The sequence below is a fragment of the Lycium ferocissimum genome, chromosome 11 (genome assembly GCF_029784015.1).
Source record: "Lycium ferocissimum isolate CSIRO_LF1 chromosome 11, AGI_CSIRO_Lferr_CH_V1, whole genome shotgun sequence".
Taxonomy (NCBI): domain Eukaryota; kingdom Viridiplantae; phylum Streptophyta; class Magnoliopsida; order Solanales; family Solanaceae; genus Lycium; species Lycium ferocissimum.
This window is the reverse complement of record NC_081352.1, coordinates 36,720,631-36,864,809: the sequence shown is the minus strand read 5'-3', so window position 1 is coordinate 36,864,809 and position 144,179 is coordinate 36,720,631. Positions and strand designations below refer to the sequence as shown.

Sequence of the window (144,179 nt, the reverse complement as noted above, 5' to 3'; positions counted from 1 at the left end):
TCATTATAGACGCTGAAACATGAATATTTGTGAATTTTACCTGTATTCTCATGATACCAGGAGTAATGATTGTTCACAATTTTACATCAAACAAACGACAAAGGAAGAAGAAGAAAACTAACCCGAGGAGCCAGATGACGGCTCCGACGAAAGACAGAAGCAATGCAATAAAACCAAAAGGCAAAGCAAACAAGAATGCCAATGGCCTGCAATTATCTACCATTCTGTTTTCTTTTTTTACCCCTTTGTCTCCTTCTTTCTTACAGTTTATTCACCAAGTAACCTTTTGATACAGGGAAGTTAAAACTATTTCAGAAATGACAATAAAGCTGATATACAGAGTTGAAAAAGATTGATGCTGAGGGAAGGGATTCGAAAAAATGACAAGAGTTCAAGAGTCGTGTATTGCAATGGTTTAAGTTTTAACTGTAGTTGGCGGTTTTCACCTTTTAACAGAGCATATCTCCAAATTGAACGTTACAGTTCTCTTTTTTAATTTCTTTTCATTCTTTTTTACGGTTAATTATACTAAATAGATTGTAATATGACTCTTACATCTCATGTATTTTAAACTCAAACACTTACTCCCTTATGCTTGCACTTCCTTATGAAGTATACTCGTAATCTAAATATATTAAAATAATTATTAAAGGACAGATTAAAATTATAAATAATTTTTTTTTTTATGTATTTATTTTTTATGAAATTTAAACCATGCGAACTTGACCCAAAATGAACAACATCATGTCATGTTAAGAGTATCTCTGAGTTTGTTTTGACCCAACACATACACAATGGATGACTCTTACAAATTACTTAACACATAAACCAGACACTCATTTCTCATGCTGAGAAATCCAATTCAACCTCCAGGACACGGTTCGGTAGTTTCACATGTACAAATTCAAACTCTAGGTTGCGTTCCATGCACTTAAAAGGACCCTGTTATTAGAGCTAGAGTAAGTTTTTTTATACCACATTTTCATCCTACCAGTTCAGAGTTCCATCCAGCATCCGGTTGGGCATCGTTTTCAGCTTTGTCTAATAATATGCTCTAAGAGATGGGTTTATCGTAGAGAGCTGAAAACCATATGTCAAATAAAATTGAGAACAACGAACTATCTAGAATAAAAAAAGATTGGAGCAGTATTTTTCATTCTTTCAATCTATTCCAAACATAAAAATAGAGTAGTTCATGTCCAATACATTGCAAGACTATTTGGTTGACTCACTTCTAGCGGTCAATACCTGAAAAGCATAAAGCCTTCAATGCTAGAGAACCTTCACACAAAACAAAGCTTATTAAGACCTACTTTCCGTGCCACACTGCTGCTACCACCCGCTACTTAGAAAACGGAATATTACTGACTTCAAATCCATTCACCGCGCTCTATCAGCATGTTCTCCAATATGAGATTGATTTCTTAAGCATATGGAACTGGAATTCTCTGTGATTCTGGGCCAGCTGCCATATCTTCCCAAAGTAAATCCGAGAGTGCCATTGTCAATTCTCCCACTTCCCCTGTCATAATAGACACTATTATTCTTCTCTCCTATGCTTACAAATTCACCAATATCTAGCAAACTTTAATACAATGGATGGACAATATTTCTAGCTTCAATTTAGTATATGGCGTATTAAGCATGTTTATCCTAGACAACATTGTTTTAAAGGAAGTGAGAAACGAATTAGTTTAGTGGACTTACCATTTCCAATAGGTTTCTCATCCCACATGATGATTGGTAACAAAGGAAGTGTGCTTCCAACATACATCATTTCAGCAGCTCGTTTAGCATCTTCAACTGTGATGTCAGTAGTTTTGACACATTTCAAACTTCCTTGCTCGACCAACTTGTGTGCAAGTTGAAGTAGCCTCATAGCTGTACACCCACTTAGGATCTTATCAAAGCTAGGCAAGATAAGCTCCTTATCAGAAGTTATAAAAGCAACATTCACATTCGGACCCTCAGCGATATAACCTTCTTCGTCAACCCAGATAGATGCAAACACTCCCTTATCCTCGGCCTCCATTTTGGAGAGGACATTCGGGAGGTAGTTTACATTTTTCATAGTAGCAAAAAGAGGTGATTTCATGGGGATCGCAGAAGTTATCACTTTTACCCCTTCTTTGCATTGTGCGAAATCCTCATCAATCACCACAGCATAGAATGCAGATGTCGGGCATCCAGCTGGAGAGAGTAAGAAGTCCCCGGGCCCCGCACTCAACCAATATCTCAGAGTGCCTTTCGTGCACTTTGATACTGCAGCAAGTTGAATTAGAATGCTTTTAAGTTCTGAAAACGTAAATGGAGACGCGACCCTGGCTTTGGATGCTGATCTAAGAAAGCGATTAAGGTGGACATCCAATTCGTACAGATAGCTGCATTAGAAAACCAAGGAGAAACTGAATCAACCAATGAATTATAGCTTAGTATCCTAACTCCATTACAGTGTCTCTTACTTTAGTAACACTACACGATATGTAAAATGATCCTAACATACCTTTCTATTTTACTGCTACTTATCGCCTGTCGGGCGAAGCTTCCAAAATCTACTTGTTTTGAAAAGTGTTTTTTGTCAGAAGTGCTTTTCAGAAAAGTATTTTTAGAGAGTAGCAGTTTGCGTTTGGATAATCAATTTGAAAATCATTTTTGCCAATACTAGAGCAGTACATTGTGCTTGGCCAATGTTCCAAAAGTGCTTCCGCGGAAAAGTTACTGCTTAAAAGCACTTATTTTTTTCTCTAAAAGTTTGGCCAAACTCCTCAACTTTCTAAAATAAGCACTTTTGGAAAAAACTAAGCACATTTGCCTTCCTAGAAGCTTGGCCAAACAGGCTATTAATGATCTAGGCACTTTTTCTTTTCTATTAGTACTTTTTTGTTGGGGAGGAGGGGAGTTGAGTGATAGGGAAAGTACATTGTATATCAGAATTTATAGGAATTGAAGCATACTATTTGCAGAGTCTAACATAAAGTTGATACTTTCCAAGATCTATTCACAAACTATAACATCATTTTTTGAGGAACTAGACTAGACTCATACCCATCAAGAACAATAGCTGTGTCAAAGACACCATGTCCACGATGAACCATGTGATCATCCATTGGAATAACCATCATTGCTGGATCAAGAATGATTCCACCAAATACACTAGAATACATTGCTGGATAGGGTTGCTGCTTCACTGAACTCCACTTCTCGTGCAACTTCTCAAGTAACTGTTTCAGCAAAAACAACTAACTAAAGTCACGATGCACTAAAATGAGGTCAATGGTATAGTCGAGAAATTGCACATACAGGGAAAACAACTAAAAAATTTCTTTTGCTTTAAATAATTTAACTTTGAACTATTAGACATGATCTGTCCCTAGCTTAAATTTGAGAAAAAGAGCACCGTAAAAAGATGCCAAGAATCAATATTAAGTCTATTGGGAAGCAATCAAGTTCGCTGGGCTTCATTCATCTCATATCTCATGCTGCATAACTTTGATTTTCCCATACTACAGAAATTACTAAACCGGGAAATACTAATAGCTATGAGCTAAAACTGAACTCAGAGCAATGAGGAAAATTGAATGATCTCCATAAATTAAATAGCTTATAACAGAGGAACTACTAGTAATTGAAGGAGGAGAACCATCATATGTTTTAAACGCGACCTTGTTTCGTAGCACAAAGCAACTATACTGAAGTTTGCAATGAGAACTAGCCCCTCAAGGAGGGTCCCTCCACACTATATGTCACAGCCCAAGTCCATGACACATATTATCCACTTTGGCCCAAAAGACCTCACGGATTTGTCCCTTGGGCTTCGCTATCATTGAGCCCAAAAGAGGGCGTACCATGTGAACTTGTAACTTTGATTTTCTCATACTACAGAAATTACTAAACCGGGAAATACTAATAGCTATGAGCTAAAACTGAACGCAGAGCAATGAGGAAAATTGAATGATCTCCATAAATTAAATAGATTATAACAGAGGAACTACTAGTAATTGAAGGAGGAGAACCATCATATGTTTTAAACGCGACCTTGTTTCGTAGCACGAAGCAGCTATACTGAAGTTTGCAATGAGAACTAGCCCCTTAAGGAGGGTCCCTCCACACTAAATGTCACAGCCCAAGTCCATGACACATATTATCCGCTTTGGCCCAAAAGACCTCACGGATTTGTCCCTTGGGCTTCGCTATCATTGATCCCAAAAGAGTGCGTACCATGTGAACTTGTGTTGTACCTTATAAAGCTCTTAACTTTCCTCTCCCATTTCGATGTGGGATTCACCTAATGTGTAACATGCACCCTTCTTCAGAAGTTTGTCCGCTAGAAGCCTGTCAGTCCTTTTTTACCTTTCCTAGTCAACTCGCCTTCAGTTATGGACATCACACTATACTAGCTCTTGAACCAACCGAAAGGAGAAAAACAATTCCCTTCCCTCTCATATATTATGTCATGAAACCATTAATCTATCAACTCTTTCAACATTTTATTATTGTATTAAGTTAATTTCTAATTCCTACTAGCTCAAATTGTCCAATATCTATGGGATTTCAGAACCAACCACTCTTTGGAAAAAACTATAAAATTGTCATAAACAAACGAATAACGCAAATGAAACAGTAACTAGTCAAGCTAAAGATAAAGAGGGATTTCACAATTTTCACCTCGGTTGAGGACGAAAACACATGAACTGAGAAATCTTCACCATTCTTAGCCTTTGTTGCTATAGCTGCATCACCATATCACAAACACCAAACAGCAAGTTATGTTTTGACAATCATAAAAACTATTTGGAGAAAATCCAATATACTTAAAGAAAGAAAGAGAGTACCTGATGTCTGATCAAAAGAAGAGTTTGAGGCTGCCATAGTGCAAAAGATTGAAACTTTACAAAGAAATAGGAGTTGGGTATTGAAAGTGAGGTGAAGGAAATGAGAAGGACCAGAGTTTTATACTACTAGTAGAAAACAGATGACACATGAGACAAAAGCAGTCCATTTGGTTTGATATATGTGTATAAAGAACAGAAAAGAATCAATTTTTTTGACTTACCTTTTGTAGTTGGGTACTAGATTGTTTTGGAGTTTGGATAATGGTTTGATGCTAAAGACAGAACTGCCGTCCAACTACTATTTTTCAAGGAAGGTTGTATAGTTCAAAATTGGATTCAAAATGGGGCATTAAGACTCATCAACCTCTCGCATGTATCGTGATGTGGAGCATATCAAAGAACCCAATGGTGAAAAGGAATACTAGTGCTAATCTTTATGTTTTTTTTTTTTTTTTTTTTTTTATCTCTATATAAAAAAGGATGATTTATTATTACAAAAATATGATTTTCCAAATTCTGTTAAACTTTTTTTACTTTATAAAATGTCATTTTGTTGTACTTTTATATAGTCTTTTAACATGTAAATTTTATTTTAAAATATTATCTTTATTGTTTTTATTCACACTAAAAATTAAGATGTTTTTCCAAACCTCATTATTCTTTTTGGAATAAAAAAAAATTACTTACATAGTATATCTTATCTAACTTTTTTTATCGTGCTTTTTCTTGAGCCGGAATCTTTCGAAATCAGCCTTGTTACCTTCCAAAGATAGGTCTATGTATACATTCTATCCTTTCCAGATCCTACATTGTGTGATTTCACTGGATATGTTGTTGTTGTTTCTTACATAGTATTGAAACATATTTAATCGTAAAAACCACTGATTTAAAGGTCAATATTTGAATCAATTGAATTGAAGCAAGTAATTACAGATACTTCTGAAAACAGAAGGTCCCCACGCGTTGTCTGAAATCCTCACCACACTGATATTTTCTCAAAATTTCACCTTCATGTGATGTGAAAATGCAGCAGAGTGAATCATTAGACAAAAATATCTTGACACCATTCAACTTTTCTCCTCTTTGTTCAACTCATTGCTCTTCACTCTTCAGGTTTTCTTCTATACCATTAAAAGGCTTATACCAGTCCTGTGCTAACGCATTTTGTGGCTATTGCCTGTTGAAACTTCAGAAATTTCACTTTGCTCTGTTCTTCCAGTCTTCCTTATTGTTGAGGTCCTGTTTTCTTGAGGAAATTGGGACACTTTAATGGTGAATTATCAATTCTTGGAAATTTATCATACTAATGCTTAACCATAAAACCCGATAGAGTCTTTAACGACACTGCAATAGTTTTTGTTGGAAAAGCTGGATTCTTGCTACTATTTTAGGCCATGTTTTCATCTTCAATTTGCTTTCCAACAACAATATTTCAAATTCATCCATCTTACCTCAAACCCCACAAATGTAAAAGCTATAGTGACAACAAAAAACTCCCTTGTTTTTCTTTTAAAGACCAATCTTTCTCAGCTCAATTTGATGTTTCAGCAAATAAAGAAACCCCACAGGGCTATTACTGTAAAGACACCCAAATAGTTAGTGAATTGGAAGATAAAAAAAATTCTTGTTATGATTTTTCAGTGAACTGTTTTGTAGCTGACTCAAGTTTACTTGGACGTTTGCTTCAATCTAGTTCTAGTATAAAAGAAGTTAAAATACTGTATGCCATTGTATTGAAGTGTTTGAGAAGTAGTACTGTATTCATTGAAAATAATTTGATTAGTGTGTTGGTGAAATTTGGGTGTTTGGATGGTGCTCGTAAGGTGTTCGACTTAATGCCTGAGAAGAATGTTGTTTCTTGGACTGCTATGCTTAATGGGTATTTGAGATATGGGTTAGATGATGAAGCTACGGATTTGTTTTCGCAGTTTGTACGACGTGGTTTGCTGTGGAATTCCAAGACTTATGTGTGTGTGTTAAGCATGGCTGGTAGAAATTGTGATTTTGAGCTTGGGAAGCAAGTACATGCTGGTATTATAAAGGGTGGATTTAGTAATTTGATTTTAGATAGTTCTATTGTGTCATTTTACGCGCAATGTGGTGATTTGGAAAGTGCTTTTCGCGTATTTGACGTGATAAAAAGGCCTGATGTAGTTTGTTGGACAACGATGATCACTGCTTGTTCACAACATGGGAGAGGAAAGGAAGCTTTACGCGTGTTCTTACAATTGTTCTCTGATGGATTTGATGCTAATGAATTTACTGTATGCAGTATTTTGAATGCGTGTGGGGAGGAGAGGGAATTAAAATTCGGGAAGCAACTACATGCGGCGATTATTAAGAATAGATTTAGAATGGATGTCTTCATAGGCACCGCATTAGTAGATATGTACGCGAAATGTAGTGAGATAGATGATGCTAGGACAGTGTTTGATGGGATGGGGAAAAGGAATACGGTGACATGGACGTCTATTATTGCAGGTTATGCTCGTAATGGTCATGCAGAAGAGGCCATAAGACTGTTCCGGATAATGAGAAGGCGGAAAATCTTTGCTAATAACTTGACTATGGTAAGCATCCTTCGAGCATGTGGCCTACTTAGGGCTTTACCAACTGGAAAGGAAGTGCATGCACAAATTATCAAGAATTCTCTCCAAGATAATATTTATTTAGGAAGCACTTTAGTGTGGCTTTATTGCAAATGCAGTGAAAATTCGGCAGCACATAAGGTCCTTCAGGACATGCCTGTTAGGGATGTAGTTTCATGGACTGCAATGATTTCGGGTTGTGCCCATTTAGGCCATGAGTACGAGGCTCTTGAATACTTGAAGGAGATGGTAGGTGAAGGCGTGTCACCGAATCCATTTACTTATTCATCGGCCCTGAAAGCATGTGCAAATCTGGAAGATATTCAGAGGGGGAAGCTGATCCATTCGTCCATAAGCAAGACACCTTCTCTGTCCAATGTGTTTGTCGGTAGCGCGTTAATCAATATGTATGCAAAATGTGGACATCTTCCTGAGGCAATTCAAATCTTTGATAACATGCCCAAGAGGAATTTGGTTTCTTGGAAGGCGATGATTGTTGCTTATGCTAAAAATGGTTGCTGTGGAGAGGCATTGAAACTCATGTATCGCATGCAAGTGGAGGGCATTGAGGTAGATGATTATATACTTGCGACTGTCCTCACAGCATGTGGAGAATTTAAGGGAAATATCAAGTCCGGATCGAAGTATTTCTTGCATCCAAATAGTTCTAAAGTCTAAAAAGAAATGAGGTTCCTCTGAGAAGTTTCAGCAAAACCGTCAAATGAATTCCGATGGTTTGTTCGTGCTTCAATGATAGCTGAACTCCGAATGCTGCTTCATATGTTGGAGTCTGGTTGATAGCTATTTGTCATCGGCTAACTTCTGGACCATCCACGGACAAGTCTAGTAGTCCCTGGCTAGCATGTCGTGCTGAAAAAAGAATGAGGTGAAGTTTACCGGAAACTGCTGGGACTGTGCTTTTGGAGGTCCGTAATATCCAATGTTTCATCGTCGAACCTCAGTTATAGTCTGTACAATAGTCGTAGTTAGGTTCCTGCAACCGTGTATTGTCATATTAAGATCTTGTATGCCATTATGCGATTAAAATGTTCATATGACTTAAAACTTTTGCCTAGTGAAGTGATGGTGAAAAGAAACAACAACAATTACAACGCGTTCCAAATATTTGAATGTTAAAAACATACTCCTCTGATTGTAAAATTTATTCGTTGGATTGCCTTCAAATGTTTAGCTCGAACATCTCACTGATGATTACTTGGTGACGAAAACTTATTGTGTATCAAAGCAAGTAATATCCCTTGGCCTAATACTTAGTGCCCCAGCTCCTACGCACTAGTGGATTTTGCACTAAAAAATTCAGCAGTATCTACATTGTATATCGAACTCAATATGTAGGACGCAACTGAGGTGGTGTATTCGAAGCTATATTGGCAGTTCTAGTGTATTTAAAATGTAATTATTACCATAGTCGTTGCATGTATATAAGCAAACAAGCCTATATAATTTGGGCGAGAATTGTACTGTGTAAACTATCAGCAATCAACTATTACTCCAATACAGTCAGTAATGACCATTTCTTTTATATAAGTGCATTTGACAGAATGAGAAAACGGTAAAAGTGATTCGAAGCCAATTCTTGAGATAGTACTGCAAGTGTTTTCTTAATATAAGTCAAATTTGTCGTTCTACTTTTCCCTTGTAATATGATCAATTCTTTCCACTTGTTAGTTCCTTTTTCATTTTGGTTTCTAACCCGATGTTCCATACCGTTTTGGTGTCGCAGCTGATCCGAATTCGCGCCGTAAGGCCTATAGAGAGGAAAACGTTCCTTATCATGATTTTTTTTCATTCTCAGAGCTCGAATCTAGTACCTTTGATTAAGCGTGGAGATAGGGGTATCAAATGAGCGGGTTGAGCTGAATTTGGGTATCAAAATCGGCGAACAAAGTTACTTGGACTGAAATGGATATTGACCCACACAAAAATCACTTGGGTTGAAATGGGCTAAGAACCGGGTAATCCGACCCGCCCAATTCTTACTAAGTTTTAATTGTTTTTTATAATAATTTATTTAAGTGTCTAATAAAACTTTTTTCTTTAATATGGTTGTATATGACATATCAAACAAAAAAAATATCTTTTTATAAATATTTCGACAAGATTTCTTATGGGTCAGTTTAGCTTCATATCAGCTCAACTTTTAAATGAATCAAATGAATTAAGATAAAATGCATGGATAAAGCTTAGGCGGATTGAGCGGGTCATATTTTCATTGACTAATTTTGCCACCGCTAATCACTTGTTAGTTCTTAGTTCTTGCCTGGAAGGAGACACCAAATCCCTCTTTTGCCTGCTTGAAAGTCAAAATCATCACTACTATCACTTAGAAGTGACAGATTCATTCACTGCACTGCAAGATGTTAATAGAAATTCGCCTGGAAAAAGCAAATATTTATCAATGCTGATCACCATTACAGTCATTAATCCTTCAGTTATATGTGGGCAACTAATGCAGGGAATCTCCATCAGCTTTAACATGTTAATAGTCTTGCTTAATGAAAAAAATCTCCGGTTTGCTCAATATACGAGGGACAGCTGCTTACACATTCCCCCACAGATTAACGAGTTGTCTAAAACTTGATACTGATAATCAAGATTAACAGAAAAGCTGCATTGATGCTTTTATATAAAAAGAAAACATTTTTCTGAAGCTAATATAGCACCAAAACCAAGCTTGAAAAAGTTGATTTGAATGTTACAATAAATTAAAGGAAAAGCAAATCAGGTAAACCATAAACAATGAGACATTGGGGATGACTTGGAATATTTTGTAATTTGATCCTTTATTATGTCACCATGCCTCGTTAGAATTGACAAAAAAATTGGAAAGCAGTTGGACCAGCCTTTTTCCTGGATTCCTAGTCGTGTTTGTTCAAGAAAAAGGCTGGAAGAACTGGTATCAAGCAAGGCCCAAGTTCTACAACAAGCCCAAAATTTTGACAGTAGAGTACGATGATTTACGTAAATGTCTCTTTTTTAGGTGCGCACTTAAAATTTCGTTTCTATTTTTAAAAGTCGTGCCAATATGGCACTTAAAATTTATCCTTCTAGATTGCGTTAGAAACGGTCTAATGTTTACTCATAAGTTACCATTTAAATTTTATCCCTATTTTTGAAAGCTGTGCAAATATAGTCATTAAAAAATTAATCTTCCGGACAATGTTAGACTCGAGTCTAATACTTCCTCAACCTTCCCTTACAAAATTAATCTTCCGGACAATGTTAGATTTGAGTCTAATGCTTCCTCAACCTTACAGACAAAACATTAGATTTTTATCTATTGCTTGTTATAACTTAATTACAAAATTTTAAATCATGATCTAACATTTCCATGAGATGATCATTTTGTTTGAAAGGAATCTTTGAATCGTGGTCTAAAAAATTCATAAATTACGCAAGATTAAAATACTAAACAGTTGTCACAAAGAGATAATTGGTGAAAACTCCCTTCGCCTATCTCTCTCTTTTTTCTTTTTGTTTTTTCAATAATCACAAGAATAACAATTACATTTTAATAAAACCATTTGGGATGAGTTATATAAATCCTCTAATAATCAATCCACTTAAGATTATAAAACTGTACAGAATATGCAAAACTTATTACTTCTTATTTTTCAAGCTGGATACTAGCTTTTGGCTAAGTAAAAGTTTACTTGTTATGCACAACAGAAATTTATTTATTCTCTGCTTTTACCTCCCCACATGTGAGTCCCCTCAAAAAATGGCATATTTTAACAACGAATGGTACTAAATGAACTAAATTTTTCTGTTAGAAAATAATTAGTTGTTTTTATGAAGATATTTAAACATTAGCTAGTAAAAGTCAATAATTAATTTGAAATTGTTAGCTCAAAGTACTAAGCAAAATTGTGGTAATTGTTGGCTAAGAATCCCCGTTGCACAACATAAGTACAACATTCTAAAATTCAATAAAATTAGAGCACTTCTTTCTATCACTATCAGTAACTATTTCTCCACTGTTCACGCCCAAACCCATCCAAAAAAAAAAAATTAAACAAAGAAGTTCTCATTTTGTTGGTTCAAGTTTTGCTACAAGGGCCTCATTTATTTGTACTTTTATTGGACACGGGGAAAATTTGTATTCAATGAGAGCTGAAACATAGTCCAATATTTTCCTATTATGGCAGATTCTAATGGCAGTAATTCCACCGCCCTTTCTTTTTACTTTCTTCTATTTCCATTTTAGTTTGAAAATATGGAACTGTAAAATTTTATGAGTGAGAATCGAGGGAAATATTCACCAAGTATTCACGCCAGCAGAAAATTATTACTACTATAATAGTATACTATTTTTTTTTCTGAATATTAGTATTATTTTTTATCTTAATAATAAAACGTCGTAGTTGGAGGGCGGCTGCTTACTTCAGGTTGCCGTCATGTGCCATCTTCTAGTACAGTTATTTTTCTCGATATTTGGTTTTTCTTTTGTTTTTTTCTACTCGAGCATTTGTGAATTAAAGCTGGACTATTACTATTTGAAAGAAAGAAAAAAGTGAAGAAAGTCAACTGCTTTCACTGGTGTCGGAAGCCAAATCCATGCAACGGTAAAAAATAAACAAAATGCATATTTAAGGAAAAAGACTTTGCATTGCTGAAGTTAAGCCAAATAGTATGTTAATTAAGTGATAGAAAAATTGTATGAATTTAATATGATTTGATTTCTATATACAGGAGGTTGAATCTTCTAATTGGCCAGAGATCTTCTATTACTTAAATTATTTCGTATCAACTAAGCTCTTCCGTATTGCTAGTGGCTTAATAAACGGTACATCATAGATTAGCTAACCTTGTCCTTTTTAAAGAATTGGTTCTAGCTACTCTTTTAAATTAAAAAAAAAAAAATCCTCATAAACTCCAATTTTTTCAAATGGATTTAGTAACAGCTTCAATTTTCTTCAAATGCTACTTTTTCTTCAAATATCACCAAATTTGTGTCCAAATAGCCCACTTACAACCAGGTTTATAATATATTTGCACCTATTATTTCCTATTGCTTCTAGAGTTACAATATTTGTTCCATTTTGTAATGCTTGACACCATTATAATTTTGTACAACTTTCGAGAATTTAACATTTGAAGTTATTCATGCATAAACTTTGATGCAGTGTTTGTTTTTTTTTTAATCACCACTCTAATATTATCTCTAATCACCAATATTATAGGAGTATAAATTAGAGGGCTTGGATCAGTAAACATGAAATTTATTAAACGAATGACGATAAAAGAATAGCGTAAAAAGTCCAACGTTCATCAATTTCCAGCAACCAAAAAAAAAAAAAAAAAAAAAAAAAAAAAAAGAGAGAGAAGAGCATATTTTGGCTTTTTATGGTAACTACTGTGTGATAACCTAGCCTTTGAATAGCCAATTGAAAAGATGGCTCCTTTTTATCAACTACTGCTATTTAGTAGGAGCAAGTAATTGTATAGTAAATGAGAGTAGCTATAGCTGCATGCAGATTGAAGAGATGATTTGATATAAAGCCTGTTACCAAAACCATTTTTTTTTAATATCAAAATCCGAGCTGCATGACGCGTCTCTAATAAAAAAAAATCGTATACATCCATCCATCTTATTCGTTGATAGTGATAGATGGATTTGATTGATGATGAGATACATGCATGAGACTCTTTTACTCTCTTCGATCCATCCATCACCAAATCATTTCGTCTCTTTGATTTTACATTTCCTCTCTATCTAATAACCATTTTTTTAAGTAGTACATTTTCCCACCATATCACTCATCACAAATTTTAAAGTATTGATGTTATAAACAGTTAATCAAGTGTTGTAATGATGGTTGAGAATTTGAGATAGTTGTTTCCGCTATAGGAAGTTAATTATGGATCCTAAATTTGTGAATGAGAAACAAATTAATACTATGTATAATCATCAAATCGGAGACCATAGTCAGTAGTGACAGAATCAGATCTTTTACCGTTAAAGTATACACAACGACAAAGCAAGAGATTTAATCTACTATGTATACTTAAAAAAAATGAACCTTAATATATAATGTAATTAAGTTAACGGCGAAGGGACTTCGAATGAACCCGCATGGCTTCTAGCTATGGTTATGCAGCGTAAGGCTCGACAAAACATGAAGTATCGTAGTACATTGTCCTTCCTTGAAATGGAACTTTCATGCCTTGTTTTCAAACTTGCACATGCAGGATCCCCCCAAGAGGTTTCAACTTGCCTTCGGGTGAATAGTAACTACCTTTCGACAAAGCGCTTTTTCTCAAATTCTAATAAATATAGTGACAATATATCATGATATATATTTGCACACCATCACTTAGATATGGTCAATTAATTGGTATTATCACTTTATTATATTACTCAATAACATGAAAGTCATGCAATTTAATTCTGTGTAAATACTAGCTGCTAGCCGTTTACAGAACACGAATTTATATTAATAAATTTAAGTAATGAATGATTGATAAAAAATGATTGATAAAAACTTGTATATATATTGAGGGCAGCTTTAAAGTGTGAGGGGCCAGGTTTGTTTTTGGAGTTTCCTAGTTAGCAGTGCAACTTGCTAGATCACCGTGAGTTTGTTTGATAATAACGGCAACTCAATGTGTAAATGCTTTTACCACTGATTGAAACGGTTCTCTTTAATTTCTCAAACTTTAATGCTATTTCTATTGAGGAGAGAATATATAAATGCAATGTATAATGTCCAGATATATTCTATTTCTACTGTAAACATTATCTGGTTCAGGGGATACTGATTATTGGTCTTTATACATGTGTAGCTTATTCTTTTGGCTTTATACTACCTTTTGTTCTTTAGCTTCAAGTTGAGCTCACAGAGGTTTCTGAATTTCCTTTTGGTAGTACTTATTAACCATGTATGTGATTACTCATTTAAATATTTAAAAATAATAGCTTAATTATACTTTTAATAATCATTAGTCAGTCTTTTTCATTAATCAGGCATATAATAGTAATATTTTAAAATTATGAACAGCAATGAAAAACTTGAATAAAGCATCTCTTTTTGTTCAGATGGAGTAGCAGGTGTATTTTTATTTACTTAACTAAAAAAGCTATTTGTCTTTAATAAGTTTTATTGGTACTTGGGCATGCTAGCATTTTATTCACGGTTTGTCTCTTTATGGTCCCCTGTTTCAGACTTTAACTTCGTCATTTTCAATTGGCTCACTCAATCCGCTATAACATACGTAAAGATTGTTTTTATAACCTAAAGCCTTGAGCATATAATGGTTTTATATTTATTTTCACAAAATTATAGGAATTTTATACTACATAGTAGCCCACAACAAAAAAAAAAACTCAATGAGACTCCTGGTCTTTATGAAATAAGAGATTCCGATAATCCAGAAATCAACAGAAAGAGATGAATCGGATACTAGAATTTTCCAAATATCTTGACCTTTTTGAAATAGGGTTTTGACCCGTATCTGATCAACTTTTCAAATTGCTAGGTATGTAGATAATAAATAGGAGTAAGAAAATACTAAGGATGTGAACCATAAAATTTCTCAATTTAAATTTAAATTTAATTTTTTTAGCGAATTAGCTATGTCTTATATGGATTATGCACTTACATTATTATACATATAAATTATTGCGGTTACGTGAGTGAAAACCTTTTTACTAGCTGATGAAAAATATTGGTACCCCTCTAATGTAAGCACAAATAAATGGAGAGAAAATGACCAAGGGTAATTGAAGGGTGACAGGGGGAGGTTTTTTGGATGGATTTTTAACCTTTGTCTCTGTCAATTGGATTATATAGTGTATATATATATACAAGACAGATAATGTGCTGCTGACAGAAGAGATATGAAACAGCTTTATCGATGGATGGTAAAATCTGCTTTTTACTTAACTCTTATTAACTCTCTCGTTTTCTAGCAAAAAGGACCTCCCATTTTAAACTACTTTCTGTTCCTTCCCTTTCATTTACTTCACTGACACACATTAACCTGCACTTTTCCTTACGCACGCACGCATACTCTAAAACCCCACTTCCCTTACAACACAAATAATTCAAATTTATATATTTAAATATTGAATTCTAAATTTTTTATAATGTTAACTTAGAAGTGTAGTACTAATAGATTTGATAGCAATCATCTTGAGATTGAATCATTCAAATTTAGTTTTTGGAGTATATAAAGAAATGATCTCCTATAGTAACTATAATTTGAATTTTGAAGAGAGAATGACAATACAAAGATCTCATGTTTTATTCACCAATCTCCTATGTTGTTTTATTTTGTTGATTTCCTGTGAAAATAATCTTCTAGGAGTAACTGAAAGAACATTTATATTGGGATATAAAATCAATCTCCCCAATTTGTACCAATTATTTATTTAATGCATTTGATAAGTTTTCAAGTTAAAATGCATAGATAGGATTTGGACATTTATTTCTTGATGTTTGGAAAAGAAAAAAAAGAGAGTAGAATTTGAAGTTAATTTAAAAGAAGGTATTTGAAAGTTAAAATTATGTTTATACATAAAAACACAATAAAAGGATAAGTTGAAAATTTTATAAAATATATTTTCCAAATTGCATATTTCAATATTGAGGTTGAGATAATGGGTTAATTTGACAGAATGGATAAAGTAAAGGGAGGAGAGTTTAGAATCAACAACGATTAGAAAAATTGATTATATGTCTCTATCCAGGGATATTTAAAAAAGGTTGCCTTTAACCCACAGCATAAATGATCTTATGGACCCCGTACTAATATATAGGGAGAAAAATTTTTTTAGTCCTCACATGAATTTTGATCCTATGGTGTTGTTACACTTGGCTTTGCTTTTGTCTTTTTCTTGCCTATTTTCAATTTCTGGCTCTTTTTTTTTTTTTCTCCTTGAGTCCATTTCTATGTAGGCCTATATAATTGATGTATATATTGAATTGTAGTAATATTTGGCGGATCTTTTCTTGCTTTTTATTTCCTTCTATTTATATTGTATTGTATTTTTAGCTCTTATATTGAGTTCGAATAAATATTTCTTTATAAAATCGAGGAGCTATTAATAGTTTTTTTTTACCAAATTTATTATTTATTTAGATAAGTGAATTTTACATAACCAAAAAACAACATTAGTTGGTACTATTTAATCAAGGTAATTTAGTGAAGTGCTTCTTACTTTCTAATAATAGGTGATTTCTTAAGGGGGTGCCCAAGCTTAAAACACAAGATAATATGAACCGAAAGAATTATTAGATTACCCTTTACATCATTTCTCATATTCACAAAATATTACTACAATTCAATATATACACCAATTATATAGGCCCACTTAGAAATGGACTCAAGGAAAAAGATGAGCCAAACAATGAAAATAGGTAAGAAAAAGACAAAGCAAAGCCAAGTGTAACAACACCATAGGATCAAAATTCGTGAGATTTACAAAAAATTCGTTATTCCATATATATATGTAAAGTAATTTAGGCAATTATGGAGCCATATTATCGTTTTCCACTGGAGCATTTGTTAGATCTTACTAATTATTCTTGCTACAGTTTTAATTTATGTGGCACTTTTTATCGTTTGTGTCTAAATTTTAAAGCTAAATTGGATTAGATTAACTTAATATTTTAAATTAAAATTTAGATATTAAAAATACAAAAAGTACAATAAAGAATTTTAACTTAGAATGAATATTTTTAAGCATAAACTATATATGAAGAACTAAATTGATTCTTGAGATTCAATTTAATTTCATCTAAAAGTAAGCTTGAATCACCATATTTAACTAACATAAACTTTTGTCACATGAAACATTATGAGTGACATTAAAACTTAATAAATACTAAAAAAATATTAATACTATTTTTATATTTTGAATAAGCCCGAGCCAAACCACACTAGTAATCTTAAGTATATAACTTATCCAACGACATCAATTTTACCTCAAAATGGGTACACAGTATACAATGGCTCATAACTTCTTTTTAATCCTTTGTGAACAGTAATTGAAGATCAAGCCAATACCTCAAAAAATAGATAATACTAAGTAATTACATTTTTTTATTCTGTCATTTGACTTGCTTTGCATTTCAACTCTTATGTCGTGGGCTATCTAAACAAAAACTAGATACACGGGCTCAACATATATTTATAATTTTATTCAACATATATTTATAATTTTATTTTATGCAATTATAAAAAGAATTGATATATTCTACAACATTTCTTGAAAGTCACGTATGTAAAGATATAAATTTTGAGAGCACGGGTTTAATAATTTGTGCCATGATGTTATTTCTTTGTTTCATTTTTTTATATGACTTTATTTAAGAAAAAGGCTAATAGACACTTTTTAAACTACGCGTTAATCAAATTTGAACCAGAATTTCAAAACTTATTGAATTTTTAACTACTTCTAAATACGGAAAAGTCATTTGAACTACCATTCCCTAGGCTAAAACGTGAAACTTTTTATACATATGGTGATTATGTATATTGTGTCATATAACATGGGCATAGATGCGGTATAAGATTTCTATCCTTTTTTTTTTGCTTAACCTATCATAAGTATGTACTAATAAATTATTCTGGCTATTATGGTGCTCCGTGTATAATTAGAAACTTAAGACATTCGAAAATGCCTTTTGAGAATGTAATACCCATCTTAGTTTCTTTTTAGAATATTAAACAGTATTGCAATAAACATCCGAGTAATTTATTTTATCAGTTATAACAATATTCAATTAATTTGATTATAGAATTACAGTTGGTGAGGTAAGATATCACCCATGGAATTACAAAATGTAATCAGTTGTAATAGTAACTTTTAAAAAATGAAGCTTGATAATAATATATTCAGAACTACTTTTGAAAAATTAATCACCATTATTGACTTAATGGGGGATACTTTGATAATTACGTGGATATTGCTTGATTTTTTAATATGGGGTCCACATTTTTATTTTTATTTTTTATATTGCTTGATTTTTTAAAATATGGGGTCCACATTTTTTTTCTTCAGTTGTAACAATATTCAATTAATTTGATTATAGAATTACAGTTGGTGAGGTAAGATATCACCCATGGAACTACAAAATGTAATAAGTTGTAATAGTAACTTTTAAAAAAATGAAGGTTGATAATAATATATTCAGAATTACTTTTGAAAATTAATCACCATTATTGACTTAATGAGGGATACTTTGAGAATTACATAGATATTGCTTGATTTTTTAATATGGAGTCCACATTATTTTTTTTAATTGCTTATTTTTTAATATGGGGTCCACCTTTTTTTAAATTATTTTTAAATTGCTTGATTTTTTAAAATATGGGGTCCACATTTTTTTTTTCGGTTGTAAGAATATTCAATTAATTTGATTATAGAATTACAGTTGGTGAGGTAAGATATCACCCATAGAACTATAAAACATAATCAGTTGTAATAGTGACTTTTAAAAAATGAAGCTTGATAATAATATATTCAGAACTACTTTTGAAAAATTAATCACCATTATTGATTTAATGGGGGATACTTTGAGAATTACATCGATATGCTTGATTTTTTAATATGAGATCCACGTTTTTTTTTTTTTTTTAAATAAGGGGTCCATATATTTTTTTTTTTTGTCACATGAGTTGGAGGTGGACGACGAAACCACCTCCAACCCATGCTTATATATAGTATTAATATTTACAACAACATACCAAGTGAAATCCCGCAATGTGGGTCTGGGGAGGGTAAAGCGTACGGAAACCTTACCCCTATCTCGGAAGATAGAGAAGCTGTTTTCGAAAGATCCTCGGCTAAAGAGAAAACATGACGAGAAAAGGTCAGATAAGCATAAACAGTTCAAAGCAACATGAAAATGAAACTAACGAAAGCGAAAAAGTCGTGGTAAAGCAGTTTGAGAAAAAGAAGCAGTAGTTACCAAAGATAAACAAGATAATCAAAGTACAAGAAACAACATATAGTAGCAAGAAACAACGGGCAATAGAATATAGATCAAAACTGCGACTACTAGTACGAAGGGATATGCGGGACTACCTACTAGCCTTCTACCCTAGTCTGAGTCCTCTATAACCTCCTATCTAAGGTCATGTCCTCGGTAAGCTGGAACTGCGCCATGTCCTGTGTAAGCACCTCTACCCAATATTTCTTCGGCCTACCTTTATCTCTTCTGAAACCGTCCATAGCCAGCCTCTCACATCTCTGCACTGGGGCATTTGTGTCTCTCATCGTCACATGCCCAAACCATCTCAGCCTCGCTTCTCGTATCTTGTGCTCTACCGATGTCACTTCTACCTTATCCCGGATATCTTCATTCCTAATCCTATCTCGCCTGGTGTGCCCACACATCCATCGCAATATTCTCATTTCCGCAACTTTCATATTTTGGACGTGAGAGTTCTTGATTGCCCAACACTGCCCATACAACAAAGTCGGTCGCACAACCACTTTCAGAGAGAACTTGCCTTAAATTTTAAAAGGCACCTTCTTATCACACAAAGACTACCGAATTTGAAATAATCGATCTCAAACTATTTATTTCAAAATTTTGAAACAAAATTTATGGATAACTTCAAAGTTCTATGTATTGAAGCGGCCCCCTAAAAAAAATAAAAAAATATATATATATATATATATATACAATCAGGTAAATCAAAATATAATTACAAGTAACACTATTTAATGAGAATAAATCATAATCTGAAATAAATAAAAACAAGCTGACATATCGGCTGAAATTACACTAATTAGATGTCATTTAGTTCACGGATTAAATTATCTCGGGATTATAGTCATCAGATTATATTTTTTGAACTAATTTATTCCACTTCGTAGGTGGGATAAAACAATTCCAAGTATGATGGGGTAAAGTACAATATCCAGGATTAATTTTAGGATTAGGTCATTTGATTCGCGAACTAAATTATCCCAAATTATAGTCCTAGATTATAATTTTTCGACTAATTTAATAATTCCAAGTTTGATGGAATTAGCTGGGATATCGAAACTTAAGTTTAAAACTAAATATATCTTACTTTTGATTGACGTTATAAATTTATCTCGGCTTTATCCTGCGCATAAATTTATTATACCTTCAATCAAACACAATATATATTTAATCCCAATTCTAATATTGGAATATCTATCTTTTCCCCGTACCAAACGATATGGAGCCCGTTTGGATTGGCTTATCGCTTATAAAGTCGCTTTTCAAATTTTTTTTGAGTGTTTTGGCCAAATTTAAATTTAAAGTCATTTTCGCTTAAAATGCTCAAAAATAATAAGTCCATTTGATTTGGCAAATTATCTAAAAAAGCAGCTTATAAATTCGAAAATAACATAAAAGCCAAAAAAAATAAGTTAGACTATCCCAACTTATTTTTTTCAGCTTATAAGCTGCAAACAGCTTATAGAAATAAGCCAATCCAAACGGGCTCATGGTGTATATAATAATTACTCTATCAATTTATATATCTTTAATCTATAGAAAAAAATTGTGCAGTATCATATAAATGCTAAAGTAAAACTTACAAAATAAATACATCATCCTCTTCCCCCTACCCATGCTCGCGTGGCTAGTAGTTGTCACACAACTCACGGCCCCTACTCAAAATGGTTACTTTTTTCCCTCTATCATTCTCTCTCTAGGCTCATCGATATGATAATAAGGGCCATAGCAGCATAGCGTAGCATAGTACAGTACACAGAGAGATATCAGAGGAAAAAAAAGAACAGAACAGGGCAGTTTCACAGATTTTTTTCTTTTTTCCTAGTTACATCATCCATCCTGATGATTTCCCCCCTAATAATCTTTCAGCAAATCCCATGAACCAAACGTACACTATCCCTCTCATTTCCCCTCTATAATATAACCCCACTCACTCTCATCCCATTTCCACAAATTGTCAACTTCATTATCCACAATATGTTTTAGCTAGCTAGTGTTCCATTTTCTCTTGGTGTGACTTGAAAACTAGTGTATTTTCGTTTGTGTTTTGATGGAGAACTATCAGATGCATTTTGATTGTGGTGATACGCATTTGCCACCGGGTTTTAGGTTTCATCCGACTGATGAAGAGCTAATTACTTACTATTTGTTGAAGAAGGTTCTTGACTGTAACTTTACTGCTCGAGCCATTGCTGAAGTTGATCTCAACAAATGCGAGCCTTGGGAGCTTCCAGGTATAATTACTTGTTTGGCCTTAAACTTTTGAACATGTTTTTTTTCCGGTATAAAGTGCTAAATCCCCATGTTCAAACACTACTTTATCATCTAAATACTCATTTGCAAGTTCATTCACGAAACCCTCTTTTTTTTTCACGATTTCAACTACTAGACTTGTCATGTCAAACATTCCTTCAACATCTAGATACTCTTTTCCCTACTCTTTTTCAACTACAATTACAAAATTTCACCTTTTCGTTTTTTCCAAATTCAACTACTACGAATAGAGCCCTCATGTTCAAACATTCTTCAATGTTTAAAGTTATCTTTTTCAACTTGAATTAATAAACCCCTTTTATCTTTTCGACTTTAACTACCGAACACCTCGTTTAAAACATTCCTTGGACGTCTCAATACTCGTTTTTCAACTATGAAACCCTCTTTTTTTCTGATTCCAGCTACACAAAGTCAAAAACCCTCTTCTCGACTTAAACTACTCAACTCGTCATGTTCACACTCTTTCAACTACTAAATACTCTTTTTCAACTTAAACTGCTAAAACCCTTTTTATTCTTCCGGTTACTAGTAAATATAATGGTCAGTCACTAAATGTAAGTTGGATTTTATGTCCCAAGTAAAACATTATCTCTTTTTTTCTTTAGGGAAAGCAAAGATGGGAGAAAAAGAATGGTACTTTTTCAGCCTACGTGATAGGAAGTATCCAACGGGGTTAAGAACTAACAGAGCTACTGAGGCTGGTTACTGGAAAGCTACTGGAAAAGACAGGGAAATTTTCAGCTCAAAGACTTGTGCACTTGTTGGTATGAAGAAAACCCTAGTTTTCTATCGAGGAAGGGCTCCTAAAGGAGAGAAAAGCAACTGGGTTATGCATGAATATCGTCTTGATGGAAAATTTGCTTACCACTATATCTCAAGAAGTTCAAAGGTATGTTTTTTTTTTTTCCCGAAATTTGTTATGAAGTAAGTTTTCATGAATCAACGAAAATAATCTGTCGGTGCACTGAACTGGCTTATTGGTCGAAGTATACAAATACAATGTGTCTTTCGATGAAGAATATCAAGCCAAACGTATTTTTGTATTATTTTTAAGTTGCTACTCATGCTTTTTGATTGGAGAAAGAGTTTTACTGGAGATATTCTGTGTAGAAATATCATTGATAATCACTGCTAGAGGCAGAAATATTGAAGCAGAAAGTTTTATGAAACTTCGTTGTCAATGTCTCTGTTGCTTATCATTAAGTCCGGATGTATATATATGCTGAAAAGAAGAATTTGCCTTTATTATGATCAAGCAATTAGGCTTCACAGAATAAATATATCAAGCAATTAGGCTTCACAGAATAAATATACTGACATGTTGATAGCGATTTAATATAATCGTTTCAACTTATTTTAGTACCTTGTCAAGAAGTAGCAAGGAGTGCTTACGTAGAATCAGTCCGTTTGATTTTGACTTTTAACGTTTTGACATTACTTTCTGTTACATGTAATTTTCACTGTAATGATTATGTGCTGAACCGTAGCTACCTTGGCCATGGATTTCGGCAAACACGAATAAAAGAGTTTTTGAACTTGTTGACAAATAGTGAAAAATAGTTTATTGAAATTTAAAGTTGCACTTGGAAAAATATGAAGTACTGTTAGTGGAAGAAAAATTTCACATCCAAACCATTTTTTGAAACTTGAAAATTTTTGTTCAGTTTTTTTCAATAACCGATGTAATTCCATCGACATACAATGTTTTCATTTTTTTTTTTTTTTTAAAAAAAACAGCTCCTAAAATTTATGGCCAAATGGGAGCTTAGTTACATTTCTCTATTAGTCACAGCTTTCAGGTCAGCCCAAACAAAGTTAAAGCCATGTAGATTCGTTCCTATGATTCGATGTTTCATATTTCGATTCTCCTAATTTGTTTTACCACAGGACGAGTGGGTGATCTCTAGGGTCTTTCAGAAAAGCGGTTCTACTGGTACTGCCACTTCAAATGGTGGCAAAAAAAGGTTAAGTTCAAGCATCAACATGTACCAGGAAGTAAGTTCACCATCCTCAGTCTCACTTCCGCCACTCCTTGATTCCTCCCCATACAGCACAACTGCTACTTCAGCTGTTATTAATACTGATCATCATGAAAGCTTCAAGAAGGAGCACGTGCCCTGTTTCTCCACAACAACACACAGTAGTACTTTCGACCCAAGTTCTGTCTTTGACATGAACACATTGCATGCACTGCCTGCTCCTAGTTTCAGTGCTATTCTCGACACTAACCAAACCAATTTCAACCACTACACAAGGAACTCTACTTTTCCAAGTTTAAGGTCACTCCATGAGAACCTTCAGCTTCCATTGTTTTCCAGTGGAACTTCGGCTATGCATGGTGGATTTTCTGCTCCTATGGCTAACTGGCCGGTGCCGGAGACTCAGAAAGTTGAGCATTCTGAACTTGATTGTATGTGGAGTTACTAAAATGGATGTGTTAAATTAGCAGGTGTTTAATTTAACTGTGATGTCTTGTGTTTAAGAAGTTAATTAATTAGTGTAATGTTTCAGTAGTGTTGTCTTTATGTTCAGTAAGGGAATGTACTGTGTGGCAGTCTTTATTAGTGTTGTCACTTTGTTGTAGACGTCCGGCGTAATTTAATGCATATTAGTTTTATTTCTTGTCTTTTCGTACATGTTTAAATTTTATGTCCATTTGGTTCAGAACTTTCAGACTATCATTGAGAAGGGATGATTATATATCTCATGGATAACTTACCTTTTTGCCGATTGAGTAAGTATTATCTTGTCGTCGAGTTCCTTATTTTGGCCCTTTCTAACTTCAATTTATTTATTTCACCCTACTTGCTAAATAATCGAGCAAATGTTAACAAGTTTATTATTAGAAATGTCAAATATTTGTAGTGACATGAATATTATGATATGATTAAGATTATGTCCTTCGAAGTTCTTTCTTTTCTCTTCAACTTGTTAATAAGTCAAATTACGTGACATAAATTGATATGATTGAGAATGTTTTTGTGTTACAAATTAACTTACTATCACTCTACATGTTATACTTTCGAGTCCGGCGTCAAATGGCTTGTTTGTGGAGTTAATAGATAAAAATAGGATGTGTTTTTTTTTTTTTATACCAAAATGGGTATTTTGTTGGTTATCCAACGAAATACCCACAATCAACACTGTTTCGGTCCGGATTGTTGCATTTCCCTACACTTGTAGCGAAATGTAACAAATAATTTTTTATTTTTTTTGCATTTCGTGTGTATTCCAACGAAATAGGATATTTTTTTGAACGAAATTTTTTTTTGTATTTTTTTATAAAAAAACGAAATATGAATTTTTTTTTTATTTCGTTCATATAAAAACGAAATAGGAAAATATAATTTTTTTTTGTATTTCGTTGGTATATGAACGAAATAGGATAATTTTTTTTTGTATTTCATTTATAAAAAAACGAAATAAATATTTTTTTTATTTCGTTTATATAAAAACGAAATAGGAAAATATAATTTTTTTTTTATATTTCGTTTATATAAAAACGAAATAGGAAAATAATTTTTTTTTTTGCATTTCGTTTATATTCGAACGAAATAAGAATTTTTTTTTTTTTGGCATTTTGTTTATATTCCAAAGAAATAGGATTTTTTTTTTTCATTTCATTCATATATCGTTTTTCTGCTCTCCACTTTTACCCTAAATTATTTTACCTTATCCTCTCCATTTTCCCTGATCCATTCTCCATTCGCCCTTCTCCATTCTCCGTTCTTCCTCTACCTCCATTCTTTCTCTTCTTCCGTTCTTCATTCTTTTCTTCTTTTTCTACTAATCCTATCACACGGATTTCTCAACTTTTGCTCCATAATCTTCTTCAAATTGAGGTAATTTATTAATTTTATAAGTTTTTACATATATTTTTTGATTTAGTCATTATAAATTAGTTCACATTTATTTTTTTGATTTATTTATATCTTATACTTAGTGTAGTAGACTATAATAAAGAAAACAAAAGTTACAAGTTTAATTAATCAATATTTCATAATTTCAGTCGTTGCTTCAATTAAAAAAAGCTTTAAAAATGTTAGTAAAGTTTATTGGTCAACGAACTACAATTAAAATACTAAAAAGATCGTCGAAGCTACTGATTAAAAAGGTATAAATTATATTAAATGTTCTATTAGTTAGTCATTTTCATAGAACAACAGTTAAAAAAAAGATGAAGAAATTGTGAGGAAAGTAAGATTGTTAAATATAACATAAAGATATTTGTATCATTTGTTGGGTCATTTTCTATGTTCAAATTGTGACTAGTCGTTGGAGATTATTTTCTGTTGATAAGCATGAAGAATTTTTACTTTTCAAATTAAAACTATAAGATCAAGAAACTGTGAGGAAGTTGGACTTGTTTTTGAAGCTAATAGATAAAAATAGCATGTCCTTTTTTTTTTTAATACCAAAATGGGTATTTCGTTGGATAACTAACGAAATACTGTTCCGATCCGGTAAAAAAAAAATTTAACTGTCCTTGCATCCCCTCTCCAAATATACATGGTTTGTTTTAAATAGAAAAGAAGTAGTTATATGTAAGATGAATACTATTATGGCAATTAATTAGGAGTTTAACCAAAAGTTTAATTACATTTCGTTGACCACATTGGGAACTCCAATTATTTTTTGACAATTGTACTTTATTAAATTTTTTTCTTTCTTACGTGATAATATATCTTATAGTTTGACCTTTGTTCTCTCCTATTGAATATATAGTAAACAATTGTGTAATGTGTTGTCAATTATTCTAACAAACATTGGTTTGGTGTCACAATGTTATAGATATGGATCGCCCCAAAGTCACTGTACATCCGTGTCCAGAAAACTATGATTTATTAACACTCCAAGAACAGCATCGATCCCAGGCTGTGTGGGATGGAAAATTGACTGACGAAACGCGTGTTTAACTATACGTCGTGCGAATCATGAATTCTGAAATCACGTGAGGCAATACCTTTTTACATAATCGCATCCTTAATTACTTTGAGGTGTGTGGATTCGGGGAGTTTTAAAAGTGGTAATGTGTAGTATGATGAAGGAATCATCACCGCACTTATTGAGAGATGGCGTCCGCAGACGCATACATTTCATATGCGGACCGGCGAACGTGCCATCACACCGGGCAGATGTCGAGGTGTTATATGGCATTCCCGTGGACGGCCACCCATTTACGGGTGCGCAGAAATGTTAAAAATATAACTAAATCAACGTGGCGGGAATTGATGTACGACCTTACGGGTTGGTTGCGTCGGGAGAAGAAGAATTATAGGTAATAACTTTCATTGCAATAACACAATTATCTAATCATTTGGAAACCTCGATTGCCAAGAACGATATTATCACGAACACACCGACGAGGCCGAGGTACAAAAGAGGGTCGTGCTGTACCGCTTTGGTTGATTGGTGGCACTATATTCCCGATAATATCCGGTTCAAAGCTTAGTTTACACTTGTTGCTTGACATAATAGACCTTGATGCAATAGGTGGGAAAGTTTGGGGAGCAGGAGCATTAACATACTTGTACAATTGTCTATGCCGTGCTTCGATGGCTAATAGCCGTGATGTTTGTGGATTTATTGCTTTGTTACAGGTATGTGAATTTCAATATTATATTGCTCTACTTCGGTAGAAATAAGAGATCAAGCAGCACTCTTATAACCACCATTATCCAAATTTTGAAAAATGAAATTAGGAACCGAAAGTTGAGCTTTATTATAAACACTAAATGTACTACTATATATAATGCAACGGATTATTAATATTTGTGTATATATCTAAATGTCAGCTAACCATATTTCCTTGAGTTATCACACTAACAATTTAAAAGTATTGTTTGATACACGTTTAAATAGTCAACTTCTCTGCTATCTTTTAAATAATATTTTAGATTTCCTAGTGTTATAATTTGTATAATAAATCATTAAAAATTATAATATTGTCGAATGGCTTTGCACGACAATATTATGCATTATTGTTTCGAACCCAACCATAACAACACAATTTTCATGTGTATTTTAAAGTTATTTTATTTAATTCAAAAAATATTTATATATTTAAATTTACTTATACAGGTTTGGGCTTGGGAGCGAATAATCCCGATGCAGCCATTACTTTGTCCTCCAAGAGTAAACGAACGAGATATTGCATTTGCGTGTAAGTGGACTCGTCAGGAGTTCGTGAAAGCGAGGTACGAGTCGTGCTAGTAGTTTGTGGGGATGTTTTAGACAACCTAACCGATGATCGTATTTTTCCTTTTAAATTTTTTTTTGATAAGAAATGTGAAAAATATAACAACAATAGAGTTTTTATAGATTTGTTCATTTTTTTGCTAACTCGTACTCGTGATAATGGGTTGATTTTGTTTTAATTTGTTATAGCTAATTTGCTACAACTTGCTACCGGTTGTGATATTTTTTATTAGCCGTTCTTCTTTTAGCATAATTAGTATTTTGTCTAGGTTTGTTTTAATGGCTAGAAGGTTACTAAACTATTTTATTTTGTTTATTTCCATCAAAATCCATTATGGAATTTTCAAGTTAGCTCGTTTTGTTATGCTTTGGAACCGAATAAAAAAGAAAGTGCTCCTAGCAAGGATTTTGTCATAATACGCTTTCTACTATTGAGTATTTTTTATTCTTCATTTGCACGGTTTGGAAATGATGAAATTTGTGTATTTAGAAGGAAGGAAATTGCTTGAATGTTCTAATCTTTACTTAACTGAAAATGCATAATGGATGTTTGTTGTAATGACAAAATGTATAATTTGTATTATAAATTATAAATGATCGTATAATATTTTTGCTATCATAGTTTGTAGGAGCCTTTATGGCTGAGGTCATCAATGATGGACTTCCGTGAGTGGTGCCGATGCGGTCAAGACATTGGACGGCGAAGCTTGCATACTCATTTGGGATCTACCGAGAGTGACACACGGCGGGTCGGTCAACCGACAATTTGGTAGGGATCGCGTTTCGGGACCACTCCCCCCACATAGACCATTTCATTTTTCACTGGACAAACGATTTAGGATAAGTCAGGAGATGGAGGAAAAATTTGAGCAAGCTGAATATTTGTGGGAACGCCATCGGGAACTAATAGTTGAAGCTCCACATACTACTGTAGCTCCCAGACCGGATTCTCGAATATTTTAAATGGTACCGAGGTACTCCCGCACTTTGATAGGAAATCCGGTAACGTACCGTGGATAGGGGATACCAACACCTCGCTGAGGAGGCACGAATCACCGGTATGTAACTTTTGGTGCATGTCAAGTTAAATAGACAAGCACGATGTACTATATAGTTTTCTAACATTTGAGTAGAAACAAAATTACTGCTAGTACTAATTAATATATCTTGAAAAATAGTCTAAAAATTTGATTTACTACAGATCTCATCCAATGCCATTATTCAGGCAAATTTACCATGATTCTCTTAACCTAGGTGCTTCAATTTTTATACTTTATCTCTTTCGTTATTTAGCAAAAGAATGTATAATAATACATTGACCATGATTATGAAAGTAATTTAATTATATTTTCTAACTAAATCATCATATAAAGGATTTGGAACCAATTTACATACAAATACATGTGTATCATATGTATTAAATATTATAGTAATATTAATAACTATACGTATATGATACACATTAATTTCTTTTTGCCAATCAATGGCTTTTTACGTCACCGTTTGTTATATATTTTTTTGTAGGCGCGTGAAATTCATGGAGTTAGACATTTGGCTTACGTTGTCTGTGAAGATCCGTCGAGTGACCTTCGCATTCTCGTATGAATGCATTGATGCAGAGGTTTATTAACATGTCGACTGAGTCTCTGAATGCTGCTGCAATGGGGACGAGGTTGACATTTGATCCCGATTATATACCACCAGTAGATTATGTGGCACCACCTAAGTTGCCAATCGGTCGTCGGGATCGTGGAAATGTACGTCGTGGCCGGTAACCCACGGGGGTCGAGGTCGTGGCGCACCAGCTTGTCGATGACGATCAAGTTGATGATCTAGAGCCACACCCAGGTACGGATCATTCATTTGATTTTAGCTTTGCATTTCGCAAAGTATGCAACGAAATATAAAAGCTTGGAAAAGATAACTGCAATAATGCTTCTGACAAGATTCTTAAAAAAAATTGAAAGCTATTGACTAGCTTCTTTTTTTAGCTTCTGACTTATCCATGTAAAAAGAAAAGGAATTCGTTTCCAAGTTAAAAAAAATTGAAAGCTATTGACTAGCTTCTTTTTTAGCTTCTGACTTGTCCATGTAAAAAGTTTAAGAATCCGCTGACAAGATTCTTAAAAAAAATTGAAAGCTATTGACTAACTTCTTTTTTAGCTTCTGACTTGTCCATGTAAAAAGAAAAGGAATCCGTTTCCAAGTGAAAAAAAAAATTGAAAGCTATTGACAAGCCAATTTTTTAGCTTCTGACTTGTCCATGTAAAAAGAAAAGGAATCTGTTTCCAAAACAAAAAAAAATTGAAAGCTATTGACTAGCTTCTTTTTTAGCTTCTGACTTGTCCATCTAAAAAGAAAAGGAATCCGTTTCCAAGTGAAAAAAAATTGAAAGCTATTGACTAGCTTCTTTTTTAGCTTCTGACTTGTCCATGTAAAAAGTTTAAGAATCCGCTGACAAGATTCTTAAAAAAAATTGAAAGCTATTGACTAGCTTCTTTTTTAGCTTCTGACTTGTCCATGTAAAAAGAAAAGGAATCCGTTTTCAAGTCAAACAAAAAAATTGAAAGCTATTGACTAGCTTCTGAAAATTTTGTATCTTTGCATTTCGCAAGGTCAGCAACAAAATATAAAATCTTAGATTTGACAAGTCCATGACGAGTTGGAACTCAATTGTCCCTATATAAAGAAAAGGAATCCGTTTCTAAACCAATTTTTTAGCTTTGCATTTCGCAAAGTATGCAACGAAATATAAAAGCTTGGAAAAGATAACTGCAACAATGCTTCTGACAAGATTCTTAAAAAAAATGAATTTGACTTGTCCCTATAAAAAAAAATAAACAATGGAATCCGTTTCCTAGTAAAAAAAAAAAAATGAAAGCTACTGACAAGATTCTTAAAAAAAATTTGGATTTGACTTGTCCATGTAAAAAGAAAAAGGAATTCATTTCCAAGTAAAAAAAAAAAAGAAATTGAAAGCTATTGACAAGCTTCTGACAATTTTTTAGCTTTGCATTTCGCAAGGTCAGCAACAAAATATAAAAAACTTAGATTTGACAAGTCCATGACGAAAAGCTATTTATAAACTTGGATTACTCTAATTTTTTATTTTACATTTCGGTGCATATGCAACAAAATTTACATTATAAAGAACTTTAACCGGTCATTGTTATCTTTGGGTGAGCGTTTACAAGCAAGAGCCAATTTTTTTTATTTTGCATTTCGTAAATTATCCAAAAGCTTTGACTGAGCATTTACAATCCATTTACTATCCAAAAAATGTCGAAGAATAAAGAGAACACTCCTGGAAGCTCTTCCTCACCCTTTGCTTGGGCATTCCCGGAAAACATAAATGATAGCTCAAGTTCAGAGTCACCAACAGTGACTGGGGAACATGGGATCCATATGATTTTGAGATGGACATGTACAACCCGCACATGCTTGACGAACGAGAAGATGATTTTCTGATGCCGAAAAAATCAGATCCATGTGAGTACCATCACAGCATTACGCCGTGAATGGGAGCATAGGTACCACGAGTTAAATATGCTCATGAATGAGCTTGAGCAACTAGTGGGGCACCCAAGCCATGTCGATTCTCTCGTGTGGATGGAACGCAGTGATATGATAGAATATGAGGTAGTGAAACAAATTCGAAAGGAGAATAATAGGATGTTGGTGAGACGTCAGAGGGTAATTATATCCTTAAGCTCGCCAAGAACAAGTTACAAGCAACAAATCGCACGCTAACAATATGAAAGAGCAAGTGTTTTAGCACACGAACTTTTTACAAATCGGATGATGACATGCCTAACGAACGCCTTAGACCAACTATGTGTTATGTGTTTTAATTTTCAATTATAATGTAATTTATGTTCATTCAATAAAGTGTTGTGTAAGTTCTATCCAACAATAACTGTTAAATTAAAGACAAAATTAAACTCTACAATAGGAACCGTACTTTATATTTTAAAGTAAGGACGACAACATATTATTGAAGATTACATAAGATAACAAAGATTACATAAGATAACAACAACATAGAACTCATGAATAAACTTAACAGTAAACAAGCAACAACAACTACCGAGTACCATCGGGGCAACGATTTTTGTTATGACCCTTGCCTACAAAGTTTCTACACCTCCTAGCCATGCGAAAGAAAAGGGCAATATCCATTTCATTCCTCCTTCTAGTTGTTCTCCGGGCCCGTGTTCGCTCGTATGCAAAGGTTTGCAATTAAAACAAGTGACTTGGTGCCAATATGCCTCATCACCCAAGGGAGAAAACTTTCCACCGTATGTTTGCTTGTAATACCTACAACCGTAGTACTTGCTAACATAGTCCTTAGGCCGAATTTTACGGATCCGATAGAATTTAATCGTATGGGAACATGGCATGTGATAGTTTTTCCACTTCCCACAAGAACATTTTTTTCCATTGTCGAGACTTTATGGACATTTTCACCCTTACCTTCGTGTGCAAATGTCGAATCTCAAGACCCTGGCCACAATGTTGTAGTTCATCATATCGCGTGTGCATGGCGGCCCTATCCCAATATTCATGGAACTTTATCAACACCGGGCGGCCTAGTCTTCTTATTTACCATTAGCTTAGCGGCAAGGGCGCTTCTTTTAACAAAATGATCAACAAGATTTTTAAAGGTCAAGCGAACCATGGCAAAAAGAATGTGCAATCCACGGCTTTCTTCAATAAACCGTTGTAAGCACTCGTAGACATTTGTCGTCATAGCCCCCCACCTATAACCACCGTCCTTATACAATGTCCATTTTTCCTTCAAAAGCTCGCTTAACCACATACTTTCTGTAGGTGACAAAGTTTTGATTTGTTGCATCCTCATTTGGTATTTCTTCTTCTCCGGTGCTCGTGTTAACAACCACATTAGCTTCTCAAGATCGCAGTTAAGAAACTTTTTGTTAAAGTTGCTTTTTAAATGTCGAACACAAAATCTATGATGTAAGGTGGGTGGTGTAACCATTCATGGCGTGTCATTACACATTACAAGATCTCGTTGCGATGGTCGAAATTAGTCCAATGCCTTTTCTATCACAAACAACATGTCTCCATAATAAACCGAGAAACCAAGTCCATGATTCATAGCTCTCACGTGCAACTATAGCATATGCAAGTGGAAAAATATTTCCGTTTACATCAATGCCAACAACAATCAACAATTTCATCTCATACTTACCATAGACATGGGTGCCATCTATTGAGATGACCGGCCTGCAACTTTTGGATCCATCGATACTTGGTTTAAAGGCCCGTAAAAGATGCTTGAAGATGTTCGCCTTGCATTGTAGTTGACTCGTGTCCACTCAACAATAGTGCCTTGATTGAAATGTTCTAGGGCAGCCACGTATCGAGGCAATGCCCTAAAAGAACCTTCAAAATCACCATACACCATCTCAAAAGCTTTCTTACGCCCTTTTTGCGCTTTTCTATAACTAGGAGTATAGTGATGGATGCCTTTTATAGTTTCCTGAACAAACTTAATACTGATTTGTGCATTGATCATAACATATGGTATCAACGAAGTAGTAATCATGTTGCTAATCAAATTGAAATGATCCTCTGTATAATCATCCGTGTCACAATTATGTGGCTCAATCATTTTTTCTGCTTTCCACATACCACTTCCGATCAATGAAAACGGATCATCCAACTACAACCTTCCTCATGCCGCTTGCAAATAACCTTCCAAAATGTACCTTTGGCTTGATCTATTTTAAATTCTTTTTTATGGGCTACATTATAGAGTCTCACTGCACCTTTTATTTGCTTCTTGTCGTGAAATAACATACATATTTGCATGTACAAGAAAATATCAACTCCTAATTACACCAATTAAAATCACAAAAATTCAAAAATAATATATTATTAAAAAAATTAGTCGCACCAAACTAACTCGATTTGATAACTTTAGGATTGCTGAAATTCCAAAGTGCAATGTAACGGACTCAAGTATATCTCCTCATGTATGCAAAATCTTCCGCCTACTTCTTCGTCGTATTATCCAAATATGGAATCACATTTGAATGATAATTAACAATAAGATTACTGGGGGCGCAACATCTTCATCAGAATCGTCACCGTCGGCAGACGATTGATCATCGTTCGTCCCTTCATGATCTAATGGACCATCGCTATTCGACTCATTTATTATATCATTAGCTAAATCGTTATTGCTCACAATTTGTGTGAGCTGAGTCAATGTGAGGTTATCTTCAAAATCGTTATGCCTATAAATAAGAAAAATTCATAGAATTTACAAGTCAAACACAATTATACAATCCATGAATAAAGTGAATAAAATATGATTATATTTACCTATCATTGTCCAATTCACTTGGACCAGGGGATGTGAATGGTGTCGTACATTACAATTCAAATTATGCAATCACAGTAGCATTACTTGGTCCACCCGTCTCACGATTCTCGTCACTCTAATCAAAGTTATGATAGTGCGTTGAAGCCATACCATCATACTGTGTACCATAATTAGTTGTATCATTTGACTGACTACCAAATCCTACAATTGTTTGTTGTTGAACTACACCCCTTGGAAAACCAATATTCAAACTTGGGAGATAGGTAGTACCTCCAAAATCGAACTCATTGTCGGTCGGTACTTCAACCTGGGTAGAGCGTTGAACTGTAGCATACATGTCAAGCGCCGCTATGCATATGTGATTTTTAAAAATCTCAGGACAACGAAGAAATGACGATAAAGATTCATCGTTCGTAATTGGCATCTCACCATAAATGGTGAACCATCTACTGTGTAAATGAACTTGGACATCGTCCGGTTATAACCACCGATAATTCGTAGATCATTTACGAACATTTTACTCCTTAAGACGCGTTGCGCAACATCATATTTTAGGGAAATCGGAAACCTTTGCCCTATTTCAGACCACGGTTGTATCTAATCGAACTCGCTTCATACACACAACTTCACCACCCCAAAATAAATACCCTTTTAACATAGTTTCCGTCATCTTATATGAAATATATAGAGAAAAAATAAAAGTTGAAGGATATGAAACGCAAGAGAAAAACAATAGATGAAAGATATGAGATGGATAAAAGAAAAATTGAAAGACGAAGAATATACCATAGGTAAAGATAGGACAATATTTATCAACTAGAGAAAAGTAAAAAATTTCGCAAATTAAATCACGAAATATAAAAAATATTATTTTGACAACTATTCAATGCTCGTCTGAAACTGATTGAACCAACAGAAATGAACAAAAAAATAAAATTAAAACCATAGCGATATGGAGAGCAGAAAAAACATAAAAAAAGGGGGGTTTTCGTTATATACCTACGAAATGGAACAAAACATTTCGTTGGTATATAAAAAAAAAAAATTATTTTCCTATTTCGTTTTTATATAAATGAAATACAAAAAAAAAAATATTTATCCTATTTCATTGGTATATGAATGAAATACAAAATATATATATATATATATATATATATATTCCTATTTCGTTTTTATATAAACGAAATAAAAAAATTATTTTCCTATTTCGTTTTTATATAAACGAAATACAAAAAAAAAAAAATTATCCTATTTCGTTCATATACCAACGAAATACAAAAAAAAAATTATATTTTCCTATTTCGTTTTTATATAAACGAAATAAAAAAAATATTTATTTCGTTTTTTTATAAACAAAATACAAAAAAAAAAATCCTATTTCGTTCATATACCAACGAAATACAAAAAAAAAATAATATATATTTTCCTATTTTGTTTTTATATGAACGAAATAAAAAAAAATATTTTCATATTTCGTTTTTTTTTATAAACGAAATACAAAAAAAAAAAAAAAAAAAAAAAATTTGTTACATTTCGCTGAAGTTGTAGCAAAATGCAACAATCCGACCGGAACGGTCATCGATTGTGTATTTCGTTGGATAACCAACGAAATACCCATTTTGTATAAAAAATGCATCCTATTTTGGGCTATTAGCTCCAAAAACAAGCCATTTTGGCCCCGGACTCTTATACTTTCCTTTGTAGACATTGTTATAATGTTTAAAGAATACAGATAGATGTTTGACTACGGACTTGCAAAACAAATGGGTGTTAGTTTTAGTTTTCTTTTTTTTTAAAAAAAAAAAAAAAAAAAACTTCTCACCGGGAAACACAGTTGATTATCTAAACTTTTTTCTCAAACATTTATCTAAAGACAAATTCTTTTTCTGTAACTTGTAAAATACATTACAGATGAACAAATCTGCAATGTAGTACCTTAATTTAAGATACATTAGAATCAAATAACTACTATTGAGTACTGTCATTATATGTAAACTATATTTCATCTGTAATATGTAATCTGCAAACTAAATTACCCATCCAAATTGACCGTGTCTATTGTGAAATTCAATGAAGAAGACGTTATTCAATGTTGTTATTGTAATACATAAGGGAATAGGGATGTGATTATCCAGAATGAAAACGAATGATTGGGGTAGTGTTGGATTGTGGGGTTGTTGCTGATTTAATTTTCTGGACAAAGTGTTAGGATCCACATGGAATATTGTAGCCTGTCGGTGTTTGGGGATGAGACAAATTAAATTAAATACACCTGCTTTTTTATAACTTATTCATGCATGTTTTTCATGGCTTACATAACATAAATTTATGTCCTACGGGAACTCTGCTGGTGTATGGTGAAGTGCTTAATAAATCCATAAGAATAATATCATGTGTCGACGACTGAAAATGATACATTGTGTCGTTGGTATGATTCTAAGTGGAACTAGAACTCGGACTAATTCGATATAAGTAATAATTTTAGTCAAAATCTTATATTTATATCTAAGAAATTCATTTAATAGATGTAAATAATTTATTCCAAATTCACGAAACTGCTTTGTTTACAATCAGAATTTATAAACATTAAAATGAGCATTTGCTTATCTTTAAGTTAAAATGAGCTGTTAGGTTTGTCAATACTTTGAAAGAGAATGGCTGCAGGCTTATCATAACTTTGGGTGGTAGCAGCAGCATAGTAATTACTTATAGCGAAGAGCGGTCAATTAAACACTCTTTATCAATTATGTATTTTTTTCTATGTATAACAAATTTTCTAAATTTTGTCACTAAATACGACGTATGTACTAGAGATTGTATGCACGCTTAAGTTCCTTATAATTGCAAATGTATTGAAGCCAAAGTTTGAAAGGTAGACAGTAGACAAATGTACATACACACTTAGGGTGTTCACGGTTTGGGTATAAACCAATTCAAACAGCAAATCGAATCAAACCGATTAAATAAATCGGTAGCTGTTTGGGTTGGTTTTAAATTTTTAAAAACTGATAATATTTGGTTTGGTTTTGATTTTATTAAAACAAATCGAAGAAAAAACTGAACCCAACCAACATGTCATATACATACATAATTTTTATAATTATATATATATGATATATTTTTTTTATAAATAATTTTAATACTTTGTTTACTTTCTCTTCAAAATTTTCTTTATCTCTAATAGGCTAATAAACTTTACACCTTAAGCTCATTTTTTAAAAGAGATCCATGAAACAAAGAAACAATTATGAGATTAACCGCAAAAAAAAATTGTGTTTCTTATAAACGTTATTCACTTGATTAAAGCTTATAGATCTTAAGACATTTTCTCGATAATCCAAGAAAATTATAGCTCCCACAATAAAAAGGTAATAATAACTGATTATAAATTGGAAAAGAATGAAAAAGTCTTTCCTAATGTAGGGGAAAAAAATGAAAGAGAAAAATACCATCAAGTTTCTCAAAAACCGAATGAAAAAGTCTTTCCTAATGTAGGGGAAAAAAATGAAAGAGAAAAATACCATCAAGTTTCTCAAAAACCGAAGAACCGAACCAACCCGACAAAAACCAAACCGATGGATATGTATTGTATTTGGTTTGGTTTGGTTTTAATAATTAAAAACCCGATTAAATTAGTTTGATTTTGGTTTTAACCAAAAACCGACTCAAACCGACCCATGAACACCCTATGCACACTAAAGAACAGTCTTGTGAGTTATGAGATCATATATTCATAAAAAATAATAATTCATGTTGGATATTTTTCACTGTTCCAGGAAATATGTATTTTTTAAAAAAAAAAAAAAAGATAGGAGAAAAGGCGAGTGTATAGCGTAGGTGAGGAAATAAGGAAATGCAGAAGTCCAAACACAGAAAAGTAGAGGTTGGAAGTTGCCTTAGGTAGGAAACTTATAATCATGAATGGGATCCTCCATTCACTTCTCTGTTCCTTTCCTCTTGTCAATACGTGACCTCTCAATTTTCCAGCCTGCGGATGCAGTGCCCTGATTGGGTGTACACTTAAATCCAGTATTTTTAAGACGAAGTAGTTTATAGATACATGTACATAGTCTACATAAGAAAAATTTACACTATTAAATCAATAGATAAGTCATCACAAAAAATTCCTACGTTAATGATGTATATAGTTGGTATTTACTTCCTCAGTTCCAATTTATGCAAATGTGATTGATAGAACACGAAGTTTAAGAAGAAATTCTTTTTCTAAACCTGATCATGGTCTAAGTAGATTATAATTTTTTTGGCTATAAAGAATCTCACTAAAATTAAGATAAAATATTTAGAATGTTGTAAAATAATAAGCAAGAACAATAATATTTGTAGAGAAGAGAGGATAATTCCTTATATCTCTTGAGGGATACATTTACAATGAAGAGAACTTCTCTATTTATAAGAGAAAAGTAGTTTGGTCCCAAAATCACAAATCCTTAGCTTTTCTCCTAAAGATAGACATCCGCAATAAATAAATCATATTTATAACACTCCCACTTGAATGTCCTTTTGATAGATAATGTGCCTCGTTAAAACCTTACTAGAAAAAATCCAGTGGGAAAAACTCCAGTGAAGGAAAAAGAGTACACATTTCTAATAATACGCATTTTGGTTGCCTCATTAAAAACCTTACCAGGAAAACCCAATTGAGACAAAACCTTGGTTAAGGGAAAAAGAGTACAACGCGTATTATCTCCCCTTGATGAGAACATCAATCCAAAACTTGAATCTTCTCATCACAATCTTGTGCACAATCTTCTCGAAAGTTGTCGTTGGTAGAGACTTGGTGAACAAATCAATCATATTGTCACTTGAACAAATCTGTTGCACGTTGATATCACCATTCTTTTGGAGAAAGTGTGTGAAGAAAAGCTTTGGTGAAATATGCTTTGTCCTTTTATGAGTCCTCTCTTTAGTTGGGCTATGTATGTTGTTGCACCTTCAGTCTTTGGATAGAATTGCATCGGCATATAATATTGTTAAAATCAATCCAAGTGCATTCCTGACTTACTTTATAAACAGATGTTATCTATATATGATTTGACTATCATGTAGAACAACATTGTATGACTGTAATCCTTCATAGTCATAGCAAATATATAAATGCATCAATTGCATAAATATATGGCACTTCAGGACCAAAGAATTCTGCAAGTTTCTCATTTCAACTTCTTTCAGCAGATAATCTATTGCTTTTGGAAACTCTTCAACAGTTTTCACTAATATACAAGCCATTAACTTGCACAACAATATACTAACAGATTCTGATTTTCATAAAAACGTAAGGATAAATAGAGTCATTTGTACCCTTAGTTAGTGAATATTCATTAAGGTGATCAAACAATAATTATGAATAAATTTCTAGAACTTGTATATGCTTCAGGCATTTAAAATTCTTCAAGAATTTTCACATAAATTTTGTCATGTGACAATATCTATTAGTAATATTTAAATGTGTGACATTTTCTGTTGTCTGGACTGCAGGTCCAATAAGCTTGAAGCTTACCAAAATGAGTCATTTCACTTGGTAATAAGTCTACGTCAACATGCTTTATAAACGTATAATTCAGTTCCTCACAATCTTTTACGATGTATTGTACTAAAGATATCGTCGACAATATATCATTTGTATCGGTTCACAATGTGACATAACATATTGAGATCTCATCACTTCCAACATTTTTAGGTACCTAAACCTCTCATGAGGTTTTCATGATATGTTATGTCATGGGCTCTTCGGGAGCACGTCCTCCTTATTATGAACATTTTGATCTTTTGCTCCTCTTTTCCTTTTCAAGAATTATTGTATTTAGAATCGCTTGATCTACCATGCTTTATGCATGTTGTAGCCTCTGTCCTTCAGGATCATTAATATTAATAGGAGCATTTTGCAGCTGAAATATGAAATTAGTTTTAGGTCAGCAAATGCTTCAAGCATTTAACTTGAATTACTTTTTGAATGAGGGTCATACTAATGATAATTCACAACATATTTCCTAGCTACTTATTCTCTCTCTCTTACGTTAGAAAAACTAACATATATCCTATCTTATTTGGGGGAATCCATCTTTGTGCATCATGATAGCTTAATTAATCATATAGCACACATAAAAAACTGTTAGATGGAAATATCTGGTTCTAACCCTGAACCAACTGTGAGGAGAGAATTTATTATAATTTATTGGCCTGAAGCATACAAGTGATGTTGTGTACAATATATCATATATATCACAGACCAGCACATAAAGCTTTGTTCTCATAAGCAATGGTTAAGCTATTTATTGGAGGCATTTAATGCCAACCTAGTTTGGATATAAACCAACACGATGGAATGCCTTAATTACGTTATCTGAAATTGTGCTCTTAACTCAATTATTTTGAGCAAGTAGTTTTGTAAATGACAAACTGCAGATTAACAATAAACGCACATGTGACCATCTCATTGATGCATCTATTTAATATATCACGGGCCCATATTCACCTTTTATATATTTTCGGAAAAAAAGAAATTCAATCCCGACATTGCCCATATTCACAAATAAACATTGGGATTTTATATATTTTGCTAAAAACTTTTCTCAGATATCTTCCAAACAAAAAAGAAATTCAATCCCAACATTAGCTAGTATAATCAACTTATCATGAGAACAAGTAACACAAAATAAATAAACATGAGTGCGGAAATACATGAATGAGAATAAACTCCGAGTAACATATAGGATCCGATCTATGCAACGTAAGTACGAACATGGATAAAACTTTTCTCAAGATATCTTCCAAATAAAGAGTTGACTAAACCCCGAGAGATGGGGCTCATCATATTAGTTGTCCTGGGGAAATGCGTCGTACAATCAATACTGCTGTCGTGAAATGCGGGCTCCGGAACGATAAAGGGGACGTCGGCGGCACATTGAATGTCTTTGGTATGTAAAAATTTGAAAGAAATAACATGGGACATAGAATAACATGATGATGAACATTGAACATGAACATGAACATGAGCATGAGCATCGTCCTCTATAACATAAGTAAAAGATCATTTCCCAACATGATATCACCACGTGGATACGTGGGTACGAGTACTACTCATGGGACCGTTCTTGGGGTATAAGGTGGTAACCACGATGGATCCATTCGGTATAAAATTAAGGAATCGTTCCTATTTGGACGGACGATCCTTGTCCCTACGAGGTAACTACGTAGTTTCGGGCTATGGGGCAACTTCTCGGTTGTCGTGCAACTCCCAAAAACATGAACATGATATAATTGGGTAGGAACGTATTTTTCATGAATTAACTTGTACTTGACTTGTAATCATGATTTCACGAAATAACTTGTAAACATGATTTCATGAAATAGCTTGTATTTAGCATGTGTATGTATCTTTGTATCATGGCATGAAAGTAATTATATAATATAGTTGCATGAAAACTTGTAGACATGTGATATTCATGAAATAATCATTTTAGCTAAAACATGCATGCAAGAACCATGAAATCAAGATATGGGTTTTCATGGATTACGGCCGATTCTCATAATCATATGGAGTTATTAAGAACACAATGATAGAATAATAGCAATTCATACATAATATAATCATAGACATGGACCTAGGGTTGTCATGAGCACGGTATAGAAAACTCTAGTTTTCGTAGAGAATCATAATTTATGGATTATGAGGCACAGGGAAGAACAATGTTCCACGTAGATAGTAGCTCTCAGTGGTAACTCCCAAAACTTGAATTAAAGACTTGAACTTTGAAGAAGATTTCCAAAATCTTGAATCTTGAACCTTTCTTGAAAACCCTAGTTTTGGAATGATGATTTCAATTTTTTGTTCGAGTGTTCTTGATGATGGAAGAGGGTAGGAGGTCGTTCTAGGGCTTGAAGGAATGAAAAAGGGTTAGATATCCGATTTTATGATCGTGTATTTTGAAAATTTGGTTGTATTTTGAAATACGTTATCGTCTCTTCGGTAAAATAGCCATAACTCTTTGCACGGATAATCCGTTTCCGGTAAATATCTGAAAAGGTATTTAAGAGCATCGGAAGTTTTCCCAAATTCCAAATCGTTTTTAAAATACTTATTTTTAGTCGTATTTAACGATGATGCCAAAAATCTAACCTTGAAATACCGGACGATAAGGGACCAAAAAGTCATTCTTCATTTGCTTTTCTAAGTCTGGATCATGGTCAAAGCTTAGGTTAAAGGTACGGGGTGTTAGATGCCTACGTTGATTTGTTTTTCTCTTCCGGATGATATACGCAATTCAAGATTTCGTACGTGTCCTCTTGGACTTAGTTGGAAAGGATTTTTTATGCTTAACTTATTTAGTAGGCTAAGGCGCTTCACGTTTACCATTGTCCCCAGACTTCACTCTTTCAACACTTGTATACTTTCTAATGAGTCAGTTTTTTGTTCGAGGTTCAAGAGGAAGGAGAGGGTTAGAATCCGATATGATCTTTTTGAATTGCACTCTCTCGAGTTCGTCTTGACTTATTCTTGAAAAATGAGTCATTTGATCGAATGACATTCTTCGTATATCTTAATGAATAGCAAGAATTTCGTTTGTGTTCTTCGAATAAATGTTCCACTCAAGCTTCATCTTTTTTTGAATTGCAATCATTGAGTTGATTAATTTGTCGAATGACATCATAGAAGTTGAACCGAATGGCTAGTTGAATCGAATGGCTAAATTGCTCTTGACAACTGATTATAAACTTCAAGTTTACTATGCCATGTGCTATTTGTTTTAGTAACCTTCTAATTTACCGTAACATGAATTCTTTTTTGTATCAATAAACTTCTGGTTTACCGTAACATGATTTTTTTTTTTTTTTTTGTATCAATAAACTTGTGGTTTACCAATACATGTGATTTCATCATGCTTGTATTTGTGTAGTACAATTTGAAAAATAGAGAGGGTAACCTTTCACGTACATATTTCATATCCACTATGATTTTGAAGATATTTAATCCTTCTATCATTTCTAGCTTCAATATGATAGCCATTTACTTTAGTAAACTTTGGGTTTACTGCAACTTGTATTGCGATCATAACAACTTTGTATATTACGATATATGATGAATGCCATAATAATAATAATAAATAAACTCTTCGGGAGATTTCGATTTATTTTCCATAATCAGATATTGTTTGGACACTACTAGTGTCATGATTATTGAAGACAAAAAATTAGGCTCTTTTGGACTTTGATCATTAATTTTGTACTATCAAATATTGCTTAGATGCTTCTGGTGTCATAAAAGAAAATTTGATTAGATATTTCTGATGTCATGAAAGAAAACAGTAAATGAATGGACATTTAAAAATAATAAATTCATAAATAACGAAAAGTAAACATTATGTTCTAAACTTCAGCATTTCAAACATCTCCTTCAAGGAGATTCGTCATTAACATCTAAATATGTCACAACGCAACCACATTATTTCTTTCTTCAGGAAAAAAATTACGAATTGTTGCTTTCTTATGGAAAATTAGTAAGTAACCATAATATATTAATGTGGTTATAGTAGAAAGTATTCTATAAAATATGTATCCTTTTGCCTTAGAATGATACACAATAAAAGTATACAAGATGTTTTGATGTACAACAGGTACGTGCGGCAATGACCTTCATACCACAAAATAACATATATATCATTTGTTATTCTATCTCTGCAGGAGGTGAGTTGCAGTATTTCTTCATTCACTTCGGGGAATGAAATTTGATCAGATGCACTTTATACACAACTTTCAATAGCTCATTATACTTCTCAAGTGCAAGAAAACACTGCTTATGCAGTATATATTCCAAAAACAAAAATTTGCTCGAACGAAAATTCCAATATTTTACTAATTCAAAAGAAAATTTCAAAGTTGAACTTTTTCGGGAGTAAAGTTCAAAATCTTACTACTTCAGGAGTAAAATCCAAAGCCTTACCACCTCAGGAATAATTTTTAAAGTTTTAGAACTGCATGAGTAAATTTTAAAGTTGTACTATTTCAGGAGTAAACTTTAAGAGTTCTACTACTTCGGGAGTAAATTTCAGATTTACCACTTCAAGAGTTTAGTTTAAAGTTTTACTATTTCGGGGATAAATTTCAGATTTACTACTTCTAGAGTTTACTACCTTAGGAGTAAAATATAGAATATTCAAAATATTCTTCCGCTTCTGGAGGTGAGGGGTGATATCTTCACAACCAATATTACGTGTATATTTATGATCTTTACTAACATTCACTTCAGGGAATGGATTTGCATTTGTAGTTATCAAAAGTTCTCATTCTTCTGGAAAGGAACATAATCACCTGAACGTGTCTTAACCATATAACCTCTTTTAAGATGTGCTAGTTCAGGAGCAAATCGAGTCATGCATGTAATATAGAGAATTTCTCTATATCTTTAATCTGAATCATAGCAAGACTATGCAAATATTATCATTTCTGGTGGTTAACGAAGACATGAAATATATTACCACTTCTGGTGGTTATACGCATAAACAAATTAATCATAACAAGCATATAAAAACATTACAACTTCTGATAGTCATAGATATAAACAAATATTATTACCACTTTTGGTGGTTAATTAATTTAGTTACAATGAGATATACAAAGTATAGCCACTTCAGATTCCTGCTCTGCTAGAGTTAAAATAAATCATGAAATTAATATCGCAATATTACTCGGGTCCTTTTAATAATATTGCTCTTCGAGAGCAAATTTAATTGCATCTAAAATCTTGTAAAAGTGAAACTGAATATTGAGTATTTCAAACTTTGATAAAATATTTAATATATGTATATAATGTAGAGAGAAACCATGAATTTTTGAGTTTTCGCCATTACTGGTTGAGCCACTGGAATGAAATGAGATAAGAATCTCTGGAGATCTTTCCTCTTTTCTCTCTCTAACATATCTTCAATTTTAATTACACTAAAAGGTATGAAAATAGTACCACTTCTACCGGTCATAAACTCATCAAAGTATTAAATGGATAATAATAAAAATTATCATACGAAGTTTGTCTCTTTTTGTAAGTGAGTGATGGTTACATTTTTTTTTTTTTTTTTTTTTTTTTTTTTTTTTGGTTAGGTTAGAAGTACTCCAAAGAGTCCATAACAATATATTATAACCAATCAAATCGGGAATCAATTGCAGTAGATAAAAAGAATTTGCTCTCAAAGTCACAAACCGTAGTTTTTTTTTAAAAATAGACATTCACAATAAATAAATTATATTTATAATATAAAATTTAATTTACTAAATTAAAAAGGCGTCACATAAATTGAAATTGAGGAATTATGCATTTGTCCATGGAGTGGCTAACTCGGAATAGACACGACATGCCTTTAAACATACGTGGCCTTTTCAAAGCGTTTGAGAAATTTGCTCACCTAAGCCGCCGATCATAGATTGGCCCTTATCCATTCGGTCCATCTCTTAATGGCATACCAGAATTAAGTCCAATAACATTCATCCTAATCCTACTAGCGGCCCAATTGTTACATTTAACCTTTAAAAATGAATTAAAGATCACTCTATGAAAGGGAAAAAAAGAAGAAGAGAGTTATGCTTTATATATTAAAAAAAAAAAATACTATAAGACTGAAGTTATCCAAGTACATAACACTTTGGAAATATAATCCTCAGACTACACTAGTTTAATCTTGGTTTTGGCTTATACATAACAGGAATGTACTGTTAGTGTTACGGGTTCGATTGAATTTAATTTTTGTGATACAAAATACAAACACATAGGTGAAAAAATAACTAAAAAAAATAGTGAGTAAGCACTTAAATCCATCACGCTAAATTTCGGAATGGATACAAACGAGGGAGTGACATTTTCTTGTTATGACAATCAACAACAACAAAGATTTTCTTCTTATGAAATGTAAAATAAATAAACAAAGAATTTTATTTTAATTAAGAAAATAAGTAGTAATACCTAGCCATACGGTAAATTTCCATTCCCCTTCAAAAAATTTCACATTTGTTGTCATTCAGCCAGTACAAAAAAAAAAAAAAATTGACACAAAAGCACAGTAAACGACACTGCACTCACAGAGTATTGCGTGAGTGTTTTGCAAGTAAACCAAAGTTTCAAAAACCTCTTTTGTACTCAATTTTTTTTTCGCAGTGCAAAAAAACAAAACAAAACAGTAAGAATGGAAGAAGAGTACTCTGTGGATCCGGCTAAGTTACTCGAAGCAGCTACTGACTTTGCGTATCATCCTGGTACTATTTCTCATTATATTTTTGTTTTTTTACTTTGGTAATAAGCAATTGGTTAGTTTTTGTGTATCATATCATAACAATTTTGCAGGCGCTCATTCCGATGCTTCAGCTCAAGACTTTCTCAATCGATTTCCTCTTCCAGCCATTATCAAGTATTTTCTCTTCATTTTTTTTCTTCTATGTGTTGTCACCGCTTCGTACATGAGTTTTCAGGTTAAAATATAAGTACTCTGTATCAATTTTTTTTTTACTGAATATGTGTGGCAGAGTTAGAAACTATGCAAATTTCTTTAAATTGCAAGGGCTAATGCATTAATCCCGTGGAGATTTTTTTTTTTGAAATGAAATGTTTAAATAATACTCTCTCCGTTGCAAAATAGTTGTCATGTTTCTCGAGAGTCAGTTTGACTTTATCTTTGAAGCTAAATTAGATTAGATTAATTTAATGTTTAAAATTAAAATTTAGGTATTCAAAAACTATATGTAAAGTACTATAAGTTGCAATTCATTCTCATATCAATATGGCGAAAGATACATCTTAAAGTGTTAGGTCAATGTTAATGTAGCTCGACTTCGAGAAGCGAAACGTGACATATATTTTGGGACGGAGGAAGTATAAAATTACTTTACATTTCCATCTTTTACATTTAAGAGAAGTTAAACAATGTTTTACGTATAAGAAAAATGTGTTCGAGTCTTTTTGGAACGGAGGGGCTATTCAACTTTTTTAAATTGAAGTGCTCTTACTGGCTTGAATTTTTGCGTTAACATTCTCCTGGCATAGGGAGCTTTGGTTGTGAATAATTGTCTTTCTGATTGTTAACTTTGAATTGCTCGCAGTGCTTTGCAAACAAAAGCAGATTACCCTGGCCTAGAAAATGCCTTGGTTGATTGTTTAGAAAGGCTTTTCAAAACAAGATATGGAGCATCACTCATTCCACACTACATGGTATGGCAATAGTGCTAGTACTAAATACCTAAATTTGAATCTTCATATTGGAATGAGTTTTTTTTGGTTCTGGTATCATAAGTGTGTGGTGGAGACGTGGAGTATGTGTCAACTATTTGGTTACTTACAGTTTAGACCATAATATCACGGGGGGATGTGAAGCATTAGATTGATAAATAACAACAACAACATACCTAGTATAGTCCCACAAGTGGGGTCTGGGGAGGGTGCAGTGTACGCAGACCTTATCCCCACTTTTGTGGGATAGTTTTCCCTTTAGAGTTGAACATGTAAAGGGATTTTGGGTTCTATCTAGTGGAGAGCAAAAGAGAATAACTTACTCACAGTGAATGGGGAAGCCTTATAAAATTTAACCAACTATCAGTCTTTGTTTTGGTGTGTATGAAGGAAGTTGGTCGTTGTCGTGCAATATAGATAGCTATTAATTTAAACCAACTTATAGCGGTAGGGGTACAGCTTCCTTTTTTAAGCAACATAAGGAATAAAGAAGGTTCGGTTTCTTGCTGTCTTTTCTGCTTCCAGCTATTCGAATAGTGTTATATCTTATAATCGTGTTAACTTCTGCTCATGACTGATTTGAAAGGATCCTGACTAATAGTGATCAAGATGATTCAGTAAGCATGTAAACTATACCTAGTATTTATCACTGAGATGACTTTCTTTTATTGTTAAGACAACAAGGACCAAAAAAGGAGCTTAAAAATGGAACAAAGAAAATCGAGAAGGAAGTAAACATCATAAAATGTTTAAAAGAGTTTCTCAAAAGCTATTAAAAAAAACCAGAAAGAGAAGCATTTTGATAACAGTACCTGTTGGTTCCCAGAAATCAAACCAAAACCTTTTTCCGAAAGCGAAAGCAATCCAAATAGTGGGGTTTTCCTAACAGCTAACGTCTCCCCTTAAAAATTTTCAAAATCTTTTCCGAAAATCTAGGCCTCTCAATATTGAGCCAAAACCAAATCCAGAGAACCGATCTTAGATAGCAATGAAGAAATAGATTTGGAATTTATCTGTGTAGGGATCCTTTGTATGGTCTTATAGAGCCAGTCAATTGTAGGTTAATGTACATTAATCATTTATTCCCTTATCCATCTCTGTGCAACATTTACACTTACTCGTATACGTGTCCATCATAATAGATTTTGAGGTAAATCATTACCTTTTCCTAAATTGCTTGGTCTGCTTTCTGTTTCATTGCAGCCATTTGTTGTTGTCGGTCTGGGTGCAGATTCTCAGAAAGTCAGACGTTTAGCATGCCAAATAGTAAGTGTTTCTATTTATAATTTCAAGCCTTTTTTTAAGCACTAAAGTATGTGCCTCTGAAGTAAATTTAAGATCTTGTCTCCTATTATTTTGGCAGTTTCCATCCAATTGAGACCCTTTCTGTATGAATGATAATTTATCCTGAAAAGATGTTGTTAAGTCTGTAGGATGAGGTGGGTGTATGGGAGAACTGAATTGTGATGACAAATGGATGTCACAGCTCTCGTATTTCCGTATATGTGTCTCTGGATATTTTAGCAGGATCGATGTTAATCTGAAGTTGACAAGTTGGCAAGTCTAGACTTTTATTCCTATGAGAAACAGAATACGTGAAGTAGTTATTGGACTTGCTGAATTTTCTAAGATACATTGTTACACATTCTTATCGTGCTGGAGAATTCACTTATTGTTGTAACTGTTTTCCGTTTTGCTTTCCTCATTGTGTGCTCCATGTCATTCTAATTTTTAGCTGTCTTTGTCTACCTTGCCGAAAACCATGAATATGGGCAGTCTTTTTTTTTTTCTCCAAGTTTGACTCACATGCAGTAGTAACCATGTACAGGTATCTTGCCTGTTGGAGAATATTGATGAAGCAATTATTATACAGCTAATTAATGAGTATGGAGTTTATCAACTTTTGCTTAATTGCCTTATCAGTGGGTAAGACACAATGCACTTTGTTACTATATGCAAATCACAGACCGAACTGTCTATATTAGTTTTTTTTGCTTTGTGGAGATGGCTTTGTTGGATGTACTGGTCCTCCTGTGTGGCTGGCCTTTTTGTAGCAGTTGATTTGATTTCAAGTAAGAGAATATGTTGTAGTCATGAGTTAGAAAAATAATACGTGCATGAGTTAGATTAGGTAACTAACTGTTGTCTTTCGTCGTTTCATTTTATCTGCAAGCGTGATATCTTCTATTTAAATTCTTCAACCAGGTAGAATGACCTCTTTCCGATTCTGCTTCTTTGACTCGAGTTTTCGTTTCTTAAAATTTAATTGGGTCATGCGGACAAATGGTTGTTGTATTACCTACATGCCTTTTCACCTCGGAAACTCATTGTCGAATGTGTTGTTTATTTGGGATTCTATGTTTATTCTTGGAAACAGAAACATTGATATTTGTGACGATATTTCTTGTTAGACTATTCTTCTATCTTTCCCTTTTAACTTTTTTCTGGGCCATGTCCTCAAGACTTCTTATCTTTGTTTGCATTCTACTGCCTCCTGAAATTGTTGACTAGTCAGTTTATGGGCTCCCCATGTGGAGGTTGCTGGTGAACTGATGTTGTAATGCCATGCTACTTATGTTTTAGGACCTGTCATCTTTTACTACAACATTCTTTATTTCCTCATATCCTAGTGGAGAGGCTTTACGTGCTTAGATCTGTGTGATTTTGCTGCACCATATGCTTGTAGTGACTACCTAAAATAGAATTTTATATCCTCTGTATTGATGATAACATGTGATTAGCACACAACAAGAAGAAAAGTATGCACCCCAATATCAGTTCTTTTTCCTCTTCTAGAATTGCTTCTGCTTGTAGTCATGTAGAGTTTATTCTTTGGCAGGGATGAGGAAGTTGCTGCAGCATCTACAGATGCAATTAGGAAACTGGCTAGCCATTTGAAAGGCATTGTATGTAGTATTCTTCCTCTTATCTTGGTCAATGCACATACATTTCTGCGTGCTTGTGGTGTTAATTTGACCAGACATTTTGGAAACAAGGATCTCTGTTGAATCTGATAAAATTTTCTGAAGGATATCATATTTCCGGGAAGTGGCAATGAAGCGACAAACCTCGTGAACTTGACAACCAACTGTTCACCTCTGGTATGGTTTTTTCTAATGGATGGTAAAAGTTCTGTGTGCCTTATGGCAGACAATGTGCTCTGTGCAATGAGTAGCTTTCTTCTGAAATTAGTGCTTCACTTGAAGTCATGCTGAAATAGTTTGAAAACAAGTGTTCTATCCATTGAGCAGTTCTCTTTTGAATTTAGTGCTTTACTTGATGTCATGTTGAGATAAAATGTTATAGTTGCTATCCAATTAATCATAAGAGTGAACTTAATTCTTAACATAAAGAAGCTACGAGACAAACACACTAGCTTAATCTATATATACTACCAAGGAACCCTGGCAATGGTAGGAGTTTCTCTTTCTACCATGTGACCAGGAAGTCACGAGTTCAAGTCGTGGGAACATTCCCTTGCAAAAATGCAATGCAAAGCTACATAAAATAGACCCAACAGTCTGTCCCTTCCTTGCACCCACATATAGCGTGAGTTTAGTGCACTAGGTTTCCCTTTATACTACTATTAAAACCCCAACCCTTTTAGTTATAATTTCCTTTGTCATCCATTCATGTTTTAGTGCAAACCTGCTCCCAAATTCCTTTTGCTCGATTAAAGATAAGGCTAAGTTGGTGGTTCTACTACTTCTACTACCGTCTGTTTTCCTATTCTTTTACCCATCATAATTCTATTATTTTCCTAATTTTGGTGAAGCTTCTCCAACATTCTCACTTTACTTTATAAGAAATGAATCATACTTCAGAAATATCTTTTCAAATCCAAACTTGATGTACTTTTGTATCAATTGCGCATAAAATCTACATGAAGTAAATCCAAAAATGCAAATATCTATCGTTCGTGTTCTCTTCTCTGATTTAAATAGAAACTATTACTATCTATCTATGCTGTAATTGAGCTGGTGCACTGGTGTGCCTGTCTTGATTAGTCTCTTACTCATACCACCAAAATTAAAAAAAAGAAAAAAAGGTGCAAGAAAGAGGAAATAAAGTAATTAACGTGGAACCCATGTCAGTGGGTGGTGATTCCTAATTCATCCGAACCTCATTGAGCTATGGTATGCTTTTGTCCTCTGTCGACTGTTATCTCATTGCTAGTGCTTTGGCTTGTCATTTTGCTAAATCCTCAGGGAAGAGTTAGAATTTTAGCTTTGATAGTGAAGTTATTCTCCATTTCCACTTCTGTGGCGTCAAGAGTCTACAACTCAAATCTTCTTAGCCTGTTGGAGGCAGAAATTAGCAATTCAAATGACACATTAGTCACTCTGAACAGCTTGGAACTCCTATATGAGGTTTGCTCCTAGCTAGTTATAAAATTTTCCTCTACATGTGATCATTACAGTTGCATTTTGTTTGTAACTTCATACAGTCTTATCAGCTATAAATTTTGCATATTTTGTTTAGCAGTGGTAAAACATATCATTGTGCTTTCATTTATTTGAGAATTGAGAGAAACTCAGGAAGTCCCATGTCATAAAATTTTTGCAATGTTGATGCAAAGTATCAACTCTTTATAACTGTTTGACATAACACAAAGAAAATGCAGAACAAAATGAGCATTTACTTCTCTGATAGCAGAATAACATGTGCTGAATCTGAACCATAAGTATCTAGTAGGATTGTTTATGTTACCATGTCTTAGGATATCAAACTTGTCCTTATGCCAAACACTTGATGTCTCTTTTTCTACAGCCATCGAGAATTTTTACCTGTTGCTTTTTTTATGTGTGTGTCTTCACCTACTGTTCTGAGATGTGGTCCCGTAGTCTATAGTAAACTTAGAAGAAAATGAAAATATCAGGTAAGATACTGAAAAAAAGAGGTAGACAACTAGGGTTAGGTATTTACCGAATGCAAGATTTTCCTTGTCTGCCTTCAGCACTATATCAAAACTTTACTTCATCATCAGGTGTGGCGGAGGTGGCTAACACTTGGAAGTTTCCTACATAATTTAAGAGCTTTTTCCTGAATAATGTTCTTTCTCTAGCTATATTGGGTTTATTGGTGACATATATGAAATACTCTCCTTTTCTCTGAGGGGGTGGGCTTGTGTATTAAGCTACTATATTTTTTAGTCTACAATCACTTATAATCACTTGATACCCTTTTCTGCAACTGGTTCCTGATTGATGTTTTACTTGTTTTTCTTGTATGTGCTGGGTGATTGAAGTTGGCTGATGTTCAGCACAGCACTGAGTTCTTGTCAAGGACTAAACTTCTCCAAATTCTTACTTCCATTATTAGGTGTGCACATGAGAATTGCTGCTTATGATTCTGAATTTGATGTTCTAGTCATTCAATGATTCTAACTGTCATATTTATTTTACCTGCCTATCTTCCCAAGTGATGCTTCTGCTGAATCAATTTTGCGATCAAGAGCAATGATGATAACTGGAAGGCTGATGGCAAGGGAGAATGCCTTCGTGTTCATCGATGAATCTGGTAATACTCACATATACTTCTTCTAAGTCTTAATGCTCAGCCAAATTTGTTTTATGTTTGAACTTTATTATCTTCACAATTTGTAGGTATGTTGATTGAGTATTAAAGTTTTCATTTTTATTAGCTTATCAATAGTGTGATAAATAAGACATTTACATGGCTTTGTGTGTCCAAGTAGAGTTCTTTCCATCAATTAATTCAATCTGATTCAAGCCGTTAGGTGCAGAAATTCTTGTGTCCAACAAAACTAGCGTTGCGGTTTGGCATGTTTTGATTAGAATGTAGGAGGAGCTCAATTTCATCCTCAAAATCTATGGTGTATTCTAGGTAAGGAAATACCTTTTTCCAAAATATATAGGTATGCTTTGGTTAATTTGGGTGTCAATATTAAGATACCTTGAGGCAATGGATGGGTGGCCCAAAACTAGGCCCTTTGGAAGCCCTTACATAATTCAGGTAGGATGACTATAGGGCAACACCCTCCCATGCGTGTAACTTGAAATTGGGTTTGCGTGTGAACTTATAATGCGGACTCACAAGTGTGAGAATTGGTTGACCAAAAGTTTTCTCTGGTACCATGTGAGCAACCAAGTCAAAACCTCAAGGCCCCTTAAGGAGAGGTGTCAATGGCCCAAGACATTATAAACATCATTTGGAAGCCCGTTTTCAATCCACGTGGACAGAAGTCAACAGGTTTTAATGCACGTACGGTAAAAAGTGGTATGACAACTGCAGTTAATAAGATATTGGTTGATTTTAAGTAGGAAGGTTATATCACATAATCACTCTAGCATAATTAATTCCTTGATTGGTATTCTTTTCTTCCCCATCGTTGTCTAAGTTAGCAACCCATTCATATGTATCAAAAGAGGATAGGATCTCATTATGTGGGGTGTGTTTTTGATGAAATTATCTGGTATTACATTGTTTGTTGAATTGAAAGTATCCTACCTTATATTTTGTTGTTCCACTGCAGGGTTTGTTTGCTTGCATAAAAACACTCTTGGCAGATGGGCAAAATCATATTTGACTGAAAATCTTTTTCTGACTTTCAGGTTGTAGAGATCTTATTTCTGCAATTGACAGGAGACTCGATTTGTTAGAAAGTCAAAATGCAGATGAATGTGAATGTGCTCTTGAAGCATTGGGACAAATTGGATTGTGTAAGTTCTTAATTTTTTCATATTTATGTCCATGTGATGTAGCTCAATATCTCCTTGACAGAAGAATACCATTGGAATTTCCTTCGGGCACTGTGTAGTTCAATGTGACACATGCCACTTCAACCCATGTTCACTTGGTTAAGAGATTACATCGTAATTGAAAGAAAAAAAATTCTCATCCTTGACATCTTGCAGCCAGCAAAGGGGCAGCATTGCTTCTCTCAGGTGCACAACCTGCAGGAAGACATGTGATTTATGCAGCTTTTGATCGGCAACAGCATGGTAAACAGCTGGTAAGCACATCTTGTTTGCTGTTTGCTGACATTTCCATGCTGCTATAAAAATTGAATTTGAGACTTCTTAGGGGCGAGCTTTAACTTGTGAATGTTGTGTGATGATGTCAACTTATTATTGTTTTTTAATATAATTCAGCCATGAGACGTATTTAGTATCTTTATGTATTGCTTAAATTCCATGCGGAACTCAGGAAGACTCTGATTTTATGAAATAAAGAGACAGAAATTTTTGACCGACTTAATTTTTACTTGAGATTTTCTTTGAATGCAAAACCAGGCGGCATTACATGCTCTTGCAAACATTGTTGGAGAAACTCGTGCAGAAAATGATGTATTGCTGAATGGTGACGCAGAGCAGAGTCTTCGGCGCCTGATCTATGAAACAGCATCCAAGACTTCAAAGCTGACACCTTCAGTGAGTTTAACTTTTGGGTGACGTCTGGCTTCATGATAAAATGCTTTAGTTGTCTGCCTCTTTATGTCTCACTGCTAGAATTTTGAAACTTCTCAGTATAACGCTATGTCTGACTACTGGAATCTTGAAATTGTTTTTGTATAAAGCTAGCAAGTAACAACCCTGATGTCAGCACTCCATGGGGAGGGGGTGGGGGCGGGTAGGAGAGTTTTTATTGGGATTTGGTGTGCATGAACCTGTTGTTAGACTTATGTTCAACATTAATAGCCTGTTTGGCCAAGCTTTTGGGAAGCCAAAAGTGCTTATTTTGGATAGTTGAGGTGTTTGGCCAAGCTTTTAGGAACAAAATAAGTGCTTCTGAGTAGTAGCAGAAGCTATTTTTCAGGGAAAAAAAAAGGTGAAGCTATTTTCAGAAGCTTTTTCTCAAAAGCATTTTTGGAACCTTGACCAAGCGCAAATTATTGCCCTAATATTGGTAAAAGTGCTTTTAAAATTAATTAGACAAACACATACTCCTACTCTGTAAAAGTATTTTTTTTTTTTAAAGCACTTCTAATAAAAAGCACTTTTTAAAATAAGCTGATTTTGGAAGATTGGCCATACAGGCTATAAGTCTTCAATTTCTTTGAATTTTTTCTAATATAATTTCTTGACATGATGGTTTTTTGCTGGTCTTTCTTTGGACCCTTGGTTACTTATCTGAATTGTTCCTTGTCACAGGGTCTCCTCTTATCAGTTCTTCAACAGGATTCAGAAATTCGTAAGGCGGTGAGACAAGTCTCTGTAGCTAATGACTTATTTCATTTCACAGACAGAAGCAGTTTGATAAAAGTTTTTCCTTGTTTGTGAGGATCATTAAAATTTACTATTTGAAGTAGTTATTCCTTCTTCTTAGCTATCTCCGTGTAAAGTTTAATTCTTTCAGTTGCGCAGTGAGATGTTTGATGCATGTGAATTTTTTTAACTTAATTTGGATTTTACAACTGACAAGTGTGTGGAAGAATAATGGCTATAAAAAGAATATTCTGTTCTTTTCTTATCTCTTCATTCATGTCTTTCTGTAGAGTGCAGGTAAAGCAAACCATTTCATGATGCTGGACGTGTTGATGTCCACTTAGAAACAAATTATAAAGCAGATAATATCTATGATTTTTCTTTGGAAAAAAAAAAGTAAAGGAGAACAAATCGATAAAACCACTATCTTAAAATAGATTGCAAACTTTAAAAAAGTCAATGCACTGCACAACCATTTGAATATACCTTTACATTGTTAAAGTACAAACCAAGCTTGCCTCTGTGGTTTTCAATCTTTTCCTTTATCGATATTATTGCTTAGTAGTTGTTTAGCCTATGATTAAGTAAATAAAACTGTTTCTCTAATAACTTAAGCTTTTGTATGAGATGGTCACACACTTCACAACATGGTATCAGAGCAGGGAAAGGTCCTGGATTTGAGTTCGCCACCGTTAATCAAAAAGAATTTCCACGTGCTTGGCTCATGTAAAAGAATCAAGCCCGTACGTGAGGGGCGCGTTGAGAATATGATTAAGTAAATAAAATTGTGTTATCTAATCGTAAACTTTTAGATGAGATGGTCACAAACTTGGCAACAGTTTTGTTGTGATTCCCTTATTATTGGTAGTCGGTTTTTGGTTTGGTTGAATTATTTTGTGGTGACTTCACATTCTATCTGTTGCATCTTTCACGTCCTTAATGATCAGGACATTTTCCTTTAGATCTTCTTGCTCAAGTATCTGCTTTCTTCTTTTTGGTGCTAATGTATGTTCATCACTATTATTCATAAACATGAAGGTAGACAGATTTTTGCAAATTCTTGATTACCCCTTCCCCCCGCTCCCTCTCCCCCTCCCCCAACAAACCAAGAAAGAAAGAAAAGAAAATGAAGGTTGGTAGGACTTCTGAAGGCAGTATCTTCTTACGTTTTACAGGGCTACAGAGTGATAACTGGGTTGGTGATGCGAGTTTGGTGCCTGATGGAGGTTATCTCCAGACGAGAAATAATAGATATAGTGACTGACGCATTTACAGAGACAGAAAAGATAGGTTTGTATGCTAATATCCAATTTGCTTGACAGTATACACAAACATTCTTTAGTGGGTACAAATATCTGCTGTTTGCATATCTAAATGCGGCTATTTGATGACATTTTTCTGGCATTATCTCTGATTGTTTGTGTCTTCACCTTAAAGGACTTTTGTGCTACTGCATTTCTCATTCAACCTTTTGCTGGCCCATATTCATGTGAAACTGCAAGTTAGTGTATTGCTACTTGTTTTTATTATATCTTCATCCTTTACCTTGATAATTCCATTAACATAGATAGTGTATAAGTTACCATATCTCCATACTACAAAAGTTACATCATCAGCAATTGATCTTTTAAGTCACCTGGCTAAGCAGGACTTTGACAGATGAGATTGAAAGACCATCCTCACTTAGGCTTCAATTGAAGTTCTATGCATCCTCATTTATATCTTAATATGTATTCTATTGTAAAGCTGTAACGATTTCGCATAATACATGTTCTTGTTACAAAAATATATATATATATATCTAAGATCTGAGAAATATTTATGTTTAAATCTGTTACGGACATGAACTACCTTTCCAGCTATATGGAGATTCAGAATCACCTAAATTGAACCTGGGAGTTAATTGCAGCATTTCTTCTTTTTGTTTTATAAAAGAAAACTCTTGAGGGCTTTCGTAGATATTGAACATGTAGCTTTTAGAGAATGAATTGAAGGGCTAAAAATGCAGCAGCTGGAATAACAAGGCCTAAACCCAGTATTTTAGGGCTTGCTTCTTTCCCAAAATCATGCCACAAGTATCATTGATGACATGGTTTAACCACCTGAAGAGCGATGATATATGAGAAAATAACTGTGAACCTTTCAGAAGCAGTTTGGCTTTTCCTGAAGTTGGTTAATTTTCAGGTATGGAAGCTAGACACAAATGTTGCCAGTCAATCTACAAAGGTTTCACCTCATCTAGTAAACTGATCGCTGACAGTGCACTTTCTGGTGTAGTCACAAAGGTGTGTCTTTCCTGATTTATACGCTTGTGTTCAAATCCATACAGATCTACTTTTGGTTCGTTGTGGCTGCTGATGTTATAGAAGTCTGATGTGTCCTTACGTCCATCCTGTATATACGTCTATTTATACCCACTACTATAGATATAGACAAACATGTCGGGTGTCCAACCTATTTTTGCATTTTACTTTTCTCTGTGTAAGTATCGCTGGTGAACCGCCTACTTTTTTTGGGATTGTAGAAGTAAGATATTTCATTAAGTGAATTTACCTATTTATACCGTCAGCTGCATGGAAAATTTAAGAATGAGATTAGCCCTTTGGCGACGTAGGACTAGAAAAGGTCAAACTGAATGCAAGATGCACACATCATTCATCTTTCTCCTCACCCTTCTTGTAGGGGATATAAGAAGGTTGGAGTTGGAGTACATTCTTTCCTGAAACGGACAGTAGTGTTTTAGTAAAGTAAATAGTAGGAACACATGTCAACTAATATGGTTGTAGACAGCTCTTCTAAAATCAACCACGATGGTAGCAGCAAGAGAAAAATGTTTTTCTAGGGAAACAATTGGAGAAGAAAAGGAATGTGATATAATTTACAGAAGACCAAGTTAAAACCTTCATAAACACAATCTTTTAGCAAAGTTAAAGTCTTTTAAGATGGCCGAGGACTAATAACCCAGTGACATAGTGTTAGTTTGATCGAGGATTCTTGATTTTCATTTACTTTTCTTCTGTTAATGATGTGCTTTCTTACATTTGTTATATAATGTTGTACTCTTCTGCAGCTTGAGGAAGCTATCAAAAGAGGTCCATATCTAGGAAGAAAGCTTTCGGAAGCACAACCTGCAGTGATGACTGAGCAGAGATTTTAGTCTTCTCGACATCATAGATACTATCTACAAGTGCTATTTTCAGCCATGATGTATCATCTTTAAGACGTTTAACTCCCTGTAGTCTGTAGTGGATCAACTTGCTTGCTCACTTCCCTTGTAAAATGTACCCCTTTCTGTAGGCAATCAGCAACAAAGATGGTATACTAGATGTCTAGGCATTTGGCCTTAACTGCTAAAGCTGGGTTTAGCTATTCGAGTTCACTGGTCTTGTACATTTCAAAATATTTCATCCAAGAGACTGCACTACTTTATGTTAGAATGTCTCCTGCCGAATTGATAAATGCTTGAACTCGAGCTTCTTTAGATGGGCCAACATTGAGCTAAAATATCTATGTTGAATCTTGGTTGGCTCTACTATGTATTTTCTTTTCGTCAGGACTTTATATGTAAAGTCGTAGTGTGTGGCATAAAATGTTAATTGCTTCATTATCTTGTTAAGTGAAAGATAATGAGCATTGCAACAGTCATGTCTACTGTCAAGACAGACATTGAAGATTAGTCATAAAGCATCTTCTTTTAAGAAACTTTGAAGATTAGTCGTAATGCTTGTGATTGGACGTGCTATGCCCGAGCTAGAGATTTGAGCCTACTCAAGCTCCATATAATGAAAGATCTTGCGTGTTGGTTCTATGCCCGACCAATAACTTAATATTGTTTCCAGAGTCAAATTGGAGACATGTAAATCATTTATCAAGGTACGTGTTACACTTTGATATATACGCATACAGTTAACAGAGGAGGGAGGAAATAAATTGGAATGCACTGGCCAAAAGCTTTTACTGGATTCGGATTAGTGAGACCCTTGTTAAAGACTATGAATTGTGATATCCTGATCACAGGATCAGAAGTTTGGCTTTGGTAGAACCCTAACGTCAGAGCTATGTTTGAATTTGACCTTTCCCTTTTTTAAACTCCAGACCTTCGAGTAAGAAGTTAGAGTGAAACTAAGCAGGTCCAGCCTGAATTTTGTCAAAACTGAAAACTTTAAATAATTTTTAAAAACTAAGTACGTTTAAGTAGAGTTGCTATAAGCGGCTGCCTGGTGCAATTCCTGCAATAGTTCTATAGAGCTTTCGCATGACTTTAGAAATGAGTGGGCTTGAACATTTGTCATCCGTTTGCGTCATGGCCAAAACTTCAAGGTCAAAAGTAGGTGTTATCCATGGAGCTGAACTTGTTAAAGTTGAAATTTTGAACATGGCCAAGCTGGATCAAAAATTCAAAATTACCCACCTTCAAGTCCATTCTTGTAAATCACCGGTACCAAAAGTGGATTTATCTCATCTATTTCACTCTCAATGGTCCTCCTATTTTTTAGTTATGTCTTAAGGAAAAGTTTTGCCTTATGAGGCATACTTATAGTTATGCCTTATGGGACATACTTTTAGTTGTGCCTTAACTAAAAGTCTGCCCCACAAGGCATAACTAGGAAAAGACTTTTAGTTAAGTGCTTAACTAAAAAGTTTGCCTATAAGTATCTTGGGATCCGCCATAAACTTGTGAATAATTACCAAAGTTATCGGATCCGGCATACTTATGCCTAAGTCCGCCCATAAGGCATGAGTATCGAGTCCGCATAACTTTGTAATTTTAACAAGTGTATGCCGGGTCCCAGATACACGCGATCCAAACTCGCCTTGCAATTTTTTTTTTTAAAATTTATCTTGAGGGGGTTCGAACCCGAACCCATGATTTTGCGTGAACGCCGGGATTGCAACGCGAGGGCAAAAAATTAAAGATCGAGTAATATGAGGGTCATAATTTCACACTACAAATATGAAATAAAAAATTTAACACCACCCCAAAAGAAGGGCAATCCGCGCAAAAAAATGTCTATTTCACTCTTTATGGTCCTCCTATTTTTGTTGGGCTAACTGGACAGTAAAACTTGGCCCAGAAAAGACATGAGCCTCCACCAAACAAGCCCATAATCAAATCAAAATTAAAAGAAAATAAGTCTCTGCGGATAAGATGAGATACCAAGTTCTCCAGCATTTGCTGTAGAGAGAAAAGAATACAGAGAAAGAGCCATGGCAGGAGCTTGCTTATCTTCTTCTTGTTTAAGCTTCACTTCAAAATTCAATACCCTTTCTCTCAATAGACCAAACCCATATACTAATGCATTTAAGCCCCTCAGCTTTTCTGCTAACACTTCTCTCAATCTCTTCTCCAAAGGTATGAACTCATCAGTTCAAGAATCATATATCTCTCCTTTTGTTTTCTTGTTTTAATTTTTTGTTAAGCTAACACGGGTATGCGTTGGAATTCAAAAAGTTCTCTTTGTTTTACTAATTTACTGCCTCTGTCCCAATTTATGTGACACTTTTCGGATTTCAAGAGTCAAACGAGTTTTATTTTGACAATTTTTTCATATGTCTATTAATTATTTTGAATTGTTAATTATTGTGACTTATAGTAGTACTTTCTTATACTCCCTCATTTCAATTTATGTGAACCTATAAAAAGAGAAGACTTTTGAACTGGTGTAAAATGAGGCACATATGTTTTGTGTGGCTATAAATAATTGCATTAAGATAAATTGTATCTAAATATGGAAAGGAGGGAGTATATAGTTTTCAAATATGTAAATTTTGTTTTAAAAAACTTACCAATTCTATGTCCGAATTTGCGGTCAAAATTAACAAATTTGAGTCTCGAATTCGAACTGTGCTACATGAATTGGGACAGAGGGTGTACTAATTTATCAATGGTAGGTAGGAGTTAGAGCTTTATGGTCCTAGTGATTTTTTTTTTTTTGAATTGCAGGGAGTGCTTTGATGAGTCCGGTAGGAATGCCGTTGCGTCGTTCCATTGTTTGCGAAGCAGCTCCAACGAAGAAAGCGGATTCAGCAGCAAAAAGGGCAAGACAAGCTGAAAAGAGGCGACTTTACAACAAGGCTAAAAAATCTGAGGTTAAGACTCGGATGAAGACAGTAAGTTGCTTATCTAATCACTCCTAGTTTGGCCTTTATGATGTTTAGTTGGAATTGTCAAAAGCAATATGTTTTTTGAGTTTTTTTTCATAATGTGGTTTTACTGTGCAATTGATATTTCTGCTCTAGTGTTTCTTTATTTAGTTTCACTTGTGGGCAGTGGCGGAACTAGGTTTTTTTACTAAGGGGTGTCAAAATATAAAAAAGTAAAAATACGACGAACTTAAGGGGGTTCAACACATAGTGTATATATACATAAAAAGTTCTTTTTATGTATTTACCCAGTGTAATTTTCCGGCGAAGGGGTGTCGGTTGACACCCCTTGGATGCATGTGGCTCCGCCACTGCTTGTGGGTGTCGAGAAAGGCTAGGTAAAAAAAAAGACCTTGCTTCTCAGTTTGGTTGAAGTTGATCTAAAGATTTGAATGAGTTTTGTAGATAATTAAAGGGACATTAAAAATGGAGCTAGAATTATGAGCAGAACACCTCTACCATGGGACAACAGAATTGGTCACCTGCTCTCCCTTCCACATACCTGTGGAAACTAGATGAAATTGTTCACTTGTTTAGTCATAAATATATTATGACAAGCATTTTGACGGACTGTCTGGGTCACTTTTTCTTTGACTATTTAAAATTGTTTTTTCGTTGACTGTTTAAAATTGTTCGCTTGGCCATCCTAACCGAAATTTTTATGAATGGGCGCAAGGAATCTTCAATGATATTGCTTGTTGCCTTTGTAGATTGAAGTGTTAATGGAGTTTAAAAGGACCTCTATTGAAATAGTTGAGGAAGAGCTATATTTAATATAAAGTCCCTAATGTTTTGTGAACATGCCCCACAGGCCACAAGATGATTTAGCGTTGATATCTTAGTTAGTTCTGATGCTTGTTTATTTATCTACTTGAGTGCATATCTAACATTTCTTAAGTCTCATCTTCGGAGTCTTATTGAATCATTTCAAGCAACATGGGAAGAGTGAGTGGATGAGTGGAGAATTGGGTTAGTGGTCCATTTTATTTCAATCTGATTATTCCTTTTTGATCTTTACAGCCTTAGTTACTATTTTGCCGATCGTTCGGCATGAATTACTATCTTGCCGAAACTGTTGAGACATTAAACCGCTGATGGGTTCAGGACCTTTGAGGCAAAAGTTGGGGTCAGAAAAATACTAGGTGATTTCTTCCCATCTGAGACTTGGTGGGCAAAGTTACTCGTACCTGTGCTGGCGGGAGATCGCAGGTACCCAGTGGCATAGTCGAGGTGCGCACAAGCTGGCTCAGACACCACCGTCATCCAAAAAAAAAAAAAAAAAAAAAGAAGTTGGGGTCAAAATTGAAACTTCGAAGAATGGACCAAAGTTATATTTCGATAAAACAGTAAGGCATTAGGGATGGACATTTTGTGCTAAGCTCTCTTGCATAGGCTTTTGTTGTCCTTTATTAGATAGTAGTTGTCCAGTACAAGAAATATGGAGACGTATGTCAAATTATCACCTTGTGCACTGAAGGTCAAATCTGGAGCAAAATGCCATTTTGCACTAGTGAGTGTCTTATTGTCAGAAGACCATCTGAAGCTGTGAGTACTATCTTCAGTTCCATCCTAGGTCACAGTGTCTGTCTTTCATGAATATCCCTTTGAAGTGAGGTTATTGTTTTTAACTTTTCACATCTTTATCCAATAGATTAGGATAGCTTTCACATCTTTATCCAATAGATTAGCATTAGCTAAAATGAAACCTCTTTTGTATTCTTTCACGTGCAAAGACTAGTGTTGTGCGTTGAGTTGCAGACGAGTGTCATGATTTTGCAGTCATAGCTTCAACTGTTTAGGCCTTGGAGGCTATTAGAGCATTCTTATGGAGTCAGAAAACTTGTTTCATTTGTTTTCCTCCCGTTCACCCTCTTTCCTCATTTTCAGAGTCCTGGAAGAAGAATATCACTGATATTTAGGATATATTGATGGTTCTTCATAATTTGTCCTTTGTCCCCTCTATCTATATAGGGGATTCCTGAATCTGTATGACTGAACTAATTCAAGAATTCTGGATAGACGAAACCCCTATATTACTTAGTTTTAAGATAAAAAGATATAAGAAGCTACTCTGATATGTCCTTGTACCATCTGGCAAGGTGAATTGATAAAGAGATGATAAACGTGGACGATAATAGGAGAAAAGGGCTCAATAACTAAGAAGAGTAATTTATTTCTGAACTGAAACTTGAAGTGGAACCAAGTATGGTTCTACTTGTCTGATTAGTGGAGATCTAAATGATAAATGAGAGTTATGAACAAACTAAGTGAGAAGAATTGGCTATTCTGAGAAGTTTGTAATAAGAATAAAGTCGTTTCTAAATAAAGTAATGCTTGATTAAGTTCCATAAATCTGTCCTTTATCAAAAAGATCCATGAATCTGTTAATGTCACTCTCTTGGAAAAGTTTATTGTTCTCAGTTTTATTCCACCAAGGTCAATTTTCACGGATTTCACCTGCTGCATTTACGGCATGAAAGTAATAATTTGTGAAAGATTAAAAGAAGCAACAACAACAAAACAACAACAACATACCCAGTTGAATCTCACAGTGTGGGGTCTAGGGAGGGTTAAGTGTACGCAGACCTGACTCCCACCTTGGAAGGTAGGGAGGCTGTTTCCGAAAGACCCTCGGCTCGAAAGATTAAAAGGAGCATTTTCCAGAAACGTTGATGAACATATTGAGCAAAAGATATCGCTGCTGACGCAGGCTTCATCATCTCAGGATATAGTAGTTAACCTTTGTTCTTTTCTAGGTTTTGGAATCCTTGGAGGCATTGAAGAAGAAAACCGATGCACAGGCAGAGGAAGTTACTTCTGTTGAGAAGTTGATTGCGGAGGCATATTCAGCAATCGATAAAGCAGTGAAAGCTGGAACACTTCACAGGAACACTGGTGCGAGAAGAAAGTCTCGGCTTGCTAGAAGAAAGAAAGCAGTTGAGATCCATCATGGCTGGTATGTTCCAGCTCCAGTGACTGAACCTGATCTTGTAGCCACAGCTTGATGTCATCCACATTTTCCATGTTCAATGTAAAGCAGTGGCACGTTGTGGAAAATTCAGATTCCTAGAGTATGATCAGATTATTCATTTTTGATATTGTATATGACCTTGTTGTGCAATCAATTTCTCCTTTTTCATTTGCTCTTCAGTTAAATTGTTTTTAGAAAGTCATGGCTTTTACAAATGTTATTTTAGTTATATGACCATTTTCACAAGCAGTAAAAAATAACACAAGAGACCATTTGTAGGGTCATTTTTTTCTATACAAATTGTAAGTAGGCATCGACAGTGTTTTAAAAGGCAGTTTCAGGGCTCGCCTTGGGGAGGGGCAATGACAAAATGCCCGGGGCTCATGTGCGGGGCTTAGTTCCTGTGAGGCTTACGCCTTAAACGCCCGATTGTACACCCCAAACACGCCTACTGCCCAACGCTCGGAGCTCACCTAACAGTTCTTACACAAATTATATGTTAAATTCCTTAATTAAAATCGTTAACCCTCATAATTCTTTAACAAATGGATGATACTTAATAGTTTTCATCTATAGAAATAAGAAAATTGGGTGTAACTCAAATAACAAGTCGTAATATTGCATTTTTTTTGTAGTATTGCATATTTGCTGCTTATTTACTACTATTTGAGAACATCGTGAGGGTGAATATCACTTAATATTTCTTTTAAAAATACATCGCTGAATTGTCCATTTTCACTTGTTATTGGTCTTTTGTCCTGTATCAAAATTATCATATTTTATTATTTCGCTATTTGAAAGTAATTTTATTTTTATTCATGAAGGAGTTACGTTTCAATTATAATACTGATTAAGTTTATTGATTATTTACTTATAGGGAGATAAAATGAATAGTATGATAGTAATATTGTTTTAAGATATCATCGTTTGAAAGTTAAGATGTTAGAATTGATTTGCATTTCATAGTAGCTTTTATTTCATTGTATTGTTTATATTTGTAAAATTATGTTAATAGAATTATAAGTTGTAAGTGGCGTATATATTTATGTATTTCATTTATCTACAATGTTTTTAATGTCATTTTATCTATTTAAAAATATTTATTGTAATTATATTATTTTATGAAATGCTGAAAATGAAACACCCATGGGGCTTACGCCCGTGCCTTGCCTCAGTGCCTAACCTTATCTTTCAAGATACATAAAACGCCTTGCCTTACGCTCCCGCCTTTTAAAACACCTGGGAGATCATTTCCTCTTCAAATGGACATTTTTTGGGATGTTAAACTACACTGCTGTAAAAAAATCTACACTGTTAAAGTGTACTTAATTACTGGTTTATTTTCATTTTCATTTTCTTTGTAGTATATTTAGTCCTAAACCCTGTACTTGTCGTAAATTGCACTTCTTACATTATTATATTTTTCAAACTGTACTTATTTACCTTATAAAAATGAACCTACGAAAACAACGTGCTAACTGTTACTTCAGTAAGGATGTCGATGTTAAACGTGTATCATCTGTTATTACATTTTAAATAGTTCAATCGTTTTCTTAAAGAAAAATTTATAATTCTATTCAATGAACGAAATCGTTTTCTTAAAGCAAAATTCATCTGTTACATTTTAAACATACTTGATAGTAATATTTTAACAAGTTCAATTTGTCTTAAAACACCTGACCATTGAAAATAGAAAAAGAAATCAGTTACTATTATCTTTTATTTAAATTTTCTATTCTAATTAGTAAAGTATAATTAAACAAGCCATATTAAGAGAAACAAAAAGTATTTAAACAAGTATGCTTATGATTAAAAATATTTGCGCCCATACTTATATCAAATCAGTAAATGATATGTGTTTGCCCATAGACATTTAACACTAATCGTGATTAATTAGTATGTATTATCACCTCATTAAATAACTTAACTATAATAAATATATATAGTTTACATAACTATAATAAATATATATAGTTTGGTGTAAACGTTTGCTGCAAATAAATATTTGCACTCTATGCTTTTTCTTGTGATTTGGGATCTTCCTGATATTCTCCCTAACAAGGAAGTGGAAGTTAAGATACTTACCTCTCCCTCTCCAAACCCCACATTCGATTCACCGAGGTAGATGTTGTTGTTGTTGTATTCTTGAATGACAATCATGATTATCCATTCCACCTTCTATATGAGGTAAAAGTTTTAATAATATCTTAAAATTGTCTTGATTTTAACTAATATTCTTTAATCAAACAGAGAATAAAATTATTTCCAAATATACATTGAAATAATTCTTGAGAGATGCAAAATAAGTTTGAGAGAAAATTAATATGAATCACATCAAATTTTACTTTTTTTGTTTTTAGTCCGTTCAAAATAAATCTTTCTTCTAATTTAGCAATTCCTTAATGCTGACATTTAATATAGTATATTTAAGACATAAAATTAAAAGGTACATTTTAATACACATCTTTAATTTAAAACTAAAATTAAAAATTTCTTTGGTTGCTCAAAATTTTAAGTCAAAGTCAAAATATGACAACGGCATTAAGTACAAAAGGTTGACAGATAATAATGATGAGAAAAGATAGGAGTTGGCAGCTTTGAAGTTGGTAAAATTTGGTCCACAGGTAAGTACTACCTCTTTTAGGATGTTCTCTTCTTTTTGGGAGTTTCTTCTTTGGACACCGTTCTGTTCTGTCTTGTTCTGTGTGTAAACCTGAAAACACCTGCTCTTCCTTAAACCCCACCTCTATAAACCTTGTAACTGACAATTTCTTTTTTTTTCCTTATCAAAAAAGGGTTGTTTTGTTTTGGGGTTGAGTTGCAGTAGGGTGAAATGGGGAGGATATTTGTGGTGGATCTTGAAGGAAGAAGTTACAATTGCAAATTCTGCAAAACCCAATTTGCCCTTGCTGATGACCTTGTTTCCAAGGTACTATTTCACCTCCCTTTTCTCTTCTCTTTTCTGTATTTTATTACTCCCTCTCTTTTGAATTTTGTGGTCTTAATTAATGTAACAAAATACCCTTTGAATCTTGTGGAATATGTCAGGATGTTGGGTGTAAAGAGTTACTAAATATAGAAAGTGACACTCTTTTTTAAAAATGTTAAAAAGGAAATTATGACAAACAAATTAAAATGGAGGGAAAGTCTTTTTTTGTTGAATTACTCTATCACTCGTCAGACTAGATAGCTATGGAAATGCTGATCTTTCATTTCCATGGTTATATATCACTTTAGCTACAATTAAAAATCTCAGCTTTTATAGTTAGTAATGAGTAAGCTTGTGTTCATGACTGCAAATGTAACGTGTTTCTGGTTAATTAAGAAGTTTCAAATTTTACGATTTGGTTGTTTGAAGTATAATGAGGAATCATCATGAATTTGCAAGTTTTAAGCTGGCTGCCAGTCTACCACAACCCTTCTCCTATGTCCGGGCTTGGGATGGGCAATCTGAGCAAAGCTCGGACAGGCGGAGTTTGGTGATGAATCCTTACATAAAGATTGTTTGGTTCTTTGGAGTAAAGATTTGGACTTTGAAATGTCGTAGGGGTGATGACCTATTGAACACTGATTTTTTTTATAAGAACTCAATTACAGATTCTTCTCGCTCCGTTTTTCAATTCTAAGTAAAATATGCATAAGAATTGCCTAGTGCCGTTGTTGCCATTATCTCGTGCCAAAAGGTAATCAAAGTGGGGCAATCTAGAAGCGGGAAAAATTAATTGAAACTTCTTAAACTGGAACTCAAGAAGTTTCTTTTATCTCATTGTGCATGAACAGTTAGCTTACCTTCCTTGCCGTGGTACATTGCATGAGAAAATTGCTTTTGATTTGTATTTTCTGCACAAATTGTACTTTAGTGTGTATGGTTAATTATGTCTGACGGAACTTCTTTTATACTATGGTCAGGCTTTTCATTGCCCCAGGGGAAAAGCGTACCTGTTCAGTCATGCGTGAGTGCCTTCTAATTATTCTCAACAATAGATTGATAGCATGCTACCGCTTTTTCATGAATCAAATTTTTTTTTCTACAAGTGATTTAATTTGTCGATAAACCTGCATCCTTCGCGAGTGACAACTGGTACTTTCTTTTTGGGGCTGATATGTGAGTGCTTCTGTTGTCAAGGGAAAATTGGTGTTTAATATATTTGATGATCATTAGGACGCAGTGGATAAAATAGGTTTCAAAATGAAGGTGTTTCTTTTAATAGATTAAGTCTCACTTTACCATTGACTGCCTGCTGCCTCCATTTTGTAGTGAATTATTGGCAATACAATAACTTCACTTCAACGCAATGTCAGTTGTGACAAGTATCTGTTGAATATATGATATTCCCTGTTCGTACATATGTGTCGGCTATTGAGCTAAATCTAAATTGCGTTCTGAATTTACATAAGAATAAAAACCAAGTATCATCAACCATTCTTTTGGAGCTAAGTTGCTTGGACTCTTCACTCTCGGTACTGCACCCGTGTAACTCTATTTTTTGATGTCTGAATATTTTTTTAGTCGAATCCCCGCACCCATATCTGCATCTGGATCCGACCTCTAGATCAGCACCTGTATCGGACACCCAGAGTCCGAACAACTTAGTAGCGCAGTACAAGGGAAGTTTGAGATCTTTCTACCAAAAATGTACATAGATAACTATTGCAAAGAAACGAACTTAAGGCATATCAGAACTTTTCACATTTGACTTAAGTTTTAAGAGCCCACTAAGTTTCAACTAGTTCTTATGCGCATTTGAGCATGGCTGTTTGGCTTAGGCCACAATTGGATATAAGTTCTGCTCGGTTATTCAAGGTATTTACTATTATATACTAGGTATGTATATTTGCATTTCTTCTTGCCCATCTATATTCAAGAATTGGCTTCCCTGGACTATCCTGGCTGTCCAGATGGTATGTTGTCATTAGCAACTATATACAGTTCAAATCTCATTATTGATGTCATTAGTTTGGCAAATTAATGGGCTATCGACCTAGCTAGTCAAAATGAAAGACAATTCAGCATGCTGGACTGAATCTGTACTTCTATTGCTGTTTTTTGAGTAGCTGCAGTTGGTAGAAGACTACTTGCTTCTATTTTTGAAGTTCATTTCTGACAGGAAGCTAAGCTGAATCATCTTACAGCTCAAAGTGGTTATTCAAATAGGAGTTGAATGGATTAGTTTATGTCATGTTTGGGAAGTGATCACTTTCCAGGGACACAATTTTTTCTTGAGAACGTCGAATTTTCAAATTCGCATTCATCTAGTTCAATGATCTTCTTTACTTGGCTTTCTTGATTGTGCATTAGATGTGTGTTGTTATCACCGTTTCCTGTTCTTTTTCCTTCCGCAGCCCGATCAGATTATTTTTCTTTTCCAATTATATGTTATGGAAGTTTTCACCTTTCCGTCTGTCTGTGACTCAGGGTAAATATAACTTTTGGACCTCGTGAGGAGAGGATGATGCTTTCTGGAATGCACACTGTAGCAGATATATTTTGTTGTTGTTGTGGGCAGATTGTTGGCTGGAAATATGTAAACCCTCTTATTCCTTCTCTTCTTCTTTGTGTTCCCTCTATATATATATAGGCACTGACACACAGTCTCAAAACACACAACCACACACAAGATCAAAGAAGAGGAACATAGTTCATCCTGCATGTCACCTTACACATGTTTTGCTGTGCACATAAATAATATACTCACACTTGCAGTTGATTTATATAGACACTGACTTAATAAAGTATTTCTTCACTTAAATATACTTTAACTTACCTCTAGTTATCTTTGATCAGATAAAAATTATTTTATACTGTCAGTGTATTATCATTCCTCAAGTCCCATAGGTTTGATCCTGTAAAAGTTGACCAATTTTCTCATTGATCAAAAGGTACGAAATAAATCAGATTGGTAAAAGTACCATGTGAGATCTTCGGTTTTCCCCCTTCCTCAATCCCTATCCCATAGGTACAATGTCTGAACCATAGTTGAACTCGAACAATATATGTAGCGCGCTATTTGTTTTGCTGGACTTGTTAATGAATAGTATTTGGTGTCTCTTTGATACAGGAGGCAGCCCATGAGAAAAGCCAGAAGTATAAAGAAGGGAAATTTGTCCTTGAAAGGTATATTATCTCTCTTTTTGCAAAAAACATTATTATGTTAATTCACAATACCATTTTCTCCTTAAAAACAGTATGCTCATTTTAAATGTTCCCAATATAACATTTATACGTTGTTGATAATGTGTGTGAACAGAGGCAGGATCATTGATGGAGTTGACTCTGAATTCTATATTGATACTCATCCAAACCTGAGTGATGGTGAAGATGCATAGCCTTGGTTTCCATTGTATTTAAATATAATGATAATTTTATGGTTTTGTATCTTGTAGGGCTTATCAAAAGAATAATTGTATCTTGTCGAAGATCTCCTCAAGTTTGTTGATATAGGAAAAAATAAGTTGCCGTAAAGTGTTTTTTAATATAATTTGATTCACTAAAGTTCATGTCTCAGTGGGCTGTGGCTGTCCTCATACTGGAAAGAGGGGATTTGATGAAAATAATGGTTTTCTATGTCAGATACTGATCAATAAAAGATAGTAAATGTGAAAAAATAACCGGCAAAGGATGTGGTGCAGTGGATGGGGCTGCTCCTCTCTTAATCAGAGGTATCGGGTTTGAGCCCTGGGTATGGAAAAATCCTTAGTAGGGAGCGCTTCCTCCCGAATGGGGCCCTACGCGGCGCGAATCCGGATATAGTCGGGCTCCAATGTAGGTACTGGACACCGGGTGGAAAACTAAAATAAAAAAAAGTGAAAAAATAAAATAACGAAGAGGAAGATGTCCAAAATTTGGCTATGTAGTAGTTGAAAGTGCTCAATTTTGCTTTCCGTTATACTTTTGGTTCATTGACACTTTTGCCATTAGAAAATCATTTTGTATTTGGCCTTGCCAATGGAGCTTCAGCGTGAGTTGGTGAACTTTATGTGTCCAAATTCGTCGAGAAAATGTGTTTAAATTTACTCATCATTTCTGTATGGTTTAAACTTACCTTCACGTTGGAGTTCTGCTGGATATCATGGGCAAAGATGAAATTTCAGTTAACGAAGAAGTGATATTAGACAAAATATTTAATGGACGGTAAAGTTGCTTCGAATAGTATAAATTTATCACTTTCCCAATGAAAAATAACAAAGTGGATACGTTACTTTATCCTGAAGTTTTACCATGGAGATAAAGTATTCGAAGAATTATTAGAAATTTAGAATTAATGATGCACAGGCTTATAATACTCTGTATGTCTCAGAATCTTACTCCACCTCTATTCCCTCATAGTTGTAGAAAGAAATTCTCTTGACTGCACATTTGAAACATATTATGTTGTTTTTTAAGATGGAAACAATCGTAAAACTTATAACCCTTTTATCTTAAACAAAATAATAATTTTCAGTAAATTTGTGCTAATACTATTTGAAATTGTTCCATTTTGGCTGTTATTATACTTTTGGTTAAGTCATCTTTTGTTAGCAAATTAGCTCCTATTTGCTCTTGTTATTAGGAGCTTCTCCATGAAATGGACGTGTCCAAATTCTTCAAGAAAAAGACTCAATTGTAAGTTTATGACGTTTGATTTAGTTAAAATTATTTGAAACTTGTGGTCTAGATATTTGTGTGGGTAAAACGTGAAGTTTTAAGTTATAATTATTTTTAAATATAAAAATATATCATTTTTTTTTGGACAAATTAAAAATGAAAGTGTATCACATAAATTGGGACAGATGGAGTATTAAACAAAAAACTTAACAGAGAAAAAAGTAATTTTTAATTTCAAATTGGATTGCAAATTTAACATTTCCCCATTAGAAACGTAATAGTCCATATAGGAAAAAGGTTGAATTTATATATGCAAAAAGGTAATTCTTTTTTACTGTATTTTTAACATACTAGTGGGTTGATTTTCTTATTTTTTAAATTACATTATTTCACTTTGTTATGGACAAGGACACAGTATTATTATCTTTAACTATAAAAGCTAAACTACAAGTAGAATACTTGGCATAAAGTACACAATCGTCCATTCAGATCCTCTTACGAAACTCTTTTCCTTCTCAAAATCCTCTAAACCAAATCCTAAATCCGACCAATATGCTTCTCAATCTACAGATTTTCAGATATTGATCACAATTATTGTTAACCCCTTTTCCTTCTTTTATCTCTTGTTTACTTATTTTTTGTTATTCCAATATTGTTAACAAAGAAGAAAAGTAAATCAAGAATCCAATGGGTGACAGGAAATCTTCATCCAAGAAAAAATCATCAAAAAAGAAGAGACTCAAAGTTTCCTCTAAGGTTTCTTTTTTCACCAACACATTCATTCACATTCTCATATTTTGCTTAGTATTATGGTTATAAATTGTTATGTTCTTGTATGTTGTATGCTTTGATTCTTGTTTTGTTTTTAGTGTCCGTGTGTACTTATGTATTTTAGGGTCTATGTTCATCTTACTTTAATTTGCTTTTTAGGGGCTTATGTTTTTCTGTTTGCTGAGTTATTTTTTGTGTTGTGATGGAATATGATGTCTTTGTGTAATGATGCTAATTGGTCCTTTGTTATTGATAGGGAAGAGAATTAAAACTAATGGTTAGTTATCTGTTAAATCTGATATTAGTGTTCTTGTATTGCTAGTAATGTAATTAGCTGGTTAAACTTTTAGGTCTTTTCATGAGGGTCAAAGAGTTGCTCAAAAGGCTGGTTATTTTGGGTACAGAACTTATATGAGTTGACATTAATAAACTGGGAGAATAAGTCATACTCCTTCCAGTTTGTTTAGAAGGGATTCTTTTGATGCAAATATGTTAAAAGTACATTAATATACAAATAATAAGGCTTGTGATATAGTTCATGATATCTTGTGGGGAGGGTAAAGTCACATTGCAATACTCATTTTGAATGTCATAGTTGGAGTATGTAACAACTAAGTATTCATGGAGTTGCTTTGATGAGAAATAGCAATCATCTTTTTAATAATAATTTTGCATGAATGTAAGGCTACTTAATCCCCCTTCTGTTTTCTTATAATACTTTCTAGTCTTATCGCTGGCATCCCCAATTTATTATCCTTCATTATACATCTTCATGTGTTGTGTGGTTAGATACGGAAGAGAAAAAGCAGAAGAAACAAATCCAAGAAGCTTTCCAGTTCTGAAGATGACACGTCATCTTCTGCTTCCTCTGATTATTCTAGCGGTCCACAGTCTTCATCCTCCAGTTCAGAGGATGATTATAGTAGGAAAAGCCGTAGGCACTCACGTGATGTGAAACGCGTGAAGAAAAGAACACGGAAAAGATCCTCAAGCCGAGATGTCAGTGAGGGTTCACCCCCTGTAAAGAAAAGAAAAAAGTCAAAGAGAAAGAGTCTTGGTCATGGAAGGAAAGTGCAGAAGAAGAAGCGAAAGAGATACGCTAGTATTAGCTCCACGAACAGCGATTCAGGAAGTTGTTCTAGTTGCCAACGTGAAAATAGTATTAGCTCCAGAGGTAGAGATTCTAGGAGCTTTTCCACTTGCCAAGATGAAACGAATAGGGGTAGTGAGGATATTGATCTTCAGATTCTGAGTATTAAGTCCAGAAAAAAGAAGAAAGAAAAGAGAATTCGTAGTGAGACAAGCACTGAAAAAGGGAGCGGAAGTAGGGGGCCAAGTTGTTCTTTATGCAACGATCATTCATGTTCTTGTAATACTACTCTCAGTGGGAAGGGATCTGCGGAAGAGAATAATCCTAAGCGCTTAAGATCTGTTATTATTGTTCCAGAAAAGACACGTGATAAAGAGGGAGACGAACAGGGACCAGATATGCTTAAAGAAGAGATTCTGAATAAGCACCATAATTGCCCTTCATGCGGAAGCCATGACAATAATGACCTGGACATTAAACCGAAATTAGCTTCTTGTTCTTGTTTCCCGTCTAATCAAACAATGCAGGTTGGAAATTTGATAATTGATGATGCATTTCCTCCCAATAGTGAAACTTTTGGCCCCACAAGAGTTGGTGGTGCTATGGATCCTCATCCATATAGAGTCAAAGAAGTAAGTAATGATTATGGAGGTAAGAGTGGGGTGTCTGATGATATTACTAATACAGGGGTTGAAGATCTCGAGACTGTCTTAAGGAAAAAGGCATTGGAGAACTTGCAGAAGTTTCGTAAAGAGCTTCAACCAAATGTGAAATCTGGTGCCAAGGAAAAGAAGAATGACAGTGATGTTAATAAGTTATCCCCTTCAAAGACTGAGGTTATACCATACAAGTCTTTGGAACAGGAGAAAAAAGAGGGTTTGGCTTTAAATCAAGTTAAAGAATGCAGAAGCAAGCTTGTAATTACTGAGGAGTTTTCTCATTCCACAAAGATTGAGATAAATACTCCAGTCGAAGAGAATAAGGGAAAAGGATCTGGATCCATTGAGCAGAGTGTTACACAACCTGCTGATAGATCAGCGCTCTCACAGAGTCCAGAAAAGGAGGACCATACCACTGGACCAGTTCTTATCAATGAACTGGAACCTGCTAAACTATCATGTAGTACCACAGTACAGACTTATAAAAAGGAAAATTCATTGGCTTCCAAGAGAAACATAATTAAAACACCAGTTCCTTTGAGACCTGGAGTTCTTAGCACTGGGACCAGCGATAACTTAGACAAAGGAGTTGTTAATGACAGTATCCGTTCTACTGTAGAAACCACTTCTAGTGTCAGATCCACATCTGAAGGACTTACTTCAGAACACCAGCCTGATGAAACCAAGGATGCCTCTCAGTTCGAAAAAAAGACCATGTCTGTAATGAGGGGTGGTGAAATGGTACAGGTATTATCTACATATTCCATTATTTATGCATGTCAGGCTGGGATTTTCCAACTCCACAGTTGATTAATAATCCTTCAAGCAAATAAATAAATGGCATCTTTGGTTTAGATTCTTTAAATTGGTTCTGATTGTTTAAATGATTTATTATTAGAGATATTGATAGAAGTCATCAGTTTTATTGAAGTAATAGTTACTGCTAAGTAGTTTTAACTATAGATTTCTTTTAGCAATAGCCGAATGCTGATAGTGGGGAGCAAACTGAGTAAACCAAAAAACTGTTTTAACTTGGTAAAGTAATCATGACCAAAAATGCTTAGAATTTGGTAAGGCTTTCAAGCAAGTAGTAACATTGTTCTCTCGCCCAGACTTAATGTTTCTAATACACAATAAGTGATCCTTTCTTGTGGGCAATCTCTGCTGGAATTTCATTGCTAGAGATAAAACTTGCATATGCTTTTATATTTCTTTTTTTTTTTTTTTTTTTTTTTTAGTGTGTTTATATTTCTCTAACCTCTGCTCTGCCAAATATATCTGGTAATATATACATGCTTTGTTGTATTCAGGTTTTTGGTTAAATCTTTTGTACCAGGGTGGCGGACCCTTGCTAGTTTCTCATTGAACCTACTTTTAGCTGCTTTTAATTAAAGGGGAGAAACAAATATGCATGCAAAGCCTCCACTTATTGGGACTTTTGGATTTTTTTCGATGTATTTACTCTTTACAAAGCTTGAGTATTCTTACCATCTCAAATACCTTTTGAGACATTTCTAATTTGTTCCGGTTCCATTTTGTTTGACCTCATCTTTACATGGTGTATGACTGCATGTTGGCCAGGTAAACTACAAGGTTTACATCCCTAAGCGGGCTCCTGCTCTGGCCAGGAGACAGCTCAAGCGGTGATGTGTGTTCGAGTTACAATTTTCATGCCATTTGGGTCCATTTTTAGATTCTTAATCCAATTGGCTTGCTGCAATGTATATTGAGTCAGGGCTTAAGTGCTAGGTGGCTGAATCTGGAGGCTCCTGGGATGACTATGCTGTGAATGCTTGTGTATCAATGAAGCGTTTTCCTGCCTGTGAAGCTATGAGCTCTTGTATTCTACAGAAGAAAGCTGATGACGAAGATATGTTTAGTTAAGTCTGTGTAGAACAGAAAAATAATACAGTATAATTTAAGTCTGTCACGTTGAAGCTCTCGTGTTCTCTCGTGTTTCCTTCTGCATCATTCTTTTTTATGAAGTTAATCCTTTCCATAATTATTGAAAACAGATTTTAGATGTTATTTTCCACTTGACTGCAGTCTGCTAAATGTGTCGAATTGTATAATTTTAGCAGTCAGTTCAAACTATTTGGTTAAATCAATGGTTCCAGCGACCGACAGTAAAAGATTTACTGGAACATCTGATTGACTGAAATGTTGCAATGTTTTGTTATGGACTGGAAGTTTCGGACTTTCTTTGTCTAACAAACTGCTTTGTTTTTACAACTTGAGAAACTGCTAGTGTCACGTGTTATTATCATGTGAAAGTTTATTTATTAGGTTGTGTTGGTGCAATTCTTTTGTTTATTGGTTATTTAGATATCATTTTATACCCGGTTGAAAAACTTCATATGTAATGAAGCAGCCAGTAGGCGTCTGTTTTCATCATTTCTGAAGGATTCGTCTACTAGCTCAATAGCTACGTTTTACTATTGTCATGTAACGGTGTCAGTGCTACACGAAATCCTTTATGTCATTACCTTGTTTCCTTATCCTCAGCTAATTAATTAAAAAGGAAAGAAAGAAATGTAGACTATAAACTGTAACAGTTACTGTCCATACTAAAGAATGTTGTATTGCATAAAATCCGTATCCGGGCTAGTTTCTACAATCAGGAGCTCGGAAAGTCCGGAAGGGCCTCCACAGATGGCGCCCACTTCTACCTACTCGGGTCATATCAATGAATCTTGATCAGTGTGATGTGGTCTTGTTATGATTTATATATAAGCACGTGGAAATTTAGGAGATCCAATTTCATCTCTCTTGTAACCCATCTCTTATTTTCCTCAAAAGCAATACACATCAGGGCAGGTCTTTGAATATCTATCTTGCTTGATTTTATCATTACTTAAATCGTCCAAAAGGAGAGTTTAGGGTTGAAAGTCTTGTTATGATTTATATATAGATAGCTTATCATGGAGGCTAAGGAGATCCATTTCATCTCTTGTAACCCATCTCTTATTTTTCCTCAAAAGCAATACACATCAGGGCATGCTTATTTTTCTTTGAATATATATCTATCTTGCTTGATTTTATCATTACTTAAGATTTAATTCTTTTCTACATGTTTTGGAGGGTTTGCTTTCAATCTAACTTTGGTAATCACAAATATTAGCCCCAAAAGGAGTTTTAGTTTCCCGGGATTGGATTATGTTCATATGATTATTGTTGTTGATCATGGATTTATGTGATGAGAATGAAGAATTTAATGGTTAGAGTTGGAGTTAAATTTGTTGTGGGTTTGTTTAAAATATAAATGATTTACTTGCTATTGGTGTAGCTGATTTCCTGCTTGGTGTATTGTAAGTGTTCGAAAACAAATGTCTTTTACAAAAAGCCGTATACAAAGCTAAATAGCCGATAAAGCTAGGATCTTGATGTAATTTCTCTTCACACAACCTTCAGTAAGTATAAATATCTTTCGCAATTAGTGAAGCAGGTGGATTTTAACAACGATTTTCAAAACTGTCCAGATAAAACAGAGGCGAATAATACACTTAATTTGCTGCATTGCACTCAGACAGTTAATGACATGCAAAGTTCAGTGCCTCAGTAAATCAGAACTCTTCAGTCCCACAACATCAAAAAATCTACGTCTGTTTTCCTTTAGCTGCTGCTTGGTCATATCTTTAAGCCACTTATGCAAGCCCAGTCATCCATCCTTGTAACTGTAATGTTCTCCAGGTACTGTGAATACCTTTCAAGGATACGAGGAATCTGCAGAAAACTATTACCACTTGAAAAACCAAGAATGCAAATATTGCAATAGGTACTTTAGATTTTTTCGCTTGTTTCACAAGAATAAAACACCACACAGAATATCTACATGCATAGTTGTAGTCTCATTCTTCCGCACATTATTGTAATTCTTTACATACCTGTAAATTATTTCTGTTAAGCATATAACTATTTGTAATTTCACCGACAAACAGTGCCAGGGGATGAATCGAATAACTGAAAGGAAATTACTGAGAATCATTAAGCATACATGTAAATTTCAGGAACTAGATATTGGTTACTAAATCACTGAGGATGGTTAAACCGAGAATCATGCTATTGAAAATCCAGGAACAAATAGAAAAAGTTATAGAACCCCCTGACTACCAAAAATATGGTAGTGTGGAGTACTGTTGTGTACATACTTTTCTCTTATTGTTTGCTACGAAATGGAGTCTGAAACTTCAGACACGAAAGAAAGAAAGAAAGAAAGAAAGAAAGAAGGATACAGAATAGGGTGTTAGTTATTTTTATGGCTATAGATGGGAGTGTTATTGCTATAGTTTTCTCTCATTCTTTGTGGTACCAAGCTACCAGCAAATCAATTTTCAAATGTTTTCTGAAGCCTTCTTCACTCTACAGTTCAATCACGTAAATGGTACAGTAACTATAATACAGAATGTCCATACCTGCTCAGATATGATCCCAGAAAGAGCAACAGTTGCACCGGGCTTTGCGTAGGACACAATCTGATCTGACAACTCAAGCAGAGGATTCAATAGTATGTTTGCCACAACGATGTCATATTTTCCCTTGTTATTTAAAACTTCTGCATCATAGGCAGTTTGGTCAATGTCCATACATGAACTAAAATCTGCAGAGGGAAGAATTCCTTTGCCAGGAACAACATTTAAAAGCAATTTCTCATGTCCGATGTTGTTTAAAGTAGCATTATATCGAGCAGATGTGATTGCCTGGGGATCTATATCAAAACCAACTGAAAAAGCTGCACCAAACTGCACATAAATATTTGACAATGAAGATATTAGCAAATGTCACTTTTTCAAAAAAGACAAATGAAGATATTAGCACAACATGATACTAAAATGACGTTTACAGAAAAACTATTGAGGTTTCAGAAGGAAATTAGATTTGGGTTGTGCACAAAGTAGACATAGCCCATGAATTTGATGGAATTTCCTCAAAGTGAGAACTTTTATTTTGATTCAGGTACAACTATCAAGTTATAGTTCAAAAATATTTTTCAGGAATTTCATTTTTTGAAACAAAAATCAAGTTGTAGTTCAAAGTACCAATGCTTGTGCTCACTTTCATATTAGATCCAATACTAAACCAAAACATCCTCCATCAATCTTCTCAACTTCCACCCACTTGTGAAAAGTCCAATTAAAAGACTAAGGGAAGCAGTTCCGCAGAAGCAAAAGAAAGAATCAAGCCCTTAAAATCCCAAAAATGATCCAGCAATAATGCAGAAAATAGGAATTGAAAATTGTTCCTTATCTTTCGTCACCTTTCACTACCCTACGTCTAGATTCAGTACATTCCCTGGTCTTTGCAACCAGTTACAGCCACCCTTGCCAACCTATCACTCCATAGAGCTCAAAGGATTTTGTTTGAGATTCACATCTCTGCTATTCAAGTTCTAGAAGGCTTTGCTTCATTAATTATGTAATTAAACTAGAAAGATCAATTATTTTGACAGAAAGAGTAGTAAGGCCTGGAGTCAGTAAAGGACAAGTTCTAGGTGGAACTTCGATTATAAAGAATCAGTTCACTAGAAGTTTTGGCAGTGCAAGTTTGAATAAAAACCCAAGTACCTTAAGAGCTGCAATTGCTAGAACACCCGAACCAGTTCCATAGTCCAAGAAGAGTTCTCCTCCTCTTATCAATTCACGCAGCAGGAGGAGACACAACTTAGTTGTTGGGTGCTCCCCAGTTCCAAATGCCAAACCAGGATTTAGAATAATATTTGTTGCTTGAAGATCCTACAATTTAAGCACACGCTCTTTATACATATACCTACAGAACATAAACACATATATACATGTTTTAGACATGTATTACTTATTGCTTATGGAGGAAAGATGACAGTGTGCAGACTCATGATCAACAACCAAAAATAAGCAAAATAGAACAGACCGCAGAATCATGAGACATGAAAGTTTGATTGAGTATTAACAGAATGCTTTGGACTATAGGCCTGAATATAGAACCAGTTGTGTCATGCGAAAAGAGAAAAGGGAGAGAGAGGTATAGTCATACCGGAGGAGTTGTCCATTCAGGTACCACCCAGAGTCCATCAGAAACTTCCACAGGAAGAAACGATTCCTGCAATTAATTGACAATAGTTGAAAGATCTAAACTAACTGGTTCAACAGTCGCCAAGATGATAACTTGTGCAGCATATATACACCATGACTGGGTGACAGAATGATGTCAAAAGCTCGGCACCTTCCAAACATGCAGTTGAAATTAAGAGGATATACGGCAACATTAATTCGCCAGATGCAAGCTTTCAATGGATTGGTAAAGAATCAACCGTGTAGATCCCTTCTTATTAATGTAACTCACTAAACATAGGGAGATTTGCCAGGTTACTAGAACTGGTTAAATGCAAAAGATGATCTAAAGGGACCTTTTGAGAGGATAATCCTTAAGTCATCTGCATTCCAACTTATAGGTACATGCATTACGTTTCCGTATTTCCAAAAATGACATAAAAATTTCATAAATAAGTAAACAAGGCAGTTGGGCAAATATTGGCTAAAGCATTCCCACCCGGAATGGTATAATTTATTTTTTCAAGACGACTCATTGTCATTTCATGGTTTTCAACAAGAAATAGACATGCTAAACAAGACACAAACAGTTTCCAGTTTCATGTTCATTTAAATATCGCTGACAGAAACAGAACAGTTGGCAAGTAGCATATATGAAATTTGCAAGTATTGACTATTGGCTGCAACTTGATTGCCTGCTAAAAGTTGGTAAGTGATCTCTATGATAAACAACATCTTGCTGGTTCCTATTAGTCTTGGAGACAAAAGAAGATTTGAGGGCCTTTTCAAACCAAGATTACAGTGCATTTATTTTGCTAGGCATAAATTTGCAGGAGGAAGATCAATAGAATATTTCTTATGTTACTACAATTCTCAATAGTCAATAGTAAAGCTGCAAAAGGAAAGAATGTTGACCTGTGTAGCTTTTATCCATTCAGTATGGTCATGCATTGCAACTTCAAAACTAGGTATCTTTTGCAACCCTATAGAATCAGCAGCAAGTGAAATGCAGTCTTTCACATCTTTGCATACCGAAAAGATTGAAGTAATGATTATCTGAAAATTAGGATAAGGAGAAAAGTTAATAAATACAAATGAAAAGTTTGAGAGAAACCAGTCGAACATTGTACAGTGAGTAACCGCTGATGCCAAACTCAAGCTAAATCCACTTAAAGTTGAACAGCTCTGAACACCTCAAGTTGAAATAACAGGAATAGAAAGTCATGCTACTAGTTCTCCAACAAGATACATAACAAAGGATCGGTACGTATAATGAGTTGTAAAGAGAAGTTAAATGCAGGCACACAAAAAAGACACAGACCAGCAAAGACCTTTTGATTCGTCCTACCTAAAAGCAGCATTAATAATTACTAATAGAATAATGGACACTCTACCTCATCACTTCTCTCACTGCTTTCTTCTTCATCCACAGTAGTTGAACTGGCTCCAAAACACAAAAGAGCCTCTGAGAGCATATCCTGATAGAAAACCAAAAATAAAATTTCAAGTCTGATGTATGCTCTACACAATTTCTGCACCCTGTTACACGTCACTCCATTTAGGAATTAGGGATTGCGCAAGAACCACCAGAGCTCTACATTCACATAATCCAAAATTACACTTTATATTTAGTCTCTCCAATTCCCTAATGTGCAAAAGAGGATGTACATTTCACATAGGAAATGCATCCACTGTCTTCGACTCGAACTGCATATAATTAAAAAATCTTGCCAAAATATACTCCCTCCGTTCACTTTTACATGTCACGTTTCGCTTCTCGAGAGGCAATTTGACTAGTCTTCGGAGATAAATTGAATTAGATTAATTCAATATTTTAAATTAAAATTTAAATGCTCAAAATATATACGGAAAATGCTACTATAAATTGCAATTTTTCTCATATTAATATGATGAAAAAAGACATCTTAAATGTTGGCTAAAGTTCATGTAGTTTGACTCTCGAGAAGTAAAAGTGAACGGAGGTAGTCTTATACTAAGTTCGCACCTATTCCGTAAAGGAGTAACGAGTGTAGTGATTTTTGGCACTCTGATGGTGCACGAAATTCAGCGTTCTCCTATGAAACTCATAATAAAATAATCGTGAGAAAAACCTGACAGTAATAATAGCCTTCTCAAAATCAACGGTATATCAACTATAGTCTATATACTAATGAGTTAATGGTCAAAATCACACCTGAGCTATCACTTTTCACAAGTTTCACACCCCAACTTTCAGTTGTTCAGTTGTTCCCTTCTCCTACCTGAACTATCACCGTTTATGTATTAGAACACGCCTCTAAGCTGACTAGGCCAACTATCAGTTGTTCCCTTTTCCTACCATCACCTATCACTATCATCAAATTTCGGTGGGTGCGTTTTAATACATAGATGGTGATAGTTCGAGGGTAGGAAAAAAACTGATAGTTGATAGTTAGAGTGTAAAAATCGCGAAAAAGTGATAGTTCAGGTGTGTTTTTGACAACAAAATTGTTCACTTGTATCAATGTGCACAGAGATACGTAACATTAGGCAATTATCATAACGAGCAAGAGAGAAAACAGTAAAAGTGAGGATATATTTACTTACGGCAACATCCTTTTGACAGCAAATGCTAACAGACAGGTAAGGTGAAGTGAATGAATCACTAGCCTGAGTCTCCGATGATAACGTTGAATAATTGGCCACGGACGAAATGTGCTTCAAATTCTGGTATCTTTCTTTGGACAGGGATTTAGTGAACGGAATAATTAGGCTGTGAACGCGACGGGCGCTGAAAAAACGACTGGTGATGATGGTAGTTCTAGTGCACGAAAGCTGTTTGAAGAAATGACCCCGAAGGCAGTTTAATACCATTGTCATTGAATCAAAGTTGAGCTCTCTGTTATTTTTGCGCCATTAGTCCTATTGGCGGACAGCAAAGCCGTTAAAATATCTCATACTAACACTGGAGTAGTTCCTACGCGGGATAAGGGTAATAATTTCAAGATAAAATATAGAATTAACTTTTATCTCATGTTTGATTTTGGGACATTAGCTAATTTCGGCGATAACTGTCACACTAAAATGATGGAATTAGTATAAAAGATGGGATGATTAATCCCATGAGATGTTCTGGGATATCAACCATTGTACAAAACGACCCCTAAGAAAGTTGCCTTTTTTTTTTTTTTTGGTCCTTTGAATGAATTTTTTCTAAAATTGCACATACCACAATTTTACCTCCTTTGTGCAATTTCTTTTATTTTTATTTTTGTTGTCTTACTTAACATGTTTTAGCGTAAAGGATGTTGTTACTTGATATTAAGAGTGAACGTTCAAGGCAGTTCAAATTGGATACGAAAACTTTAATTTTTGGATTTAAGAAATCACCATCCAAATCCATTCCGAATGTCAATTTTCTTGAATTCATTTTCAGATTTTCAGTTTTGAACCAATAAGTTGAGCTGCTTCTTTTTCTTACTATTTCTATTTCATATGTTAAATGTTACAAATCCATTGCCATATTAATGTTGGTGGTAAAATTGAAGCCATTGTTAGTCCATAGTGGTGATGTAAGGTATACTTTCCAAGTATACAGTTGTAATGAAAGGGTTATAATTGTGAGGAAACATCCTGCCACATAAATTTCCATACATATTTTAGGTCACTGAGGATAAACTACGCCATCGATATCGTAACTCCCGAGTGACTATTCACAGTTTCACATCACCTTTTGACAATTTAATGCTACTCCAACATGAAATGTTCTAAATACTGCTCCATCCATTTCGATCTATAAAAAAGAATGTCATCTTTCTAAATTTGAAAATAATGTAATTTAAATTACCCTTAATGACAAGTTTTATAGCTGGCACTCATGTGTTTGCCTATATCTTATATTCTTATCTTGTAATGAGGTCGCCACCCCAGTGCTTTAGTCTCAACTAGGGCACAAATTGACGTGAACAGAGTGGACCAAACTCTCCACGTCATAAGCTTTTGGCCCTTCACATAAATGTTAATCCTTTTACACGCTACACTATCCTCGACAACTACATCTTCATCAAGAGATGAGCGGGTGGCCAAGTGTGTCGCAAGCTAATTTTGCCAATAATTAGTGTCGTAAATTGATGCTTTGGAGTTTGCTTGGCATCAAATGATACATGTGGGCTGAGCCATTCCTATCCCAAGTGATGCCCCAGTTCGGCCTGGACGATCAAGAAGAGTGAATGCATAAAGAAACAATCCGATAAATCAAGATACCACTAGAAAAGTTTCTAACACAACAAAATTGTTGATTGCAATCAACCATGACTCTTGAAACTTAACAAAACTCGACCGAATTGATCTTTCTTAGTGCAACTAGAAAGGTTTTTAACATTAACGTTTGCCTTCTCAAGGTATGCTAGATGATTTGCGCCCTTCTAACTTTATCATTCTCTTACCCCTCTATTTTCATCTCCTTTTTCCTTTGTTTAACATAGCAAAATTATCTTTCCATGCAAGGCTCGCACGGCAAAATCCCATTTCTGAGTTCAGTTGCATAAATATATTTTCAACTAAATATATGATTTCCAGACAAATTAAGTGGGAACTAGTCAATCAACCAGCTACATTAGACTGGTTTAGGATAAAAAAATAAAAAATCAAAAGCACAAGGACGAAATAAAGGAAAAATGTTATTTCCTATAGGTATCAAGTACGAAGAAGAAATCAACGAGTCAACTAACAATATATCAACATGTCCTTTACAACTTTGGGAAGTCGCAACTCGGAGGTTAGCACTAAACTTTAAAAGCCTCTTACTATTACATCGAGCAACAAAAACGCCCAATAAAAGCGACAAATTCTAACAGAATATAGAGCTTTAAATTACAAATTGCAAAATAAAAGCAGAAAAAAACTTGTTCAGCTAGGAAAACCCCAAAAAATGAATCAGAGGACGAAAATTACAGATGTCCTCACAATGATATGTACACAGAATCAAAAATAATTCAGGAACAAGTAACATCAGAAAAGCAAAATTTTGAACAATAATCTAACCTCAATGTTTAGGCATTTTGATCTCGAGAAGCATGTCCTTGCCATCTGTCATTGAAAGGTCGAAGTTGTTTAGGAAGACATGAGTACCCAATGCTTCAAAGTGCCCAGAGTCAGATAGAAGCATGTAATATGTATTTCATATTTCTTGATATATAACACAGCAATTTTCCGTCCATCACTGTGACATCACTTAATAAATAGCCCCAATTTTATTTTATTTTTTCTCTTTTGGACAAGGATAAATAGCCCCAACAATTAGGCAAAATATGCTCAAAATAGTCATGAAATGGAGGAAGAATACATGTTAAGTTTAATATCCGGTCTCTCATCTCACAATTTAAAATAGGCATGATTCGATGAGGAACTTATTTGATGCCTCATAGTAAGTGTTTCAAGGCACTACAGGAACTTAATATTTGATGACATTTTGGACAAACCTTGAAAGCAAGAACCTTGCTAGTGGACTCAAATTCGCATTTGAATTAAGCTCTTTACTCTGCTGCTTTTTTTTGCTATCCTCGGTACTTGTACTCTCTGCTTCAATCTTTCCCTTTGAAAAGATGCGACCGGCCAGGTCTTGCAGATCTTTCAATGACGAATCCTTTGAGCTGCAATGAGTTTCTACTCTCTTGAGAAAAACTTAAAAAACAAATAGATTTGAGTTATACATTTAAGGGAAGCATAAATTGTAGAATAACTAATAACCTTGCCAGTCGCTGGAGCAACCTAGTCATGAACAGATCGCAAGAACCAGGCTTCAGGCGCTCCATATCCATAAAAGAGCTGACCATCGCCTGCATGAGTGAACCATCTGATTCACTAGTAGCAGCCTACACACCAAAGTAGATGAAGAAAAGGTGAGCAAATTATCAGAAGAACAATTATATGCGAGGCCTTTGACTTTTAAGTCTGAAGACTTCTTTGGAACTCATCCGCTTCAGAGGATAATCAATAGGGAAATCTGCATTTCCTTTATCTTCCTCTAAAAAATTAAAGTATAAATGACATGTAAATGTGGCAGGAAATCTGCCGCCTTCACTCAGGGCGAAACGCCAATAGTCAATTATGTGTTTCTTGGATGATCAGACAATTCAGGTCAAATTTATTAGATTCACTCTCAACTTCTAAATCACAAGATACCTCAGATGACATCAGACCATAGCACCATTTCATGGAGTGAATAGGCATATCAATGACAATTTGGAGAAAAAGCATAACATGGAGGTTTGTTCATCTTAGTCGGCAATCAACAAAAGTAGTCTTTTTCTAACTTCAGCTTACAAAATCTTAATTGTTCCTGCAATAACTGTTCTTTTTGGAATTTTTCTGAATACTGCAGTTCACAGTGAGATCATCCCTTTCTTATCTTAGTCTAGATAAGATAATCCCTTTCTTATCTTAGTCTAGATAAGATAATCCCTTTCTTATCTTATTAGTCTAGATAAGATAATCCCTTTCTTATCTTAGTCCAGACAGGAGTTTTTTTAAATCAGTATCTTAGTTAGACTTTATACATGCTAGTATTTGATTCCTAATTCATCTACGAAAACTTCTTGTGGAGATGAGTTCGTTGAAGTCTACAAGTGCCATTGTAGTGCTCTCAATTATAAAATACAAGTAATTACAGATGTCCTATTATTGTTACACACTCTGAGAATTGGTCAATGCAATTCTAACCTAGCGGTGATGCCTACTTATGGTTAGTTAAAGTTTTATTTTTGCCACCATTTTCCACCTTATTTTCTCATCTTTTTTCAGCCCCTTTCATTCTAATTCAACTCAATGGCATTATCCTACTGAAAACCACTTTACCCCAAAATAGTATGAACCCTTTCAGCTTCAAATATACACTGTTTAAAGCCCCAGAAATTGCTGGAAATCAGGCCTACAACAAATGTTTCTGAAAAAGGATCAGCAGCACATACTCTTGTATGGATAGATAAGAATGTATCACAATGTAAACAAGCATAGCTCAACAGACCTCAAGTTCGTCTAGCTCGACTCCCATAAAACATCACCCATAAGATATCTAAGTTAACTTAAGGCTTAAGTTATACCTCTTTTAATGAAGGAATAAGGAGAACAGATAAAGTGGCAGATGAAGGTGCAGCATGTGTTCTCGCACTATCTTCGTCATCACTTGTATGGCGTGATCTCGAAAACACCTTCTGTGCATCAAGATAGTCCCGAGAGTGCCTGGAAAAATTATGGTGCTTCAGGGAAGAAATGGTGAAACTAGCATAAGCCAACTTCAGACCATCTTTCAGCTTCAAAAACTTACGTACCTAGAAGTATCAGAGCTCATTGTTGATTGTTCTGTTTTATTTCCTAGCCCATCACGTTGGACCTTGCCCAATTTCGATCTGTCTCTAACGTTTCCTTTCTTTGGTCCTTCTAGCATGGCAGCCTTGGCCTAAAAAAATTCACAGCTAATAAGCCTTACGCAACAAAACATGGAGAGATGGCATAGTGGAAGGACTTTAACAAAATTAGAATAATAAATCAGAACCAATGAATGAAGAAAAAAATGCAAGTTTGTTAATTGTAAGAACAAATCCCAGCCTAATGGATAAACAATTGCTAGCAAGAATTAAAGATGTACGACTGAGGTTTCTTATATAATCCTTCCTTGATAAAAATTCTAGGAAATATATTCCGCTTTTATTATCCTTATGGTCATCACTATACCTAGTTCAAAGTCTAGTCTTACAAAAATCGACCCACAGATTTTAGCATATTTTAGTCAAGACAAAATTTCCCATAAATGGAAACCAGAATTAAGTGGGAGAATTCTGAAGTGTGATACCTCTGCAAGGTTTGTTGTGCTGTCTTCGAGCGATGCACTTGAAGATCTCTCTTGAATTCCTAACCTAGATTTTGGCGTTCGAGGAGAATCTGGGTCCTCATGACGTCCACGATAAACTACAGTGCCACTGGAAGAAGCATCCTCGAAAGAAGCAAGTGTGCTATTGGACTGCAAAGTGAATCGACACCGGTAGTCAATGGCAAATACAGCAAAGGGATTTTCGCAGATGCCTGTAAGGAAATTTGGTAGAAAAGCTGACAATACCAGGGAACTCTGGTCGCTGAACAGCGAAGAGGACTGAAATCCTCTAGGAGATCCTCTTGGAGATCTCACAACCACTGTTCCAGAACCACTAACTGACAACTCCTCCTGTAAATTGAAGGTTAGGAACTGTGTCACAAGAAGATACTAGCGGAAAAAAATAAAAATGTAAAGGGCAACATAGCTGAACAGTTTTCACCAATAGTTATGATACTTAAAATATCAAGAACAAACATGCTAGAATGCAAAAAACAGAGGTTTTTACTTTTCTTTTTAATTTTTTTGTTGTTTTCTTTTGGGAGATCTGTAAGGTAGAATTGGCACGAGCTTGATGCATTTGATTTGTCATTGGACAATACACTAAAACTTGTTGAAGATGACAGGTTATCCAAAGTGAACTCCAACATTTTAGTGCATGAAGAGCACTATAAAACCACCTAAATAAGATTGTTCTGACAGAAAAAGCCTAACATGCTGCCACATCGCAGAATCAATTACTTCATCTTTGGGGAATCATTATGTCTGAGTATACATATCTGGAATCAAGTTTTCTCCTTCATACAAGCTTCTAAATTTCAGGAGAAGGATCGAAGTAGACACAGATGTAAGTACACACATGCATATAGAAAAATACACACACTTATAGAGAACAAAGCAATACATCTTCACGAGAATAATCTCTTTTCTCGTTGTTGTTTGCATCTCCGTCATCTTTTTGGTTGACACCCTCTGATGAAGTATAAAGGACAGTTCCAGAAGCAGAGGACCGATTGTTACCACTGTCCATAATTTTTCTTGAAGCAGGTTGATTCAATGGAACTTCTGGTTTCCTATCTCTAACCTGCGGTGGTTTCACACTTCGGACAGTTCCAGTACTAGATGATCCTCCAATGCTGAAGTCCCATCCAGCAGCTTTTAGGGTTTTCCCCTGGCCACTGTAACGATAACACTCAGCCAAGAATCATCACAGATAGCAATAAAGCACATCAAGAGGTTTCACTAACCTGACTTTAACAGTGTCTTCAGAACCGATATCTCTTGTCACCTTAATGGTGCCGGATGCTTCCCCTACAGGTTTCTGGCCATTCCTAGGAGAATCCATATCATCCTTTATTTGAAACTTGGGCCGCTCCCTACAAGAAAACACATATTGATCTTTTTGGGAAGAATACACAATGGTTGACTCTCTATCATTAAGCAACTAATCCTTAAATTCTACACCACTAATAAGATTCAGAATTGATAACTAGTCAAAATATGGTATGCCAATATATCATTTACACCCTTCCTTTTTTTTTTTTTTTTAAACAGGAAATCTATCATTTTCTCCTTTTTGTCCCAAAATTTCATGCACTTGACTTTGGAACAATTGTTGAGAAAGAAAATTTGAACAGTGAATATATTATGCTAATGGAGGGAAAGATGTAGGACGACCATAAGTTACTTTCTGCTTTTCTGGTCTTAAAGTCATCTTGTGAAGTATAAAAGTGGGACCCGATTAATTTTGTCCACATGAGATAAGACTTACCAACTTAGAAGTAGTTACTTTGGGAAAGTGGAAATATATCTAATTCATGGAGACAGGAGAACCACTGAATCAAATGATACCGAGTATGGCAACACACAAGACCTTAAATTCCTTTTACCAAAGCAAACATGCAAAGAATAAGTGTAGGTGCACAAGATGTCAGGAAATAGGATGCACCTGATTCTCTCTAAAAGTCTGGGGCTTTTTCTTGCATTCCTTATAAAACGATGCCTCAGCAGTTCCTTCGCACTTGGCCTCTAGGATCAATAAAAAGGATAGAATAAGAGAACTAATATCAGGAAAACCAATATACATATATATATATATATATATATATATATATATCAACCAACCCTATAAGAGTTCGATAACTAATATCAGGAAAAGCAACGTTGCACATATTTTCGTTTTTCCTGATAAATTCAGTGTTCGTAGAGAAGATAGAAGATGAATAAAGGCAGAGGTTAAGAAATGTAGATCATCCATGCAGGATCATGCTTCTACTCTCTTTTTGTTGGCAGCCATCCATAGTGTCTTCAATTGGCTTACATTAGAGCGCAAATTTTGAGGTGCTTGTAATAATTACCATTTGTAAAATGTCCAAACTCCAAATATTAATGATTATTAGTAACCCAGTGAGTCATAGACAAACATTTTCCTTCTAAGAGTATAAGGCTGAAGTGACTCATAAGAATGTATCAAGCAAGTTGGTAACTATATCTATGCATATAGGCACCTTTATTAGATGGACCATCATGAAAACATCTTGAAGTGCTTTAACATTTGTACAATGGCTCATTCAACAAATAAAGCACCAACAATGGAGATTAAATTATTTAAACATCAAACTACAGCAGACAGTGACTCGTCCAAGATTGCCCACGCGACTTTTTTCAGCTTATTCCAACTGTCACACTTCTGTATATAACAGAGGTTTGGATATGTCTTGGAGAGTCGGAGTAGGAGGGCTGATCTGATCAAGCTACTTAATGCTATAATAAGAAGTGGTAAGACGCCCAACAAGTGAGAAAGAGTACCCCAATTTCAATATATAAGAACAAAGGAGATATTCAAGTCGTGTGAACTAACGTGGCATTCCAACTGATGACCCATATGATGAAATTTTAGGAATGAGTGATGGAGTATATAGACTTAGGGACACTACACGATTTAACCAACAAGCAGTCTGGATTTATGACTGGTAGATCTGTAATGTACGCGACATTCTTAGTAAGAAGATTGATAGAAATTTATTGTGAGATGAAAAACGATCTATGCATGGTGTTTATTAACCTAGATAAAGCACCAACACAATCCTTAGGTAGGTATTGGGAAAGAAAGAAATTCAGAATAAATATATAGATGTCAAAGGATATGTACAGAGTCGTCACTAGAGTGAGAATAGTAGGAGATATGATGAAGTTAAGTTGTCTCGAAATACCTACAACAGGCTCAATGAAAAATAGGACACAATAGAAGAAAATGATCTATAAGGTGATAAGACTTAGTTAGGAACGTGTCATAGTCATGCTAATAAGTCTACTTTAAATGTTATGTTTTCTTGAAGCCTTTTAGTCATTTAGAGATTTATATCCCCATAAAAAATGTGGAGTCTACTTATTGGGTGATATTTGTAGATGACCATATTATATGATTGCGCAGGTTCTCTACTTTTTGTGGCATAAGGGTAGTAATGTGAGAGTTTTACCCATTATATATTTACCTAAATAAGAGAACTTCTTTAGTTTTTTTTTGTTTTGTATAATATTGGTCTATGATTAACTTAGATGGATAAACACAATCAGTGAAGATCCATATAATTTACCACAACTTGCTTGCGATCGAGGTGTAGTTGTTGTATACTGAAAGCCCTGGTTGTTTAAAAGCGCTTACCCCTTTTGGACCAACTACTACTTAAAAGAATCTAACTCCAACTTTTTTCTTTGCATGGACGGAGGACCACTTATAGGCGCATGGAAGCATGATGATATCAAGCACAGAAAGGAACAGAGAAGTTGAGAGAGAAGAAAAAAAAAAAAGACAAAGGACTTGGCAGCACAAAAGGTAGAACCTACCTCAGCAGGACTCTTCTTCAAACATAAGGACACAATTTCTTTGAGAGGACGAGAAAAATGTTCATCTAGCTGCACAATAACAGAAAAGACATTAAACGCTACCTCTTAAAGAGCAAAAGAGTATCACCAAATAAAAACACTCGTAAATCAGAAGCGGATAAACAAAATAATCAGAAAATCTAAAACATTGAACTGGAAAAAGTATAACCTGGGGAGGATTTTCTCGAGGTATGATAAAAAGTACTCTCATAGGATGCAGATCAGCAAGTGGGGGTTCCCCTTTGGCCATCTCAATTGCAGTTATACCAAGTGACCAAATATCAGCCTGTACAGAAGAAAAAGCTCTTAGTGTTTGGCCCAAACCTTAAGCAAACGTATGCAAAAAAACCAACACAGGAGTTTCAACAAGAATCATTTCAATCAGCAATAGAAGGAATTAAGACTAAGAAATACACAACGAGGAACTGGGAAAAGGAACAATCAGATGAAGGATCAACTCCATATATTGCTGCAGTTCAAGAGATACCTTCTCATTGTATCCGTCTGAGTTCTGAATAACTTCAGGTGCCATCCAGAACGGTGTTCCTACAAATGTCTGCAAATATTAATTACATTAGCTAAACTTTACTGACTTGATCTCATTTCTAACCAACAATATCCAATGCAACTTCCAGCAAAACTGTGACATGTAACCCAAAGACTTCTATAACTACTCAACAAGAAATGATACTGCATTCAGCAATGTGATTGAGCAAGAAAATCTAGCTATCAAAAAATCAATTCCACAATTATAGCGAATTGTACCTTTCTCCTAGAGATCGTCCTTGTCAGCTGAGCGGAAACACCAAAATCTGCTACCTGTGGAAGAGCAGATCAGAAAACAAGAAACGCGCTGACATGATAGTAACCACATTGTTATCTTCCTCTCAGATATAATTTGAAACATAACAAAGGACCATGTTAGTATACCTTCACATCACCATTTTCAGACAGCAAGATATTAGCCGCTGCAAAAACAATGATAGACCTATGTCATTTCCACAATAAAAAGTGGGTAGTGGGCCTCAAAACTGAAAAATAAGTTGTTAGCAAAGTAAGGGAGGAAGCAATTAACAAATTAAGACAACTTCCGAAGAATTAGCAATTTATAAAGTAGATCTTAGCTGCTGCAGTTTAATACCAAGAAGCATCTAATTTCAAAATGTGGTAACCTCACGGCAAGAACTGATTATCAAGTTTGACCCACCCGTTGTTTCAAAATCTAAAGCTCTGGCCAACCTTTTAGCAAATAAAACTGAAGATAAAAGTAAGGTACAAATGGCCCATGGAAAATACCAGTGTAGATATCTCCAGGCTATCACTATTTAGCTACAAAAGAAAACAATGAACCTTTGATATCGCGATGAATTTTTCCTTCAGAGTGGAGGTATTCAACAGCGTGAAGCAAATCACGTAAAATACATGCAATAGACATTTCATCCAATGGCTGATTTGGTTGAATCTGCAGAAACAAATCCTGGTAAGTATCCAGAGAAAAGTTCATCGAATACATGACCGACATTTAGCTTCTGGTGGACCACAGTGTCTTAGCGAAACAAAACTAAAGCGCCTATAATACGTGGTCTGGAATGTAGTAACGTTGTGGCTGGAGGTGTTGAACATCAACAGATATTTCAGCCTAATAAGAAAAAAGATAATCGCACTATGCTAACCAGTACTACGAAATGATTAGGTCTGGCACAAGTTACTTTGGTTGTAGAAACTTTGGAGAGAGCGGAACATAATAGTGTTTGAAGTAATCAAAATTCCAGATTCAGAGCATTTAGCAAGCTTTTATCCATTTATCCGGCACTAATTATCTTTGCACTCGTATATATAATTAAATGAACTTGGCTAGGAATGTTGTCATATCTGGATATTATCTGTACTCCTGTCTCCTGGTATATGGGCTCTTCTCTTGTTGGCAAAGCAATCATTATTATCTTCAAACCCCAACCAAATGAAAAAGGTATGTAGTGCAAGTATAAGCCAAACAAAGCTAAGGGTTGACATTTGATTATGTTCCCTTTAGTTTTGGCAATTCAAATAGTATAAGTAACACAACCCAGAGAAGGTATAAGTTAAATAACCAAAATAGCTATGGCAGTGGGGTATCATAGACTAACTCAACAATTTGGCTAACCCTGGTTTTGAAAGTCAAGCTTTATGTTTGACACAATGGCCCAGCTGATCCCTAAAACAAGAAATGTTAATCAGTGAGCAGCCAGAGCTTGGGAAGAGCTAGTAATAGCTAAGCTCCATAGAGTGAGTTGAGAAGGACGTTATACTACACTACAAAGACATTCCCTTTCATTCAATTAATCATCAAGATACCTTTAAGCTTTTGAGGCCGTTATTCTATCCCTCAATTAAATTAGTTCCACATTTAAATTCTATTCAATTGATCGTCAAGATATTTTTTAGGTTTCGAGGCCATTATTCTATCCTTCAATTACAAAAGTCCCGAATTTGGTTAACTGCACCTATAAAGCATTTTCAGTTCATCCCCACCAGTCAACACAGGATTTTCCTTGAGTTCCTAAAATTACTATTTCCTTTATAAGCTTTACCATAGTGAAATAGATTTTCCTTCAATAAGCAGAATAAGATTCAGAAACTCCAAACGAATGTCAGATCAAAGTCAGGAAAGCTCCACTGCTGGTACATGCAGACAGAATGAGAGAAACCATAGAACTCTCTCTTTTTTTCTGGGATAAGTAACAGATAACCTTAAACTATCTCATATCACCGATTTCCTCTCAACTCAACATATCCAGCACAAAATTTAGAGCTACTCGAGCTGTATAAAACATATAGCCATAGGAAAGTAGAAACAACATATTAGACTGATTTGACTTCAAAATTTTGGGGCCGCATTTAAATGCTTTTTATGGAAGTCACCAAAGATGCAGTTACACATTATATTTTTATTTTTATTTTTTGATGAAGTTGTTGCATTAAAAAAGCATCCAGAAGATGCATGAATGATTACAATTCATATGGTTATAACTCCAAATACTGCAAAAAAAACTAGTATGAGCTGGGAGTTAAGAACCAGAAGCAAAAACTCAAGGCTGCTGAGCCACTGAGAGGGAGCTGATAAAATAAAGGGGAATGACATCATTTACAGGGGAATTTACACTTGTATATATTATATCCTGTACTAAACTCACTGCCTCAAACTCAAAGTTAATCCCGTTATTTATGATGAATATTCACTTCGTATCCAGGATAATTGTTTAGTTAGGGCAGAAAGGTTGGCATTATCTTAGATTTTTCCACTTACTAGATCAGCAACTGAACCACCAGCCATGTATTCCATTATTATCCATAGCTTAGTCTGGTGCAGGTATGACCCGTAGTACTCCGTAATATAGGGAGATCGACATTGTGATAAAACTGCAATTTCCTGAAAAAGTCATTCAATAAGACCCTGCTCAATCAATGTTCTAATATGATCACCAACAAACAAAATAAGTCGATAAAAACGTGAACATACCTTTTGGATATCCTCAACTTCATCCTCTCTGAATGACAATGACAAAAAGGCAATTTAGAATAAACTAAAACTGTAACCAATTTATAACAAGGACAGTGACAGAAAGGCAAGAAATATACAATGAAGCAATTTAATTGTATGAAACAACAGTTTCCATGTTCTCCATCCAGCTTGGATCTGCTTCATGTAACTAGAACCAATTATAAACAATAGTTTTTTTGTTAAAGGTCGTACTAATGGCAAAAGTATTTTCGTCGATATCTCAGTTGTGATGATTCGGAAAGTTATAGCCCTACTCCAATTACCAAAAAGTCAAGTGTGCTCCAACTACCAAAAAAAATTTGAGGGAATTCATGGACTTTCAGTACAAACTTTTAAACTTATTACAAAAAGGTACAGTTCAAATACGAAGCAAATTAATTACCTTTACCTGATCAAACAAGTATATGAAGTGAATTAAGAACATATAGGGACTAAATGTTTAGTTGGTCAGTCTATCACTCTATCTGCCACAAAGACCACATATATTCAAGCTCTAATCAAGTAGATCAAAGTAAAGACTCTTGGAAACACTCTTTCATAACAAATATATGAAAAAGAAAGCTTTCGACTCATCTTTCTCTTAAACTAGCTTGATAAAAATTTGTAGAGACCTGAAGATAATCATATAAGAACAGCAAGGAGTAAAATCAGAAATCACTAGTTATAGATTGCACTGATTGTGCCTGGTATCAGTTCTAACCATTGAACAACATATTTTCTGCTGTATCGATTGTACTAGAATAATCTATTTTCCAACCTACTTGGCGAAATTGACAAAAGATGATACAGCTCATAGTTTATCAACCTATTTGGAATTTCTGCCAAGGGAGTCTAGTCTCATTTCTATATCCTTGACTGATTATTCACACAATAGAAACATAACTTAAAAGTCCATGAAAGAAGACGCATTGCCCAGATGATATACAAAATAAGCAGAACAAGAGTAAAATATAACATTGCAGCTTCCATATAAGCTGTCATTGTACTCTCTCTCCATGGAAAGGAGAGTAAATGAACAGCAGCTCCTGCTAAACAACACATCAAACTCCAAGAGAAGTACTCAAGCCCATATACTCACGATTCTTCTAGATCAATAACCTTGATTGCAACCTCTTTGTTTAGTTCCTTATCAAACCTGCAAATCAAGAAAAATACGAACCAGATATATTACGATACTTATTAACATGATGATATCTCAAGAACAAAAAATTAATGTCAAGCTGGTGGAAAATTCAAAGTAGCTCGGACTAGGGTGCAGGTGTCCGATATGGGTGCGGATCTGGAGGTCGGATCCTTCATGATCTAAATTTTAAGATTCGGGGTGTGGATCTAGGTAGGGATACGGTGCGGGGATTCGGCAAAATAATTCAAATATCTAATAATAAATTTATGATGAGACAATATGTGCAAATCTTACAAGATGTCCCGAGGCAAAATTATTGATCAAGAGGAGAATCCCAAAAGGAGATATAAGGAAGGACTGACATAGAAATTTCTTTATACAAGGTATTCCATTTTCTTCAATATCACCTTAGCTTTTCTTTTGATTACAAAAATCATTGTATCTGTCCGAATTTCTCCATCGATTTTGGTCAAAGTACCCAAAATCGGTTGGCCATATCCGGCACTGGAAGTGAAGAGTCCGAGCAACTTAGGTGGATATAACAAAGAAAAACTTAAGCCTTTCATTGCTAGAATAGCTTTCGCTTAGTTGACTCAAAAAAAAAATAGAATAGCTTTCGCTTAGTCAAGACATGGGTTTCTCAGATACAGCAGTGTTTATCGCTATTGTCATACTATTTGTATATCTCTTAACAAGTATGCAAACCCAGACTAGACAAAGGCTGGCCTCTTACACTTATTCCCTGTTTCCACTTTCCATAGCTAAAGAAGAAGACGCCGATTGAGATTAGGGACCATGCAGAACAACTAGGTTTTCCTTATCCTTCTGATAAAGAATGGCATTCAAGTTCGCTATCAAAAAAAACGGCATTCAAGTCCCATGAGCTGTTAGAGAGCTTCTTACCAAAAATATAGAATTAAAATCTATAGATGCACTAAAAAAACTTTATCAGCTTGTGTAGCAATAGATCAAATAAATGCCGTTACCAGCGTCAGCTCAGGTTAAACGTAAAAGAGAGTGCATTTAAACCGCATGGCACGTCTAATATCCGTTTCCATAAATAAGGAGGTAGCAGCTTAAAAGAACCCAAATCCCTGGCCTAGCAATTTATTAACATGTTGAAACAGGATACTCTCTCCGTCCCAATTTATATGACGGCATTTGACTGGGCAAGAAGTTTAAAAAATAAAGAAAGACTTTTGAATCTTGTGGTGTGTCAGAGAAATTTTTGTGGCTAGAAATCATTTCATTAAGGGTAAAATGGGAATTTTAGAGATAAATTGTTGTTAAATATAGAAAGATGTCAATCTTTCTGGGACTGACTAAAAAGGAAAGAGTGTCATATAAATTGGGATGGAGGGAGTACATAATTTACTGACAGGTTTATTCTTTTTCGTCTCAGTTTTAACATGGTAGGGAAGAAGCGAATGACAATCTTTAAGTTACTGTGTCCGCCCCCACACCCTCCTCCCCTTGCTCTTCCTTCAAAAATTTAACATCATTCGGTGCTACTTCTATAGTGCTATTTGCGAAAAAATGCAAAGAAAAAAAAAATTGACTTGTTGAGCATTTCTTTCATTGATAGATTTACTAGATTTCTACTGGCAGACAGCAGTAGGTTAAATGTCCCTCTTCTACTGGCTAAGATATGCTGCGAGAATGTCGTATCCACTGGTTTGTCCATGTTCTAAGGCGATCTCTAAATGCAACGGTACATAGGTGCAACAACTAAAATGATTAAAGGTGCTAAAAAGGGATATAGTATATCTAAATTCATAAGGAAGGAAGTTGTTTAAAAAACCTTACAATCTCTTAGAATTAATGCAGATTTAGCAAAGAACAAAGCATAATGAAAATAAGGGATTCCTATACGCAATACCAACTAGTTATAATTAAGGTTTAGTTGTTATACTAAATGTACATTAAATTAAGTGTCTCCCAAGAGTATATATTGTCATTTGTCCAAAACCTTTAAATATATCGCGCTCTGTTTTCAATTCTCCTTAAATGTGCACGCTAACTCAATAATGGACGGATCAATCGGACTAAGTAGAAATACGTATTATGATAAAATCAACCTAATATTTGCTTGGGTCACTACTGAATACCAAATATGCGTTGTGTAATAATTGGGTTGAAATGTTCTTGTCTTCGTCCTATTTACATTTTTTTTTTTTTTTGCCGTTAGAATTAACTTTTTTATGTCCTTCTAGTTTAGAATTCAATTAGCAAGTCAAGAAACAATTTATTGCTTTATCATTTTTAGATTTAAGTTGTATATATAGGTATCGTAAAGTAGAATTTTACTACCAGGTTACCTAGTTGCAACTTGCACGTGACTAAAAATAGCAGGTATTAGTAGGTATATTAAAAAACAAAGTAAGTGAAATGCTAGTACCTATTAATTTACACTGATTCTGCAAATACAGTCAAGTATATAACTTATATCTATGTTATTCTATCTCAATTCAGCCAAAAAGTTTTGACAGATTAAATTGAACTCGACATACTATGACTTGGTTACCAAATTTTATGAACGACATCCAGTAGGACAGTTTAGCGGCCGATATAGATAGAAGTTTCTCTGGCACAAATCAGTGTTAAAGAGACTGATGGACTATCAAGAAGCCTATTTTCCAAATACATTCCATCACCCAAGTGAGCGGGAAGGCTTCAGTCCAACACCTCCAATTCTAAACTATTTAGTCTTTCAGAAATCACTTGTATAACATCCCAAAAGGTTCATTCTTTGAGACAGTGAGTGGTTAATGCTTTGTATGTAGATCTCAGCTCCCTTAAATTCAAAGTTTCCAAGTGGAATTCCACTTGCCGATAAATTTAAAATTCTAGATCCGATTCTATTAAAGGTATGACTAAGAGAATCTTTACTTATAGAGAACTCCTAATTTTGTATTTTAAAAAATATATATATATGTAATAGCACGAAACAGGACCGAATCAAGTGGCATGTACGTGGAAGATTCATATAATTTACCCAAACTAATTTGAAATTAAAGTGTAATTGATTGATCGATAATGCCTAGTAGCCAAAGCAAGACGTAAATACATTGACACAATAAAACATTAAAAGGCAAAGTATTTAGTACCACGAAACAGGACCAAATCAAGTGGCATGGACGTGGAAGATTCATATAATTTACCCAAACTTATTTGAAATTGAAGCGTAATTCATTGATTGATAATGCATAGTAACAAAACCAATAAGCAAACACATTAACAAAATAAAACATTCTCATCCTTACCCTTTATAGACATCCCCGAACGAGCCTCTTCCAATAAGCTCCAAATCACTAAATCTAGATCCTGAGGCTTCAATAAGCGCAGCTGCATCCGCCATTTTTATATACAAAACTATCTTTTTTCCTTACACACTCTCAGTAGATGAACTGCTCAAAGGAACTGGTCCTTATCGAGGAACACTGGAAAACGTCGAAGTAAAGCTATTTCATACCGCGAAACCACTACAATACAACCACTCCACATCACCTAGCTTGCACTTCTCATTCAACTCATAAAATGTAGTCACTTAAACAATCTGGAAAAACATTAAGTACTATAATTAACCAATAATAACACAAAATTATAATATTCACACTATTAAACACATAAATACACGAAATAAAGCAAAATTTGAGATCTGAAATGCATAAAAAAAACTACAATAAATATAACTAAATCCAAAATGCAAGTAACTCAGTAACACAAAATATATATTTATATAAAGAGATTACTCGTTAGGTAATAATAATGACAGTTCATCAAATACTACGTTTCCAAAAATAAATCGATAGCGAAACGGTGCCAAACAAAAGAAGAAATTTAAAAAAAAAAAAAATACTAATAAAAAGCTGCTTGGATTTTTCATTTTTTTTTTCACCGAATCTAAAAAACTAACCTTTTGTGAAAGTAAATTAGAACGGTTGATTAATAACTAATTTCAACAGTAAATAAATAGATCTCACTTGTTTTCGGTTTCTCTTGTTTTGGGCTAATAATTATGTACAACAAAGGGATCGAGAAGAAGGAATGTTGTTTTGTTTTCTGTAATTCATTTATTGGGGGAAAAAATTATTTACATTTGGACCGGGTTTGTGTGAACCGGGTTTTTTGGTCAGCCGGGTTGTTCTTATTCGTTCGGACTAGCTGGACGAATTGAGATTTGTTGCTTCTGAGTTTTTGTTCTTTTTTTCCAGTTGGCCATGGTAGTTTTTAAAAAAGAAAAAGAAAACTTTTTTTTGTATGATAAGTAAAATGATTTTAGTTTATTAAAAAAGATTAGATTTATTAAAGTCTTTATTAAGTAGTTAGTAAGGGAGGTACTACTAGTATTTTGTATTTCGTAATATGGATAGGGGATATATTGATTATCGAACCTATTCGGTTGTCTCTGTAAAAAATAATGGACAATTTATTATGTATTAAATCATAAGTATCTCATTGGTTCATAAAAGTAAACACCAAATTAATCAAAGATACTGAGAACAAAGATATGTTGACAAAAAGAATTTTGATGAATTCATTTTGCAACCTCAAACTCAAAAAATAAATATAGATAAAATGAGTTACTGCTTGTACGCCTTTTGTTAGGTCAACAATGGACAGATCAAAATGGATTAAATAGAAATATGTGTTGAGTAATAATTGGGTTGAAATGTTCTCGTCACCGTTTTATTTTTATTTTTTTGATTGTATTTCTAGCTTGGAATTCAAGAAACAATTTGTTGGTTATAATTTTTAGAGGTTAGATAAAAGTTGTATACATCATTTTTTTTTTTTTGTGTGTGTGTGTAAAAGAGATTTGCTATCAGGTTACCTAATTGAACGTGACTATACATAGTAAGTTTAGTCGCTAACAGAGTAATTAAAATGCTAGTACTACAACTTACACCGATAATGTAAATACGCGAAGTATATAACTTGTGTTTATATATTCAAATCTCATTTCAGCCAAAAAGTTTGATGGATTAATTTGGAGTCAACATACTATAATTTGATCAACTCGTCAAACTTTGAATAGGTATGGGGAGTTGCAAAATTTGGACTATTTTGCAACCTATAAAGAGAGGAAGTCATATATACGAAGTTCTAAGTTCTTCTGTTTGATATTTAATTTGGAACATGTTATCAGATCAAGAGGAAAGAAGATGGTATCATTTTTTTTCTTTTGACAATTATTGGAAGATAGTGTACATTCTTTTATATTATTAAAATAAAATGCATTATTTCTTGTCATGTTAGTGGCGGTAAATGGCAAGAAAGTGAACATTATTCTTTGGTGTAACTCATATCATGATCTACCACTAATTATCCACTAAATCTTAAATCTGATAGCTATCGATTCACGTTCAACAATTTTATTATTCACTACCTTGTTATTTACTCTGTGAAAGAAATTCTTCACCTATAGATAGTAGTCATTCTTACCTTGTGACATTGAGAAAAAGAGAGTTTTATTTGTTGAATAACGGAATATTATTGTGGAATTTTGGACTGAACTATTCAGAGTTTGTTTGAGTTATACGACGTTATAGGATTGTTGTATCATGGAGGAGACAAGCCAATCAAATTACTATTGGATTAGTGAAGATTTACTGTAGTGGGTTTGAATCTGTTCAAGCATAGCGAAATATTCATGCCTCAACTTGAAAATGTTATATTTTTCTTCATTTAATTTTTCAACTATAATTGTATTTTCACCAACACATTCTATTGATTTACCAACGTTTCCCAATAAGACCATATGGGCGGATATGGTGTAGAAGTTACCTGGCACAATTCCACAACTCAGTACTCTCTTACAGAGAATAGTGGACTATCAATAAGCCCATTTTTCAAATACAGGCCATCACCCAAGTGGACCGGAAGGCTTTAGTCCGTTCCCATTAATACTTGGGGGTAATTGTCACTTGGAATACTTAGCATTTAGAACTGTTTTTATTCTAAACCATAAATAGTCCTTGAGAAATCACTTGTATAACATCCATCTCTACTAAAAGGTCAATCTTCTGTAAGAGCATATTGGTAGTTGCTAATTTGCTAGGTACACAGTATGTACCATATAAGTAATGATGACACTGACATAAGGAGATATTCTAGTAAAGTTATAAAGGGAGTTCAAAAATTGTTTTAGCTTAGATTATAGGTTCATATTCCAAGTGTGATAGTCTAGTACTCCCTCCGTTCACTTTTACTTGTCCAGCTTAAACTATGCACACCTTTTAAGAAATAATAATTGATATGGTACTTTACCACAATATCCATATTTATTGATGTTTAGTCTTAGGTCTTGGAAACTAATTTGGGGAATTAGTAATTATACTAAGGGTAAAACATGAAAATAAAAATGTTTTTCTCTTGACATGCTAAAAGTGACAAGTAAAAGTAAAAATGTATTTTATAGTTGACAAGTAAAAGTGAACAAAGGGAGTATTTTTTTAAATTCCCCTTATCTAAATTCTTGGTTCTGTTGCCACTCGTAGTATATCCCAATAGATGACTCTGATTATAACAGAGAAAAATGAATGTTACTCATCTGGTGTTTATAATTTTTTAACACAGAACAAGTGAATGACTTGAACTTGCACAGGTACAAGGTATCGAACCGTTTTTTGAGGAAATGTTCTTTTCCAGTGTTCATTAGCCAAAGCCCAAACTTATTATTGTTATCGTAATGCTGGGCTTTCCTTCTACTGGATCAAGTGCCAATCCTAAACCTTCTTTCTTTCTTCGTCACTATTGAAGTCATTTAAGTTTTCAACTAACATTGATTCATGCATTACTTTTGTCTCTCAGTAGATGTGGATTAAACATTAAAGACAGTGTATGCATCTTTTTAATGTACCTTATCAAATTAGGTCTTGGACCTAACTCACATCCCAAAAGTTAGCTTAAAGGGAGGAGGATTCTTTCAAGCTATATGAGGAACCTAGGGATCTCGTCCTTTATTGATGTGGGATTCATTCCGTTTATCACCCTCCCCCCCACCTCACTCCCAAATCCAGACAAGCTTTTACCCAGAGTTTTATTGTTCGGTCTGGAGAGTGCACATTCATGAATTGGGGTACATATTTCATTACTCCCGACGTAGTCCGAGGGCCCATATCGGTTGCGCCAGGCTCTGATACCATGTTAAATATGGACCCGGGTCTAACTCACACCCAAAAAACTAGCTCATAGGAAGAATGATTGCCCAAGCCATATAAAGAGTCCAACGTTCTTACTCGGTCCGATGTGGGATTTCATTCCTTTCATCATAATATTTTTAACATTTCCTTTTAATAAAAGGAGCTAACGGATACACCTTATTTAATTTAACACTCCTGATGATGTAAAAAGCAATGAGTCCTCAATAGTGAAAACACTTCACCAATAATTCAATAACAGTCTACATAGTCATAACTTTGAAAATGTCTCGTGATGAAAACCAAACTTCACAAAATCTATAGTAAAAAATAACCAAGATCAAACTATATCATATGCTTATATTGTTGGACTCATCATCCGAGTCCTCAATGGTGACAACATCGGTGTTGGTAGTTTCAATCACGGGTGCCACTTCTGAATCATTATCTGAAATCACCCCCACCAATTCAGTGCTCTTCATGCTTGATTGTTTTGCCTGTAACAAAATAATATCGACCATTAAATTAGTTGCACCCACAAGTGGGGTCTGGAGCAGATGCAAGGCTAAAAAGTTTATCACACATTACTTGAACGTTACAACATTGTCAATATAATTCATGGTGAAAATTAACCAAAAGTTATAAAGAGGTGGCAATTCATTTGAGTAAGGTATTAAAAAAAAAAAAAACTTTAAGGGGTCGTTTGGTTCAAGAGAGTGAGTTATTCCATATAAATTTATCTCATGTTTGTTTGAATATATTAGCTACCATCAATATCATTTTTATACCAAAATCTTAGTATAAGTTATCTCATATAAAAAGTGAGATTTATATAATCTTGAATATCCTGGTTTTGAACCAAATAATCCCTAAGAAAATTAGATGAGGGGTACAAGAGTAATTTCCACAGAGGTATAAATATTTTGAAGACTAAAATAGTCAAAAAAAAAACTAGGGTGAGGTTTATGAAACACACCCCCCACCCCCGTTATTTCCCTTGTATCGCCACGATACATGAATTTGTAGGAGATATCGACATAAACAAAAGATCGAAACCCAAGAAGGGAAAAAAAATATCAATCTTTTAAGCTATGAAGCAATTAAAAAGATCGAGCAAGTGCATGCTTAATTAACTAACAGATACCCTTGCACATTCAACAAGCCGCATCACGACATGTTGCTCCTCTTTCGTAAGGTGACCAATAAGCCTAGCTAGAATCTTATAATCATGAACCCCTAAGCGATCTCACGGCCGGCCGATGGTCGTCGTTTGCTAGACGAAGCTGGAGATGACGGAGGCTGCGCCACCGAATTTTCAAACTTCTGTGCACCAACTTGATGAAATTGGATGAGTCAGTGTTTGATGCAACCTCTTGTTGCAACAAAATTGATGAGTTAGCACCAGAACCCTGCTGTTGTACTTGAAAATTCGGATACGCCAAAGTTATCTTGCTTTGGCGGTTCCCTTAACCCGACTATCTTAGAAATGACCCTTTGTATTGTATGTTAGGTCTTGGGTTGAATGTAAGTCTTCTCCGCAATGGATACATTTGTAGGCCAAGATCTTTCCCTACGTTTTCAAAAAAATTGAAATAATTTTAGTTGTTACTTTCAAGTGTGGTATGTTTAGAGAGTGGAGGGAGTGTGTGTGTGTGTATATTAAGTAATTTTTAAATATTATTTTAGTCCTCATCGTGACCTTTATTGTGATTTTTGCATCTATGCAAAGTTGTTTTCACTATTGTTGTAGTCACTGCAAGAAAGCAAGGATATGATGACATTATCTAAACGGAGTTTTATACTGCTTAAATATCACGAATTTGTTTACCGTGACATGTAATATAAATTTAAAGCAAATGTCGTAAATTTTAGTATCATAAATTTTTCGACATTTAGATAAATGTTTGATAAATTTTTTATGACACTTAGAAATACATGCTTAAAAGTTTCATCTGATGAAACGTTTATTCTTGAATTGTTAAATGATGTCTAAATTAATTTTCAGTTGGATCTTGGGCTTCGCTCAGCAACAATTTTCAAGTTTCAACTTGTTTTAGAATGAGTTTGAATTCCCTCGATCTTAATCTAAACCACTCCGAGAAATCATAAATAATATATTAATTATAACAACTTATAAACATGCTCGAAATTATTGAAACGCAACTATCAAAATAAAAAGTTGGATTATATACATTAGGATTTATCAAGTTGAGATAATTTCAGAGACCTCACCTTTGGTTTCGCTTCACAACGCCGACCTCTCTTGTGGTTTACGATATTACGCTTACCTCCCTTATTTTGATTTATTAATAAAAAATCTTTAACATATTTATTATTAATACAAAAATATAGTGATTGACTAATTTACCCTTATTAACATATTTTTGTAATTAGTTTCATAAACATTTTAAAAAAAAAAAAAAAACTCCTTAAACTAAAAATAAAGAATCCGTAATTGGCTCGAAAACCATGTTCCTCTTCATATTCAATCTTTTATGCAAGAGAGATTAGCCATTTTATTTACAAAAGAGAATAATGTTATCACCACATGGAATTTAACAAACTGCAAGATAAAAATAAAAGAGAACATGTTTTTCATAGATGGTAAACACCACCTATTATGTTCGACACCAAAAGAAAGAACAACAGACACAATATTAAAACCACTTAAAGGACTCAAAACATCAACTTAAACCAAAGACAAATGCAACAAAAATTAAGACTACGATGACGACGACAACAAAACAACAAATTACAGGCCTTTAACAACAACAAAATAACGTCCACAATGTAGTCTTTTAAAGAGTTTTGTTTAGGGAGATTATTCTCTCAATAATTTTTTAAGTTTTGTATTAATTTTTTATATGTAGATCAATTGATCAACCATATTAGAATATTATGTCTCTTTAAGTTAAAAAAAAAAAAGAAAAAGAAAAAGAGAGAGAGAGTGAAAGATCGTTGAAATTTGTAAAATGAAAATTTGCCAATTCTATTTCACTAGGAAATTGAAATTTGACTCCACAAATTAAAAGTCCTGTGCGTTTTTCTTTTGAGAAGAAAGGAGAAGAGAAATTTTTCTATTCCAAAAACTTACCTGAAGAGAAGGTCTCGTTCTCTTTCACAAAGAACATGAAACGTGGGAGGTTATATGGGAGGGAGTTAACTTACCACAAAAACTGAACTAACGGGAAACTTGAGAGGTTATATGGGAGGGAGTTAACTTACCACAAAAACTGAACTACTACTTTCTCCAAGTAACCTCTCTTAACTCTATCTTTTTTAAGTAGGCGTTTGGACATGTGATTTCATCTCAAATTATCTAAAAATATATAATTTGGGATTTGAAATCATGATTTCAAAATATATAAATGTAAAATTTGACTCATACGTTTATATTTTGTAAAAAAGACTCATAAGTTGATAGATATATTTACCAATCATGTTTACCAACCGGGAAATGCATGCTCGGCGTGAAGAGATTGTTCGTACCATGTGGGAGGATTATATTAAAGAGTAGTTACATTACTATTCATGTTAAATTTTCCTTTTTATTGAACTAAAGTTTGATCAATTGATGTATTTTTTAGAAAAGCCTTCTAATAGCGTATTAATTTTATTATGAACTATGATTTACTCATTTGGTAAGATTGCATAAGAATTGGGAAAATTTTGATGGTTTTCACAACTTGTGGGGTTTTTATGTTTATAAAAAAAAACTGCAACTTAAGAAATCCAAATTGGATTTCATCTCATGATTTCATCTCATGTCCAGACCCCACACTGTGGGATTCAACTGGGTATGTTGTTGTTGTTGTTGGTTTCATCTCATGAGATGAAATCATGTCCAAACGGCTCCTAAGTGCATTTTTTTTTGTTGCACGGATTGCCCTTCGAACGCGCTGGTCTTTTTTGCCCTTCGCCTAAGAAATCTCGAGGTTTTGAGTTCGAATTCCGGCTCAGTCAAAAATTAAAATAAAAATTAAAATAAAAATCGCAAGGCGAAAATTAATTCATTGCAAAATAAGGCATATTCGGGCAAAAGTTAGGCCTTAAGGCCTAATTCTATATGTTTTGAGAAAGTTAGGCCTTATAAGGTCTAATTTAGTTATGATGTAGTTCCAAGTATAAGGCCTTATTTAGTTATGTTGTAGTTCCAAGTTCGGCCTTATAAGACATAACTTTTGTAGTTCTAAGTTATGCCTAAGACAAAAGTTATCCCGGACAAAGGGTAATGTTATGTCTTAAGGCACAATTTCTATATAAAAACTATGCCTTAAGACATAACTTCTATATAGAAACTATGCCTTAAGGCATAACTTGCTTTATGTTTTTTTTTTTTTTTTTTTTTACTGTGCTAGGATTCTACAGAATTAGGCCTTAAGGCCTCACTTTTGCCCGAATAGGCCTAATTTCGCTATGAAATTCTACTTTGCGTTTTTTTTTTTACTAAATGGGGATTCGAACGCAGAACCTCGGAATATTTTAGGCGAAAAGGCAAAAATTAAAGACCATCCCGAAGAAGGACAATCGTGCAAATGACCCTTCAAAATGTGTCGGGTTTGGCCAGTCCATATGAACGACCCAACCCAACCCAAAACCAATATCCAACACTTGTGAAATTATAGCCTCATTCCTTGAAGCATCCATGTGCTCCACTTGGATGGCCAAGGTTCAGTTCCTGATTAGGCAACTCCACTGCATCTGAAGTCAAAATAGTGACTAGTGACTAGATAAAACCAAGTGATGTAGAATATAAGTAGATAACTTTTTATCTTATTTTGAGAAGAAAATAGATTTTGGATATAGCTCACTTATGAAAATTAACTCAAGAATATTCAAAATTTATACGAGGAGATAATAATTTATTCTCTCAACCAATATGAGCAATCTAACACCCCGCTTTCTTCGGATGTGGTGACATGAACAATTGGAGTATGCATCATGACATGATATGAGAGCCCATATTAAGTAAACCAAGAGTAGAGACAAAGTTTAGTTCTTACACCATGATAAAAAGAAATTAAACTTTAGCCTAACTTTGATCAAAAGAATTATAGCCTAAGTCAATACCAAAAACAAATTTATAAGGTGAGAATTACCTAATTATAATTTGAGAAGACAGGCCACACTAGTCTGCCCTTATTTAGAGGAGAACACGTATATATACGACCGTTGACATTTATTAGATGAATGAAATATTAACATGCAAAACCAATTAGAGTTACTAAATAATATTATTTGACATTACATTATAATCTTAAAATCTAACTTGTTTTCAAGGTAAAATTATATTCACGCGCAGCTAAAGTTAACTTTTAAATAGTACTATTTTTACTTCCTCCATCCCAAAATAAGTTCAGCTTAATAAAAGTCACAAACATTAAGAAATCAATAAATACAATGTGAAGTTTGCTAAACTATCTCTATCTATTATGTTATACAGTTCGAATTTTGAGAGTCAAACTTCTTTATTTTGACCGTGAATTGCATACAATCTTTATGTTTTTTTTTTTTTTGAAAAATAACTTATATATATATAAACTACATAAAAAGTACGATAAGTCCCGATAAACAATAATTTAAAGTATTTAAAGAACATACGAATAAATCGCGATAATTTTCTTCATGTTTGACTCTCGGTATCTTAACTGCATCACATAAATTAGGCCAGAGGGAGTAGATGTTTTTTTGAGAATTAAGCAATATTAAAGAGGACTACTTTGAAAACACTTGCCAATTTTTGTGTTGAATTTCAAAAATAACACTTATTTTGGAATATTTTTTTTAACTAAAGTGCCACTTATTTTAGCACGGAATGAGTAATCAATTTCAACTATAGGTTACTCTATTTTTTCAACCTCAATCAAATACTACTATTATCCAAAGTCCAAACGCCCAGTTGTGACTTGCCTGTATGTAGCGCGTGAGGTGTTGAAGGAGAAAATATCCGATGCTCCGCAATTCGTGCGCTACTCTTTTTCTTTATGAGAAACGATGCACCGACTCACTGCCATGGCACGTGTACACGTGACTCCTTAATCACTAATTTTCAGCTTTGTTTGATTAAATATAACGTTAACCTTAGGAAACTTAGTACTGGTATTACGATTTGTCCTTTTCTTTTTTCCTTTAAATGATTGACATTTGACACACTCACCTAGTTCTATTACGCGCGCCTTCTACATAGTCAGATAGCATATTGCACCTCTTAGTTACTCCTAATTTATGTGCAATTACATTAACACAAAAAGGCAAAAAGCTTTTCGTTGTTAATATTTTGTTAAAACAACTTAAAAGTACTCTTAATAATGTGTAATACTGTCCGCTTTAAGTTATTCACGTACTATTTTTTTCAAAAAGTTGTTATCGCTATTAATGTGAGACTTTTTTCCACTCCTAATAATATACCCTCAAATTAAATGTCACGTTATTCATCAACTCATGCTCTTATTTAGAGATTAACTTGGGTTATCCACATAAATCGAGTATTTATTATAGACATTTAATTTTAAATGAATGCAAAGCCAAAAAACACATTGAGATGAGAATGCAAACTACAATCACCACATTCATTCTTTAGAAGTTATTGTACATAGGGTAACTTTTTGCCTTAATGAAAATTATGCAACTCATAATGGATAGGTTGTTTAATTCCTTGCCGTAACTCTCAAGTTCCTACGACTATATATTGGATTGTCTTCTCTTTATGAGTAACAACACAGTAACAACACACCAAAACATCTTCTTCCTATCTTCTTCGTAAGTCATTTTCTGGACAATTGTTTTGAGGAACCTCCAAACTTTCAGCCACTCGTGTAAGTGTTTGGGAGTGATGCAACCGGTCTAAACGATTTGCCCCACAGTCTGGCCAAAATCGCTTTCAAGGCAGTGACTTGCTACGGCGCAGCAATCTAATCCAATAAGTTGATTCTATCATTTTGTTCAATTTTCCTAATTGATATTGTTACTATTCCCAACATTTATGACTACTAAAGTCATTTGTTTCTTTTTTTGTGTATGAGTTTTTAAACCTACAAGTAAAAGTGGTAAACCAACCCATAGAGACGGTCAAAGGCACTAAACCAGTTCCATAGTCGTCTTACCGAATCATTAACCTTCATATAAGTTGTTGGACTAAAACACCACGAAGACATTATTAATATAGTGTCATATATTGCTCACTTTGAGCCGAGCTCGTATGGTTTTCCTCAAAAATATCACCCATTAAGCGTATCAACCTTATATACAACAATAATAACATACCTAGTGTAATCCCTCGAGTGGGGTATGAGGAGGGTAAGATGTATGCAGACCTTACCCCTACCATTGTGAGGGTAGAGAGGCTGTTTCCGCTAGACCTCCAGCTCAAAAAAAGTTTAACCAAAGCAGGATAGACAGGAAAATAACGGCAACATGATAGCAAGATAAACAAAGCAAACAAAGTAACAGATGGTAGTAAAATTGAGGATTAGTATACTATGCGAATACTATGTAAGACTACTATATAAGGAAAAGGTGAGAATAGGAGACTAGCTCTCTGCCTCTTTCTCGTAAAAGTACTCCAACCCCCAGCTACCTGCTACCCTTCTACTTTAAATCTTGACTTCCAGATCTTCTTATCTAGGGTCATGTCTTCTGTAAGCTAAAGATGTGATGTGTCCTGTCTAATCACCTCCACAGTTCTTCTTAGGCCTACCTCTACCTCTCGTAAAACTTGCTACAGTCAAACCCTTACACCTCCTAACTGGTGCCTCCGCACACCTCCTCTTCACATGCCCGAACCACCTCAGCCTCCCTCCCGCATCGTGTCCGCCACAGAGGCCATCCCCACTTTATATTGTAGAACTTCGTTCCTAATCTTTTCTCTCATAGTATGCCCGCACATCCACCTAAGCTTACTCATCTACGCTGCTTTCATCTTCTCAACCCTATATGTAACTTTTTTTCCTTTCTATTATCAATGTGAGACTTTATTCACACACCATCAACTAATAGTCCTAAGGCTGAAGATCATAGCACATAATCAACTTTAAGTTTTTCTAATCTCTCAAAATATTAAATTAAGATTAAGGCTGCGAAACACAGAGATATTAAAGCATTCATATATAGTACTGAGGTGTTGATTAACAAATGGAGTTTTTAAAATACTTTTACAAAATTGAACTGGCAACTTCCCCTTTAATTTTAAGATCAAATTATCTCTAAACCTAAAAGACGTTGTCTACTTTTTCTCTCTTAATCATTCTTTTTTCACCACAATCATAAAAATTAAAAGATCCTTACTTTCTAAACTTTGTTTTCCAAATGCACGTCGTTTTCGAAACTCGACAACCGTGCAAAATAATTGATTGTGAGTCCAAAATGTTTTTACCAATATTGACAAATGAATTATTGATAAGACGTGGAATGAAGTTAGAGAAAAACAATAAAGAATTCGTGTATTATTATCCTAATAGACGTATATATGATGTTAATTAACAATTGTTAAGTTACAGTTAAAGTATAATACTAATTAATTATAATTAAATCATGAAGAAACTCATTTAACCAAATATCATGCGCTTATGCTGTGGCGTATGCATTATGTGTCCAAAAAGTAATTTTAATTTATGTAGTTTACTTATTTTTTGTCTATTTAAGAAAATATTATTTTCACTATTAAGTAACTTTTTAATTCTAACAATTCAAATGACATGTTAAGACACAAGATTCTAAGAATGTTTTGACACATGTAATTAAATTAAGACACATAATAAAAAGAAACATATGCAGTATTTGCTTTGCTCAAGCTATCTCAATCGTTTTTGTTTTGAACTTCAATAGCAAAAGTTGATTTCAATGGAATATTAATTTAAATGACTTTCGGCAACTAGAATGAGACTAATAAATTATTCAAAGCAAAATTTAGAGTACCAATATTTTAAATTTATTTTTACTATTTTGAGATTCCTTCACGTGCAGCTGACGCTGTTGAGTTGAAGAATACGTAATTAGAGAAAAAAATAAAAGAAATTGGGGACTTCGAGTTCTTTTTTCTCTTGAGATAACTGCTTCGTGGTAAAGAAAGGTCTTTTTTATTATCATAATGATCCTTAATTTATTATATTTACCAACTGAGAATCCAATTTTTATAATGATTTCAAATCTAATCCCTCAGAGAGTCAGAGTACTTACCAGTTTTGCTTTTGACTGGAAAAAGATTCTGTATACCATTGTTTTTCCGTAGATGCCCTTCATGAAACTGAAAAGAAAGTAAAATTGAACATTTAAAAAAAAAAAAAAAAAAAAACTGAACATTTCTTTCACAAAGTAATAGAGATCAGATCACTATAACCAAAGGAAATGTTTGCTTTTCAAATGCATTAGTATTGCTTTCCTCATTTTTGTAGTGTAAACATTCTCCAATATGAATTTAAAATTTGGAAATTCCAATTTAAAAAATTAAAACAAACAAAAATAAAATTTGAATAAAAATCAAACATCAAGATGTCTATGGCTCAATTGCACAATTCTTTCTAGATACTGTATTTTATAATTTGTCTACATACTCAATTCGTACATGTATTATTGCTTAAATCATGTGAACACGTTAATTTCTAATAAAGGAATGAAAATAGTGTAATTCCCATTTCACTAGAACAATTTTTTTTCTTTTTCATTTCATTAGAACAATTTTTTTTTTTTTACACAGTAAGGTCTTTGTTCTAGTGAAATGAAAAAATGAGCAAAAGTTGTCACTGTGATAATTTTTTTCCGGATTGATTTTATGAATGATCACTCAACTTTTTAGTATTTAACTCAAAATTAATGAATTATTTTTTTATAATGAAAAAGTCATGAACTTTAAATATCTAAAGAAACCTTTTATAATAAGCTAAGTTGAGCTCGATTGGTTAAATTTAGCTCGAGCTCATCTCGCTTGGCTAGACGCCCAAGCCTAATTAGTACAAGGATAATGGAAGAGAGGGGCAGAAAGAGAGAGCAGAACATTTAATTATACAGCACGCATCATCAAAAACACTCTTATATATACTATAAAATATGAGCTTTTCTTATTAGTTTATGAAACGGTCTTCTATGTTTACAAATTTTCTTATTTTGACCATCTCTTGTGGATATCACACTTAGAACGTTAGGAAAGGCTCTTAATCATCAAACCTTTAATGGACAATATACTTTTTAATTACGAGGAATTACGTGCTCAAGAGCTAAACACAATGTCAATTGTTAACTCGTGGAAACGGTCTAGATCAACTCTCTCCCAACCGAGGGGGAAGCTACAGGTTATAAGTAAAAGGTTCAATTGAATTTTCTTCAATGAATAATTATATTATGTAAATAAAATATTTTTTTTGTTATATATGAATTATTAATTTCCTTCGACGGTTGACACGAGGAAATGTTTAGTGTAGTGGTAATTAAAGAGTCGAAAAATTAGTTTAGGTCACTAGCTAGTTCAAATTTTAAATGTGATATTTTAGTATATTTTTAAAAAAAAAATTGTGTGTATGTATTTGTGACACCGCCATGTAGTTTTTTTTTTCTCGTCAAAACATCAATCTCTCTCATTCACGCATAAGCAAAACAAGAGAGTCACAAGCTTCATGTATGAGCCATGTGGGAAACTGTTCATCCAAAAAAATTCTCATGTGCTAGAGTTTTCGAGAAACTAGTTAGAAGAGGACTACACCTATTTTTATTCTTTTGTAATGACAAAAAAAAAATTACATCCACGTTATTCTTTAGGTGATCAATATCTTCATATACATTTTGCATGGTCCAAGTCTTGAGTAGTTCATGTCTAATCAACAAGAGTGCTGATTGAATGCTGAAGTGTTATATTTACTTCAATTTGTTGGGTTACATAAGTCATCGGAGTAGTTGTGCCATAGAAATTAGGAAAATGACACATTTTTTTAATCATTTGGGTGCAGTGAATATGCCTTTTGACCACATCGCTAGGGTATCGGTTCACTGGATTAGAAAATTGTCCTATGGTATATCTTCTCTCCCTATTCTATATGTCATGAAAATCATGGAAACCTTCAATTAATTGATTACAGCACCAGGTTTTCACAAATTTTTGAAATTTTTTCTTGTATTAAATAGTACATTTTCTACTCCAAGAGACATAGTCATGTGCTCACCCCTCCAAGTTTGGCATTTTAATTTGAACTTCCAATTTCTAGTTTGACTGGCTTATTGACGTTTACATTTGAAGAGTATACAATGACAAATTTGTCTTTGTATAATGGGTTGGCAGTGGCCCTTCAAATCTTCATTTTCCCACTGGGTAATAGAACCATTGATTAAATAAACAAGTATGAATGTTAAAAATAGAGAGCTTACTTGTTATTTTGAAATTGGATGCTTGGTCTTAGATGCAAAATGCCTAAGTTGGAGAAGTAGGCAACCTTTTACTTGTTTTTGTTGTTGTTTTTATTCGGTGTTCGGTATCTACTTTGGGCGGAAGGGAGTAAAACACTCCTTACCATACTAAAGACGATTCTATTCCCAAGACTCAATTCTGAAACTTATAACTAATAAACTATACGCCTGGAGTTCATTTCAAAATAACGAAGGTACATATGCAATTCATTCAACATTTTGCTTGTTTTTTGTTTCCCATTTGGTGTTTGGTTTTCATTTTAGGGTTCTCTGATTCATCAAAAAGTGACACACTAAGGGATCGTCGTTTGGTACACAGTATAAGGTGGGATATCCCATCACTAACTTTGGATTAATTTTGTACCATGTTTGGTAGAAGGTAGGATAAATTTATACCTTCTGCACCTTTTGCCAAACAGGATATAAAATGAAGCTCAACCTCAAGGATGGGATATCCCACCTTATCCCATTAATCTTTGGATTATTTTATACCATCTCCTAAATGGTATAAATTAGTCCCCGGATTATAATCCTGGTTTATGATCCCGGGATAAATTAGTCCGCGTACCAAATGACCCCTAATGATATATTAATAATAGTGAAGTGATTTCATTCCGGATCGTACCCGAAAGGCCGAAAGCTCTAGTTAACAAAGTATACTTTCGAAGTAATTGCAACAAAGGTGTATATGTATTTTGTTCGTACCTGTGATGATTTTCCAAACGAATCTAGACGTGTTTATTGGATTTCCATCTTTCGACGAAAAAAATTAAACGAAATAGATTAAAGAACGATAAATTATAGTAGTAAGGAGGCTATCAATGTGTAGAGGTGAGATGAATCTCTACTGTTTTCGTTTTACATCAAAAGATGAATGAATGTCTCCCGTGAGTTTGAAAATTTAACTCTCACATTTTAAAGAGATTAAATGTGATGCTACTACAAGACGAAAGATTTAATTTTACATCTCATTACAAATGCTTTTAGCTATATGATTTTTTTCCCACAAAAGACTAGTAAAAAAAAAAAATAACACAAAAGTTTGTAAATAAAATACAAATTTTCTTTTAAAAAATCATTCTTATCCAAATTGCAAGTAAATTTAGGAGTTTATTTTGGATTTTTTCACAAATAGCCGATCGTATCCATTATTTACTTTTCGTAGTCGCGTACATAGATTATATACGATTATATACGATTATGTATATATATATATATATATATATATAATCGAATATAATCTGTAAGCTATATTTAATTTAAGCGGTTAAATAAGTGGCTATTTAGGTTAATTCTAAGTTAGGCAAAAGTCATAGATAGCCCCCTAAACTTTGCCACATTTTCCTCTGGGCTACCTAAACCGAGGGTTGTACCTATTGGGTACCTAAACCAGTCTAAATTTGATCCTATTGGGTACCTTTTTTACAATAATCAACAAAATTAAGAGAGTGTAATACACTTTCCATGACGTGGCAACTTTGTCCAATGAAAACGTGACACGTGGCGGTGGGGGGGGGGGGGGGGGGTCCATCATAATAATTAAAAAATAAATTATACACCCCTCCCCCGATTTTCATCTCCTTCGCCCCCCCCCCCCCCGCCGCTCCTCACCACCGCGCCGCACCGGCCGCAATCTCTCCCCACCCCACCAATAATTTATTTTCTCTTTTCTTCTCTTATTTAGGTCTATCAATATCTTTACAAGACCCACCAACCTTTAATGAAAGGTGAGATAAAAAAAGAGCCATAGTAATGGTGAATCCCCATTTTTCCCGGTGAACAAGATGATACTGCTACTTTTCAGATCTGAAAAATCCAATTCAAAAATTAATTTTATATAAATAATTAAAAGAAATGAAGAAGAAGAAGAGAAAAAAAAAAGGAGGAAGAAGAAGAAAGGAAGAGAAACGTACAGTGGATAAAAAAAAAAGGAAGAAGAAGGAGAAGAAAAGAGAACTACAGTGAAGAAGAAGAGAAAAAAAAAAGGAACGTACAGTGGGGTGGGGTCAAGGGATAGACAGGCGGCTGGGGGGGGGGGGGGAGGTGGGTTAGTTTTTTATTAATTTATCTATTAAATTTTATTTAAAAGAGATAAAATTTTAACCAAAAAAAAAAATTTAAGGATGAAAGGGCTGTCCACGAGCCCAACAAAAAGTGGAATCAATTGTTGCGCCACATAGGCAAAAGGTACCCAATAGGATCAATTTAGACTGGTTTAGGTACCCAATAGGTACAACCCTCGATTTAGGTAGCCCAAGAAGAGAAAAAAAAAAAAGAAGAAAAGAAGAGAAACGTACAGTGGATAAAAAAAAGAAAGGAGAAGAGAAGAGAACTACAGTGAAGAAGAAGAGAAAAAAAAGGAACGTACAGTGGGGTGGGGTCAGGGGACAGACAGGCGGCTGGGTGGGGGGGAGGTGGGTTAGTTTTTTTATTAATTTATCTATTAAATTTTATTTAAAAGAGATAAAATTTTAACCAACAAAAAAAAAAAATTAAGGATGAAAAGGCTGTCCACGCGCCCAACAAAAAGTGAATTCAATTGTTGCGCCACATAGGCAAAAGGTACCCAATAGGATCAATTTAGACTGGTTTAGATACCCAATAGGTACAACCCTCGATTTAGGTAGCCCAGAGGAAAATGTAGCAAAGTTTAGGGGGTTATCTATGACTTTTGTCTTCTAAGTTATTTTCTCCTATGGTACATGAATGGACTTCAAAACACTGTTGAACGCATAGATTTTTATTTAGGGCCCGTTTGGCCATAAATACCAAAAACATTTTCACTTTTCTTAGAATTTTTGAAGTTGGAGTTGGAGTTGTGTTTGACCATAGTTTTTGAAATTGTAGTTTTTGGTGAAATGTAGTGTAAAAAATTTGAATTTTTTTGAAAAACAAGTTTTTCTTGTTTTTCGATCTAGGAATACAAAAAAAAAAGTGAATAATTTTTATGGCCAAACGCCCACTTAAAATCATGTGCAAAATAAATTCAAATAATAGTTTCCCCTATAATAGGATTGGGTTGTAAGGTGCAATAAGTAGGCGTTTGGATATGCGGTTTGAAACCATGAGATGAAACCAGCGTTTGGACATGCATTTCATCTCATGGTTTCAAACCCCAAATCATCCAAAAAGGCATGATTTGGGGTTTCAAAAATTTTAAATATAAAATTTGACCCATAAGTTTATATTTTGTAAAAAAAATCATAAGTTGGTAGATATTTTTAACAATTACTCTCATCAACCGTTTACCAACTTCATTAACTTCCACCAATCTTTATTTATGTTCACCAACCTTTATTTATGTCTACCAATCTCATTACTATTCATATTAAATTTTCGTTTTTATTGAACTAAAGTTTGATCAATTGATATTGTATTTTTTAGAAAGACCTTCTAGTAGATTATTAATTTTGTTATGAATCATGACTTGCTCATTTGGTAAGATTATATAAGAATTGAGGATATTTTGATAGTTTTCACAACTTGTGAAATTTTTATATCTATAAGAGAAAATACAATTTAAGATATTCAAATTACATTTCCAAACATGATTTCAAACCATGTCCAAACGGCTCCTAAATTTGGAGATGAAAAAAAAAAATTATTTTCTTTGGAATAGCCAGAGAAGGCTAAGGTAGTAATTTCAAATTTGAAGGCACCAGCCTCCTTTTTGCCTGTCCTGCTGCAATGTAAGCGCTTTGTTAGGGAGGGAAGATAAAAGCTGTCCCCACAGTCTTCATTTTTTCCTGGCAAAATACAAAAGCAAACAAAACCCAAACCCAATCCTTCACACACTCTCACACCCACACACGCACGCACGCACGCTCTCACCCCACCCAAAGAATAATTATTGCTAATTTTTAATTCCCTTTATCCCAAAATAAAGATCATCTTAAAAAAAAAAAAAACATTCAAAGTAAGTGTCACATTAAAAATTCAAGATAATAATTAGCATGTATATCAACTATGACCTAACATTAAAAAAATAATCCTTTTTAATATTGCTCAATTTTAAAAAAATACCCATAACAATAAATAAGGGTAGTTTACGAAACTCAACATTATATTTATTGATTTCTTACCGTGCGTGATTTTTATTAAGATAAGAGTTACTTTGAGACGGAGAGAGAGTATTCGGTATGCAATACTCATATTGGGATTTACTTAATTTAGATTCGTGTCGAATTTTTTTTAAATTTAAGACAAAATGCTCCCTAATAAAAATAAGTTTATACTCCACGAGTTAGAAACTTCTAATTGAGAATAAAAGAGTACTTACCACTCCGCGAACTCGGATTCTTATAATACTAAATGAAAAACTTACTGCACTCTCCTTACTAAAGTCATTCCAATTTTTTTTTCTTTTTGCCTTTTCTTGGTTTCACCCAAGCAAGTAGTCAGATTTGGTAATCTAATACAGAGGAAGGTAAAAAGTAGAACACACAGGGGGTCTGTGGGAATGTAAAGAAAAAAGGGTCTCTGTCTTTGTGGCTCATAAGCATTTGTATAGTTTTGCTCAACAAGATAAAAATAGAGTCTTGAGAGAAAAAAATTAGTGTTTCTACAACTTCATCAAAAAAAGGGGGTGTTAATTCTAGCTTAGTTAAAGGAGAAGGTTGGAAACAAAAAGAGAGAGAGAGTTAAAGACAGAAAGGAAAATGGTGGGCTCAGGAGCAGGAACAGATAGGAGCAAAGAAGCAGTTGGGATGATGGCCCTTCATGAAGCACTTAGAAGTGTCTGTCTTAACACAGACTGGACTTACTCTGTCTTCTGGACTATTCGTCCTCGCCCGTATGTTGTCTTTCTTGCTTTCTTTCTCTCCGTGCTTGCCTGTTTTTTCCTGTCTTTTTGGGGTCCTCATGTTTTGCTTAACTTTTTGTCTGGTGGTCTCTTATTTATTTTGCAGGAGAGTTAGAGGTGGTAATGGTTGCAAAGTTGGAGATGACAATGGTAGCTTGTAAGTATTTTGCCATTTTCACACTAAAAGGAAACAGTAAATGAACTTCAATCTCTTTCTTTTTTAGCTGTGTTATCAAAGACATGAGCTTAAATCAAGAAGTGGGGACTCAACTTGTTTGGGACTGAGGCGTGGTTATTATTGTTCAAGAAAATGGACTTCAATCTTTTTTAGTTTTAGCTTTATAAGGAAAGAAACTAGCTTAAATCAAGATTCATATAGTCAACCCAACGTGTTTGAGACTGAGGCGTAGTTATTATTGTTCAATAGAATGGACTTCAATCTCTCTCTCTCTCTCATTTATTTAGCTTTGTAAGGATAAATCAAGAAGTGAGGATTCCTATAGCTCACCAAACTTGATTGAGACTGAGACATAGTTGCTCTTGTTGTCAAGAAAGCAATTTTTTTTTAAAAGCTCCTTTTTAGCTGAAAGATTGTAACTTTGGTTTCTTTTTGTGTTGATTTATGAAGGATGTTGATGTGGGAAGATGGATTCTGCAGAGGTAGAAGTGCAGATTGCTTGGAAGAGATGGATGGTGAAGATCTTGTGAGAAAGGCCTTCAGCAAAATGTCCATTCAGTTATATAATTATGGAGAAGGGTGGGTACTGGGTAGGTGAATTTGGTTGGTATTGGATTCCACACTCTCTCACCACTGATATAGTAGTACACACTCTCTCACCACTGATATAGTAGTAGTTAATGAGTATTAGTATAAATAGAGAGCCAAAAAAAGGTGGAGAAGACAAAGATTTGTAACTACTACTTTTCTATTTTGATTGGTTGGGTTTTGGTTTGCAGGTTGATGGGGAAAGTTGCCTCTGATAAGTGTCATAAATGGGTTTTCAAGGAGCCTACTGAATGTGAACCAAACATATCCAACTATTGGCAGAGTTCATTTGATGCTGTATGTATAATAACCAGAAGTTTACTTGCCTTTATATTTGGTTATATTAGGAAATGATTGAATGGTTTGATGATTCTTCTTCCTTTGACCTAAATTTCTGCAGCTCCCACCTGAGTGGACTGACCAGTTTGAGTCAGGGATTCAGGTCAGATTCAAAACTCTAGAACAATAATTGTCTCTGTTTCTTATTTATTTATATTTAAAAAAAATAAAAAAATAATCAATTTCCTGTGGTTCTTGGCTTGTTTTGTATGCCATTATTTGCTTAGCTTTATGTGTGGTGTGACCGTGTTCTGCTTTTATCTTGCAGACTATTGCTGTAATTCAAGCTGGACATGGCCTTCTGCAATTGGGATCCTGCAAGATTGTAAGACTCATTTTCTCTTTGCCCTAAAAAATACTAAAGTCTTGTTTATTTTAATTGTATTTGTTTCTGTATGGACATGTGATTACTGCTGTAGAATGCAGAGTAAAGACTTGCAACCAAAACAATTATTCATGAACTTTTTCAAATACTGATCACCTATGTTGCCCAGACTCTTCAAAAATGTTAATAGGTACGTGTCTAATCCTCCAAAAGTAGTGCATTTTTGGAGGATTTGACACGGGTGGGACAATATTTGTGGAGAGTCTGAGCAACATAGCTGATCACTTAAAACGACTTAAGCGCTATGATCTAATTTGGATAAGAATATTGTATCCTTCTCAGATACCGGAAGATCTCCATTTCGTGTTAAGAATGAGGCACACGTTCGAGTCTCTAGGCTATCAATCCGGCTTCTATCTGTCACAGCTATTTTCTTCAACGAGGACTAGTTCACCTTCGTCCACGATGCCTCTGAGGCAGCCAACTATGCCAATTCGCGCTCCTCCTCCCCTTTTCAACTGGGGACCGAGGCCAATGCCTTCAGCATCTTCGCTGCTATCCTCTCCCAACTTCCAAAACTCTGCAAGACTCAGTATTCCACAGTCAAAAGATGAATCACATATGTTCCTCCAGCTTCCTCATTCATCCGAACCTCGAATGGAAGACATGATGGGAGGTACTGCTGATCATGAGAATGATATCAAGTGGCCTAATGGATTGACTTTCTTCAGTGCTCTGACTGGTCGGAATGATGATTCCAGGACTCTGTTCAATCCTGATAGCTTAGGAACCAAACCGGATGGGAAGAGTTCAAATCCGAATAATTCAGATGCTTCTAGCTTGCACAATAATGGAGGTGCTAATCCGAACGATTTCTTGAGCTTGGACAGCCACCCTGATAGTGTTCGGAAGATGGACAAGTTCAAGAGGAGCTACACGCTTCCTGCCAGGATGGCGGCGTCTTCTAATTCATCGACTTCACTCGAGCAGCACCAAAATAATCCAGGAGAATATAGGAATGAAGGAGGTATGTACCCTGATGTCATGGAGCGATTCCTGGAATGATCTTTCTAGGGTTATGGTGGAGAAGTTGTACTTAAGAGAAGGTGTGTCTGTGCTTTGGTTAATTTAGTGCTCTTTTAGTAGTTTGGTTTTCCTTCATCGTTTGGACCTTTGAACGTTTCCACAGTTTCTTGTAGTCTTTTTGACCAGTTCATGTAGAAATGAAGGAAAATTTATGCTTCTCTCTGGATTTTTCTAGGAAGAATATGAATGTCTAGTAGATTTAAAATTAGTGTATGTTCAAGAATGTTGTCACACCCATATCGCATCCTTCAAATATCATGCATTTTTGGAGGATCTAACATGGTTTAACGGCTTTATTGTAGAATCCGTGCAACATAAAAGTTAGTTCAAGGGTCAAGTTGAGGAGTCTTTTGTGCTAACTTAGTGTAACTACTACTATTGTGGATCAACTTTTGAAAATTAGGGTATGAAGACAAATAGATCGTGTCCTATTGACATTTGGTCAGTTGACATTACACAATTAAGGAGCCCAAATATATCTAGAATAGTACTATGTAAAGATCTACAATAACAATACTGCTTGGGCTCTCTCTATCTATATTTTTTTATTTCTCGCCCGATGTTCGGTATCTACATTAGGCTCAATTAATCCATATTCCCACAACGTAAAGCCAAGACCTTTCGTTAAGGGTGAAGGGATCACATCTATTCCTCCACAACCTTTGTTAGTCCTGATCTCTCTATATGTCTAGTACAAACTTTGTCCCAAGTTACGTTGTTCGACAACTTACCAAGGGTCAAGTTATTCAATTTTAGAAGGAAAATCGAAAATAGATATTCATTTCCTAAATATAAATTTAGATATCCAGAAGAGAAATAAATATTTTACATATCAAATTAGTAAAAGAATAGGACACTTGTAGATGGGAAGCTACTTAATCTGAAATGACATTTCTAGTTGGCAAAACGAACTGTGTTAGTCCATCCTTTTCCTCTCATTGATGCTTTGACTTTTGAGCGAGGACCCATTTGTACGATATCTTAACAAAATCATTAGGAATTTATAAGATAAGTTGTAAAGATGTACACTCGAAAGTAAATGATGTGATCCACTAATTGTTCTGGTTGGAGGTAAGTACTTTTTTTCATTCTTGAGATTTTGCGTCCGACTCTTGCGTATGGAATCGTCAAATCCACTGGATGAGATACCTAGGGCTAGATTTTTATCGATATAATAAAAACGAAACTCAAATGAAAAAGTACAATCAAGGGGAGCTAAGCCTTACTTGTTAATCCTAATGAGGCATAATGGAGAGTCATTTAACTTCGATGCGAGACTTTTCAGTGCAAACCTTTTCCTTTAATGAATTTTACGCGATGCGAATTCAAATTAATAAAGTTTGTAATATCAAATTTTAGAAAAAGAGAAGTAAATGATGTCTTCTTTTTTCTTTGTTTTCAACTGCTTGGGAGAAGGATTGCTTTTGGTGTCTTGTCATGGGGCATATTTTGGGAGGCGGGAAGAAGAGAGCAGCTTTTGGTCGTGAATTGGTACTGAATCTTCTTTATTCCTTAATTTTTGCCTGGGCACGGAGGACGAGTTTACAAGAATCCAAAGAAAAGAACACGACCTTCTTTTTACTCAATATCAATTTATGTGAATGTACATAGTTTAATCTTCTTCTTCTTTTTCATAATTTTAAATATGCTATAAATGTTTATGTAGCTATAAAGTTTAAAATTTATAATCTTAAACTTGCCATAATATTTGTGCGGCTATAAAAAACTGACATTAAAGGTAAAAAAAAATGAAAAGACTAAGTCTTTTAAATTTAGAAAAGAGTAATTCCTTTCGAAATAAACTGAAAAAGAAATTAAACAGGATCATGTAAAGTAGAATAGAGAGAGTAATTGATTAAATTTCTATTAAACTAGTTGGAGATGGTGTATATAATATAAACCATTTGTTTTTATTTCATTATAGAAAAATTTACCTGACATAACTAACCTGCCATAACTAACTCTAAGACGTATTTATGGTTAATAACTACTAGTTAAAGTTAATTACATTTGATAGCTACAATTTTCATTTCGTAGCTATATATAGTTGTATATCTGTATTTGAATGAATTTGGCTTACGTACTGCAAAAGCTGGATACAATTGTTTGTGTATTTATATGCATATATATATATATATATATGGCTGAATACATATTTTGATTGTATTATGAATGTATTACAATTGTATGTGCATTTATATACATGTATATGGCTGAAAACATATTTTGCCTGTATTGTGAATGTATGTTTGCTAAATGAATTGGATTTTTCTGGAAGTTACCTTCATTATATTCAGGCCAGAGCCCAGTATTAAGAGAGCACTATACATCAGCAGACTCAATTAGCGCCAAACGATACGCAACAAAATACGAAAGTGGTCATTTCAGGCGTGAAAAATTGGAAAATCTAGACTTTCATTCATAATCTTAACAGTAGTATCTTTTTTGTGAAGAACTCCAGCTTTGTCCGTCTTTATAGCCGCTTTATTGGTGATTGTAATGAAACGTATCCTTGTTATGGCGGCAGTAGCATAGCAGCAAGTCTTTTCTTTCCTTTTATTTACTTGCCTTTGGAAAAAGATAGACACCTGCCCCATATATAATAATGGACGATAATTCATTCGAGCGATCACTTTCACTTATTCTATTCCTCTTTCACGCCTATTTTGATTAGACATTCTCACTTGAAAAATACTTATTCGACGTTGAGATATTACACTAAATCAATTAATTAATTCAACAACAATGTTACAAGTTAAACTGTGAATACTTGACTATTCTCTTCTATTTCAACTTTCTCAGAAGCTTGGGTAGTATAGTCGAACCAGCAGACGGACTTTCTATCCCTGCGTGGATGAAGCGACACAAGTTCTTTTGAGAATTCAAGAGAAGGTCATGACAAAACGAGTCGTTTATCATTACGATAGATGACAAGTTGAAGTACCGTGATACATGCAGCTAAGACATTCTAATAAATCGATAGACTTGAACCTTGTTCCTATATGAGCTGATCAATTTGATTGGACAATCGATCGCTGTCTATTTTCATTGTTCAAATCATTGGCAACATGAAAAAATCAAAAGTTGTGACCTCCCTCTCTCTATCTATCCAATGCTTGCATGGAAGTGCCGAAGGGCAAAGAACATCTTTAAATGGTAATAAAATCAATGCTTGGATGGAAGGGCAAAAACTATCTTCAGATGCTACTAATAAAAGCTTATAGGTGTCTTGCATTCATTTGTTTGAGGTAATCGAGTATGAGTTGGTGCATAAACGTGTATGTAAGTTAGTGCATAAACGTGTATGTACCACTAGGCAGTGTGGTGGGATGGAATCGATATCTCCACAAGGTAAGAAGCTTTCCCTTTTAATCAGCCTTACAAGACGTGAATCTAAATTAATCGAGTCAGCGAGTATCGGATACCAGATGATTAAAAAAAGGAGTATATATTTTTGTTTTGCAGGTAGACTTTTATAATTGGTTAACTGAGTTCTATGGTTCTTCGGCCAACAAATAAGTTAAAGAGACCAGGATACAAAACATGATCAATCTATTTGATAGAAATAGGAAGGAAAAATCCTTGCACAATCAAAGCATAAGCTTAATCACTATGTGACTTAAGGAAAATGTTCTGCCCCAAAATCATAAATCAATAATTACCAAAGTTAAAAATTTAGCCAATTATCACCACACTAGCCAATTTAACAACTAGCCAGTAATTATTAGGAGGCAATTAGTAATGTCAATCTTTTAATGACAAGAAAACCTCTCTCTTCTTGTTGGTTCCATAGCATGACATTCTCTGCATGCTGACATAAACTTCCTGAAAACTCTTCTGAAAAACCAAAATCTCACTTTCCTCTTACCATTTTCCTTCCTCTGTTTCCTCGACTTATTAAAATCTTTACATCCTTTGACACTTTGTTTCTGAGATTTAGAAACAAACTGGCCCTTTTTCTTTATAACTTGTGCTGAAAATTGGTGTTTTTTCTTCATAACTGGTGTTGGTGTCACAATAAACTGCCACTTTTGAGTACTCGAAGAATTCATATTATTCGACGAGTTCCTATACATAGTGAAGGCTGATATTTTTTCTTGACTTATCAGTTTCCTTCCAGAGGATTCGCTCGTGCTGGTCCTCGCGCTGCTACTGCAACTGCTACGACTATTCGTGCTGTTGCTGCGCGAGGACCAGAGCGAATCCTTGCTGCTAACACTACTTGTTCTGCTCGTTGATCGCGAGTATGAAATTGGACTACTGATATTACTAGCAGGTTGACATGGAAAATAATGCGGTAATAAACGTCCATTGAAGAATAAATGATCAGCTGGTGATTTTGGTGATCCTGGTGAAACACTACCTGAGAATTCAAATTCGAGTTCTTGTCCTTCTTGAACTGGCATTATGATTGGAAATGAAAATTTGTCACCTGAATTGCTCTTTCTACGACGATTTTCCATCGGAATTTTTGTTGTAATTTGTTAGATTCAGGGAAGCGATGATCTGAGAATTGGTAGATGGATGAATGCTTATATACTAAGTCATAAAAGTGTTTGTTGATATGAATAAGGTGTAAGGAGTTGGCTTTTTCCCCCTAAAGAGGGGTTAAATGGACCCCTTGTTTGGGACTTGCTAGTGAAGCTTAGTGGTCTAAATGACTAAAATCATGTGATATTTTTGAATACTTTAAGCTGCCAACTATAGATTCATTAATTAGTTATATGGATAAGTAATCATACTAGGAGCGTGTCGATTTCCCGAATATTAGTGTATCAAATTATGTTGATATGTAGTGTATATTATATAATACCTAGTTTACTGCCACTATTAATTTGATACAGATCGATCATAATCAAGATCAATGTCCTATCCTATGGCTTAAAAGTCAATGAAAAGAGATTGAGATTTACCACCTACTCTACTCCAACTGGAGGATTTAAGAACTTCGATTCTCAAGACTTTGACAGTGAAATACAATTATATTCCTTTTCATTACAAAAAAAGAAGAAGAAAAAGTAGGATCATGCTGTAGCATTACAAGATTAAAGGTTTTGGATCAATAAAGGAAACTCGACAAGCATGGTACATAGCTTAGTGGGGATTTAACTTAAATTAGCAAATGAAGAAATTTACTAACTTTTATGCACCGACTTGTAAGAGACGTTCATACTATTGGTGTAATCTAACATATTGTAGCATGTTGCGTTTTTGAGTTAGCCAATTCTAATTGTTATATGAAGAGCATATTTAGTAACCCTAAGATGGAACAACTAATCTTATATAGTGGAGTAACTATTTGCTTCCTCGAATGAATATTCTCCGGTTGAGCATCTAAAGTTGGTTGAAACTTAAAAATCGGTCTTAGGTTAAAATCAGATAATATTGTGATTTTTCTCATTTGACCAAGTATTGGTGGTTTCTTTTGAGTCGAGGGTTTATTGGAAACAGTCTCTCTACCCCACAAAGGTAGAGGTAAGGTCGGGTACATCGTGCCCTCCCCATACACCACTTGTGGGATTACACTGAGTATGTTGTTGTTGACCAAGTCATGATGGACAGAGTTTTCTGATATTTATGCTACCTGAAAGAGCAAATACCTTGTAAACTTAGTCGAGGTGCAGCAAACTGACCAGATCGCCACAGTTATCCGAGAAAAGAACAGTACTCTCTTGCTCTATGGTCGATAGACTAACTTTATGTTATTGCTTTTGTTGCTTTATACCTGAAAGAATAGGAGACTCTATGAGCACACTTTCACGTAAAGTAAAAGAAGATTTTAAGCAAAGCAGATATCAAAGGGAGAGAGTAAAGTAAGAGGGGACCCAAAAAACTCAAGTGATAACATATTGGGGATGTCTTAGAATCCCAAGACAAATACAATGATGAGTTCAACATTGGTCTCTTTGATTAACGAAGCAAAAAAGCAAATACTGAGGACTTCCACTTGGATCATAGCATTAAAAAATCCAAAACCAAGAGACAATGAAAGTTCTTTGAAATTTTCAGTGTGTCCCACTTGTGTTGCTTCAGTTCATCTTTTAGATTTTATTTTATTTTAAAAAATATGCAAATATAGTATAGTAACTGACAAACATTTGACTATCGTTTAACATCTATAAATTTTAAATTATAATCTAATATTTTTTTATAAGATTTTCAATTTGCTCAAAATAAAATTTTAAACCATGATCTAAAAGCTCATAAATTACATGAAAAATTATAAAAAAAGGCATTTATTTACTTAATAATTATCCCGAAATTGATAATCGGCCAAAATTTCTGTTTTCGAAACGACCACTTAGGGAACCAATTCCACCTCATGGCTTCTTTTGGGACCACCAGTGTGCAACTTTGTCCAGTAATTTAATTTGGGCCTCTAAATATTTAATACGATTTGGATCTGGGCCTTTAAGTATGCTTCAGTCTTCGTAGTACGGCTACTTTGAAGAAAATTCGGTCAGTTATTTCTATTTTTGACCTGGATTGGAGCCCACTTGAAAAAAAAGGTACACGGAAGGGCTATTTTATATACTTTTTGTTCCAAAGCTTTATTTTTAGGGAAAATGACCTAATAATACCTATTTAAAATTTCATCTTATAAAATATAAGGATGCTTTTCCTTATTTACAAAATATACTAACAAAATTATAAAGTATAAGAGAGAGAGAGAGAGAGAGAGAGAGAGAGAGAGAGAGAGAGAGAGAGAGAGAGAGAGAGAGAGAGAGATTTTAGCGCTTTTTTAAGGAAGAAAATCTAATTTTAAATGTGGACTTAATTCTAGAATACTTACCATTCAACTCCTTCTTCTTTTTAAGGCCCCGTTTGTCCATAGATACCAAAAAATATTTCACTTTTTTTTGGAATGTTGGAGTTAGAGTTGGAGTTGGAGTTGGAGTTGTGTTTGGCCATAGTTTTTGAAATTGTAGTTTTTGGTGAAATGTAGTTGTAAAAAAGTGAATTTTTTTTTGAAAAATAAGTTTTTTGAGTTTTTGGTATTCTGGAATACAACTTCAAGTTGTATTCGGAATTTTTATGGCTAAACGCTGATTCCGGAAAAAAGTTAAAAAAAATTCCGGAAAAAAGTGAATAATTTTTATGGCCAAACGACACCTAAACATATTTCTCTCTCTCTTTCTCCCTCTATGATAGACACCATTTTCATACCTAAAATTCATCTTCTCTCCTAGTATAAATTTTCAAACCTATATTACAAAGTATTTTTGATTACTAACTTGTGTATTAGTTGTATATAAAAATTGATTTGTATCGTTTTGAGATATATGATCATTGTGTGTTTTGAAAATCTGTATAAATTATATAAATTGTAGTTTTAAAAAATGTTGAAAACTAATATATGTATGAAGTGTGTATGGAGTCTGCTATATGCCATTTTTTAGATATATGCGGCACAATGTGTATGAAATGCGAACAAGTCCGATATCAATTAGTCTTAAAAATGTAGAAAACTGATATGTGTATGAAATGTGGATGGAATTTGGTTTGTATCAATCAGAAAGCTTATTATACATATATACTTTCTCATAATCTATACATACTTTGATTAGATTTTATACAATTTATATGTTCTTTATCATAATCACAATATACATACAACTTTTATACATATTTCATACTTAGAAATTATAACGAATTTATACACTTATACATATTGTCTACAAAAACTAATATATATTTATTTTCTGGTGTATGAACTTTATATGGAATCCGATTTGTATCAATTACAAGTTTATTATACATATTTTTCTCAAAATTTAACATACTTTGATTATATTTTATACTATTTATATGTACTTTATAATAATCAAAATACACATACAATTTTTATACACATTTTCATATATAAAAATTATAAGAATCTATACAGTTATACATGTTGAATACGAAAATTATAAATATATGTTTTTTGGTATATGAAATATTTACATAAAAATTACCGATTATAGTGGACTTTTTGAGTAAAAGTTGGAAAAAATTAGGTAACAATATCTCTTAATTTTGAATGGGGAGAGAAAAATGAATGAAATAACGAAGCAAAAGTTGGAGAAAATCAGGGAACTATATCTCTAAATTTTGAATGGAGAGAGAAAAGTGGATAAAATAAGTAAAATGATTTCCTTACCTTATTTAATGTGTTTTATTTGCATCTTTTTAATTTACCTAATTCGTATAGATTTTGTAACAAGTTTATTGATATATTTTGTAAACTGAAAAATATCGTCATGTTCTGTAAATATACCCTCTTACCATGTACATATATATTTTTGCCCTTATTTATATACATCAAATGTTTCGATGATCTACTAAATTCATTGAGTTATTCCAAAGATCAAAACGTCCAATTATTAAAAAAATCATTTGTCCCTCTCTGGGACAGCTAGTTAGTAGATGATTTTTTTTTTAACTCATGGACCTTTGAAACTGATCTAGATATCTCTTTGAGAAATCTGAAAAGCTTATGAGAAAACTTAAACCATGGACATTAGAGTATCGTCTAATGTTTTATTAGTCTCAAGAGTTATATTTCCAAAACTTTTAAAGAGATAAATCTAAACAATCACTTAAGAAAGGGACATTTGCGTAAATCAGCCCATCCTTTGGGACCATCAGCATGCCACTTTGTCCAGTGAAATTTGCCACTTTGTCAGTGAAATTTGCACTATTTCCCCACTCAGTCAAAAAATTTTAAAAAAATTGCGAGGCAGAGAAAACTCTACTTAAGATAGAGTTTTGCCTTCAGGCATAAGACAAACTCTCCATTATTGTCTTCGCCTAAGACAAAACAATTTTTTTTTTTTTTTTGGTTTTGGAGTTGGAAGTACATAACTTTTTTGTTCGAATAGGCTAATTTTTGCCTCATAGGCCTAGTTTTGCTAAAAAATTTAAAAATTTCGAATACCTCAGAGGACAAAATTTGACCCGCAAAGCCTGCTTTTGAAGGACAATCCACAAAATAAGATAGAGTTTTGCCTTCATATTTAGATTTAGTAGCATAAGACAAACTAGCTCCATTATATATAGGTAGAATAGTTTTACCTTCAAGCATAAGACAAACCTCTACCTCAATTTTTTTTTTTTTTGGTTTTTGTTTTTACTCGACCTAAAAAAAAACAAGTTTTGATTTGGTTTGCCCTCGAATGATTTGGAATTTTGCTTTAACTTTAGGCAAAACTTACGTGTTTTTTGCGGTGTCTTAAGGCTTAACTTTTTGAAGACCTTTAATCCGATGCATGGTTTGCCCTCCGAATGATTTGGTCTTTAGTATTTGAAGACTTTCTATAGTACTTGAAAGGACCACAACTTCAAAATACGGCGTATCCAGATCAGAAGGTCATTAATACGGTGTATCCATTAATTTTTGTCGGATCTAGAAATATTTCTCGGTGCCGGATCTAGAAAATAATGTTTCTGTATGAGTGTATTCAATAATTTTTAGCATATAATCCAGTGTATTCATTAATTTTTTATCATACAATCCAGTGTTTGAGGTGTATTTTATTTATTGTATTTAGTATTTGAGTGTATCCGTTAAATTTTAGTGCAAAATTTTGTTTGGGGTGTATTTTATTTTTTGTATTTTGAAGGATATTTTTTTTGTATTCAACTGATTTTAAATATAATAAAGTAAATATATTGTAAAAGTAGCTATAAATGAATACTGAGTTGAATACATTTGACTTGAATACAACTTAGTTGATTACATCTGACTTGAATACACATGAAATTTGAATTGAATACAGCGAAATCTGACTCAACCGAATTTTGAATACAATCTGATTTTTGAATACAATCTATTGTAGCAATCTACTGTAGCGCCCGACTATAGCTACGAAATGTAATTAGCTAAAATGTAGCTATGCCCAATTTAAAACCCCTAAATGTTAGTCATTTATGTAAAATTCTCAATATTTTATAGGAAAATTTACTTGTCATAGCTATTTATAAGACCTATTTATGAATAATAACTACCTTTTATTTTATTTATTTTTTCTAACTAAAATATTTTCTTAAATTACACATCATAACTAGTATCCTGTATTTCACGAGTTTCTCTTTTAAATTGATTTTCTCTCACCTACGAAATCTATCTTCTCCCTCACCCCTCTTTCTCTCTCTCCATTCCCTCTCCTACCCCAGATCTCGTTTCCCCTTACCCCTCCCTCCCTCCTCCATCTCCATCACAACACCGCCGTCAACACCAAAAACAGCGGTACCCCCAAATCTCGTTTCCCCTTACCCCTCCCTCCTCCATCTCCACCACCAATGCCGCCGTTAGTACCAAAAACAGTGGGTGAAGCAGGAAAATGGTACAAACCTGGAATCAATTGAAGAAAAAGTAAGAAAAGAGAAAAAAAAAAAAATAAGGATGATTGAAGAGGTCTCAATTAGGGGATTTGCCCATCTGCATCTCTATTCTATACCTCTCTATACCCCTTTACGTTTTCTTTTGTGCTTAAAAATGGTAATAGAAGACATTAATTAGTCTTTATATTGCTTTCCCCGTCGGCAACCTTTGCCTTGAAAAGTTCGTTGTGTTGTCAACTTTCAACTCTTAGTCCAATTTGATGCCCAATTCATAAATTCATTGTTAGATCTGTAGCTTTTAAAAGGATTTGAATGTATTCATCTTGGTATTTATGTATTTCGCTAGTATTTTTTTGTATAGAGTGTATTTTTTTGTGTTCGCTTGTATTTCGAAGGAGAAAATGTGTATTTGAATAATCAAATACACCCGAACAGAATGTATTTTTTAAAAGAATTTGAATGTACTCATATTTTTTTGGTGTAAATACAATGGTATTTTGTATTTCGCTAGAATTTTTTTGAATAGAGTGTATGTTTTTTATTTGCTTGTATTTCTGTATTTCATTGGAGATACGACTGGTGTTATTGCATTTTTCCTTTTTAAATACAATGTATTTTATATTTTCGCTAATGTTATGATCAGATTTGACTGTATTCTTCATTTTCGTCATTTTTTGAGTGTAAATACATTCAAATACAGTCGAATACATTCAATTGATGTGACGTCAGGCGGCGACATTACTGATCTGAACTCGAATACATTTAAATACAGCCAAAATAAAAGGATTATCAGTATATAAATACAATAAAATACACAAATCCTTCGTGTATTTAAAGAATTTACTCCATTCTGTTTTTATGATACATGTATTTCGCTGTATTTAAAACACAAAAATACCGTCGAAACTCCTTCGTGTATTTAAAGAATTTACTCCACTCTGTTTTTATGTACATGTGTTTCGCTGTATTGAAAAATACGAAAATACAACCGAAACCACATAAAAGATAGATATGGTTTATAAATTGCAAACTTATAGCTATATATTGTTAGGATGACGATGCCAATCCACTTTATGTTTTGGGGGCAACTTTATTTAATAATAATTAATCAGACTTGTATTTACTCTTAATTGTTACCACGATGAAATCATTAATTAGAATTATCTTAATTAAAGTTGTATATTTATATGCATTGCAATGTAGTGACTATCTGCCATCGGGTAGGTATCCTTGAAAATTTTCAACAATCGATATGAAAAAATGGAAATGAATAAGAAGATGTAGTAGCAATTGAGGAGTGTATAAGAAAGAAAAGTGAGAAAAATAGATGTTAATCTGTTGAAGAAGAGGGATAAATGATATAATAGAGATGGATTTATTCTCTAAAGTAGGGAGATAAATGGTAATAAATAATAAGTAAATATTATTGAATGCCTAATTTAGAGGAATTCCTTTTCGTATAATATGTTCCTTAAAGGTATAAACTCTGTCATTTTTTAAGAACGTTAAAAGTTGTGCTATTTATGTGCCTAACTCTAAAAAGTTGACTTATGATGTACTTTTCCCTAATTTTTATTCCAAAGACTATATATTGAGTCTTTTAGGAAGGTTGGCGCCTGGTGTCTAAATCGGAGACATCGCACCGGAATGCATTCCCCACCGCAGACAAGAAGACTCGAGGAAAACTATTGATCCCTTTGATGACTCTCCTCTTCATCTTCCCGGGTTGCAGAGAAGAATCCGAACTGAGGAAATTGGAAAAAGAAAATAAAGTCAAATATTTCAAAGTCTTTTATATAGTAGAATTTCGAAGAAGAAAGAAGGTTTGAGTTCTTCAAAAATATTTCTTTTGGAGTTTATGGAATTGAGTCAGGCTTAAACTTTGGCTTGCTTTGTTCACAAATAAAATTAAACTGAAATTATAATATAGGAATTGTAATATGGAGATTAATGAATCTTGAAATTTTTAATACTCGTATTTAATCTTGAAATTTTTAATACTCGTATTTAATCTTGAAATTTTTAATACTCGTATTTTCTTTGATTGGTTGAATTAAAAATGAGATGTATGTTATACAATCCAAAACAGTTTAGTTTGAAATTGGGTGAACTTAGACAAATTTTTATTTAAAATTTTATTTGACCTTCTTAGAGAACTCATTTGCCATATGGGATTGGATAGATAAGAATATTTCAGGATTTGAAAATTGTACGGAATTATTCACCTTCTATATGGATAGCTAATTCCATCTTTTTAGTACATTCCAATGATCTATACGGGATTGTTGATCTTTACTCCTACCAAACAACCCGTAAGAGAAGAAGCCTTCTGCTTGTTTGGATGGTTGTTACAGATTGTATTGCATTAATTGTATTGTTATTTTAGATATAAATATTTGTTTTGATTCTTATTTAAATTTTATTGTATCGAATTGTCAAAATTGTTGACATGTAACAATGAAAACTGAAAACCGTCATTTTATATATGCATGGATTTGATCTTATCACATCGTTAGCTTATTTATGCTCATCTTGCCGTTATTTATTATTTATAATTCTGTTTAGCTTTTACCTTACATTAACTCTACTCGTATTTTTTTAATAATATTATAAGCTTATGTTTTAAGGTCATTCAGAAATAGCCTCTCTATCTGTCACGCCCCGAACCATGGCCTGGGCAAAACACGGCACTCGGTGCCTTACTGCATGTGACCGAGCGAACCACATGGCTTGCTGAATCATCATGAGGCATAACATGAGCGGAATATAATGTGAATGCATGATGAGCCTTTACAAATGCAATAAGTCATAATACTTAATCAAAATACTTGTTTAAACATGAGTGCGGAATAACATAAATGAGCCAAAATGGCTATACGACTCCGAAAGCGTGACATGACATAATGACTTGTCTAGTCTATGAAACCTCTAACATAAGTCACGAACATGAAAAACATACTCATTTGGGACAAGGCCTCAAAGATACCTTAGATGCATAGCTAATCATTAATTAAGTAAAGAGTTGACTAAACCCCGAATGAGATGGGGCTCGCGATAAGGGCGATACGAATCTGTTGTCCCTGCGAGCGGTGTGTCGTCTGTAAATCGCATGCACCGCATCGTGAAATGCGGGCCCAAGACAAATAAAAGGGGACGTCGGCACATTGAATGTCTTGGTATGTAAAGCAACCGAAGAAATAACATGGGACATGAAATAACATGACAAAACCGAAACCGAAAACATGATCATGAACATGAGTACATATACATATATATCATGCGTAAAGTATCGTGAGTAGGGAGAGCGATGAATATAACCGATAACATGGTCCGGTACTTGCGTCCTACTACAGAACACTCATACCTTGCCGGGTGGACACGAGGTTTAATAATAGTATGAAAGGATCCGGTCATTGAGAGATCGGCGTGGACATGGGTGGAGCGGTCCTCATCCTACGGTGGCTACGTAGTTTCGTGCTATACGAAGCCCTCTTGATTGATTAAAGCAACTCCCAAAAACATGGATATGTAAAATAAGTGGCACTTGCCGCCCATGGTTTCATGAATATAACTTGCTTGTACATGGATATCATGAATTATACTGCTTGCATGAACTTGTAAAACATGTATAGTATTTTCAAAAATAACATAATATATCATAAACTAGCATGCATGAACCCATGGAATGGGATATATAGGTTTTTCACATATTACGGACGTTTATTCTTAATAATCATAAAGAAATATTAAGAACTCAATGATGGAATTATAACAATTCATACATAATATAATCATGGACATGGACCTAGGGTTATCATGAGCATGGTATAGAAACCCTAATTTTCGTAAAGAATAATAATTTATGGATTATGAGGCGTGGGGAAGAACAATGATATTCCCACACGTAGATAGTAACTCTACATACTGTAATGCTCCAAACTTGAATTAAATACTTTAACTTTGAAGAAGATTTCCAAAATCTTGAGTTCTTGAACCTTGAGTTGGTTTTCTTGAAAACCCTAGTTTAGGATTGATAATTTCTTGTTTAGATTACAAGGATATGTATTAGAAATGACTTGGAATGATTAGAATAGGCTTACACTAGGTGTTCTTGATGATGGGAGAGAATAGAAGGTGGGATTACAGGGCTTGGGGGTGTGAAGAATGAAGTGAAAAAAGCCTTAAAACAAAGTTTTAAAATTCAGTTTTCGGACCCATTTTACGCCCTATTTTACGTCCCGTAAAAGTTTTACGGACCTTAGATCCCACCGTAAATCAATTACAGTGATTTGGGCTTTCTGGACCAGTTTTACGGCCCAAATCTACGGCCCGTATAATTTTTACGGCCCGTAGATTCCACCGTAAATCGACAGAACACTGTTTTAGTAAAACGGGCATAACTTTTTGTACAGATGTCTGTTTGACCTCCATAATATACCGTTGGAAAGGTATTTCAAAGATCTACAACTTTAAAGAAGGAAATTTTTCCCAAATTCCTTACAGATTTTTCCGTATACTTATTTTAATTGAGATATGGTGCAAACTCACTTGAAAACATGCTCCGTAGGGTAGCTTCCGACTTTACTTTGCTCAAGGACTCTTCCCATGTCTTGATTGGGTTTCAAACACCATTTATACACTACTCAAATTGGGTTCATTATATTCCCATCTTACGAGTCAAATCTTAGCCCGAATGCATGAGGTGTTACACTATCTCTCAAAATAGCAGTAAGGTTTGCGTACACTCTAATGGGAAAAGAACAGAAATGGCCGACCGGGTGAAATTAATCCCACCCCATGGCCCAAGTTTCCCCAGATCCAATTTGTAGCCTGCCCAGCCCATTTTAGGTCTGAGCATAAATACCGAAAATCAAAAAATCAGACCGAACAGAACTTCAAAAAATCGAACTGAACCGAACTAGTTTGATTCGGTGTTTGGTGTCCACCTTAAAGAAACCGAAACTGAAATAGCCGAACCGAAGTTTGATAAAACCGAACCGAAGAACCGAACGCCAACCGAAATTTAATACATTACCCAAAAAATTAAAATAATCCAGGCCCATTAAGTTTAAGCCCCCAAAAAAACTCAATTGTAACAAGCCCTCTTTTGCTTTTATATCCTAATTTTTCACTTCAGTTGAGAAAATCAAATATTCTTAACAAAGGAATGTGACTAGGATGTGTCTTTAAGATTAATGTATGTCCTTTATGTGTTTTCTTAATTATTCTTACGGTATGTATATGGCGCCTGCTAATCCTATATCATGGTTATGGTTTTCTGTTCTTGTGTATCCTGTTTATTTGATTTTGATTTCAATTTATCAGTTTTATGTTTTATTGCTTTTGAGAATATGAATTAGTGTAAATAGAATCGCTTCTAATATCATATCAAAAAAATTGAATTGAAAAAATCGAAACCGAACCGAATTTCAAAAAATCGAAACCAAAAGAACCCAACCGAACTAGTTTGGTTCGGTGTTCGGTGTCCACCTTCAAAAAACAGAAATTGAAATAGCCGAACCGAAGTTTGATAAAATCGAACCGAAGAACCGAACGCCCACCCCTAGCCCATTTACTACCAAAAAAAAAGATCTTAAAAAAAAGGACTTATTGTGGCAACTTTAGTCGCCACTAAAGATCAAATACGTATAGAAAATGTATCATACGTATAAAAAATATATTATTGTTGTATAGAATATGTATACCTACCATATATGTATAGAAAATGCATCATAGGTTTGTATAATTTGTGTATAATAAATATATCATCAACGTATACTCACTAATCATACATATATTATACATTACTATGTACATTATACATTGATTATAAACTAATGATTCACATTGTCACGACCCAACCCCCGTAGGCCGTGACTACCGCCCGAGCCGGGCACTCGTACCCACCTATCAATTGTAATCGCATTACCGCAAACATAATCGTAACTTATACGTACGTAGAGGCATGACGCGCGCACACATATATATCCATATATCATATATATACCGAAGGTATACGTAACACAAACACAACCGAATGCTACCCACCACCCACGTTTATGTCTACGCCTCTAACAGTAATAACGAGAATCATATGACGGGATTATGGCTCCGCCGTACCCCGAATAAATATATACACATATAACAAAAGGGTCTCGTACCAATACGGGGCTCGGACAAGGGAGCTCTCCAAAAATAGCTAAGTAAGGATCCTAAGTCGGGCGGCTCACCCAAACGAGTATCCGTACTTGCACGCGGCACGAAACGCAATTTTCGAAGAAAAAGGGTCACACGAATATGTACCGAGTACGCAAAGCATTAAATCTGAGAACCGAGTCGCACGGAAATAAGGAGGACAGAAAAGTAGTACAGTAATCAGAAACTCACAAGGCTTACCTCGAACGTAAACCATGCTTTTCAAAATCATTAATGGACCGAGTAACATAAATAAAGAAATCATCATGAACATATGCATACATAACATGCCCCGGCCCTCTAACGAGGACGCGGTAAGTAAATTCATCATATATGTACATGTAACGTGCCCCGCCCTCTAACGAGGGACGCGACGAATGGAATCATCATATGCCATCCGGCCGCATCCCCCGTCATCACATCATCATATATATATATATATATAACGTGCCCCGCCCTCTAGCGAGGGCGCGGTGAACAATGCAAAGGAATTGCACGAAAACATGCCCGGCCCGGACGCGGAAAGAAATAGCAACGTACCGCACGAGCGAGTAGTGAGAAACCATATGCATACAAAACATCATCATAGACTCAATGAATAAGTAAGTAGTCGTCGCTCGAAAATCCAAACGGAAATCGTGTTAAGTTCTTTTAAAGACAAATCGTTAGGACCGTACAAAGGTAAATCTCGGGGACCACGGATAGGCATCAACCAATCCGGGCCCGCCCGTGAAGGTTAACATTATTATACGATACAAAACTTTCTACAAACGTTTCAACGCAATCCGGTTTCATCTACGAAAGTTACGGACATTACTAGACATAGGATTCTTTTAAAAACGAAACCGTTTATACAACATTCTACATTCTAACATATCAAAACATAAAGACCATAACATAACCATATTAAGGATGCTAACATTAATAAGGAAATATGAATCATAAACACGCTCGGACTTAAGAGTGGAGTCACCTCGAAGCTCATGTCATAGCCTAATTACACTAGGATATGCCAAGAGAAAGAATGGGTGAGCTTTACATACCTCGGTCGCTCCCTAAGCTAATCCAACTCAAGTCTCGGCTCTCCAAGGTCTACATGACGTCAATAGATATCGTACATTAGTTGAAGACATTTAGGAATTCAATTCCAAACGAACATCAATTCGCGAGAAATTTCGGCGGCATTTCCCCTATAAATACAACACCCCGAGAATTCAACTCGGCCAAATTCAACAACAACCAAACCAACAACCAAGCTACAACATCAACAATCAATTCAAAAATGCATTCTAACATTAAATACACTTCTTTATATAACTCAACAACATTCATTATTTTCCATTCAACTACTTACATTAAAACCAATATCAACGTTTATACATTCGATTTCTAATCCGAAACCGTTCAAACAATATTTAAGAACGCTTTAAACAATTCATACAATTTTCCAAACAACCCAAACACACTCCAATTCACCCGAATTTCTCCCCAAACCCGAAAACAACACCACACACCTTCTTCTCTTCCAAATTCATAAATTACACCAATAATCCACACATTAGCAATGCAATTTCCATAACTACAAAATTACATAAAATTCACATTAACTTCCACATCAACCCATAACCAACACAACATCACTTTGAGTCATTAAACTTGCATTTTTCATCATAGAATCCATAACGACGACAACTAAAATGCTAACGACAATTTGTTCATTCCCAACTACACAAAAGGGGGACCATTCAGCCAACACCAAACACACACATATAGACTGTTTTCATTCTTTTCTTCACACTACAACAATCAAAACATGCTAACTAGAATTAATCCATTACTTTAAACACAACATACACACACACGGCCAAACACCTTCCACACGACCCAACTTCAACTTGATTTCTATCATGAATTTCTTCCATTTTAGCATGCTACAACACATATAAACCATTCATAACACATAGAACAAAATTAAAACTCACCTTTCTTCTTCAACTTCTCAACTTGCCTAAGGCAGTAGATAGAGAAAACGAGTAAGCTATTGTCCAAAACAACGACTCCACGTTACTAAGCACCCTTCAATTAGCAAGTTTGCTTGAAGAAATAATTTTTTTGGTGGCTTGATTTTTGTCTTAATTTTTGGAGATAGAAGTAGGAATACCCCTCTTGTTCTTGCTCTCCCAAGTCTTCTTGATTTTTCTTGAAAATTCCAAGTGTTGTAGTGTTAAATAAGATGACTAAGTCATCTTTTATAAACCAAGTTTTAACCATCCATGTGGCCATGGCCCACACCAAGGTGGCCGGCCACATGGTGCCTTATTTTCTTTTTTTTTTTGTTGAATTTTCAACTTTCCAAAAATAGAATACTTACTAAAAATGGAACTTGCCCCCAAATGTTTCCTTAATGGTTTCATGCCAATAAAATCATACACGACTTAAGCCTTTAAAGCAAACAAAAGTCTCTACTTCATATCTCGGAATGGTCTTGTCCTTAACTTATCGTGGTCGACTCGGATTAATCCGACGTACAAAATACGGGATATAACACACATATTATACATATTCCATACATAAGTATAGAAAATGTATCGTTGTTGTATAATTTATGTATAAACTGTATTATTCTTGTATAAAAAGTGTATCATACGTCTAGACAATTTATCATACATATACAGTATATAAAAAGAGTCGCCACTAAAGGCTTGCTACAGAAAAATCAGACTTTTTAGTGGCAATTAAAGATCAAAAGTCACCACTAAATGTCAAAATTCATATTGAGCCTTCGAAAAATATTTCAAAACACGTATAATATGTGTATACTTATACAACGATTGAGCTTTCAAGAAATATCCCAAAACATATATAATATGTGTATATTTATACGTCGATTGAGCCTTTAAGAAATATCCCAAAACATGTATAATATGTGTATAATTTGTAAGTATACGTTGATTATACACATATTATACATGTTTTGGGATATAATCAATGTTGTATAGTGTTATACCCCATTTAGACCGGGTCAAAGCGGAGTACAACATATTGGTGATTCCTATATTATTTTATTTAAGGAGTCGCCACCTAATTTATTTTAAGGGTGAATTAGGACACCTATTTTATTAACTAAGATAAAGCTAAACTAAACTCCATTTTTAAAGGTCTTACGAGCCTAACAAATTCTAGGTAAGGGTTCTAAATATCCTAATGGGAAGGTTTTAGGCATCCATTAGAATCCGTTAATTACGGTTACCGACCAAACTTAGGTTAATATTAGAAATTAAGGGAAAATATAATAGATTAATACCTTATAAGTAATTTTGAGAGAAAAGGTATTTTCTAAAAAATATAGGTAATGAAGTAAAGATCTTTGCAAATAATAGTGCATTTCTAAATTTGAACGAGGAAACAATTATTTTAAAAGAATTGAATTTTTTTTTTATAAACTATATATCTTAGCGTTACTCATTTTCAAATAAAAATATTTCGCATGAATTTTAAAGGGTTCGTACATAAATAACTAAACTTGAACCTTTTGTTTTTTTTTTTAAAAATAAAAATAAAAATATAGCCAAGAAATTACTTCGTTTTTCTGGTCTGAGACTTGGTAATTCGATTGGATCCGGGTTCGTCGCGTTCGAGCGTGGATCTGTGGCTAAGTCCCTAGTTCACTGCACTTGAAAAAGGTCAGTGCAATTCCTTCCCACTTTTAGTTCGCTTCGATTCTGATGCTTATTTGTATTCTTCGTTTGAGTGTTCACAGTGTTTTCAGTTTCGAGTTAAGTGTTGTGCTAAAATTTGTTGTCCGATGTCATAAAATAGGAAGTTATGTCCGATGTCGTAAAATATTAGCTTCGCCATTTATTTTTCTGTCGTTTGCTTTATTTATATGTTCAGGCTATGTGGTTAAGTGTTATTTAGCTTACGTTATGCTTTTAGTGCTCATATCTGCTTAGTTTAGTTTAGTTCTATTAGGTAGTTTATTTTAGTTCTATTAGGTAGTTTATTTAGTCAAGTGCTTGGTTCATCTATGTTAATGTTCCTGTTAGTGTTGAGATTAGTGTAAATCTGCTTTAGCCTCACTGTAAAATGTAGTTTGCTACCATGCTCATACGTTTGTTGTTTGCCTAGGTCTACACTAGCCCATTTACCTCGCTGTATTGTACTTTTGGCCCCTGTCTGATAATGTCTAAAGTGCTTACTCGATTTCACCTTAGCTGGTTCACAGTTTCTATCACCCTGCACTGATCCTGCTTAAATTAGTCAAATAATATTAGAAGTTTATGATTCCTGTTTGATCATGTCTGAGTGTTTACTTGGTTTCACATTAGATGGTTTGCGGATCTATTAGTCATGTCCGAATTCTCACTTGCTTATCTAAGATGAGCTAATTCATAACCTGTTGATCATGTTTAGGCTATAAAAATTGCTTATGAACCAGTTGGTTGTTAATCATACTTGTATACTTAATTGTTTGCTTGAGGTTTAATTGTCCATGTTGGTTTTATTTCAAACATGATGAAATCTGGGTCTGTAATTGATTTAATATAGTCTATGGATTAGCAACAGCTCG

General features: G+C 34.2%; 11 protein-coding genes across 14 annotated transcripts; 7 read left to right on the top strand and 4 right to left on the bottom strand.

Moving 5' to 3' along the window:
- Positions 1-1,149: 1,149 nt before the first annotated feature.
- LOC132036962 (D-amino-acid transaminase, chloroplastic-like) lies at positions 1,150-5,126 on the bottom strand. Its single transcript, XM_059427381.1, has 5 exons — positions 4,833-5,126; positions 4,666-4,730; positions 3,046-3,221; positions 1,708-2,381; positions 1,150-1,522 (listed from the first exon to the last, which is right to left on the bottom strand). Exons 1-5 carry the CDS (start codon positions 4,867-4,869, stop codon positions 1,425-1,427), a joined length of 1,050 nt encoding a protein of 349 aa, XP_059283364.1. The 5' UTR covers positions 4,870-5,126; the 3' UTR covers positions 1,150-1,424.
- Positions 5,127-5,875: 749 nt separating this feature from the next.
- LOC132036403 (pentatricopeptide repeat-containing protein At4g18520, chloroplastic-like) lies at positions 5,876-8,611 on the top strand. Its single transcript, XM_059426740.1, has one exon. It carries the CDS (start codon positions 6,227-6,229, stop codon positions 8,096-8,098), a length of 1,872 nt encoding a protein of 623 aa, XP_059282723.1. The 5' UTR covers positions 5,876-6,226; the 3' UTR covers positions 8,099-8,611.
- Positions 8,612-21,018: 12,407 nt separating this feature from the next.
- LOC132036288 (protein CUP-SHAPED COTYLEDON 2) lies at positions 21,019-24,245 on the top strand. The gene is made up of 3 exons (XM_059426591.1): positions 21,019-21,620; positions 22,266-22,549; positions 23,548-24,245. Exons 1-3 carry the CDS (start codon positions 21,437-21,439, stop codon positions 24,085-24,087), a joined length of 1,008 nt encoding a protein of 335 aa, XP_059282574.1. The 5' UTR covers positions 21,019-21,436; the 3' UTR covers positions 24,088-24,245.
- A 22,039-nt stretch (positions 24,246-46,284) lies between these two features.
- On the top strand, positions 46,285-59,138 carry LOC132037872 (uncharacterized). Its single transcript, XM_059428515.1, has 17 exons — positions 46,285-46,468; positions 46,557-46,620; positions 47,309-47,417; positions 48,639-48,701; positions 49,264-49,361; positions 50,275-50,341; positions 50,465-50,536; positions 51,644-51,805; positions 52,684-52,757; positions 52,858-52,955; positions 54,011-54,118; positions 54,314-54,411; positions 54,692-54,829; positions 55,550-55,597; positions 56,779-56,893; positions 57,788-57,888; positions 58,674-59,138. The coding sequence occupies exons 1-17, from the start codon at positions 46,399-46,401 to the stop codon at positions 58,758-58,760; spliced, it is 1,572 nt and encodes a 523-aa protein (XP_059284498.1). The 5' UTR covers positions 46,285-46,398; the 3' UTR covers positions 58,761-59,138.
- A 1,616-nt stretch (positions 59,139-60,754) lies between these two features.
- LOC132036887 (small ribosomal subunit protein bS20c) lies at positions 60,755-64,886 on the top strand. Its single transcript, XM_059427294.1, has 3 exons — positions 60,755-60,956; positions 61,548-61,714; positions 64,504-64,886. Exons 1-3 carry the CDS (start codon positions 60,812-60,814, stop codon positions 64,750-64,752), a joined length of 561 nt encoding a protein of 186 aa, XP_059283277.1. The 5' UTR covers positions 60,755-60,811; the 3' UTR covers positions 64,753-64,886.
- Positions 64,887-67,411: 2,525 nt separating this feature from the next.
- LOC132036812 (protein yippee-like At5g53940) lies at positions 67,412-71,211 on the top strand. The gene is made up of 5 exons (XM_059427202.1): positions 67,412-67,647; positions 68,628-68,671; positions 70,135-70,243; positions 70,778-70,833; positions 70,967-71,211. Exons 1-5 carry the CDS (start codon positions 67,552-67,554, stop codon positions 71,043-71,045), a joined length of 384 nt encoding a protein of 127 aa, XP_059283185.1. The 5' UTR covers positions 67,412-67,551; the 3' UTR covers positions 71,046-71,211.
- A 1,503-nt stretch (positions 71,212-72,714) lies between these two features.
- Positions 72,715-76,851, top strand: LOC132037818 (uncharacterized). Of its 2 annotated transcripts, XR_009410020.1 has the most exons (4): positions 72,715-73,059; positions 73,864-75,570; positions 76,134-76,277; positions 76,405-76,851. XR_009410020.1 is itself a non-coding variant. In XM_059428452.1 (3 exons), the coding sequence occupies exons 1-3, from the start codon at positions 72,991-72,993 to the stop codon at positions 76,468-76,470; spliced, it is 1,842 nt and encodes a 613-aa protein (XP_059284435.1). In that variant the 5' UTR covers positions 72,716-72,990; the 3' UTR covers positions 76,471-76,851. The 2 variants fall into 2 exon arrangements, 1 of the variants encoding a protein (XP_059284435.1); XM_059428452.1 differs by lacking the exon at positions 76,134-76,277 and having other exon boundaries at positions 72,716-73,059.
- A 1,575-nt stretch (positions 76,852-78,426) lies between these two features.
- On the bottom strand, positions 78,427-83,760 carry LOC132036061 (uncharacterized). Its single transcript, XM_059426288.1, has 7 exons — positions 83,433-83,760; positions 82,241-82,324; positions 81,762-81,902; positions 80,830-80,895; positions 80,385-80,552; positions 79,236-79,562; positions 78,427-78,546 (listed from the first exon to the last, which is right to left on the bottom strand). The coding sequence occupies exons 1-7, from the start codon at positions 83,703-83,705 to the stop codon at positions 78,451-78,453; spliced, it is 1,155 nt and encodes a 384-aa protein (XP_059282271.1). The 5' UTR covers positions 83,706-83,760; the 3' UTR covers positions 78,427-78,450.
- A 1,769-nt stretch (positions 83,761-85,529) lies between these two features.
- Positions 85,530-101,271, bottom strand: LOC132037973 (uncharacterized). 2 transcript variants are annotated; one of them, XM_059428685.1, is made up of 20 exons: positions 100,505-101,271; positions 97,197-97,253; positions 96,077-96,104; positions 95,864-95,986; positions 93,928-94,039; positions 93,508-93,545; positions 93,343-93,396; positions 93,065-93,133; positions 92,747-92,863; positions 92,539-92,607; positions 90,641-90,720; positions 89,940-90,068; positions 89,597-89,870; positions 88,939-89,040; positions 88,675-88,842; positions 88,154-88,281; positions 87,926-88,064; positions 86,574-86,698; positions 86,306-86,476; positions 85,530-85,913 (listed from the first exon to the last, which is right to left on the bottom strand). In XM_059428685.1, the coding sequence occupies exons 1-20, from the start codon at positions 100,597-100,599 to the stop codon at positions 85,877-85,879; spliced, it is 2,115 nt and encodes a 704-aa protein (XP_059284668.1). In that variant the 5' UTR covers positions 100,600-101,271; the 3' UTR covers positions 85,530-85,876. The 2 variants fall into 2 exon arrangements, with proteins under 2 accessions (XP_059284668.1, XP_059284667.1); XM_059428684.1 differs by having other exon boundaries at positions 88,939-89,043; positions 100,505-101,269.
- An 18,922-nt stretch (positions 101,272-120,193) lies between these two features.
- LOC132036611 (protein RICE SALT SENSITIVE 3) lies at positions 120,194-123,246 on the top strand. 2 transcript variants are annotated; one of them, XM_059426980.1, is made up of 7 exons: positions 120,194-120,563; positions 120,679-120,729; positions 121,201-121,329; positions 121,530-121,635; positions 121,739-121,780; positions 121,946-122,002; positions 122,345-123,246. In XM_059426980.1, the coding sequence occupies exons 1-7, from the start codon at positions 120,430-120,432 to the stop codon at positions 123,065-123,067; spliced, it is 1,242 nt and encodes a 413-aa protein (XP_059282963.1). In that variant the 5' UTR covers positions 120,194-120,429; the 3' UTR covers positions 123,068-123,246. The 2 variants fall into 2 exon arrangements, with proteins under 2 accessions (XP_059282963.1, XP_059282965.1); XM_059426982.1 differs by lacking the exons at positions 120,194-120,563; positions 120,679-120,729 and having other exon boundaries at positions 121,203-121,340.
- A 3,329-nt stretch (positions 123,247-126,575) lies between these two features.
- LOC132036978 (uncharacterized) lies at positions 126,576-127,694 on the bottom strand. Its single transcript, XM_059427401.1, has one exon. The coding sequence runs from the start codon at positions 127,549-127,551 to the stop codon at positions 126,841-126,843; it is 711 nt and encodes a 236-aa protein (XP_059283384.1). The 5' UTR covers positions 127,552-127,694; the 3' UTR covers positions 126,576-126,840.
- Between the last annotated feature and the right edge of the window lie 16,485 nt (positions 127,695-144,179).

What these genes read in the sequence shown, in the direction of transcription:
- LOC132036962 (XM_059427381.1), bottom strand. Translation starts at nt 4,869, where the DNA reads ATGGCAGCCTCAAACTCTTCTTTTGATCAGACATCAG. An exon ending in TTCTTTTGATCAGACATCAG is followed by an intron (nt 4,731 to 4,832) that starts GTACTCTCTTTC and finishes ATGGTGATGCAG; the next exon opens with CTATAGCAACAAAGGCTAAG. An exon ending in TGTTTTCGTCCTCAACCGAG is followed by an intron (nt 3,222 to 4,665) that starts GTGAAAATTGTG and finishes TTGCTGAAACAG; the next exon opens with TTACTTGAGAAGTTGCACGA.
- LOC132036403 (XM_059426740.1), top strand. Translation starts at nt 6,227, where the DNA reads ATGTTTTCATCTTCAATTTGCTTTCCAACAACAATATTTCAAATTCAT.
- LOC132036288 (XM_059426591.1), top strand. Translation starts at nt 21,437, where the DNA reads ATGGAGAACTATCAGATGCATTTTGATTGTGGTGATACGCATTTGCCA. An exon ending in CGAGCCTTGGGAGCTTCCAG is followed by an intron (nt 21,621 to 22,265) that starts GTATAATTACTT and finishes TTTTTTCTTTAG; the next exon opens with GGAAAGCAAAGATGGGAGAA. An exon ending in ATATCTCAAGAAGTTCAAAG is followed by an intron (nt 22,550 to 23,547) that starts GTATGTTTTTTT and finishes GTTTTACCACAG; the next exon opens with GACGAGTGGGTGATCTCTAG.
- LOC132037872 (XM_059428515.1), top strand. Translation starts at nt 46,399, where the DNA reads ATGGAAGAAGAGTACTCTGTGGATCCGGCTAAGTTACTCGAAGCAGCT. An exon ending in CACTCATTCCACACTACATG is followed by an intron (nt 47,418 to 48,638) that starts GTATGGCAATAG and finishes GTTTCATTGCAG; the next exon opens with CCATTTGTTGTTGTCGGTCT. An exon ending in CGTGTTCATCGATGAATCTG is followed by an intron (nt 52,956 to 54,010) that starts GTAATACTCACA and finishes TCTGACTTTCAG; the next exon opens with GTTGTAGAGATCTTATTTCT.
- LOC132036887 (XM_059427294.1), top strand. Translation starts at nt 60,812, where the DNA reads ATGGCAGGAGCTTGCTTATCTTCTTCTTGTTTAAGCTTCACTTCAAAA. An exon ending in TCTCAATCTCTTCTCCAAAG is followed by an intron (nt 60,957 to 61,547) that starts GTATGAACTCAT and finishes TTTGAATTGCAG; the next exon opens with GGAGTGCTTTGATGAGTCCG. An exon ending in TTAAGACTCGGATGAAGACA is followed by an intron (nt 61,715 to 64,503) that starts GTAAGTTGCTTA and finishes GTTCTTTTCTAG; the next exon opens with GTTTTGGAATCCTTGGAGGC.
- LOC132036812 (XM_059427202.1), top strand. Translation starts at nt 67,552, where the DNA reads ATGGGGAGGATATTTGTGGTGGATCTTGAAGGAAGAAGTTACAATTGC. An exon ending in GCGTACCTGTTCAGTCATGC is followed by an intron (nt 68,672 to 70,134) that starts GTGAGTGCCTTC and finishes TCTGTGACTCAG; the next exon opens with GGTAAATATAACTTTTGGAC. An exon ending in AGATTGTTGGCTGGAAATAT is followed by an intron (nt 70,244 to 70,777) that starts GTAAACCCTCTT and finishes TCTTTGATACAG; the next exon opens with GAGGCAGCCCATGAGAAAAG.
- LOC132037818 (XM_059428452.1), top strand. Translation starts at nt 72,991, where the DNA reads ATGGGTGACAGGAAATCTTCATCCAAGAAAAAATCATCAAAAAAGAAG. An exon ending in GACTCAAAGTTTCCTCTAAG is followed by an intron (nt 73,060 to 73,863) that starts GTTTCTTTTTTC and finishes TTGTGTGGTTAG; the next exon opens with ATACGGAAGAGAAAAAGCAG. An exon ending in GGGGTGGTGAAATGGTACAG is followed by an intron (nt 75,571 to 76,404) that starts GTATTATCTACA and finishes CATGTTGGCCAG; the next exon opens with GTAAACTACAAGGTTTACAT.
- LOC132036061 (XM_059426288.1), bottom strand. Translation starts at nt 83,705, where the DNA reads ATGACAATGGTATTAAACTGCCTTCGGGGTCATTTCTTCAAACAGCTT. An exon ending in CTGAATGGACAACTCCTCCG is followed by an intron (nt 80,553 to 80,829) that starts GTATGACTATAC and finishes CTTAAATTGTAG; the next exon opens with GATCTTCAAGCAACAAATAT. An exon ending in TAGCAATTGCAGCTCTTAAG is followed by an intron (nt 79,563 to 80,384) that starts GTACTTGGGTTT and finishes ATTTATGTGCAG; the next exon opens with TTTGGTGCAGCTTTTTCAGT.
- LOC132037973 (XM_059428684.1), bottom strand. Translation starts at nt 100,599, where the DNA reads ATGGCGGATGCAGCTGCGCTTATTGAAGCCTCAGGATCTAGATTTAGT. An exon ending in CTCGAGAAAATCCTCCCCAG is followed by an intron (nt 92,608 to 92,746) that starts GTTATACTTTTT and finishes GTTATTGTGCAG; the next exon opens with CTAGATGAACATTTTTCTCG. An exon ending in TCAGCGACCAGAGTTCCCTG is followed by an intron (nt 88,843 to 88,938) that starts GTATTGTCAGCT and finishes TTCACTTTGCAG; the next exon opens with TCCAATAGCACACTTGCTTC.
- LOC132036611 (XM_059426980.1), top strand. Translation starts at nt 120,430, where the DNA reads ATGGTGGGCTCAGGAGCAGGAACAGATAGGAGCAAAGAAGCAGTTGGG. An exon ending in GGAGATGACAATGGTAGCTT is followed by an intron (nt 120,730 to 121,200) that starts GTAAGTATTTTG and finishes TGATTTATGAAG; the next exon opens with GATGTTGATGTGGGAAGATG. An exon ending in AATTGGGATCCTGCAAGATT is followed by an intron (nt 122,003 to 122,344) that starts GTAAGACTCATT and finishes TATCCTTCTCAG; the next exon opens with ATACCGGAAGATCTCCATTT.
- LOC132036978 (XM_059427401.1), bottom strand. Translation starts at nt 127,551, where the DNA reads ATGGAAAATCGTCGTAGAAAGAGCAATTCAGGTGACAAATTTTCATTT.